The sequence below is a fragment of the Macaca nemestrina genome, chromosome 12 (assembly GCF_043159975.1).
Source record: "Macaca nemestrina isolate mMacNem1 chromosome 12, mMacNem.hap1, whole genome shotgun sequence".
Classification (NCBI taxonomy): domain Eukaryota; kingdom Metazoa; phylum Chordata; class Mammalia; order Primates; family Cercopithecidae; genus Macaca; species Macaca nemestrina.
In genome coordinates this window covers 117,899,783-118,021,809 of record NC_092136.1, presented here as the reverse complement: position 1 = coordinate 118,021,809, position 122,027 = coordinate 117,899,783, and the positions used below count along the sequence as shown (strand labels likewise).

The following is a 122,027-nucleotide window of genomic DNA, read 5'->3' as shown; positions in this document are numbered from 1 at the left end:
CTGGGCATTGCTGGTGGCTCCTTGTGGGGCCTCACCACAGGCCTCCTAATTTGAAATTTCTCAGTGAAACTTAGGCATTTGTCTCTCTTGATACTCATGGGTTGCCATGGTGGACAGCCACTGATTTAATTCTTGGTCTGAAATGTGCGGTTCCTATACTTTTGGTTGCTATTGTAAGATTCGATAAGGTTAGTCTTAAAAATCCTTTGAGGGAGGCATCCAAGTTGGTAATTAGGAAGTCAAACTGTCTGTTTGCTGATGACATAATCATAAACCTTGAAAACCCTAAACACTCATCCAAAAAGCTCCTAGAACTGGTAAATGAATTCAGCAAAGTTTCAGGATACAAAATTAATGTATACAAATCAGTAGCTTTGCTATATACCGATAGCAACCAAGCTGAGAATCAAATCAAGAACTCAATCTCTTTTATAATAGTTGCAAAAAAATTAAAATACTTAGGAATATACTTAACCAAGGAGGTGAAATACCTCTACAATGAAAACTACAAAACACTGCTGAAAGAAATCATAGACAGCACAAATGGAAACACATCCCATCCTCATGCACAGGTAGAATCAACATTGTGAAAATGGCCATACTGCCTGTATTTAGTTTGTTTTCCTGTTCCTGATAAAGACATATCTGAGACTGGGAAGAAAAAGAGGTTTAATTGGACTTACAGTTCCACATGGCTGGGGAGGTCTCAGAATCATGGCAGGAGGTGAAAGGCACTTCTTCCATGGTGGTGGCAAGAGAAAATGAGGAAGATGCAAAAGTAGAAACCCCTGATAAAACCATCAAATCTCATGAGACTTATTCACTACCATGAGAACAGTATGGGGGAAACCACCTCAGTGATTCAAATTATCTTCCACTGGGTCCCTCCCACAATATGTGGGGATTTTGGGAGTACAATTTAAGATGACATTTGGGTGGCGACACAGAACCAAACCATATAATTCCACCTCTGGCCCCTTGAAATCTCATATCCTTACATTTCAAAACAAATCATGCCTTCCCAATAGTCCCCCAAAGTCTTAACTCATTTCAGCATTAACCCAAAAGTCCACAGTCCAAAGTCTCATCTGAGACAAGGCAAGTCCCTTCCACTTACGAGCCTATAAAATCAAAAGCAAGCTGGTTACTTCCTACATGCAATGGGGGTACAGGTATTGGGTAAATACAGCCATTCCAAATGGGAGAAATTGGCCAAAGCCAAAACAAAGTGGTTACAGGGCCCATGCAAATCTGAATTCCAGTGAGGCAGTCAAAATTTAGAGCTCCAAAAATGATGTCTTTTGACTCCAGGTCTCACATCCAGGTCACACTGATGCAAGAAGTGGGTTCCCATGGTCTTGGGCAGCTCTGCCCCGTGGCTTTGCAGGGTACAGCCTCCTTCCTGGCTGTTTTCATGGGCTGGCATTGAGTGTCTGCAGCTTTTCTAGGCAAACGGTGCAAGCTGTTGGTGGATCTACCATTCTGGGGTCTGGAGGATGGTAGCCCTCTTCTCACAGCTCCACTAGGCAGTGCCCCAGTAGGGACTGTGTGGGGGTTCTGACCCCACGTTTCCCTTCTGCACTGCCCTAGCAAAGGTTCTCCATGAAGGCCCCGCCCCTGTAGCACACTTTTGCCTGGGCATCCAGGCATTTCCACACATCTTCTAAAATCCAGGCAGAGGTTTCCAAACCCCAGTTCTTGACTTCTGTGCACTTGCAGGCTCAACACCACGTGGAAGTTGTCAAAGCTTGGGGCTTGCAACCTCTGAAGTCATGGCCTGAGCTCTATGTTGGCCCCTTTCTGCCATGGCTGGAGTGGCTGGAATGCAGGGCTCCAAGTCCCTAGGCTGCACACAGCATGGGGACACTGGCCCTGGCCCACGAAACCATTTTCTCCTAGGTCTTCTGGCCTGTGATGGGAGGGGCTGCCATGAAGACCCCTGACATGCCCTGGAGACATTTTCCCCATTGTCTTAGGGATTAACATTCAGCTCCTTGTGACTTATGCAAATTTCTGCAGCCAGCTTGAATTTCTTCTCAGAAAATGGGTTTTTCTTTTCTATCACATTATCAGGCTGCAAATTTTCTGAACTTTTATGCTCTGCCTCCCCTGTAAAACTAATGCCTTTAGCAGCACCCAAGTCACGTCTTGAATGCTTTGCTGCTTAGAAATTTCTTCTGCCAGATGCCCTAAATCACCTCTCTTAAGCTCAAAGTTCTACAGATCTCTAGGGCAGGGGCAAAATGCCACCAGTCTGTTTGCTAAAACATAACAAGAGTCACCTTTGCCCCGGTTCCCAACAAGTTCCTCATCTCCATCTGAGACGACCTCAGCCTGGACCTTACTGTCTATATTGTTATCAGGTTTTTGGTCAAAGCCATTCAACAAGTCTCTAGGAAGTTCCAAACTTTCCCACATTTTCCTGTCTTCTTCTGAGCCCTCCAAAGTGTTCCCACCTCTGCCTGTTACCAAGTTCCAAAGTCGCTTTTTGGGTATCTTTTCAGCAATGCCCCACTCTACTGGTACCAGTTTACTGTATTAGTTTGTTTTCACACTGCTGATAAAAGCATACCTGAGACTGGGAAGAAAAATCGAAGCTACAGTTCCGCATGGCTGGGGAGGCCTCAGAATCATGATGGGAGGCAAAAGGCACTTCTTACATGGGGACAGCAAGAGGAAATGAGGAAGATGCAAGAGCAGAAACCCCTGATAAAACCGTCAGATCTCATGAGATTTATTCACTACCATGAGAATAGTATGGGGGAAACTGCCCCCACAATCCAAATTATCTTTCACTGGGTCCCTCACGCAACATGTGGGAATTATGGGAGTACAATTCAAGATGAGATTTGGGTGGGGACACAGAGTCAAACAATACCACCGCCAAAAGCAATCTACAAATTCAATGCAACTCCCATCAAGATACCACCACCGTTCTTCACAGAAATAGAAAAAACAATCCCAAAATTCATATGAAATCAAAAAAGAGCTTGTATAGCCAAACCAAGAGTAAGCAAAAAGAGCAAATCTGGAGGCATTACATTCCCCGACTTCAAACTATACTATAAAGTCAGCCACCAAAACAACATGGTACTAGTATACAAATAGGCATGTAGACCAATGGAACAGAATAGAAAACCCAGAAATAAAGCCAAATACTTACAAGTCAACTGATGTTTGATAAAGCAAACAAAAATATAAAGTGGGGAAAGGACACCCTATTCAACAAATGGTGCTGGGATAAATGGCAAGCCACATGTAGAAGAATGAAGCTGTATCCTCATCTCTCCTCTATACAAAAATCAACTTCGGATAGATCAAAGACTTAAATCTAAGACCTGACACCATAAAAATTCTAGAAGATAATATTGGAAAAACCCTTCTAGGCATTGGGTTAGGCAAAGACTTCATGATCAAGAACCCAAAAGCAAATGCAACAAAAACAAAGATAAATAGATGAGATTTAATTAAACTAAAAAGCTTTTGCACAGCAAAAGATATAATCAGCAGAGTAAACAGACAACCCACAGAGTGGGAGAAAATCTCTGCAATCTATATATCCGACAAAGGACTATTATAATGTCCAGAATCTACAAGGAACTCAAATAAATCAGCAAGAATAAAACAATCCCATAAGTAGGTGGGCTAAGGACATGAATAGACAATTCTCAAAAGAAGATATACAAATGGCCAAGAAACATATGAAAAAATGCTCGGCATCACTAATTATCAGGAAATGCAAATCAAAACCACAATGCAATACCACCTCACTCCTGCAAGAACAGCCATAATAAAAAAAATTAAAAAAAATAGTTGTTGGCATGACGTGGTGAAAAGGGAACATTTTTACACAGTTGGTGGGAATGCAAACTAGTACAATCACGATGGAAAACAGTGTGGAGATTCCTTAAAGAACTAAAAATAGATTTACCATTTGATCAAGCAATCCTACTACTGGGTATTTACCCAGAGGAAAAGAAGTCATTATACGAAAAAGATAGGCTGGGCATGGTGGCTCATGCCTGTAATCTCAGCATTTTGGGAGGCCGAGGCAGGTGGATCATGAGGTCAGGAGTTCAAGACCAGCCTGGCCAACATGGTGAAACCCTGTCTCTACTAAAAATACAAAAATTAGCTGGTGGCCCATGCCTGTAATCCTAGCTACTCGAGAGGCTGAGGCAGGAGAATTGCTTGAACCTGGCAGATGGAGGCTGTGATCTGAGATCGCACCACTGCACTCCAGCCTGGGTACCAGATCAAGACTCTGTCTTGAAAAAAGAAAAAGAAAAAAAAGATACCTGCACATGCATGTTTATAGCAGCACAATTCGCAATTGCAAAGACATGGAATCAGCCCAGTTGGCCATCAATCAATGAGCGGATAAAGTAAATAAATACAGTATATATGTATATATATATATATGTACGCCATGGAATACTACTCAGCTATGAAAAGGAATGAAATAATGCCATTTGCAGCAACCTGGGTGGAACTGGAGAACATTATTCTAAGTCAAGTAACTCAGGAATGGAAAACCAAACATCGCGTGTTCTCACTTATAAGTGGGAGCTAAGCTATGAGGATGCAAAGGCATACGAATGATACAATAAACTCTGGGGACTCAGAAAGGGTGGGGAGGTGAGGGATAAAAGACCACACATTGGGTACAGTGTACACTGCTCAGGTGATGGGTGCATTAATATCTCAGAAATCACCACTGAAGAACTTACTCACGTAACCAAACACCACCTGTTCCCCAAAAACCTACTGAAAAAAAAATCCTTTGGGGTTGGGTGCAGTGTCTCATGCTTGTAATCCCAGCACTTTGGGAGGCTGAGGGGGAGGATCACTTAAGGCCAGGAGTTCAAGACCAGTCTGGGCAACATAGTGAGACCCCATCTGAATAAAATAAATAAAATTGATTAGCTAGGTGTGGAGGTGCGTTCCTTTGGTCCCAGCTACTCAGAAGGCTGAGGTAGGAAGATTGCTCGAGTCCAGGAGTTAGAAGCTACACTGAGATATGATTGCACCACTGCACTCCACTCTGGCCTGGGCAACAGGCTGAGATCCTGTCTCAAAATAAGAAAGAGGAAAGGAAGGGAAAGGGAAGAGGAAGGAAAAGAAGAAACAAAAGAAAAATCCTTTGGTTCTGAACAACTTCCAGCCTCTGGGGATCAGCCTGGGTTCAGCTCCGGTCTCCTTTCCTTGACTGCCACAGACCCTTTCTCATTCTCTGCAACCCTTTCTTCCCATTTAGCCATGCAGGGCCAGATAAAGAGGAGGTCTTTTCTGTTTGTCTGATTTCTGATCCACTCTTAAATGGGGTTACATTTTTTTTTCTTTTTTTGAGACGGAATCTCGCTCTGTTGCACAGGCTGGAATGCAATGGCACTATTACGGCTCACTGCAACCTCCGCCTCCTGGGTTCAGGCCATTCTCTTGTCTCAGCCTCCCAAGTATTACAGGTGATTACAGGGATTACAGGTGCACGCTGCCATGCCTGGCTAATTTTTTTTTGTATTTTTAGTAGAGATGGGGTTTCACCATGCTCCCCAGGCTGGTCTTGAACTCCCAAGCTCAGGGAATCCACCCGCCTCGGCCTCCCGAAGTGCTAGGATTACAAGTGTGAGCCACTGCGCCTGGTGAGGCTACATTTTTGAATGATTTCCCCAACTATCCAAACATTAGAATCCTCTCATAACACACCCATTATGTTCTAGTTTAGACATGGATAAGCATCATTAAATGCTTCCTTCCTATCTGCCAGCTCTCAATGAGGGGTATGTCAGGGTTTTCCATATGGGTATTGAAGGCAGTATCCTGTCCCAGACATACCAGGGACGCAGATTGGTGAGACGAGTAGAGGGGGAAGAGGGCTCTCTTATATCCGGAGTGTTCATGGAGAGGAAGTGGTTTCATTTCTGAGCTATTAAGTAACATTCTCTCCTGGAATAAGGGACCCTTTTCCACTTCCTCAAATATTGTGTGCATTGGAAGACGGCCTTCAGGATATAGAGTTAGGTGGGTGGATGGTGATTCTACATCTGTTGATGAGGGTCTAAGAAAATAATTCGGCCGGGCGTGGTGGCTCAAGCCTGTAATCCCAGCACTTTGGGAGGCCGAGACGGGCGGATCACGAGGTCAGGAGATCGAGACCATCCTGGCTAACACAGTGAAACCCCGTCTCACTCTGAATGTGATTCATTCAGAGTTTGGCTTTCATTCTGGGTTCGGCAGTTGTGGCTGAGGGGGAGGAAGAGGAAGCCCACATCTCTGCTCCAAGGCTTCTTCCTCACAAACCTTCTTATCCACAGGCATGGAGCCAAGGTCGAGGGTGGAAGTCCACAGCTGTCAAACACTAATTTCACCTAAAGCCAAAGCAGCCCTACAGGGGACTGGGAAAGAGACCCGCTTCTCTCCCAGCCCTTCTGCTAGAGGTGGTTTGTCCATTACTCCCAGGAACATGAAGGGAAATTGTGTAGGGAATGGGCTTCAATATCAAATAGTTCTGGTTCAAATCCTGGCTGCCTGTTACCCTTCAGTATTGCAAAGTGTATTTAAATCCTTTGAGGCTGTTTTCCCTGTATGTAAAATGGAGACTCACCGAGGTTTGTTTGTTTTTGCAAGGACTGCATGAGGTAGTATAGGGGATAGTGCCTGGCCTGAGCCCTCCATCTCCTTCAAATGTGTTTTTCCAGGTAGACATATCTTCTTAACGTTACTCAGAAAGGAAGAACCCACTCAGAGCTGGGTTCTTTTATCTTCTGTTTAATGCTAGTCAGTCTTTGCTATTCAATCTTAATAACACAATTAACAGTACGGATGACAATATCTTCTGGTGATTCAGTCCCCATCTCTTAATTTTGATTTCTTTGTTTTTTTTTTTTTTTGAGACAGAGTCTCGCTCTGTCGCCCAGGCTGGAGTGCAGTGGCCGCATCTCAGCTCACTGCAAGCTCCGCCTCCCGGGTCTACGCCATTCTCCTGCCTCAGCCTCCCGAGTAGCTGGGACTACAGGCGCCCACCACCTCACCCGGCTAGTTTTTTGTATTTTTTTAGTAGAGACGGGGTTTCACCATATTAGCCAGGCTGGTCTCGATCTCCTGACCTTGTGATCCGCCCGTCTCGGCCTCCCAAAGTGCTGGGATTACAGGCTTGAGCCACCGCGCCCGGCCTTAATTTTGATTTCTATGGGCAAAAGACCCTTTACCAAAATCCCTAAATCCCTCTTCCTATTCAAAGAAAGACTGAGTTAGGAAGCTGAGCTTAGGCCAAGGCTTTGTATAGCTCTGAGGAGACAGATTTTGAAGGACCGTAAAGCTACTGAAGATCCTTGTAGTAGAGCCTTTGGAAAGCAGTTTTGTTACCTGACTTTGCAGTATTTTAGATCCCTGGAACACCAGATGCTCTCATATTTGAAGGTTTGAGAAGTACACAGGCCTTTGCCAACAGAAAGCAGCCCCAAGGGTGGAGGGAGTGGAGCTACTCATGAATAATGGAGAACTTAGCAACTTCAGAATTTGGCTATTGCAACTGAAAACAGTTCTGCCTGTCCACTGGGGATTGGTAGAAGATGAGCTAAGTCTCCTTTAAAAGGCTGCAGCCTTTTGTTGGCCAGGCGTGGTGGCTCACGCCTGTAATTCCAGCACTTTGGGAGGCCGAGGTGGGTGGATCACCTGAGGTTGGGAGTTCGAGACCAACCTGACCAACATGGAGAAACCCCATCTCTACTAAAAATACAAAGTTAGCTGGGCGTGGTGGCGCGCGCCTGTAATCCCAGCCACCTGGGAGACTGAGGCAGAAGAATTGCTTTAACTCGGGAGGCAGAGGTTGCAGTGAGCTGAGATTGCCCCATTGTACTTCAGCCTGAGCAACAATAGCGAAACTCAGTCTCAAAAAAAAAAAAAAAAAAAAAAAAAAAGGGCTGCAGCCTTCTGCCAGACCTTTAGTTATCTGTTCCTGGTTTGTCCTCCACCAGTGTCCTTTTCTCCCTTTTGACTAGTCGGTATTCTCACCTGTCTGTTGGTAATTGGCCATTTTCCTTCATAAAACACTAGCTCGGTGTGTGTTTGGAGGCAGCCACTGAATTAGCTCAGTTATTTAGAGCTGCAGAACCTTAGGTTGCAGTTATCCTCTTAATTCAGCATAAACAAAGTTCCCAGGACCACTGACCTTCTGTTCTGGCCAGCTGGTTCGCAGATGTGGTCCAGGGAGGTCAGGCAATCCATGACCACTTCTGTAAAACCCAACTAGCAAAACATCTCTTCTTCAAAAAATAAGGGAACTTAAAGTTTTCTCAGAAAGCTGAGACCTTTCTTATTTCATAGATGGTGCGAGCCATAGTGATTTACCCGTCCAAGAACTTTCAAAGCTGGATGAACTCTGCCTTGTATGTTCATGACATTCTGTGTGTTGGTGCCATCTTGTCTGCCCATCTATACTTCATTAAAAAAAAAGTTTTAGGCCAGGCGCAGTGGCTCATGCCTGTAATCCCAGCAATTTGGGAAGCCCAGGCTGGTGGATCACCTGAGGTCAGGAGTTCGAGACCAGCCTGGCCAACATGGTGAAACCCCCCGTCTCTACTAAAAATACAAAAAATTAGTTGGGCATGATGGTGAGCGACTGTAATCCCAGCTACTCTGGAGGCCGAGGCAGGAGAGTTGCTTGAACCTGGGAGGCAGAGGTTGCAGAAAGCCGAGGTCATGCCACTGCACTCCAGCCTGGGCAACAAGAGTGAAACTCCATCTCAAAAAAAAAAAAAAAAAAAAAAGTTTTAATGATATATGTATTTTTTATTTCAATAGATTTTGTGGAAGAAGTGGTTTTCGGTTACATGGATAAGTTCTTTAGTGGTGATTTCTGAGATTTTAGTGCACCCATCACCTGAGCAGTGTACACTGTATCCAGTATGTAGTCTTTTATCCTCCACCTCCTCACAGCCTCCCTCCGGAGTGCCCAAAGTCCATTACATCACTCCTACACCTTTGAGTCCTCATAGATTAGCTCCCACTTATAAGTGAGAGCATACCATATTTGGTTTTCCATTCCTGAGTTACTTCCCTTAGAATAATGGCCTCCAGCTCCATCCAAGTTGCTGCAAAAGACATTATTTCATCCCTTTCTATGGCTGAGTAGTATTCCATGGTGTATATACACACCACATTTTCTTTATCCACTCATTGGTGGATGGGCACTTCTGTTGGTTCCATATCTTTGCAGTTGTGAATTGTGCTGCTATAAACATACATGTGCATGTGTCTTTTCTATATAATGATTTCCTTTCCTTTGGGTAGATACCCAGCAGTGGGACTGCTGGATTGAATGGTAGTTCTACTTTCAGTTCTTGTGTTTTTTTTTTTTTTTTTTTCGGATGGAGTTCCACTCTTGTCACCCAGACTGAAGTGCAGTGGCATGATCTTGACTCACTGCAACCTCTGCCTCCCGGGTTCAAGCGATTCTACTGCGTCAGACTCTCGAGTAGCTGGGATTACAGGTGCCTGTCACCACGCTCGGCTAATTTTTTGTATTTTTAGTAGAAATGGGGTTTTGCCATGTTCGGCAGGCTGGACTTAAACTCCTGACCCCCGGTGATCTGCATGGCTCGGCCTCCCAAAGTGCTGGGAGTGAGCCACCGCACCCGGCCTACTTTTAGTTCTTTAAGGAATATCCACACTGTTTTCTATAGTGGTTGTACTAATTTATATTCCCACCAGCAGTGTAAAAGTATTCCCTTTTCACTGCATTCACGCCAATATCTACTGTTTTTTAAGTTTTTAATTATGGCCATTCTTGCAAGAGTAAGGTGATATCTCATTGTGGTTTTAATTTGCATTTCCCTGATGATTAGTGAGGTTGCATGCCTCATTTTTTTCCATAACAGGAACTCTGTGCTTCATGCATTGTTGTCTTTCCTGCTGTTGGTGTACTCTCGCCTGGGATGCCCCTTTCCTTTCCTTCTTGCCTCCCTACATCAACATTCCTTCAAGGCCCTGCTTTAGATCATCCACCTGGGTGATCTCCTACTTTTCACCTCTTCCTAGATGTCTCTGCACTTGATCTGCTTTTGTCTTTCCTTGTCTTCTAATTGTTTCATGGGTGTGATACTTCATTTTCTCTTAGAGATCTCAAACTCTTAGAAATTCTGCTTTAGGCCAGGCACAGTGGCTCATGCCTATAATCCCAACACTGTGGGAGGCTGATGCAGGGGGATCACTTGAGGCCAGGAGATTGAGAACAGCCTGGCCAACATGGTGAAATCCTGTCTCCACTAAAAATACAAAAATTAGCCAGGCGTGGTGGCACAGACCTGTAGCCTCAGCTACCCTGGAGGCTGAGGCATAAGAATCACTTGAGCCTGGGAGGTGAAGGTTGCAGTAAACCGTGATCTCGCTACTGCACTCCAGCCTGCGCGACAGAGTGAGACCCTGTTTGAGGGGGGAGAAAAAAATTCTGCTTTAGGTCTTTTCTGTGATCCTTGTAGCATTTGACCCCAAGGGGGACAAACCCTTATCGAATGAAATTCCTAGGGAGTGGAGGGGAACAGCGTGCGCAGGGAGCAGCTGGATCTGGCTCCCATTCCCAGTTCTACCATACCTTGACTGGGGAGGTCAGGCTGATGGAATTTCTGCCCCTTCCCCAGATGTGAAGTAGATATTCACTCATTTTCATCTGCTCAAGGACCAGTAGAGAGGCCCAGTGCATGCTCAGAAGAATAAGATGCAATCTCAGTACTTAAAAGAACTACAGTCTAGTTGGGGAGGTCAGATGGGTAAGTAACTAATAAAAGTACTCTTTGACTCCCGTTAGTTCAATGTAAGGTGTCCCTGGGTCCCCATGTCTCCGGTAGATGGGACTACACTCACCATGCTGTATTGCGAGTGTATGCATTTATCTCCCTATCTAGAATGTGAGCTCTCTAAGGGCGAGCTGTATCTCATTCATGTCTTGGTCTCTAGTTCCTAGCTGAGTGTCTAGCATATAGGGGCTGTTCCATAGATATTTGAGTTTGTTCATGGAGAGATCTGATTGACAAATGAGTGAATGTACCCAGGGTCACAGGAGCAGAGAGAAGAGGTATTTAGAAGAGCAGGAGTAGGTGACTTTGGAGCACATTTTTGAAGACAGACCATGAGCTTGATGAGCAGGCAGGAGACAAAGGGCATTCCTACAAGAGAAAACGGTGAAGGCAAATACAGAGATGTGAGGCTGCATGCGGGGTTAGAGAAACCTTGCCTGGTAAGGAAGGGCTTCAGAGGCATGTGGGGCAGAGAAGAGAGGTGAGTGAAATGGATCCCTACCTCGTAGCTCATGAACAGACTGCGGAGTGCTCTGCAGATCACCGAGGCCAGCATTTCATCCGAGGCTTGTTCCTGCTTCCTACTCCCCTCTCCCTGAACCCCCAAACCTGGCTTCTCATGGCATGCAAACCTTCTGATATTGGCTGAAGGCAGTGCTTCTCAAGCTTTAATATGCTCAAGAATCACCTGGAGATCTTGTTAAAAGTGCAGATTCAGGGCAGTTGTAGTGGCTCACACCTGTAATCCTAGCACTTTGGGAGGCCGAGGCAGGCAGATCACACGGTCAGGAGATGGAGACCATCCTGGCTAACACGGTGAAACCCCGTCTCTACTAAAAATGCAAAAAAGTTAGCCCGGCATGGTGGCGGGCGCCTGTAGTTGAGATTGCGCCACTACACTCCAGCCTGGGCGACAGACGCAGACTCCGTCTCAAAAAAAAAAAAATAAATAAATAAATAAAAATGCAGATTTGGATTTCTTGGGAGTAGGGTAGGGCCTGTAGTGCTGCCTTTCTCACAAACTCCCAGGTGACACCCATGATGCTGGCCTGGGGACCACACTTTGAAAAGTAAGGCTCTACAGTAAATAACTAAGGAGGCTCTCCATAGTCTCAACGAGGCATTCCAAAGGTAAAAGGAAACTACCTTCCTTTGAATTATTTGTAACACTGCTTCTGCCAGCAGGGTAGGTAATTGAGTGCTGTCTAATAAAACCTTCACTGATAAATAACCCTGGGCACAAATGCCAAAACCACAGGGCTTCACTCCTAAAAAAGTGCATCTTTGACACTGGTGTCTTCATTTGGCACAACGCTGCTTAGAGCTGCTGCTTCCCAGACTTTCACTGGCTCCTCAGACAGGCTTACTCTTTCGGAGCAAATGGGCGTCTGGAGGCCCAAGTGGGTTGTGGGGAAGTCCCGGGGTAGCTCTCCTCCTCTCTCCCCTTGGCTCTGCCTGCTACTGCCCCTTGCCCTTGATCTGGCTCCTCCTGACCCTTGGTCCTGGGGAGCTGAGTTGGATGAAGACTGTTCTAAGTCTGGACATCTAGTTTCTCTTTGCTGAATTCTGGATAGAAACAGATCTTCTGGATCCACTTCTTGCCTCAGATGCCTCCAAAATAGAAGCTTCTGGACCTAATGTGAGACCAAGTGAGACAGGCAAGCAGCTTCCTTCAGTTTCTGGGCCTCACGGGCACCCTCTGCTGCATTAAGAAAAAAAGAGGAGGCCGGCTACGTCAAACCAAAAATTTCTGGCAACGGGGCAGGGCTGACATGTGTCTGCGGCAGCATGGATGGCTGTGCTGCAGAGTAGGACTTGGCAGTGCACGCCTAAGCGGGAGCTGAGGCCCAGCTTGTGCCAGTCCACCCCTCGGGGCACAGCTGTGAGCTGCTGACAGCGGGGTGGACCTCAAGGCCGGAGGGCACTGGGGATGGGGCCAGGTGTGGCCACTGAAGGACACTTTTCTTCCCATGCTGCCCCACCTCTCCTTCCCTGCAATTCTGCCCTGTGGGCCCTGTGTTCTGTGAATGGGCCAGCCAGAGCCAGACCCTAGGGATGGGACAGAGGCACTTGGGGACAAAGTCTGTGTGTGATCTTGGCAGGGACAACCATGAAGGGCTTTTAGACTACCCACCCTTCTGCCTTCTGGCAACTCTGCCCCAAAACCCTGGCCCCCTTGCTCCTCCCCAGCCCAGAACAGCTTGAGAGGCCGTGGCAGGATTTCATTTCCTCCACAATGTCGACTTTCCCCCTTTCCCTCTCCAGATTCATTAATTCATTCAGGTGTGCCCCTGTGCAGTCACTCACCGCCTGCTGATGGAGTTTCTGCCCTGAGCCAGGCACTGTGCCGGATCCTCAGTGTTCCTCCATAGCCTGCCTCTTAGCCCTTGCTTTTATGTCACCTGCAGAGGCTAACTGCTTCATATGTCTTGCTGGTCTACTCTTCCCGGTGCCTTTCTAGACAACCTGGGGGTAGCTCCATGTCTCCTTCCCTTGGTGCCTTATAAGCAATATGGAATGCTGGAGACACCCAGGGTTTCATGAAGACCTCGGTTTGAATCCTGACTCTGACCTTAAACTCTCATATGTAAACTTGAGTGGGTTGAGCCCCATGAACCTCTGTTTCCTCATTTGCCATTAAAAAAAGAATAGGCTGGCACGGTGGCTCATGCCTGTAATCCTAGCACTTTGGGAGGCTGAGGCGGGTGGATCACCTGAGGTCAGGAGTTCGAGACCAGCCTGGCCAATGTGGTGAAACCCTGTTTCTACTAAAAATACAAAAATTAGCCAGGCATGATGATGGGTGCCTGTAATCCCAGCTACTTAGGAGGCTGAGAAGGGAAAATCGCTTGAACCTGGGAGACGCTGGTTGTAGTGAGCCGAGATCACACCACTGCACTCCAGCCTAAGCAGCTGAGTGAGACTCAGTCTCAAAACAAATAAATAAATAAATAAAATAAAGGCCAGGTGCAGCGGCTCACACCTGTAATCTCAGCACTTTGGGAGGCCGAGGCGGGAAGATCACTTGAAGCCAGGAGTTCGAGACCAGCTTGGCCAACGTGGCGAAACTCTGTCTGGACTAAAAATACAAAAATTAGCTGGGTGTGGTGGCAGGAGCCTGTAATCCCAGCTACTTAGGAGGCTGAGGCAGGAGAATCACTTGGACTTGGGAGGTGGCGGTTGCAGTGAGCCAAGATCGTGCCACTGCACTGCAGCCTGGGCCAGAGTAAGATTCTGTCTGAACGACAACAAAAAATAATAAAAAGAAAAAGAAAAAAGAAATCGTGGTGGCGGGAGCCTGTAAACCCAGCTACTCGGGAGATTGAGGCAGGAGAATAACTTGAACCTGGGAAGCGGAGGTTGCAGTAAGCCAAGATCATGCCACTGCATGTGGGCCATAGAGTGAGACTCCATCTCAAAATAATAATAATAATAATGATAATAATAATAAATAACTTTTAAAAAAAGAAAAAGAAAAAAGAAATCACCTATCCCAGGGTTAAGGTTAAACTGACAGGGCCGGGCATGGTGGCTCACACCTGTAATCCCAGCACTTTGGGAGGCCAAGGTGAGTGGATCACGAGGTCAGGAGTTCAAGACTAGCCTGGCCAAGATGATGAAACTCCGTCTCTACTAAAAATACAAAAATTAGCCAGGCATGGTGGCAGGCACCTGTAATCCCAGCTATTCAGGAGGCTGAGGCAGGAGAATCGCTTGAACCCAGGAGGCAGAAGTTGCAGTGAGCCAAGATCGCACCACTGCACTGCAGCCTGGGTGACAGAGTGGGACTCCATCTCAAAAGAAAAGAAAAGAAAAGAAAAGATTAAACTGATACAGGCTGGGCATGGTGGCTCACACCTGTGCTCCCAGCACTTTGGTAGGCTGATGCAGGTGGAACACTTGAGGTCAGGAGTTCGAGACCAGCCTGGCCAACATGGTGAAACCCTGTCTCTACTAAAAATACAAAAAAATTAGCCGGGGGTGGTGGCACGTACATGTAGTCCCAGCTACTCTGGAGGCTGAGACACAGGAATTGCTTGAACCCAGAAGGCAGAGGTTGCAGTGAACTGAGATTACACCACTGCACTCCAGCCCGTGTGACAGAGCGAGACCCTGTCTAAAAAAATAATAATAATAAAATAAAAAAATAAAAAATTGAGATATCACGTGTAAAGTGCTTGGCACAGAGTTTATGCTCAAAAATATTAGTTGTTCCCTGTTTGGTACACAAAGGGCCCATCACAAATGCAGGTGACTGCTGCATGCAAATCTCTGCCCTACTTAACCATCTCCCCAGGAGTATGGGGGTCACCTCTGCTTAGGGTCACCTTGGACTCCACCCCCAAGTTCTCCTGCTTATGACATTAGCTTATTTTTTCTTCCTTCTTCAAAAGAAAAGTTTTAAACATACACAAAAGAAGAGAGAACTATATTTACACCCATCACCAGCTAGTTTCAACTATCAAGCAAAACATCTAGTCTCGTGTCACCTATTCTCCCATCTCTTTTTTACTTTGAATTTTATTTTTATTTTTTAGATGGAGTCTCCCTCTGTGGCCCAGGCTGGGGTGCAGCGGAGTGATCTCCATTCACTGCAACCTCTGCCTCCCAGGTTCAAGCAGTTCTCCTGCCTCAGTCCCCCCGAGTAGCTGGGATTACAGGCACCTGCCACCACACCTGGCTAATTTTTGTATTTTTAGTAGAGACAGGGTTTCACCATGTTGGCCAGGCTGGTCTCGAACTCCGAACCTCAAGTGATCCGCCTGCCTCTGTCTCCCAAAGTGCTGGGATTACAGGCATGAGCCACCGCACCCGGCTTCTTCGAATATCTTAAAGCAAATCCAGTCATCATATTATTTTACCCATAAACACACCAATGTGTGTGTTATTTTGGTTTTTTGTTTTATTGTTGTTGTTGTTTTTGAAGCAGAGCGTCGCTCTGTCGCCCAGGTTGAAGTGCAGTGGCATGATCTTGGCTCACTGCAACCTCTTCCCCCCTCGGGTCAAGCAATTCTCCTAACTCAGCCTCCCATGTAGCTGAGATTACAGGCACACACCACCATGCCCGGCTACTTTTTGTATTTTTAATAGAGACGGGGTTTCATCATGCTGGCCAGGCTGGTCTCGAACTCCTGACTTTGTGATCTGCCCGCCTCGGCCTCCCAAAGTTCTGGGATTACAGGTGTGAGCCACCCTGCCCGGCCATCCATGTGTGTCTTTAACAGATAGAGATGCTAAAGGACAAAACCACATTTATCACACCCAACAAAACTAGAAATGATTCATTAATACAATCTAATATGTAGTCCATATTTAACTTTTCCCAATTGTCTCAAAAACTTTTCTTTCCTGTTGATTTGTTTGGATCAGATTTCTCCAAAGGCCTGTGTTACATTCGATTATAAGATCTCTTGGGTATTTTTCTATCAGCCTGCTTCAACATGTTCTGTTTTCAGTGGAAATGCTAGAATGAGGAAATCATTACCACTTGAAAATCTCTCCAATCACTTTCCTGAATGAACCCTTTTCAATAACACAAGAACAAGTATCTCCTTTTTTTAAGTTTTTTTTTTTTTTTTTTTCCTTTGGAGGCTGGGCCCAGGCTGGAGTGTGGTGCAGTAGCTGGGACTACAGGTGTGAGATTTACTTCTGGCTAAATTTTGTATTTTTAGTAGAGATGGGTTTTGCCATGTTGCCCAGGCTGGTCTTGAACTCCTGGACTCAAGTGATCCATCTGGCCTCCCAAAGTACTGGGATTACAGGTGTGAGCCACTGGGCCAGCCTGTATGGAGTTTCCTTTAAATGGGACCATTCCCTGTTTTTAAATGACAATAAGTGTTTCCCCTTTCCAGAATCTTTAAAATAAATGGATTCCTCTAATAGTTTTCAAAATCCAACAATCATCCGAGTGAAGTCAAAAGGCAGGATTTGTATTATTTCTTGTTTTAGAGGGTAAAAATTTCTGGGGATTTCGTTCTTTTCAAAATGACTTTTTTATGCCCTCCCACCTGCTTTTTGAAATCCACCAACCACAATATTTACCCCATCCCCCTTTTCTCTCCCCCCATCTCTCTCTCTCTCTCCTTTACACACTCCCTCTCTCTCTCTTTTTAGCAGCAACATACAAGCCGGCCATATTAGAGAGATGGAAATAAAGCTTCCTTAATGTTGCATATGTCTTTGAAGTACATCCGTGCATTTTTTTTTAGCATCCAACCATTCCTCCCCTGTAGTCCTCGCCCCCTCAAATCACCCTCTCCCGTAGCCCACCCGACTAACATCTCAGTCTCTGAAAATGCACAGAGATGCCTGGCTACCTCGCCCTGCCTTCAGTCTCACGGGGCTCAGTCTCTTTTTCTCTTTGGGTAAGTTAGACTCACATCTGCATGCTCCCGAGGGTTCAGAAGTGTAGCCGCAACGTGAAGAGGATGGGGGCAGGGGATAGGAAAGAAGACATTGCTAGTGCTTCCCTCTGTGTCCTTGGGAGGGGAGGTGCTGGGGACTGGAAGGGACGTTGCTGGGGAGTGCAGAACCCTGGGACTACTTAGTCACAGAAATGTTGGGTCAGGGGATCTGAGTGTTGCTGGGGGCTGACAGTGGTCAAGGGAGGTGAATCTTCTTTGGATTTCCCCTAAGTGGACCAGTGTGGGGGTGGGGCAGAGAGTGGATTGACCTGCAGTATCTTCAGGGATTTTTTTTTTTTTTTGTAGCTGCCGCAAATGTGGGGTCCTGGGACTTAATGTTCCCTTAAGGGGCTTCTTTTCGGAACCTTGATCCTGGTGGATTTAGGGTGTTAGGAGAGTGTGCGGGGGAGCTGGTGGCAGAAAGTTGAGTCTGGGTCTGGCTTCCTGGCACTCGGTCTCACTGATCTGTTGGAACGTGTGTGGGAGTAGGTGGGAAGCGGGCTTGGGGAATGATGTCTGGGTTGGGAGGAGACCTGCTGAGGCACGCACTGATGGAGAAGGCACCTTTGGCTTGGGCCCGATGGAATGGAGGAGGGGCCAGGTGTAGAGATTCAGGAAAAAATGGAACCCATGGGCTGAGCGAGGTTGCGGCCCTTTAAATCCAGCCTCAGAACTGCCCAGTCCAGTCTTGCAGACTGTCCTGTCAAGTAGCCCCAAATGTTAATTTTGTATTTGACCACTCAGAGACTTCCTGGTGGGGAAGTGGGCTAGAAAGTTATTTGCAAGCCTGCTTTGTAGAGTTTCGTTCTTGCTCCTAAACTTACTTATTGCTGGAGCAGCAACTGAGAGTCAAGTCCAAGGACTTGATGGCAATATTGGCCACCACAAAGCCTCTCTCTCTTTCTGTGGCGTGATGTGCTGGGTTTGGGGTAGGAGCGCTAAACACAGACAGTGCAGAGGCCCTGCCAGCCTGCTTTGCTGAGTTACTTGGCATATTAACATCAGGGCAGGAATGCTATGGAATCTCCGGCAGGACCTGGGTTTCAAGCCACCTTTGTCATTTACGTAATGACCACAGGCAAGTTACTCAACCCCTCTGAGCTTCAGTTCCCTTCTGGGTAAACTAAAGAATGCCTACTGCCTGGCGTGTTTGTGATCCAGGCACGGCAGGAACTTAAGAATGGCTAACGTAAGAATGCTTTTCGTGAGCCCAGGCACTGTGTGTCTTGTTCAGCCCTCACAGCAATCTGAGGTAGATTCTATTATACCTCAGGTTACAGGGAGGAAACAGATGACTACGGTAACGGGTAACGGGTAACGGGAGCTGAGATTTGAACTCCCTGGGTCTGACTTCACCACATTCTCTTAAACATTGGATTCCACTGCCCCCAATGTTCAAGAAATGGCACTGCTGTATTAACAGTACCTAATTGATCAGTCTCAGGACAGGCTGAAAGAGGGGGAGTTGGGTGAGTGGACTGTTGCAAGGAGCCCCAGATGGAGGACAGGACCCTTCCCTCAGGAGTTAGGAAGTGCTCCCTGCAGGAGAGAAGCCGCCTGGTGAGAGCCATGGCTAAGTAAAGTTAGAAAGGGGGCTCAGTGACCAGGACCCAGAGCCCTGGGCTATGGCAGGGAAAAGGGAGTCTGGGATGAAGAGGTCTGAGTGTTGGGGGTGAGGAGATGGTGGTGGGAGGCAGCTAAAGCTTCTGCAAAGCTGAGTGGGAGAGGACACAGGAATGGGAATCCTGAACTTGAACTTGAATTTGATTGGTGCTGTAATGAGGCATGTCCCTGGCACTCCAATGCTGAGGGCTGAGTTGACAATGGAACTTTGGTGGTGTTGCAGTAGCATCGATCCCCGGGATGGAGGATGCCACAAGTGATGAGGGAGGGGACTCTGTCGGGGCTGGGCTTGTGGGGATGACTATGGAGGTGACCATAAGAGAAGAGGGCCATAAGAGAAAGGGCAGGTGGGCAACCAACTGTACCCACAACAGAAGCACATGAGGCTAGTTTTAGCTAGAAACAATGCAAATGACTGGACTTCCCTCAAGTTTTTCTTGAGACCGTTAACTCCACAGTCACTGGCCTGCTTACCAATGTATGGATTATGTTAGGGGAGGCATAGAAAGTGGAGTCTGGGCTGAGCACGGTGACTCACGCCTGTATCCCAGTGCTTTAGGAGGTTAAGGTGGGAGGATTGCTTAAGGCCAGGAGTTGGAGACTAGCCTGGGCAACATAGCAAGACCCTGTCTCTACAGAAAAAAAAAAAAAAAAGAAAGAAAGAAAGAAAAAAGAAAAAAAGAAAAATGAGCCAGGCATGGTGGCGTGTGCCTGTAGTCCTAACTGTTCCAGGATGCTGAGGTAGGAGTATCAAGAGTTGCAGGCTGCAGTGAGCCGTGATCACGCCACTGCACTCCAGCATGCGCAACAGAGCCGAACCCTGTCTCTTAAAGAAAGAAAGAAAGAAAGAGAAAGAAAGTGAAGTCTGGTCCTCACTCTGGCCCACTGCACGTACCTGCTGCTTGTGGTGGCAGGGACCCAGACATGGAGAGAAAGCGGTCTCTTCTTCCTTTAGTCGACTTTATTGAGCCCCAGTCTGTGCCACCCACTGTCCTGGGTGCCAGGGATACCAAGATGAATAAGAATCAGTTCCCCGGAGCCTCTTGAGGGAAACAGGCCCATAAACAAATAATAACAAGACAACATTGTATGTATGGTAACAATAATAGCAATAGTGATCATCAGAGTCGCAGCTAACTTTTGTCCAGGCCATGTGCTAGGCACTGTGCTGAACTTCATACAGACAGTAAGTCACTTAATCCTTACAACAGCCCTACGAAGTTGGGCTTATTGTCCCCTATATTACAGATGAGGAAACTGAGGCACTGGGAGGTTAACTATCCTGCCATTCTGCCCCCAAGTCATGTGGAAGAGATAGGAACAGGGCTTGGGTGAGGACAAGGACACTGGGGAAACTGTCACTGAGGCTAATGTGCTGTGAGCTGGGACCTGAAGAATAAGTAGGAGGGCCCCAGGGACAGGAGGGCAAATGAGCTTCCCAACCTGAAGCAAAAATATGTGCAAAGGCATGGAGAAGGGAAGCAAGGTGGTGTTTTCAGAAAAAATCAGAACTGGGGTCACTGGAGTGAAGGAGACCTGGGGGGATGGGGGCTGGCAGGAGATGAGGCTAGGGTATAAGTTGGCCTCAGATGGCAAAGGGCTTGGAAGCCGTGCCCAGGAGCCTGGACTCGATGCTGAAAGCAGTGGGTAGCCGTTGGAGGTTTGGAGGTGAGGAGTGATGAGGGTGGGTTGCTCCTGGCTGCACGAAGATGGGCTAGAGTGGCTGGGGTTGGGGAGGCCCTGGAGCAGGAAGGGTCTGGATGGTACGGCAGTGCAGGTGCGGAGATACGGGCTGGAAGCCACACTCACCTGGGAGGCAGGAGCTGCCCTGGGAGACAGTTCATCTGTTTAGATACTAAAAAAAAAAAAAAAAAAAAAAGAAGGAAATAATTACCTCATAGTTTGCTGTAGGGTGGAAAGAGGAGTGAAGAGATTAACTTCCAGTCTCTGCAAGAGATAGCATTTGGCAGATGAGCAAATTTTCACAGTCACTGCAAGATGGGCTAGTTAGAACAGTGGATGACACGGTGCCTGAGGGCCCAGATGTGCCTTGGAGACAGCAGGGGGCCCACCACTGTTGAGGTTTTGGATCTAAGATCAGAAGTCACAGCCCGTTGATGATCATTTCCCTTCTGTGAGTTGAAAATCGGAGACACAGGCCCCAGACCTGGTCTCAAATGGGACAACCAGGAAGACTGCGTGCCTCCCTTGTATGGAGGTTCCTTTAAATGCAACCATTCCCTGCTGGCCGGCCTGCCTGGAGTTGGACCTGCCATATAGTCGGCAAGAGATCTGGTACCCCAGATGCCTTGGGATGGGGCTCACTTCCCCACTCAGCTTCAGTGCCTCAACGCTGCCTGGAGCCAGGCAGACTAGCTTCAGATTCTAGCTTCGCCTCTCACTAGCCGTGAACTTGGGTTCGTCTCTTAACTTCTTTGTGCTGCATCTTCCTCATCCGGAATGTGGGAGTGATAACAGGGTTTTGTTAGTATTAAATGAGGTGATATGTGTAGAATGCTTAGACAGTGCCCGGCTCGTTGTAAGCATTTTGTAAGGGTTTGTGGCTGTGAAGTCCTTTCTGTGGCCTTGGCCATGCATTCGGGTGCTCTCCCGAAGCAGGAGAGTTAATCAAGAGACCAGAGTTTTGCTCACAGCTGTGATCTTATTGAGCCATGGCCCCCTCCTTTTTAATGAGGGCCCGGACTGGCGGAAGGTCTGAGGCCCAGCACCCTAAAGCTGCTGGGATTCTGGTAAGGTCACAGGCTCACGTGGGGATCTTGGATGAGGGGCTAGGAACCGTGACTCTGGCCTCAGCTTGTCCCTATTCTCTGCGTGTGGCTCTCATGGCCTCTCTTTCCTCATCGATAAAACAGTAGGGCTAGATCTACGGTTTCTGATCTCAGCTCCAACTCTGGCTCCGGATCCCAAGCTCCCTCGCCGGATGGAACTTGACGTTTCACCTCTGTGACCAGTAGAGGGCACGCGTGTTCCGCCCGGTACCTTCTGCAGTGCCGCGCTGCAGGGTGGGGAGGGGGAGCCCGCATTGCACCTCTCTGGCTGCCCCAGTCCTGCGGGCCAGAAAAGGCGCCCCCGCACTCCTCTCTACCCTGCCCTCCTCCACGGCAGGGTGCTAGCTCCTTCGAGATGGTGGAGTTCAAGTTCTAATCTGGAGCACTGCCTTGGGCTTGGTGGAGGGGGCGGGCAGAGGCCCGCGCAGGGTCAGCCGGGCTTCACAGAACGCAGACTTTTTGGCCTGAAGAGCCCCTGGGAAGATAATCGACCTCCCAAGGGAAGAGCTAGAGGGGCAGCACATTCCTGGGATGGGAGGTAAGCTCAGGACAAGCACCGTCAATGCCTTCCCTCAGAGCTCTGTGCCTCTGCAGATAGAGATGCTGTTGGCATTTTCTGCTCTCCTCCTCCCTGGCTGGTGCGGTGCCAGATGCTTTCAGAATGGTGATGAAAGTGCAGGAGATGGAATTGGGCTTTGTTCTTCCTGGCAGGGGCCCACTCATCCTCCCCAGGCCGTACTCCCCTAATGAGCACTTAAACTCACACCTGGAATCCTCAGCCCTGGGCTCCTCCTCTAGAAAACGCAGATGGTGACGCCTGCCTCCCAGCTTGGAGAACAGATGAGGTCCCCATGCCTACCCCTCCATCCAGGGCTGCTTCCAGTTCAGAGAATCTCTGGTTCTTAAGTCCTACCACTTGCCCTGATCCCTCGGGCCAGGGGCAGGGCCGGCAGAAGGGTGCTCCAGGCAGATGTTGATGTCCCTGCAGGCTGCAGGGCAGCTGCTTCTGCAGCTTTGTGCAGGAAAAAAAAAAAAAAGTTTGAAAAATAGGAGCCCTGCAGGCCTGGGCTGTTTGCCAATTCCTAAGGACTGGCTGGAGGGGACAGTCTCCAAGGTGCCCTCAGGCCAGGCCAGATGCTCCCCTAGAAGCCCTTCCTGTTTGCAAGGCAGAACTTGGGGAGAATTGAGGATAATAGCAGCTACCATTTGCTGAATACTTACTGCTTATTTTCATTATGGAAACAACCCTGGGGGATACGTGTCACCAGCTGCATTTTACAAAGGAGCAGCCCCCACTCTCCCAGCTTCTGATGCTGGAGCTGGGATTGAACCCAAGTCTAGTCGCATCCCCTTGTCTATGCTATTCCCACATCAGCCACTTGGGCTCGCCTGGACAGCCTCCCAGCACTCCCCAACCCTGCAGGGACCTCCTATCACACTCCAAAGAGGAAACTCCGCATGCTGGCCCACAAAGCCTTTGTGAGCTGGTCCCTGCCTTACTCTCGGACCTCAGGTCTCACCATGCGCCCCCTTGGTCACTCTGCTCCCTCTGCCTCAGGCACACGAAGCTCCTTCCAGTCACTGGGACTTGGCCCCTGGGAGTACCCCTGCCTGGGAACTCGACTCCCTCAAAACTTCAACGGGCTCACTCCCTCACTTCAGGCGGGCACTGCCTGCGTGTCCCCCTCACAGCAGGCTTCCCTGCCCACCCAACATCAGACAATGCCCCTCTACCTTGCCGTGTGTCTCTAACCTACAACTCCATGATTTTTTTCCTTGTCTACCCTTCTTCCCAGAATATAAGCTTCATGATGCAGTGACTCTGCCTGTCCTGTTCACAGCAGTAACCCTCAGGGCCTAGACTAAGTGCCTGGCACACAGTAGGTGATTTATAAATATTTGGTAAATGAGTGAATGAATGACGCTGAACACTGCTGTTTATCCTCCATAAAGAAAGGGAACCTTCTGAGATAAGGTTCTTGAGGATACGGGCAGAGCATCTTGGAATGAAGGCTAGGGCTCAGGTGAGTCCAGTGAGGTGCCTGGGGCGTGACATTTAAGGAGGTAGTTCCATGACCAGAGAGTGGATGCCCCTTAAGTGTCTTGCCCCAGGCCCCTCGCTCACCTCCCTATAGGCTCTGTCCTGCTTAGAATGTCAGAGTGGGACAGGCCTTTCTCAGCCCCAGCACCAAGGTCTCCTGGCCTACATCTAGTGTTCCTAATAGGACTCCTCCACAGAACCAGCAGCTCCCACCCTGCCCTCCTGTAGCAGCTCCTTGCCGTGGTGTCTCCAGGTCTGACATCTCCAAGGGGGACTCCTGTCCCTGTAGACCCATCAGCTGGTCCTTGGAATGGTGCCTCACCTTCTGGGGCACCTCTTCCCTCCCACAGCTTGTCTGCCCTCTTTCTTGTCTGTCACAAGCCTGAGGAAGGTAGGGGGCTGGGCTGTGCTGGGACACAGCTTTGCTCTGTCCCTGGGATATGGAGAGTGAGGCCTTCCAAATCTCCAGCTGTTCTCAGGCTGCTGCCCTGAGAACAGAACTGCAGGGGAGCCCTCAGTTTCAGCTGGAAGGGCTTTGGCCCAGCAAAGATGGTTCGAAGTGGTGAGAATAAGGGGGAAACTGAGGCAAGCATAGTGAAGCCCCTGTCTGTGGTCTTCTGCTAGCATATGACAGAAGTGGGGCAAGTGTGGTGGGGGCGGGGGTTGCCTAACAGTGGTTCTAGAAAAGGCTTGGGGCCATTTGGCTGCCCCTGGCTTGACAGGTGACGTGATGATTTGGTCTCTCTCCTCCCCTACCTGCTCTGCCACCCCACTTTGCCTCAAAGACCATATCTGGTGCCCCATATGTGCCTGCCCACTCCACGAGTATGGACTGGGGAGGCTGAGTGGGCCCCTGCCAGGAAGAACGAAGCCCAATTCCATGCGGCTTGCACCTGTACTCCCAGCTACTTGGGAGGCTGAGGTGAGAGGATCACCTGAGCCCAGCAGGTTGAGGCTGCGTGAATCATGATTGCGCCACTGCACTCCAGCTTGGGCAACAGAGACCCTGTTGCAAGTAACAATAACTCCCACCTCCTGACTAACTGGCGCTGTCGAGGACCCAGTCCCCTGCCCAGTCCCCTGCCGGTTGCTCTGCTCTGCCTCATCCCCCAACACCCTCAGGCACAGAGGGCTTGCCCCTCCCCAGCCCTTTCAGCCAGACTCCTCATCAGCTTGTGGCTTCGTCTGCAGTGCCACCAGGACGGAGCATGGAGGTCACAGTACCTGCCACCCTCAATGTCCTCAATGGCTCTGATGCCCGCCTGCCCTGCACCTTCAACTCCTGCTACACAGTGAACCACAAACAGTTCTCCCTGAACTGGACTTACCAGGGGTGCAACAACTGCTCCGAGGAGATGGTGAGTCCTGGGCTGAAGGCGGGAGTGGGGGAGGAGGCAGGAGCCCCGCAGCATGAAGGCCCCGTCCCATCATCGGCCCCCGCGCTGGACTAGGCCCCAGAGGACCCTGGGTGGGCTGCGTGCCCTGGAGGCTTTGACACAAGGTGTGCTGCACACCCTGGTGCCTCCTAGAGGTAACTGCCTCTCTTCCCCAGGAAAAGGGTAGATAGGAAGAGGGGGCATCCTCGCTGTCCTTGTAGTCGCTTGCTCATTCAGCCGCCCAGCTGCCCATCCTGTCCCTCGCTCCATCCCCAGTTCCTCCAGTTCCGCATGAAGATCATTAACCTGAAGCTGGAGCGGTTTCAAGACCGCGTGGAGTTCTCGGGGAACCCCAGCAAGTACGATGTGTCCGTGATGCTGAGAAACGTGCAGCCTGAGGACGAGGGGATTTACAACTGCTACATCATGAACCCCCCAGACCGCCACCGGGGCCATGGCAAGATCCATCTGCAAGTCATCATGGAAGGTGAAGGCTGGGGTGCCAGCTTCGGGGCCCTGACCTTTCCCACCCACCTACTCTGTGCAGCACTCGCTCAGGGCACTTTGGGGAGGCCATGCCTTCCTGAGGGTGGGAGCAACCATTTGTGCTACGTAGAAGGAATCCATTTTCTTCCCTCTAGTCCTCAAGAACCTGGGAACATGTCCCAGAGAGTCCTGGTAATGATATAGACTATAATCCCGGTCTTAATGATGGGGCTGGGCGTGATGGCTCACACTTGTAATCACAGCACTTTGGGAGGCTGAGGCAGGCAGATAGCTTGAGCTCAGGAGCTCGAGACCAGCCTGGGCAACATGGCAAAACTCCATCTCTACAGAAAATGCAAAAATTAGCTGGGCATGGTGGCTGGCACCTATACTCCCAGCTACTTGGGGGGCTGAGGTGAGAGGATCACCTGAGCCCAGCAGGTCGAGGCTGCAGCGAATCATGATTGCGCCACTGCACTCCAGCCTGGGCAACAGAGCAAGACCCTGTTTCAGATGACAACAACAACAATAATAATGACGGTGATGATGGCAGCTTTCATTTATTGGGCACCTCTATGTCTCAGTCGTAGGGCTAAGCTCTGTTTATGCATTATTTCATCCTCATGAAAACCTTCGAGGAAGGTATTATTATTAACCCCATTTTACAGGTTAGAAAACTGAGGTTAGAGAAGATAAGTTACTTAAGGTCATGCAATTCATAAGTTGTACAATCAGGACTCAAATTTGGGTCTGGTTTGATCTTAAAGTTCGTGCTCTTAAATACTTCATCACACTACCTCCTCTGGGGCCTTTGGGTGTCCTGGGATTTGAGGGTGGGGGCACTTCAGGGTCAGTCACCTGGATTGCTTTTTGGCTTTGCTAAAGTCCTGTCCGCGGAGGAGAGTAAAGTCAGGGTGGTTCCACGCATGCCATGGGTAGTGGGGTGGTGGGGAGGCCCCTTTCCCAGCCCTGGTGCTCAGTGGCTCTCCTTCCTTTCCAGAGCCCCCTGAGCGGGACTCCACGGTGGCCGTGATTGTGGGTGCCTCTGTCGGGGGCTTCCTGGCTGTGATCATCTTGGTGCTGATGGTGGTCAAATGTGTGAGGAGAAAAAAAGAGCAGAAGCTGAGCACAGATGACCTGAAGACCGAGGAGGAGGGCAAGACGGACGGCGAGGGCAACCCGGATGATGGCGCCAAGTAGTGGGTGGCCGGCCCTGCAGCCTCCTGTGTCCCGTCTCCTCCCCTCTCTGCCCTGTACAGTGACCCTGCCTGCCCGCTCTTGGTGTGCTTCCCGTGACCTAGGACCCCAGGGCCCACCTGGGGCCTCCTGAACCCTCCACTTCGTATCTCCCGCCCTGCACCAAGAGTGACCCACTGTCTTCCATCTGAGAAACCTGCCATGCTCTGGGACATGTGGGCCCTGGGGAGAGGAGAGAAAGGACTCCCACCTGCCAGTCCCTGGGGGAGGCAGGAGGTACGTGTGAGGGTCCCCAGAGAGAAGGGAGTGGGTGGGCAGGGGTGGCGGAGGAGGCCGCCGTCCACCTGCCCAGTGCTTGGCCTGGCAGTGGCTTCAGAGAGGACCTGGCTGGGAGGGAGGGCTTCCCTGTGCTGACAGAGCTCCCTCAGGAGGGCTTGGCCTGGCATGGCTGTGCTCCTCCCCTGCTCCCAGCCCAGAGCAGCCGTCAGGCTGGAGGTGACGATGAGTTCCTGAAGCTTGGAGGGGCATGTTAAAGGGATGACTGTGCATTCCAGGGCACTGAAGGAAAGCCAGGGCTGCAGGCAAAGCTGGACATGTGCCCTGGCCCGGGAGGCCGTATCTGGCCCTCGTTTCCATTGCTAGTGGCCTCCTTGGGGCTCCCGTTGGTTCCTAATCCCTTGGGACTGTGGATGAAGCCAGACAGAAGGGCAGCTCCAGGTAGGGGGTCAGGTTCCACAGAGGGCACCCACCAACAGAGGCCAGTTTCAAAGTCAGCTGAGGGGCTGAGGGGTGGGCCCCATGGTGAACTCAGGTTGCTGCAGGCTCTGACTTCTCCCTGGGGTAACCACCCTCGCTTGGGCAGGGGCAGCCAAGGCTGGGAAATGAGGAGGCCATGCGCGGGGTGGGCCAGCTTTCTTTGGGGCGTCAGTGAGAACTCTCCCAGTTGCCCTCGGTGGGATTTCCACCTGGCTTTTAGCTGCAGAGAGGGAAGGGAAAGTCTGAGGCCAGCATGAGGGCAGGCCTGGGAACCTGAGTCCCCAGTGGCAGCCCTGTCCCATCTGTGGCCACGCTACTCGCTCCTCTCCCAACAACTCCCTTCATAGGGACAAAAATGGCAATTGTAGGCCAGGCACGGTGGCTCACGCCTGTAATCCCAGCACTTTGGGAGGCCGAGGCGAGTGGATCACCTGAGGTCAGGAGTTCAAGACCAGCCTGGCCAACATGGCAAAACCCCATCTCTACTAAAAACACAAAAATTAGCTGGGCATGGTGGCGTGTGCCTGTAATCCCAGCTACTTGGGAGGCTGAGGCAGGAGAATCGCTTGAGCCTGGGAAGCGGAGGTTGCAGTGAACTGAGATTACACCACTGCACTCCAGCTTGGGCGACATAGAGAGACTCCGTCCCAAAAAAAAAAAAAAGAGGGAGCCAACCATCACTGCCATTACACTCACATTCAATGGAAATTGGTTAGGCCTGAGAGAAGGAGCAAGAGACAGAAACACTGACTCTGAGAACACGACCTTGGAAGATCCTGAGATCAACTAGCCAAGTCACTCACTTACAAATGGGGAAACTGAGGTTCCAACTGACAGAAACTGAGGGTCCTGCCCTCTTCTCTGGCTCCTCAGTCTCCAGTTTGAATCAACAGAGCCATTGTTTTCCAGGTGGGAGGGGCCTCTGGGGCCTGGTCCATGATGGGGCGAGGTGGAGGGGTGGGCTCCTCTAGCCCTGCCCCTCTCCCAGGAGCCCAGCCCCTCTGGCCAGGACTGAGGAGGAGTGGAGGGAAGCAGGGAGGGAGGGCTCGAGCATGAAGGGTGCAGCTGCTGGCAAATGCCCCATTCCCTGCCCCAGCACTTCCCAGCCTTTCCAGGAGCTCAGCCCCACCCCTGCTCAGGGAGTCAGGTGCCCAGGGTAGGGAATAAGTCTAGGAAAGGGGGTGGAGACAGGACCGTGACAGTCTCAGGGACCAGTCCCTGCCTCTGCCCATCAGATGGCCAATTTGGGGAGAGAGCAATATCATCTGGGAGATTCAGCTTAATTCGCTTCAATTCAGCAACCATTTATTGAGCATCTATTACATGCCAGGCACTGTGCCGGGCACTGGGGATATACACAAAGCCATAAGCATTGGGGGCTACCAGGTTGGCACTGTAGGGACCAAGATTAACTTTTTGGTGCATCTAATTCCACCTCTGCAAGACACTGCTTCCAAGGCTACAATTGGGGAAGATGAAGAGATTCTAGAATCTGGGCCCTGGGAAGGGAGATACAGCAGGAAAGAGGGGCGATACAACAGGGTCAAGGGTGCAGAGGCCAGGCAGAGTGGGCACAGAGTGGGGGATGGGCAACCAGCCTGGTAACACCTGGGTGAGGTGAGTGAGTCAAGCCCATCTGGAAATGCTAAACTCATCAGCTCAGTACCTAACTGCCAATCAACACACTGCCAATGTGGGTGGGCTAAGCCACCAGGATGCCTGCAGCAGATGGACACTGCCCATACTCGAGCCAGCCAGCTGGGGGCAGAGAGGTGGGTGGTGGGCACCTCATGCCAGCTGTGACCAAGAGAGGTTGTATACATTTCTGCAGCTTGCAGATTTCATTTTTTGGGTCACTTTTAAAGTGTCCTTCTCTCCCAGGATGAGTGAGGATCTGTGCTGATGTTGGGAACTTATCTTTTTCCAGGATCCATAACATTTAGGGGAATTATTTGCGGGCTTTCCTAGTGTATTCTAAGAAGTTCTAACTCTCCCTCAAGAAGCCTAAGATTTCTGGAGTCTTTTTTCCCTCTGCCCTGACCAGTTGGGGCCCAGGAAAAGCAATGTCTCTTCATGGGCCTCAGGGCCCTGGCAGATGGGGCTGGGTCAGGAGCTATCTCTGTCCCAGGTGCTCAGCCCACATATGCATTTTCTTCTGGAGCCTCTTAGAATCTCCTCCAGAGGACTCATAGAGCTGCCTCCCCCCAGGACGGTGAGGTTGGGAGCAAAATGGGGCTTCTGTAAGTAGAGGTGGAAAACCAGTGAGATGTTTCCACAGCGGCCATTTCTCTACCGTTTCCTAACTTATGCTGACAAGTTTTTCCTCTTCCTACCGTGGGGTTCAAGCCCCACTTCTGGCTGCATGTTCCCACCACCATGCTCTGCTGGTTTCAGTCTGCTGACTTTCTCAACTGCTCCAGCCTCTCCTGCTCTCTCAGAACCTCCCCCTGCTCCCCCTCCCCCCAATCTGTCTTTTCCTCCTAATTAAGGGCCACTGCAAAGAGACACGGGCTGGCTAACCCATGGGATTTAGCTTATAAGAACAAAGCACAATTTTTCAGGACTGAAATGCCTTGAGGTGCCTTGGAACTGGCTTTGGAAATAGCTATCTGCCCCCTAGCTATGGACTCTTCACAGTTATTTCCAGTTTATAAAAAGGAAAAGCTGATCGGATCCATATTTCTCTCTGCGTGTCTCCTTGGGAAGGTTGGGCTGGTAAATATTTGCAAGGTCAGGTTAAGCAGACAGACAATTGAAAACACTGGGCAGGTCCAAAAGGATAGTCCCAGGTCATAGGAATGGCTTGGTGCAGTTAACGGGTGATGAAGCAAGAAATCTTCCTTCCTACTTATGTCTTAAGGATGGACAGCCTGTGTCTCTTGCTGTGCCTCTTGCTGGCGTCTTCCTTTATTGAAGCTTGCTGATGCACTATACATAGTCTCTCTATATAGGTATAGATATATTATATATACAAATATCAAACATCTCACCACACCCACCCCAAAAGTTACACTGTGTGTGTGTGGGGAGGTGTAATCACTTCTCAGTGTTTTGAGTTGATTCACCAAAGGCAAATTTTGGAATGTTCTTGCGCTTTGTGCACTTGGAGGGGAAAACCCAGCTACATATGCACTTTCTCGGTTGTGTGTGCTATAGAGAGGTTGGAAGGGGTGGTTGGAAGGGGAGAGAAACTGAGATGGCCCTCTATGACCCGACTGCTGGGATGTATCTGCTTTTGGGAGCAGACTGAGTTTCTTTTGCAATTTGTCTTATTGTTTGGGTCTACTGGCGACAATAAACTGTCTCCCCTGAAAATCCCTCGAGTGTGGCTTTATTCAGGGGTTCAGGGCAGGGTAGGCCGAAGCTTTGCCAGGATCTTAACTGGAACCCTAGGTGCTCCTTGCCTGGTAATCCCATTGGTGCTGCCAGATCTCCAGCATCTGAGGGCCTCAACGCCCCTGCCTCACAAGGGGAATGTTGTCTAACCCACACTTGTCCCCCCACAGATGTTTCATCCCTTTGCCTTCCCCAGTCCCCTGGGGACTCTGCCCACCCCGAGACAGGGTGACTGAACACCTACTTCTTGGAGGGCTCTCGATTATTTTGGGGATGAAGACAAACCTGGAAGCTCCCACGGCTGACTGTCATGCGGATGTTGCCTGTTCTTTGCACGGGCAGACAGGCCATCCTTCCTGCTCTGTTCCCCAAAGGTGCTGGATTAGACATTTCTTTTGCTTCCTCTGGACTCAGGAAGAATAGATGACAGCTGGTCAGAGACTGCCCTCATGCAATTCATGGAGAAGGGTGGCTGTGGGAAGGTTCAGGTGGCTCATGTCCCATCTACATACTGCTGGATCCTATTTACATGTGCCAAAGCAGCCCTAAGAAGTTTAGGACCAAAGGCGACCTCCTGGCTAGGGGCTCCACTGTCCAAAACAGGCCTTTTTTTCCCTCCCTTGCTCTCCATTCTTCTGTCTCTTTGCATCTCTCCTTCCCTCCCTTGCACCTCTCTCTCTCTCTCTCCTAGGAGGCTTACCAGGCTTACCTTCCTCTTCCTACCCTGAGGTTCGAGCCCCACTTCTGGCTGCATGTTCCCACCACCACACTCTGCTAGTTTCTCAACCGCTCTAGCCTCTCCTGCTCTCTCAGAACCTCCCCCCGCCTCCCCGCCCCCATCTGTCTCTTCCTCCTAATTAAGGGCCACTGCAAAGAGAGACAGGCTGGCTAACCCTTTTCAGCAAGAAAAACCTCAACTCGCTGAATGGCAAAGACATATTTAGGTAGTTGGTTCCTACTTTTCTCTTGGTTTCTGTCTCCTTCCTGTCTGCTCCCTGGTGATCCAGAGACCCTCACCAGTGGTTAGTAGTTAGGAATACGACAAGAGGACCTTGATATTGGTAGTTCTAATGGTTTAAAGGATGACAGCTGCCATTTGGGAGAGAAGTCAGACTGGAGGGGGCAGCGTTAAGCAAAGGTGGCTGGTATTCAACAGCACCAAAGTTCCCTTGGTTTAAAAGAATGTCTATCCCTGGAGCCTGAGTCCTTCCACGAATGGGGTGTTGGCGGGGAGGGTGCTTCTCTACTTAACAGATAGGAACATCTGGGCAAGGGACATGGACTGAGCTGCAGAAGGCACCAGGGATTCTGGTTGGTTCCTTCCAGGATGGACACAGGCCCCTGATATTCAGCCAGGCCAGCAGCATCTTCCTCACTGGGCTTTTCTCCCAAACACTTGGTTTTGGGGACCAGGTGGCAAAGGGACTAGGAACAGTTTGCCCCAACAGATTGAGAGTTCTTCCTATGGGCAAAGAAAAGGGAGCAAGGCCCTGGGGAAGAGGGCCTTGGAAGTCACAAACTGAGTCTGGTTTCTGGGAAGGCTGGATTTGGTTCAGGCAGCTCCCCTAAATTTGGGTTCTTTGGCCCGGCCTGCCTGGGGCAGGGTGGATTAATTTCGATTGCAGAATGAGCTGCCTTGGTCGGGGAAGGGATAGCTCCTACCCTGGTGCTCAAAATGATTGGTGTCCTGTGCCCCTCAATTGGGATGGAGATACCCATCCAAGAGCCTCCCAGTTCCCACTGGACACCCCATGCGTGGGATATCCCAGGGGGATAGCCATCGGCCTGCCCATGGACGGTTGCTAGGGAGTAGGTCAAAAGGAGTAGGGGTGACAGAGTAGACCTTTGCAACAGCAGAGATGGGAGGGCCCCCAGGAATACCTGTCAAGGCTCCTCATTATTCTAAAGGGGAAACTGAGGACCAGAACAGAGAAGTGACATGCTTAAGGCGACATGATGAGTCAAGCACAGACAGAGTCTGGCACTGGGTTCCGAGTCCGCTGTGCTTCCTGCAGTCCACAGGTGCTGCACCTAGTGCTTGACACAACAGCACACACCAGCCCAGGCCCCTCCCCTGCTCTCCCCAGCTTGGCCTGAGTTGGTGCAGAAGAGGCACTCATGCTTCCTTAAGGGCCCAGTTTTCAAAGCTGAGGTTCAGAGAGGAACATGATTTGCCCAGTCATACAGTTGGCTAATGAGTGAGCCTTGGATAGAACCCAAGTCTCTCTTCCCCCAGTAAATGCCTTCCCTAGGCTGACCTGATGTCCCTGGGCAAATAGGCTCATGTCCTTTGGCACTAGTTCCCGGAGTTCCGTTCCCATCCCCCATCAGCATGACGTGCCTCATGTCAGTTTGCATAGGGGCCCTTCTTAGGTTACCTATCTCCCTTCCATCTTGCAAGGGTGGAAGGTAGTATCAAAACATCTTCAGGTGACAGGAGCCTGGGATAGTGTCTGGTGGGGTGCAGGCTGGGCAACTGGACACAGGACAGGAGGACAGGCCCCCACTAGGTCTCCTGGCCTTCTTCATTGGCTTTTTGGGGGCTCAGAAGGTCTGCGCAGGAAGGGCTCTGCAGGAACCCTTCTCAGAGAGCCCTAGTAGCACTGCTGCCCCCCACTCTTCCTACAGAATCTCATGCCGAAACCCACCATATTTCAGTCATTCCTGGCTGCCTGCTACCAGGCTGATGTCCAGAGTGCCAGCTACTTCTTAGGACAGGCTCCAGCAACCCAGTGGATAAGGGCTCCGGAGGGCCTGGGGAAGGAAGCCCCGCTGAGAACCACATCCTGGCATCCTGACATGGCACACGGATGTGGTGGGGGGCGGTTAGTGGAGCCTAGCCTAGGAGAAAAGGGAGCAAGGCCCTGGGGAAGAGGTGATGGGAATAGACGAGTTGGGATGGGGGAGTTGGTGGCCTGATTTGGCAACTTTTTCTTTTCTCTGGCAATAATGACCTCGAGGTCTAGGAGGTGCTGGGGAAGGAGGGACAAGTGGGTGCCAGGCACTCAGCCTGGCTACTTGGGATTCCATGGGAGGGGTTTTCCCCTATGGCCCTGGCAAAGTCACCTCTATCCCAACCACAGTTGCCTCTGCTTCTCAAGTGGGATTCTCAGTAAACAGGTGGCAAAGGGACTAGGAACAGTTTGCCCCAACAGATTGACAGTTCTTCCTGTGGGCAAAGAGGGAGAAGAGGAGCGCGTGTTCAGCCAGGAAGGGAAGTGTGCATCAGAGCTATTGACCGATAGAGTGGCCCAGGCTGTAGCCTCAGGGACAGGGATTAGACTTGTCCCATTCTGTCCCAAGGCAAGACATTAGGACTGGCAGGGAGAGACAGATACTGATCCAATGTAAATCAGAGCTGTGCAGGGGGTTGAGTTTTTGAGGTAATGAGATCCCCATCCTGGAAGGTATGTAAGCATAACTTGGGGGTGTGGTTGGGAAGATTCATATATCAGGTCATACTTTTAGATAGCCTTTAAGTTTACTGATAATGGCCCTCTGCATTCCTCATTTTAGGACTCAAATGATAGAAGTGGGATAGAAGTCTTGCTTGCCTGAAGATACGTATAACACATACACCGGCAAACATGCACACGTGTCTGGCCCTCTGCCTTCTTACTCAGTTGTGGTTTTCCCCAGGCCCCCTCTATACCCCTGTACCACTTTTCCTGGTTCTTCTGTATCTGATTTATCCGTGGTGGGGATGTGGGGGGTGTGGGCAAACCTCTATGTACAGTGAGAAATACGCTGGGAGAGGGTGGGAAATTTGAAGCCAGGTGACCTTGGGGAGCTTCTTTCCAAAGATGAGGCCAAGTCTAACTTGCCTTCCTAGGCCCACTAGCCAGGTCAGAAATTCCCGTCTTTCCAGTCAAGACTGTAGATGGACGATACAAGTTCTCCCTGCCTCCCTCTCCCTGAGTGCCCCCAGCTTGGCCAAATCTGTCAACATCTCCCTCAACTCCCCCATAGCACGCTTATACCCGGAGGCTGTCCACGGGAGCTGAGCCTGCTGGAAGGGCTAAGGGGTGGATTTCATGGCCATCTTGAACTTTAAGGGCATTGAGGGAGGAAGGTATGGGACTCTTGGCTAGATCAATAAGAAGAGCCACTATTTACCGAGTACCTACTCTGTGCCTGGTGCTGACCTAGGTATTCGATGTACATCAGCTTACTTCATCCTCAGGGCAACATCCCACCCAAATGCATTCTTTTCTCATTTTTACAAATGAGGAAACAAAGTTCTGTGGTGTTATAAGTATGTGTACAAACAAGGTGGCATAGCTAGGAAACAGCAGAGCCAAATTCACGCTCAGGGCCTGGTGAGGCCAAAGCTATCACATGACATCAGGAGAAAGGATGGTGAACTGGGCTCTTACAGACCAAGCACTTGGGGGTGGGGGAAGGGTGGCTTGGAGCCAACCCTAAAATGACCATGGACAACAACATAAGGGCAACACTGTGAACAGAGGCCATGCTTTCCCGGTGGGCCTCTCCTGCCCACCCCTACATGGCCCGGCCCTTGGCCCCACAGCTCTGTGCAAACAGCCACAGCATCTGCTGGCCACCTTCTCCTCTCCTGGCTTCTGGCTCCACTCCCTTCCTGCCAAAAGCCTGTGTATCCTCTGCTTCACCTACTGGGCAATTGTCTCCCTGTCCCCACCCGTCCCCTTCAGCCTGAGCCACATTCCAAATTCTTTAAGTTGCCCTCGACTCAGGAATTCTCTCCTCTGCTCCCAGACCTCCTCTCTTCCTCTCATCTGCCCCCCACCATCTCTGCCACATTTCCTCTCCTGGTCCACATCCTCCCTCTCCCTCACTTTGCAAGACCCACTGCTCCCACACTAAATGCTCCTAATGCATGAAGCCAGAGCATCTGGGGAGTCCTGCCAGGTACTCCTTGCTATGCTGTGCTTCTGGCTTGCTCAGTCTGTCTCAGGTGCTCATTTCAGACCCAGCCAGGAGGGTATCTGGCTATTCAGCTGACAAGGCAGTCCTTCGAGAGACAGGCTGCAATGGATGATAAACCTTCCCAAAGCCTCCAGTTCCCAGCCCTCCCGAGTCACCGTCCTCCCTTGATGGACAGGCAGGGGGCCATGGTGACCCATGAAGTAGAGAGAGAAATATAGCTCTGGGGTGCTGGGTAGGGTGGTTGACACCCTGCCCGGGGGCTTCAAACCCCACCCCAGTGTGGCCTATAGTAAAGAGATGTCCAGGACTCACCCCGTCTCGGAGCTACTGCAAGGGCAGCACATGCCTGCTCCCGGAAGTGGGCGCACACCCTCTTCAGCTCGGGACTGGCCGGTGAGCATCCCTCTGGTCAGGATATTCCAGCTCCCTCCTCCCTCTGCCCTCCTCCTTCCAATGAGCTCATCTGTCTGGGGCTCCCTACCCACCTTAGCCTGAAAGGATGTTTGGACAGAACCTGGCAGAAAACAGAAACAGAGGAAGGGAGGGATTGAGGAGGTGGCTTCCTACCTGCCTCTGCCCAGAGCCCCTAGAAAGCAGAGGAGTGAGAAGAAGCGATCCACTCTCCTCGGGAGAAGGGTTCAGAAAGAGTTTGTCTTTACTCCAACTCGCTGGTGTGAGGTGGACTCTGTGTGGTGTTCCTTGCTGGACTGCTAAGCCTCGTGCCTGTGGGTTGGTTTGGTGCATGCTGTCCTGTTAACCCCCTCGGCACCTGCCAAACTTCAGTGGACGCTGAGACTCTGGCTGGGGCCAAGCTGGTGCTCTGAGCTGGAGGAAGGGAGTGGTGAGTAGGGAGAGGTAGAGGGCAGACCTTGGTGCAGCAGAAGGAAGCCTCCAAAAGTTTGTCCAGGTAGCGTCACCTAACCCCAACCCAAGTGGCAGAAGGATTTGCGCACATTTAACTTTAAGTTAGTGCAAGTAGAGAGAATCTCCTGCCTGCAGTTTCCCCATCCTGAGATGGGGGCTCTGGTTACAACCAGGGAGTAGCTCGGGGAAGGAGAGGGGCAGATGCATCTTGGTGTTGATCTGGAGAGGAGCTGTGAGGGGGGTGTGTGGTGGGGGAGGCGGGCTCCCTGCAGAGCCCGTTGTCCTCCAGCTCCAAGAGCCGAGTCAGCGCTGCGCTGAGCTCCCTCTGTTACCTGCAGTGCCCTGGCAGGAGCGCGAGGGTTTATGGGGGAAGAGGAGGGAGAGGGAGGCGGGCGGGCAAGGGCAATAGGGGAGCCAGAGTAGGAGGAGGCTCCCTGCCAAGCTCTTGTTACTTAGGAGGAGCTCCTCTCAAAATAGCGCTGGAGACCTCCTTGGAGCTCTCTGTTGCCCTTCCTCCTCTGCACAGGGTCTCGATGGCTGTCTGAGAACTGACAGGGGAGGAAGCACTTTCCATGTACCCACCCTGATCATCTGTACAAGGTGATCCCGCTCCAGGGGTGAATGCCTTCCAGTGTAAGGGCAGCTCTGGAGGCTGGCAGCTGGAGCTCGGCCCATTCCTGCCCACCCGACTTCCCCTAGGGCATGCTGATTCCTCTCTAGGCTGGCCCTCCTGGAAAACAGGCACCCACCCTCCTTCCTAGCTCAGATTCAGCTCCCTAGGAGGGCAGGGGAGAGGAGACCAGCTGAGTCAGTTGCTTGGTCTCTGAGGATTTTTGTTGGGCTTACTGCTTCAAAGAACCCTACGTGAATCCCCAAGGAAACAATCTCCTTCCCCTTAAATCTAGGCCTTGTCTCCTGCAGCCTGAGAGCGGGCAGTTCTCTGACAACTCTGTGGCACAGGGCCCAATCCGCCTCTGCATCTTTGAAAACTGGCTCTTCAATGTATTTCTGAGCTAGGCCACCCAAGAGCTGTGTGTGCATTACCCCATCACCAGGAATCGGGCTTGTCTGACTGTGGCTGGGGACTGTGTCCCCAGATACCACCCCTGCCCTCCCCCAAGGGACTTCCAGCAGAAGGGACAGGAGCCAAGGTGTGGTATCTGTTTCTTCCTGTCCCTATCCAGTGACTGGGGACTCTTGAGCTGGGTGAGGAGGTACTAAATCAGGGAGGGCCCTGGAAAAGATAGTTTTAAAAGGCAAGAGAGAAGGAGCTCTGACCTTTTGACACCCTCTCCCCTGGCATCCTCAGTAGGAGCCTCTGGGTTAGATCGATGGATTGGGTTTTTGAGAATTTTTGAGGAAAGTGCTCTATAAATGTAAAAATCCTCTAGCCCTTAAGCTAATGCATTTCCCAAGCACTCTTTCTGCCCAGCTGCGGAGCCCTCCTGGAGTTCTTTAGAGGAAAGCTGGGGGTGTGGATTGGGGAAATCAAGTAATGGGGGAGGTGCTAACCCTGACTTTAGCAGTAACTTTCTAGGTGACCTCGGGTTACACCTTCTACCTCTCTGAGCCTCTTTCTTCCTCCCTAAGGCATGGGGATTGCCTATGGACCCTTCAAACTCTACGACTTGGTGAGGTAGCAGTGAGGTAGCAGGGAAGGTGGGGAGAGGGCACTGAGGACACTGGCCACCTTTTCCTGTCACCAGGATCTAAAGATAACCCTGCAGTTCTGTCCCTCTCCTCCCCCTGCTCTGGGCAGGGGTCACTTTCCTTCCCTTTGGCTCACCGCCTCTCTCACCTCAGTCTAGGGCTCTGAGAAACATGACCCCTGCTGTAAAAATAAAGTGGTCAGTTTGTGTGCCTGGCCCTGCTGATCTAGTGCAAGGACCTCCTGGGGGAAGGACAGGGTAAGCCTTCGAACCTGGAGACACAGCGGGAGGCTCAGCCTCAGGGCCCACAGACCTCTTTAAGTTCAAATGGACTGAGTGTTTATCCTGTGCCTAGCAGTCTGCTAAGCACTTTTACATGCAATAATACCTCATTCCCTCTTTACGGCTAGGTCCACTTCTGATGTTGCAAGGCCTGGAGCAAAGATACAAATGGAAATCATACATATGTCTAAATATTAATCAGGAAAGCAAAGTGTTAAGATTGATGTTTTATCATCTGCCTTTAATTACTTTTCCTTCATGATAACCTGGAAAACCATGTCCAAAATGAAACTTTCAGGCCATTCTCTGGTACACGCTCTTCTCTGGTCCTGTAGGCAGAGGGGCTCCTGTGCATGCCTGGGGTGTATGTCAAGTTCCATGCGTTCCCCACCACCTGCAAACAGCTGTCCCTTGCCCACTGCTCTAGCCCTTGAATGTACACCCGATATGGTCAGCTCTTGAAAGGACAGATCTGGGGAATAGGGGGAATTCCAGGGTTCCTGATACCCAGAGTACAGTCTGGAAGGGGAGGAGGTGCATGTCCCTGTCTGCCCTGCCCCCTTGGTCCCATGGACTCATTCTCCAGTGAGAAGGGGCATGGCCGGAGGAGGGCCAGAATGAGGGCCTTTGAAACCAGGAATCCAGGGCTGAGGCTCCTGTTGCCCAAGTCTAGGGGTAACATTGCTCTTAGTATGCCTAGGAGGCAAATATTATTGCATTCACCATTTTATAGATGAGGAGCAGAGGCTCCCCCGGAACACTGTGTAACTTGCTCAAAGCCATACAGTCATAAATGGTGGCGCTGCCGGAGCCTCTGTGCCACTATAGGGAAGGCAGCGACCCTCTCTCCTGAGAAAGCAAACAGACATTCAGCATTTTGCCTGCAACCTCAAGGGGTCCGCTATTACTCCGAAGCCCACCCAGAGACCCCTGTTAAGAAGGTGGCGTGTTGGTGCGCCTGCAGCAGAAGTCAGACCATGAAGTGGGAGCAGGTTTCCCAGTTCGGACCAGTCCTAGACAGTAAAGATGGCCTGTGATGCAGGGAGGGTCTTGGATGGTTGGAAAGGTGCTCAGGAGGAGATCTACTCATTTACAGAACCACCAGCCCAAGTAGCACCGCTCAGGTGAAACTCTTTCACTTGGGACTGTCTGGGAAAAGGCTTACTCGTTCACAGCCTCGCCTCAGCCCTCTGACCTGGTTGTCACCTCGGACTCCTGCACCCCTACCCCAAAAGGGAGGCCGAGGGAGTCTGCGGTTCCGAAGAAAACCGGAGAGTTGGAGGAGGGCGAAAAGGCAGAGTCTGAGGGGGAGGGCCTAGGTAGGAAAAATGAGGAGCAGGGTGCAGGGGGAGGGAAATGGGGCGCAGGACACAGACCAGGAGCGGGCCGTCCTGCTCCCTAACCTGGAGCATGGCGATTTCCAAGGGGTCCATGGAGAAACGTGGGGCGGGGTGGCGGGTGGGGGAAGGGAGGGCGGGGGCAGTTTGCAATTGGAAAGCTCTGTTCCGGGCTTCCTAAAACAACCGCCGGAGTTGCTGAGCGATGGGGCTGAAGGTGGCGGGAGCGGGTCCCGAAGCTGCAAGCGCGCCAAATCGCACGGCCACCGAGGAGGCGCAGGCTGCAGTAGGCAAGCCCGCACACGCCCACCCGTTGTTGCGGTGTCCGCTGCGGACTTTAGAGCGGTCTCTTGGCGGTCCTGGGAAAGGAAGCCACTAACCTTCCCGTGTTCCCCCAAGCAGAACAAAACAGCCTTCCAACAACCGAAAAGCTCCACCTCTACTCCCCTCTGAACTATGTTCCTAATTGGCAGCTCAGCGCATGGGATGATGCGGGTGGCTGCAGGCCGGCCCTGCAGTGCCAGCCGCAGCAGCCCAGCCCCACCGGAGAGGGAGTTGGGGGTATGGCCTGGTCCCGGGGCTCCGGGACCGCGAGGCGGGGCGCGCCCGGCAGGGTGCGCAGCGGGCGGGGGCTCCCTGGGTTCCGCGGCGGCCACCGCCCCTCCTGCGGCTGGAGCGCTTCCAGAGCAAAGGCGCAGCCTCGCTCGCCGCTGCGCTCGCTCTGTCTTCCTCCCGCTCCTGCTCCGGCTCCTCCTCCTCCTTCCCTCCCGCCGCGGCTCCAGCAGCCGGCTCCCAGCAGCGGGCGAGCGCGCCTCCCCCTCCGCTCCTTTCCTCCCCCTCCTCTCGCTCTCTGCCCGCTAACTTTCCCGAGCCCCGACCCGCGGCGCAGAGCTCCGGGGTAGCTTCGTGGCGGAACACCGACCTCGGGCGGAGAGCGCGGCTGTGCCCAGTATCCCATCCCCGCGCCCCCCGCCCCCCCCGCGCCCTCCGGAGAGAACAGGACTATGCCCGGGGCTGGGGACCGAGGCAAAGCCCCGGCGAGATGGCTGGGCACTGGGCTTTTGGGTAAGGCAGCCCCAGCTTGGTCTCTTCTCTTGCCTCCCCCCACCCCCAGAGAAGGGGACACTCGAGAAGGAAGATGCCTTGGATAGGGTGGGCTTTGGAGTGCGGCACGGAATGCGGACCGTGGCCGCCGGCTTCCTGCCTGGTTCATAGGCTGTGCTCCCTGGGGACCGTGCGCGTCCCTCTCTGCCCCAGCAGCCCGCCAGTCTCAGGATGAGTTTTTTTGCTGTCTCTGGCACCTTTGGCTCCAGGTTTTTGGAGCTGGATCTTGGGGCTGCAGCGCGGGTCTCCCGAGTTCAGAGGTTCAGGATGCTGGAGGAGGGGGTCCGTGCCTTGGGTGCAGGGGGTACCAGGTGGGTTGCTCGTGTGACTGTTGGGATGATGGTTTGCATCCCTGCCCAGAGCCGTTTGCTTGTTTCCCAGGCACCAGGCATGCACCAATTGGGGGTGGGGGAGTCCCCTTCTTCCTGGGCCCTTTTCCTGCTTTGCTCCTCTGCCCTCTACCTCCCTCAGGAGCCACTGCCTTCTCCACAGCAGCACCCCAAAGCTGGAAGGGGCTGGAGGGGCTTGCGGGATCATTCAAGACCCTTTAGGAAGGGCCTTGTCTGTCTTCCTACAAAGAGATTCCGTAGGGAAGACCTGTTTGACCTGCTCCCGGCTCTTCATTTTTGGAGTGAATATGGAGACAGAGGAGACTTGTCCAGAGGACACGGAGGAAGAAGCATTATTAATATCTATTAATATGCACATGAGAGTTTTGAGTGTCAAACTCCAAGAGATTAGGGAATGATATTTATTAGTCCAGAATGTAATCTCCTCATAAATCATAGCCAGACTTTAATGTAAGCCGACTCCATCTCTGGCAACGGCATCTCTTCCTGTTTATATTGGTCAGATTTGGCTTTCGGCAGCTCCCTGCATTGGGAAAGACACACGATGTAGGTATTTGTGCTGAAAACAGGGAGATAGAAGCCTATAAGGGAAGTGGCTACTATTTCTGCGAATGTAAACTGTGTGCAGATCTATCAGGTTGGTGGCTGGTGGTGAAGAGGGGAGAGAGTATTTCTTGTACTTGGGATGTTTATTTACCTCCGTACGGCGAAGTGGAAGACACCCGTGTTTTCTCCTGTACCTTTGGCACAGATGTCATGCTGGTTTCACAGTGACCTTAATGAAGTGGGCGTCAGTGAGGCCTGAGGCTCCTTTTCACAGGGTGGGCACAACGTCATTCCATGCTTCTTCCCCCCATCGAATCTCAGATCAGCCCAGGTCCCCATGGTGGCAATGGCAGGGGTAAAGGGTCACTGAGGAATTCAAACTCAGACAGTCATTAAAGGACCCCACTTCACACCTCTGGCTTCTGTTCCTGGGTGGGGGATGCCAGTCCCTGGTTTGTTAGAATACTCATAGAACCAGGCCTCTGTGGACAACCGAGAGGGCTCTGAAAATGATGTATGTGTGTGTGTGCGCACGCGCATGTGTGTAAGGGGGATTGTGGGCATAGTGTCGGTACATTTCTCCAGGTGGAAGCCCCACCTTCTCCAAGGACTGTTCAGGTGTATAGACCAGGTAGGGGCTAAGGCCTGTTGATGGAGGTTTAGATGAATTTCTGAGCTACGCTTTGGGAGCCCAGGAGACAGCAGAGTGACTTGTAGGTGGGAGACCTGCCGGCACCAGGACTGGCCTCATCTGCTCTGTCCCCTGCCCCTCTGGTCTGCAGAGGGACTCCAACCAAGGTCCCTTTGGCCCTTGACCAGGCAACACTGACTGAGCCCTCACAGGGGCATTGGTCTGAGCTTGGGACATAGATGACATCCTTGCTGTCAGTCCAGTAGGGGAGACACAGAGATGACTGGACAGCCAACTGGAAGTGTTCCCTGGGAGCATCAGAGCTGGCAGGGACTTTGGGAAGCAGAGCACAGAATTCTCCTAGGGATGAGGAAGTCATGGTCCAGAGAGGGATGGTGACTTGTCTAGGGGCGCATGGCCAATTGATGGCCAAGTGGGACAGAATCTGAGTTTCTTGGGCTCTGTCACACCACGCTGCTTCCCAGTTAACTCAAGTCTGGTGAGGGGGAAGGTAAATAGGGATTGTGCTTAGGGCTGAAGAATAAGTGAGGCTCTGGGGCATGGGCGTGGAAGGATAAAGACTTGGGGGGCCTAGAGCTGCTATTTTCATAGCTTTGGAGACTGGGTACAGAGCAGTGAACTTCCAGGAGTCTTCTTCCCCTCTTCCCATATCAAACCCAGTCTCACAGACTGAGACCAAAGTGATTTCTGATAACCTAACAAAATGCCCTTTTCTTAAACTGAGAAGCAGTTTCCAAGGCTGTATTATTGCAATTGAGGTTTATGTGCTTTCCTATCTCTTCCTAAGCATGTAACTGGTAATCTCTCTGTCCTGCCCACTCCTTCCTTGTTCCCCCATTTACTTAATTGCTGTGATCTGTGTTTAATTATCACTTGTGAGGGTGCTCTGTTGCACAACCCTATTTCCCCTGGTGTGTACTTATTAACGGCTTGTTTAATGAGAATGCAATTAAGGAGAGGGTGCACAGTCCCACTCAGAGGGAGAAAAAGGAAAGAAGAAGCAAGGAGACTGTGGAGAAGAAGAGAGGAAAGGGGAGAAGTGGAGGGAGTTTGAATCTGGAATCCTGGGTTTGAACCTGGAAAACACGCTTAATTCTCCTTCTGAACCTGCTGGAGGTGCAAGCCTGTGGGGGCACCTGGGAGAGAAGGCTGGAGTCCCAAAGCTCTTTTGACTGGCTCCCTTCTGGTGGGATCAGCATGAGAGGGAGACTGGGCACAGCAGACCATCTTGCCCTGCTGCCAGTCCTCAAGGAGGTATAGGAATCTTTGCATAAGCCAGGGGTGGGCCATGCCAGCACAACCTGCTCTCTGGCCTGTAAGAGGAGGGACAGGCATGCTGCTGGGACTTGTTTGCAAAGCTGGTTTCATTGAGCATCCCCTGCTGTCTCAGGGGCATGCTTTCATCCCAGCAAAGCTCCTGGGGGTGGGCAGGAAGCAGGCAGGTTGCCTAGGGAGAGGGAACTGAAATCTTTCCTTTGTCTCTGGGCCCAGGGGCCTTGCCTGGCCCAGCCCTGCCTCCCAAAGCCCCCAGGGCCTGCACCCCAGGAGGGGTCCTGTCCTGCTGGCCTCGGCCCACTTTCTGCACCCAGCTCTAACTTTGAGCCTTTCTAACTCTCCCTGGGCCAGAGTGTATCAGCCTCCCTATCAAAGTCAGCCGTGTGTCCACTCGCCGTGCCAGCAAGCCCTCAGAGCTACACTTAGAGTGGCTACCAGCCTGCCCCTCTTTCCTGGGGTGGTTGTGAGTGATCCCTGGATGTGGGAAAAGGTGGTGGAATGTTTCCTGCCTCCACATTTGCCTTGGGATAAATGGTAGCTGCCATAAGATTCCTGCTGGTGTGAATATTTAATAATGTGATTTGCATGTGCTGAATACTTTTCCACTTTAACAAAAGTGTTCCTGAGTCAGTCCTCAGACAAAACCCCAGATAGGATGGCAGGGGGCCGAGGACTTCAGAGAAGGCAAAGAAAATAGCTGCTCTGAGAGTGGCTAAGTGGATAGGGCCTTTTAGGGAGGAAAAGCAAGGTTTTGGGGTTCAGGATGGAATTCCACGGGATCATGACTGGGAAGAGTTGTTCCTCAAGTCCACAATGCCAGAAAGAGGCTCCCCACTCTCAAACACACACATGTGCACTTTAACATTCTAGAATTAAGTTCAGAAAAGAGCAAAGCAAGGCTTTCTTTACTCCAGGGAAACGGCCACATGGAAATAAGCCAAGAAGTGGTACAGGGTGAAAATACAGATCAATGTGGGAATGGCCTGGAGACATTCTTGGCTGACACTGGTTATTCAGGGAAGCTAGGGGTGCCCTGGCTACCTGTGATGAGGGATACCCTTGTCCCCTGCTCCCCTTTCAAATACCATCCTCCTCTATCTGCAGGGTGCCCACTCATGGAAGCCCCTCTTGTGTTTTATAATCTCCTGTTTTGGCTTCACACCAACCTTGAGAAGTAGGAAAGAGGCAACCCTGCCCTGGCTTGGGGATACGCACACCGGATGTGGCACCTCTGACTTTCTCAAGGTCAGCTGGCAGAGTGGGGCCTGTCTTGCGCATGCTCACCAGTCCTCTCCAGGGTTGGTCATCCTGAAGCAGCCCTCGGGGGGCCTTTGTGGACCAACACCTGCCCCTGGTTCCTCCCTCTCCCCCAGAGCAACCTCGTAGGAGACACTGAGTTCAGTGGGAGGCAGGCCCCTCAGGTTTCTCGTGCATGACCCTCCCAGACATAACTGGCCGGACTGCATGACTCCCAGCTGGGAGGGCTGTGCGCTGAAGAAGCCAGGCTTGCTCCCCCTCTCTGATGCTTTCACTTGGACAGGGCTCTGGACTCTGTGAAACCATTTCTGTCGGTTTTCATTTTCCCCTTCCAGCTACTGAGGAAGTAGCAATGCTTCACTTGCAGAGTCCTGAGTGTATTGGAGTTAAGTCATCCACATAGACGCACACAAATCAGGCAGAAATGTGTACTGTGTCATGAACCAGACCTTAAAGAAATAGTGTACTCCTCTCTTCTAGACCCGTCTTTTGCTCATTTTTGCTTCTATTTAAAGCAACCAACAAGATTTCCCTTTTCGCATGCATCTGTTGTGCTCTTGAATATCTCTTTCTGGCTGGGGTTGAGGTGGGGAGATTTGGGCACTGATTTGAGTTGCCCCATCTCCTCCGGGACCCTGATTCCTGGACTGGTATGCTGATGAGGAGCAGCCACACTCCTTGGTGCCCTGAGGGAGGCCATTAGCTATGAGGAAGCTGCGTTGTCTGACAGCTTCCCTGTCCACTACTCTGCATTCACTTCCTGTTTGTGGGGGCTACGGAGGGTGAGAAGCAGAGTCGGTGTCTCCCACCAGAAGGTTCTAGTGCTGGCTGCAGACTGGAGAGTGGGATCTTGTGTCTGGCTTCTGTCCTTAGACCTCTGGGGGAGATGGGGCGGAGGAGGGCAGAGATAAACAGAAAGGCAGGAGTTCTATGGAATGCTAAGCCCTGATCAGTGTTTTCTTGGAGAGCACGGTTGGTCACAGAGTGGTGAAAGGGGGGCTAATATCTGAATGCTGCTTATGCCACTCACTGGGTGTGTGGCCATGAGCAAGGTAATCTCTTTAAGCCTGTTTCCTCATTTGTTTATTGAGAAGGAAAATGTAACTTATAGGATTATGATGAAGGTTAATAATAGTAACCTAAAGGATTATGATGAGACAGTGTATATAAAATACCTCTCCTATCCTATAGTAACTGCTCAGTCTCAAATTCACCATTTACTGTGTGGCCCTGGGCAAGTCAACTTAACCTGTCTGAGCCTCAATTTCATCATATATAAAATGGGAACATTATACATGCCTTTGAGCATTCTAATAAAAGTTGGAGTTAGTATCCACAAATCCTCTGGCACCGTGGTTCTCGGAGTGTGGTCCCTGCTCACAGCATCTCCTAGGAACTTTTTAGAAATGTAAAAGCTCAGGTTCCACTCCAGACCTTCTGGATCAGAACTCCAGGGGCTGGGTGGAGCCAGCTGTAGCTGTTCTGTAGGGGATTCTGATGACTCTCAAGTTTGAAAACCATGGCTCTAGAACAAATTCTGGCTGGCCATGAATCCTAGAAGCTGACCAAAAATGAAGGCTAATTGAAATAACTTCCCAGCACTAATCAGAGCCCTGGTGGGCAGATCCGGATCTCGCAGGCAAGTTACCTAACCTCTCCAGGCTCAGTTGTCTCACCTACAATGTGGACCTATAATAGTAGGTGACTCATAGGACAGGTGAGGATGAAATGTGCCTGGCACATAGTAGATGCTCAGTTAATATCAGTTATTACTACTGTCACCGGCAGTGGCTGGATCCCGGTGGGATTACTGGACCACGGGGAGTGATTTTAGGGCTTGGGGCTATGAGCACTCCACTTTGTCATCAGAAGTTAAGGGCACAGGAAGAAGCTGAGCCGGCAGGGCTACCAGCTCTCCTTGGAAATCCTTTTCTGTCATTTGAAAAGCATTGCTAAGACGCATTATCATCTGGTGGGGGCAAAACAAGAGGTTTATGATGCAGAACAGGGAATTAAGTTAGACAACACAGGGCCTTCCTGAGAGTGCGGGTGGAAGGTGCCAGTTTCCCCTAGGGACGAGGAGAGGCAGGCATCCACTTCCGGACACCCGCCCCCACCGACCTTGAGGCGAGTGGGGTTTCCTTGAGGCATCTGCAGGACATGGGGTGGGGAGGGGGCGGGGAACCAGGCCCCCTTACAAGGACACGGAGCGGGAGTTTGGAGGCCGTGAGCGGAGCGGCCTTGTCCCAGCGGAGAGGGGTCGCATCGGAGTGCTGGGGAGGAGGTTTGAAGCGTGAGAAAGAAGCCTAGGGGCGCTCGGGGACGCACGGGGACGAGGGGGCGGAGTGTGGCAGGGAGGCCGGGCTGCTGGGCTCAGGAGGGGACCGCGTGTCCAGCGCCCTCCCCGTCCCGCCTCCGCGCGCGTGCACTTGGGCTGGCCGGGAATCCCTCCCCAGGGTGGCTTCTGCCTGTGACTTTCCCACCCTGGCTGCGCCCGCGCGCCCCCGCGGCTGCCCAGCTCCAAGACCCGCGTTCGTCCCCACCCGCGCCGTGTTCCTCCCCGCCCGGCAGTCTTCCTGCGGTTCCCAGGCTCCCGTTTGGCGGCCAGACGGCGTCGGACTCGGCTGACCCAGCGAGGTCCAGCCCGAACGTGTCCTTCTGCCTCTCAGCCCCTGGGGGCCAGGGAGGAGCCTCCAGTACGGGGGAACGAGAGGCTGCTGGACGGCAGCCCGGGACTGCGGCGGCCGCGTTTCTCTTCCTCACCTTACGGGACCCGGCTCTTCCCCCACCCTCGACCGCCCCGCCCGCCCCGCCCGCCAGTCCTGAAAACCTGGCGGGAGGTGCGCACTGTCCTAGGGGAACTCCCCTGCAAACAGAAGGGAGCCCACCCTGCGCGTCCTGGGGTGGGTGCGACAGGAGCGCTTCCAGGCACTGCGTCCCCAGATGAGGGGCGGAGCGGGCGCGGTTCGCGGCAGCGGCCAGGCCTTCGTTTCCTTGGGTTGGGGTGACCCCTGGTGGTCATCCAGAGCGCCACAAGGGCTACTCCCTGATCCAGAATTCAGTCGTTTCCAGGGGAGAAATGGAGAATGATGGAGGGCAGCCCAGACGGTGTTAATTGGAGTAGAGAGCCATCCTCCCGAAGTTGGGACGGAGGGTGACAGAGACCTCCCTGCTGGCCAAGTCATTCCGCCCTGTCCGAGCATCCCCTTCCAGAGCTCCAGGCTGAGGTTTTGGTGGGGTTTTATTAAGGAGGCGGTGCTCCTTACACAGGCCTCTTCCTGCTCCCCGTAACCCTGTCGCTGGAGGTGTCTGTGGGAAAGGCCACCAACATCTACGCTGTCAACGGCACGGAGATCCTGCTGCCCTGCACCTTCTCCAGCTGCTTTGGCTTCGAGGACCTCCACTTCCGGTGGACCTACAACAGCAGTGACGCATTCAAGATTGTAAGTATTTGGAGGAAGGACAGTACAGCCCAGCCTCCCTTACCCATGCCTCCCCTCCCAGGCTCTGGTCACTTCCGGACTGAGAACCACTGCGATGGTCCCCAGAACCTTTTGCCACCCTTTCTCCCAGTATTCTTTTCAGAGCCTGCCAGGAAGAATGTAACTGGGAGAGATGCATAGATCGTGTTGCCAGCATTCGGGGACTGTTGGAATTCTTGGCTAGAGTCTTCCGTCTGGTCTTAAGAAATACCCGGAGCTTGGACTGCTTGTCTAAAAATCAATAGTTTAGTCTAACAAACAGGAGAGACAAAGGCCTTGGAAAGCTTGGAGAGAGGGAATGAGAAGAGTCTAAATGAGGCTGGACTGGCAGGGAAAGGAGAGAGGAAGGGAGAGAGGAGGGAGAGCTGCAGGATCATTGGTGGGGCTGCGATGGGAGTGGGAGTGAACCAATCAACAGGTATTTATTGAGTACTCACTCTACAATCTAGTGGGGGATCCAACCTGAGACTTTCACAGGGAAGCCACAAGAGACCAACTCTGGTTATAATTAAATGCTGACCTCAGAGGGTGCTGACGGGCAGAGCTGTGGGATTGATCCAGGTCTTGATAGAGGGCCAGAATTCAGATGCGCATGGTGTCAGCAGAGGCTGGGTGGGAGGTGACAGAGGGAAATGAGTTCAGTGTTTGCAGGAGTCATTACATAAAAGGCTTTTATGAAGAGAGCGGTAAGAGCTGTGCTGCATTCCAGGGAGACCTTAATAAAAGGAAATGGGTTTAGCCTGAAACAAGCAAAATTCAGGTTAAACAGGCAGAGCTATTGACGCTGGAAGAGGAAACTGTGGGGGGAAGGAGCAGGGTGTGACTGCAGGCTCTTTCTGGTCCTGGACAGGGAAGGTACTCAAGGAGTGGGCTGGTGTGATGTCATGACCCTTGAGGACCCTGATTCTTTCTTGGCCACCTTCTCTCTCCAACGCCTTTCCTCCACCAGCTCATAGAGGGGACTGTGAAGAATGAGAAGTCTGACCCCAAGGTGACGTTGAAAGACGATGACCGCATCACTCTGGTAGGCTCTACTAAGGAGAAGATGAACAACATTTCCATTGTGCTGAGGGACCTGGAGTTCAGCGACACGGGCAAATACACCTGCCATGTGAAGAACCCCAAGGAGAATAATCTCCAGCACCACGCCACCATCTTCCTCCAAGTCGTTGATAGATGTATGCAGTAGGGGCTGGTACAGGGCAGTGGAGTGGGAAGGACTTGGGGGGCACCCAACTCAGCATTACAGTGAAATGGCAAAATGGACTGTGTTGGTGTTTTCTTTTGCTTTACACTTTCCAGAGTTGCTGGAGTTACATCTAAAAGCTAGAAGAGCTCAGCTTGAACACTTAATTCTGCTACCAAATAACTTATGAAATACTCTTAGCCTCTCTAAGCCTCGTTTTCCTCATCTGTAAAATGGGAATATGACTGCATTTTCCTGGAGTTGTGGTTAGAGAAGCTACATGTGACTGTTTTGTGGCTAGTAAGGTTTTCTCCATATATACTGATTATTAATACCATTGGGTATTCCATTAGCAAAAATTGATTGAATGTCATGCATTGGACTAAAAAGTGCTGTGAGTGATACATCACATTCTTCCTTGAGGAATTCACAGTACAACGATAGAGTCGGGATTTTTGAAGAAAGTGAGAGAAGAGCCATGAGGGCGTCTTTGGGAAGACAGGGAGGGAGCAGTGAGTGCAAAGGCCTTGAGGCAGATGTGTGAAGAATCACAGCAGGCTAGTGCTGGAGCAGGGCAAGGAGTGAGAGATCAGTCAGGTGAAGCCAGATTGTGTAACCACCTTACTGGAAGGGTGAGTGAGGTGGGAGCCACTGGGAGCAGAGGAGTTAAGGCCTGAACAGGTTCACTCAGGCCCCTATGCCAAGAATAGATGATAGAGGGAGGAGATCAGTTAGGAAGCTATTGCAGACATCCACGGAAGAGGTGGCTTGGGCCAGGGCCAGGGGGATTGTGAGCCATCAGATTCTGGAATTTTATAAAGTTAGAGCCGTCAGGATTCTCAGGTAGATTGGATAAAGGGTTTGAATAAAAGGCATTGAAGAAGACTCCAAGGATTGTGGTTATAGCGATTGGGAGGATTAAGTTGTTCTCAGTAAACAGAAAAATAATCAAACATATTGACTGGGAGCATCATCTATGCATGAATATTCAGAAGCAAACTCTGTTGATTGGCCTTGTTATGTATTCAGCATTTCAAGGTGACTCCAAGATCGAACTGTTTTACACAGAAAGAACCACCCTGGAGGAAGCCTAGATTACACTCATTTATTAAATCATTTGGTTATCCAGTCACTCATTTATTTGGAGGAATTCAGCATGTTCCTCTCTATTTACAAGATCCGGTTCGGTCCGGTTCGGTCCAGTCTGATCCGGTGTGGTCCGGTCTGATCCGGTTCGGACTGGTCTGATCTGGTCTCGTCTGGTCTGGTCCGGTCTGATCCGGCTCATTCCGGTTCGGTCCGGTCTGATCCGGTTCGGCCCGGTCTGGTCTGGTCTGGTCCGGTTTGGTCCGGTTTGGTCCGGTCCGATCCGGTCTGATCCGGTCTGATCCGGTCCGGTCCGGTCCAGTTTGGTCCGGTCTGATTGGGTTTCGTCCGGTCTGATCCGGTTTGGTTCGGTCTGATCCGGTTCGGTCTGATCTGATCTGGTCTTATCCGGATCCATCCGGTTTGATCCGGTCTGATCTGGTCTGATCCGGTCTGGTCCAGTTTGATCCAGTCTGGTCCGATTTCATCTTTTCTGTCCGGTTTGGTCTAGTCTTATCTGGTCTCGTCTGGTCTGGTGTGGCCTAGTCTGATATGGTCTAGTCTAGTCTGATATGGTCTAGTCTGGTCCGATTTTGTCTTTTCTGGTGCGGTTTGGTCTAGTCTTATCTGGCGTCGTCTGGTCTGGTCCGGTCTCGACTGATATTGTCTAGTCTACTCTGGTCCGGTTTGGTCAAGTCTGATGTGGTCCGGTTTAGTCTGGTCTGGTCCGGTTTGATCCGGTCTGATCTGGTTCGATCCGGTTTCATCCGGTTTGATCCGGTTTCATCCGGTTCAAACCGGTCTGATCCGGTTTGATCCGGTTCGATCCGGTTTCAGCCGGTTTCATCCGGTTCCATCCGGTCAGATCCGGTCTGACCCGGTTTGATCCGGTTCCATCCGCTCCGATCCGGTTCGATCCGGTTCTATCCGGTCTGATCCGGTTCCATCCAGTCTCCGATCCGGTTCGATCCGGTTCTATCCGGTCTGATCCGGTTCCATCCAGTCTCCGATCCGGTTCGATCCGGTTCTATCCGGTCTGATCCGGTTCCATCCAGTCTTATCCCGTTCGATCCGGTTCCATCCGGTTTGATCCGGTTCCATCAGGTTCCATCCGGGTTGATCCGGTCTGATCTGGTCTGATCCGGTTTGATCCGGTCTGAGCCGGTTCTATCCGGATCCATCCGGTTTGATCCGGTTTGAACCGGTTCCATCCGGTTTGAACCAGTTCCATCCGGTTTGATCTGGTTTGATCCGGTTTGAACCAGTTCCATCCGGTTTGATCCGGTTTGAACCGGTTTGATCCGGTTTGATCCGGGTTGAACCGGTTTGATCCGGTTTGACCGGTTCCATCCGGTTTGATTCAGTTTGAACCAGTTCCATCCGGTATGATCCGGTTTGAACCGGTTCCATCCGGTTTGATCCGGTTCCATCAGGTTTGAACTGGTTCCATCCGGTTTGATCCGGTTTGAACCGGTTTGATCCGGTTCTATCCGGTATCATCCGGTTTGAACCGGTTCCATCCGGTTTGATCCGGTTTCAACCGGTTAGATATAGTTTGAACCGGTCCCATCCGGTTTGATCCGGTTTGAACCGGTTTGATCCGGTCCCATCCCGTCTGAGCCGGTTCCAGCAGGTTCGATCCGGTTTGAACCGGTTCGATCCGGTTCTATCCGGTTTGAACCGGCTTGATCCGGTCCCATCCGGTCTGAGCCGGTTCCATCCCGTTTGATCCGGTTTGAACCGGTTTGATCCGGTCCCATCCGGTCTGAGCCGGTTCCATCCGGTTTGATCCGGTTTGAACCAGTTTGAACCGGTTTGATCTGGTTCCATCCGGTTTGAACCAGTTTCATCGGGTTTGAACCAGTTTCATCCGGTTTCAACCGGTTCCTTCCGGTTTCATCCGGTTGGAACCCGTTTGATCCGGTTGGATCCGGTTTGAACCGGTTCCATCAGTTTGATCCGGTTTGATCCGGTTTGAACCGGTTCTATCCGGTTTGATCCGGTTTGAACCGGTTTGATCCGGTCCCATCCGGTTTGATCCGGTTTGAACCGGTTGGATCCCGTTTTATCCGGTTCGATCCGGTTTGAACCAGTTCCATCCGGTTTGATCCGGTTTGAAAGGGTTTGATATGGTTTCATCCGGTTCCATCCGGTTTGATCTGGTTTGAACCGGTTCGATCTAGTTCCATCCGGTTTGAGCCGGTTCGATCCGGTTTCATCCGGTTCGATCCGGTTTGAACCGGTTTGATCCGGTTCCATCCGGTGATCCGGTTTGAACCAGTGTGATCCGGTTTTATCCAGTTCGATCCGGTGTGAGCCGGTACCATCCGGTTTGATCCGGTTTGAACCGGTTTGATCCGGTTTGAACCGGTTCCATCCGGTTTGATCCGGTTTGAAAGGGTTTTATATGGTTTCATCCGGTTCCATCCGGTTCCATCCTGTTTGAACCTGTTCAATCCGGTTTGATCCGGTTATAACCGGTTTGATATGGTTGGAACCGGTCCCATCCGGTCTGTGCCGGTTCCATCCGGTTTGATCCGGTTTGAACCGGTTTGATCCGGTCCTATCCGGTCTGAGCTGGTTCCATGCGGTTTGATCCGGTTTGAACCGTTTCGATCCGGTTCTATCCGGTTTCATCCGGTTTGAACCGGTTTGATCCGGTCCCATCCGGTGTGAGCCGGGTCCATCTGGTTTGATCCGGTTTGATCCGGTTCGATCCGGTTTGAACCAGTTCAATCCGGTTTGTTCCGGTTACAACCGGTTTGATATGGTTTGAACCGGTCCCATCCGGTCTGAGCCGGTTCCATCCGGTTTGATCCGGTTTGAACCGGTTTGATGTGGTCCCATCTGGTCTGAGCCGGTTCCATCCCGTTTGATCCGGTTTGAACCGGTTTGATGCGGTCCCATCTGGTCTGAGCCAGTTCCATCCCGTTTGATCCGGTTTGAACGGGTTTGATCCGGTCCCATCTGGTCTGAGCCGGTTCCATCCGGTTTGAACAGGTTTGAACCGGTTTGATCCGCTTCTATCCGGTTTCATCCGGTTTAAACCGGTTTGATCCGGTTACATCCGGTTTGAAACGGTTCCATCCGGCTTGCTCCGGTCCCATCCGGTCTGAGCCGGTTCCATCCGGTTTGAACCAGTTCCATCCGGCTTGAACCGGTTCCATCCGGTTTGATCCGGTTTGAACCAGTTTCATCCGGTTTGAACCGGTTCCATCCGGTTCCATCCGGTTTGAACCGGTTTAATCTGGTTCCATCCGGATTGAACAGGTTCCATCCGGTTTGATCCGGTTTCAACCGGTTAGATAGAGTTTGAACTGGTCCCATGTGGTTTGAGCCAGTTTCGTCCGGTTTGAACCGGTTTGATCCGGTTTCATCCGGTTCCATCCGGTTTGATCCGGTTTTCACCGGTTTGATCCGGTTCGATCCGGTGTGAGCCGGTTCCATCCGGTTTGATCCGGTTCCATCCAGTTTGATCCGGTTTGAACCAGTTTCATCCGGTTTGAACCAGTTCCATCCGGTTTGATCCGGTTTGAACCGGTTTGATCCGGTTCGATCCGGTTTGAACCAGTCTCATCCGGTTTGAACCGGTTTGATCCGGTTTGATCCGGTTCCATCCTGTTTGAACCGGTTTGATCCGGTTCCATCCGGATTGAACCCGTTCCATCCGGTTTGATCCGGTTTCAACCGGTTAGATATAGTTTGAACCGGTCCCATCCGGTTTGAGCCGGCTCCATCCCGCTTGAACTGGTTCCATGCGGTTTGATCCGGTTTGAACCAGTTTCATCCAGTTTGAACTGGTTCCATCCGGTTTGATCCGGTTTGAACCTGTTTGATCCGGTTTCATACAGTTTGTACTGGTTCCATCCAGTTTGAACCGGTTTGATCCGGTTTCATCCGGTTTGATCCGGTTTGATCCGGTTCCATCCGGTTTGAAACGGTTTGATCCGGTTCCATCCGGATTGAACAGGTTCCATCCGGTTTGATCCGGTTTCAACCGGTTAGATAGAGTTTGAACCGGTCCCATCCCGTTTGAGCCAGTTCCGTCCGGTTCGAACCGGTTTGATCCGGTTTCATCCGGTTCCATCCGGTTTGATCCGGTTGGAAACGGTTTGATCTGGTTCGATCCGGTGTGAGCTGGTTCCATCCGGATTCATCCGGTTTGAACCAGTTCAATCCGGTTTGATCCGGTTACAACCGGTTTGATATGGTTTGATCCGGTCCCATCCGGTCTGAGACGGTTCCATCCGGTTTGATCCGGTTTGAAACGGTTTGAACCGGTTTGATTTGGTTCCATCCGGATTGAACCAGTTTCATCCGGTTTGAACCGGTTCCATCCGGTGTGATCCGGTTTGAACTGGTTTGACCCGGATCGATCCGGTTTGAGCCGGTTCCATCCGGTTTGAACCGGTTCCATCGGGTCTGATCCGGTCCCATCCCGTTTGATCCGGTTTGAACCGGTTTGATCCGGTCCCATCCGGTCTGAGCCGGTTCCATCCGGATTGAACCGGTTCCATCCGGTTTGATCCGGTTTGAACTAGTTTCCTCCGGTTTAAACCGGTTCCTTCTGGTTTGAACCGGTTTGATCGTGTTCCATCCGGTTTGATCCGGTTTCAACCGGTTAGATATAGTTTGAACCGGTCCCATCCGGTTTGAGCCGGTTCCATCCGGCTTGATTCGGTTTGATCCGGTTTAAACCGGTTTGCTCCGGTCCCATCCGGTCTGAGCTGGTTCCATCCGGTTTGATCCGGTTTGAACCAGTTTCATCCGGTTTGAACCCGTTCCATCCGGTTTGATCCGGTTTGATCCGGTTTCAACCGGTTAGATAGAGTTTGAACTGGTCCCATGTGGTTTGAGCCAGTTCCGTCCGGTTTCATCCGGTTTGAACCGGTTCAATCCGGTTTGATCCGCTTTGATCCGGTGTGATCCGATTCCATCCGGTTTGAACTGGTTTAATCCGGTTCCATCCGGATTGAACAGGTTCCATCTGGTTTGATCCGGTTTCAACTGGTTACATCGACTTTGAACTGGTCCCATCCGGTTTGAGCCGGTTCCGTCCGGTTTGAACCGGTTTGATCCGGTTACATCCGGTTCCATCCGGTTTCATCCGGTTCCATCCGGTTTGATCCGGTTTGAACCAGTTTGATCCGGTTCGATCTGGTGTGAGCCGGTTCCATCTGGTATGATCCGGTTTGAACCAGTTCAATCCGGTTTGATCCGGTTACAACCGATTTGATATGGTTTGATCTGGTCCCATCCGGTCTGAGCCGATTCCATCCGGTTTGATCCGGTTTGAACCGGTTTGAACCGGTTTGATCTGGTTCCAACCGGTTTCAACCGGTTTCATCCGGTTTGAACCGGTTTGATCCGGATCGATCTGGTTTGAAGAAGTTTCATCCGGTTTGATCCGGTTTGAACCGGTTTGATCTGGTTCCAACCGGTTTGAACCAGTTTCATCCGGTTTGTACCGGTTTGATCCGGATCGATCCGGTTTGAAACACTTTCATCCGGTTTGATCCGGTTTGAACCGGTGTGATCTGGTTCCAACCGGTTTGAACAAGTTTCAACCGGTTTGAGCCGGTTCCATCCGGTTTGATCCGGTTTGAACCGGTTTGATCCGGATCGATCCGGTTTCAACATGTTTCACCCGGTTTGAACCGGTTCCATCCGGTTTGATCCGGTTTGAACCGGTTTGATCCGGTTCGATCCTGTCTGAGCCGGTTCCGTCCGGTTTGATCCGGTTCGAACCGGTTTGATCTGGTTCCAACCGGTTTGAACCGGTTTCACCCGGTTTGAACCGGTTCCATCCGGTTTGATCCGGTTTGAACCAGTTTCATCCGCTTTGAACCAGTTCAATCCGGTTTGATCCGGTATCAACCGGTTTGATCCGGATCGATCCGGTTTGAACCGGTTTCATCCGGTTTGAACCGGTTCCATCCGGTTTGATCCGGTTCGATCCGGTTTGATCCGGTTCGATCCGGTCTGAGCCGGTTCCATCCGGTTTGATCCGGTTCGAACCGGTTTGATCTGGTTCCAACCGGTTTGAACCGGTTTCACCCGGTTTGAACCGGTTCCATCCGGTTTGAACCAGTTTCATCCGGTTCGATCCGGTCTGAGCCGGTTCCATCCGGTTTGATCTGGTTCCAACCGGTTTGATCCAGTTTCATCCGGTTTGATCCGGTTCCATCCGGTTTGATCCGGCTTGAACCAGTTTCATCCGGTTTGAACCAGTTCCATCCGGTTTGATCCGGTTTGATCCGGTTTGATCCGGTTTGAACCGGTTTGCTCTGGTCCCATCTGGTCTGAGCCGGTTCCATCCGGTTTGATCCGGTTAGATCCGGTTTGAACCGGACTGATCCTGTTCCATCCGGTTTGAACCAGTTCCATCTGACTTGATCCGGTTCTATCCGGTTTGATCCGGTTTGAACCAGTTCCATCCGGCTTGAACCGGTTCCATCCGGCTTGAACCGGTTCCATCCGGCTTGAACCGGTTCCATCCGGTTTCATCCGGTTTGAACCAGTTTCATCCGGTTTGATCCGGTTCCTTCCGGTTTGATCCGGTTTGATCCGGTTTGAACCGGTTTGATCCGGTTTGAACCGGTTCCATCCTGTTTGAACTGGTATGATCCGGTTCCATCCGGTTTGAACCCGTTCCATCCGGTTTGATCCGGCTTCAACCGGTTAGATATAGTTTGAACCGGTCCCATCCGGTTTGAGCCGGTTCCATCCAGCTTGAACCGGTTCCATCCGGTTTGATCCGGTTTGAGCCGGTTCCATCCAGCTTGAACCGGTTCCATCCGGTTTGATCCGGTTTGAACCAGTTTCATCCGGTTTGAGCCGGTTCCATCCGGTTTGGTCCCGTTTGAACCGGTTCGATCCGGTTTGAACCAGTTTCAGCCGGTTTGGTCCGCTTCCATCTGGTTCGAACCATTTTCATCCGGTTTGAACCAGTTCCATCCGGTTTGAACCGGTTTGATTCGGTTCGATCCGGTCTGAGCCGGTTCCATCCGGTTTGATCCGGTTCGAACCGGTTTGATCTGGTTCCAACCGGATGAAACCGGTTTCACCCGGTTTGAACCGGTTCCATCCGGTTTGATCCGGTTTGAACCAGTTTCATCCGGTTTGAGCCGGTTCCATCCGGTTTGATCCCGTTTGAACCGGTTTGATCCGGTTCCAACCGGTTTGAACCAGTTTCACCCGGTTTGAACCGGTTCCATCCGGTTTGATCCGGTTTGAACCGGTTTGATCCGGATCGATCCGGTTTGAGCCGGTTCCATCCGGCTTGAACCGGTTCCATCCGGTTTGATCCGGTTTGAACCAGTTTCATCCGGTTTGAACCGGTTTGATCCGGATCGATCCGGTTTGAACCAGTTTCATCCGGTTTGAACCAGTTCCATCCGGTTTGATCCCGTTTGAACCGGTTTGATCCGGTTCCAACCGGTTTGAACTAGTTTCACCCGGTTTGAACCAGTTCCATCCGGTTTGATCCGGTTGGAACCGGTTTGATCTGGTTCCAACCGGTTTGAACCGGTTTCACCCGGTTTGAACCGTTTCCATCCGGTTTGATCCGGTTTGAACCAGTTTCATCCGGTTTGAATCAGTTCCATCCGGTTTGATCCGGTTTCAACCAGTTTGATCCGGATCGATCCGGTTTGAACCGGTTCCATCCGGTTTGATCCGGTTTGAACCGGTTTGATCCGGTTCGATCCGGTTTCATCCGGTTCGAACCGGTTTCATCCGGTTCCAACCGGTTGGAACCGGTTTGATCTGGTTCCAACCGGTTTGAACCGGTTTCACCCGGTTTGAACCGTTTCCATCCGGTTTGATCCGGTTTGAACCAGTTTCATCCGGTTTGAACCAGTTCCATCCGGTTTGATCCGGTTCGAACCGGTTTGATCCGGTTCGATCCGGTTTGATCTGGTTCGAACCGGTTTCATGGATCCGGTTTCAACCTGTTCGATCCGGGTCGATCCGGTTTGAACCGGTTTCACCCGGTTTGAACCTGTTCCATCCGGTTTGATCCGGTTTGAACCGGTTTGATCCGGTTCGATCCGGTCTGAGCCCGTTCCATCCGGTTTGATCCGGTTTGAACCAGTTTCATCCGGTTTGAACCAGTTCCATCTGGTTTGATCCGGTTTGAACCGGTTTGATCCGGTTCGATCCGGTTTGATCCGGTTCGAACCGGTTTCATCCGGTTTGAACCAGTTTCATCCGGTTTGATCCGGTTCCATCCGGTTTGAACCGGTTTGATCCGGTTTGATCCGGTTCGAACCGGTTTCATCCGGTTCCAACCGGTTTGAACCGGTTTCATCCGGTTTGAACCGGTTTCATCCGGTTCCAACCGGTTTGAACCGGTTTCATCCGGTTTGAACCGGTTTGATCCGGTTTCATCCGGTTTGAACCAGTTTCATCCGGTTTGATCCAGTTCCATCCGGTTTGATCCTGTTTGAACCGGTTTGATCTGGTTCCAACCGGTTTCATCCGGTTCCATCCGGTTTGATCCGGTTCCATCCGGTTTGATCCGGTTTGAACCGGTTTGATTCGGATCGATCCGGTTTGTACCGGTTCCATCCGGTTTGAACCGGTTCGATCCGGTTCCATCCGGATTGAACCCGTTCCATCCGGTTTGATCCGGTTCCATCCTGTTTGATCCGGTTTGAACCGGTTTGATCCGGTTCGATCCGGTCTGAGCCGGTTCCATCCGGTTTGATCCGGTTCGAACCGGTTTGATCTGGTTCCAACCGGTTTGAACCGGTTTCACCCGGTTTGAACCGGTTCCATCCGGTTTGATCCGGTATGAACCAGTTTCATCCGGTTTGAAACGGTTCCATCCGGTTTGAACTGGTTCCAACAGGTTTGAACCGGTTTCACCCGGTTTGAACCGGTTCCATCCGGTTTGATCCGGTTTGAACCAGTTTCATCCGGTTTCAACCGGTTCCATCCGGTTGGATCCGGTTTCAACCGGTTCGATCCGGGTCGATCCGGTTTGAACCGGTTTCACCCGGTTTGAACCTGTTCCATCCGGTTTGATCCGGTTTGAACCGGTTTGATCCGGTTCGATCCGGTCTGAGCCTGTTCCATCCGGTTTGATCCGGTTTGAACCGGTTTCACCCGGTTTGAACCGGTTCCATCCGGTTTGATCCGGTTTGAACCAGTTTCATCCGGTTTGAACCAATTCCCTCCGGTTTGATCCGGTTTGAACCGGTTTGATCCGGTTCGATCCGGTTTGATCCGGTTCGAACCGGTTTCATTCGGTTCCAACTGGTTTGAACCGGTTTCATCCGGTTTGAACCGGTTTCATCCGGTTTCATCCGGTTCGATCCGGTTCCATCCGGTTCGATCCGGTTCGATCCGGTTCGATCCGGTTCGAACCGGTTTGATCCGGTTCCAAACGGTTTGAACCGGTTTCATCCGGTTTGAACCGGTTTGATCCGGTTTCATCCGGTTTGAACCAGTTTCATCCGGTTTGATCCGGTTCCATCCGGTTTGATCCTGTTTGAACCGGTTTGATCTGGTTCCAACCGGTTTCATCCGGTTCCATCCGGTTTGATCCCGTTCCATCCGGTTTGATCCGGTTTGAACCGGTTTGATTCGGATCGATCCGGTTTGAACCGGTTCCATCCGGTTTGAACCGGTTCGATCCGGTTCCATCCGGATTGAACCCGTTCCATCCGGTTTGATTCGGTTTCAACCGGTTAGATATAGTTTGATCCGGTCCCATCCGGTTTGAGCCGGTTCCATCCAGCTTGAACCGGTTCCATCCGGTGATCCGGTTTGAACCAGTTTCATCCGGTTTGAACCGGTTTGATCCGGTTCGAACCGGTTTGATCTGGTTCCAACCGGTTTGAACCGGTTTCACCCGGTTTGAACCGGTTCCATCCGGTTTGATCCGGTATGAACCAGTTTCATCCGGTTTGAACCGGTTCCATCGGTTTGATCCGGTTTGAACCGGTTTGATCTGGTTCCAACAGGTTTGAACCCGTTTCACCCGGTTTGAACCGGTTCCATCCGGTTTGATCCGGTTTGAAACGGTTCCATCCGGTTGGATCCGGTTTCAACCGGTTCGATCCGGGTCGATCCGGTTTGAACCGGTTTCACCCGGTTTGAACCTGTTCCATCCGGTTTGATCCGGTTTGAACCGGTTTGATCCGGTTCGATCCGGTTTGATCCGGTTCCAACCGGTTTGAACCGGTTTCACCCGGTTTGAACCGGTTCCATCGGGTTTGATCCGGTTCGAACCGGTTTCATCCGGTTCCAACCGGTTTGAACCGGTTTCATCCGGTTTGAACCGGTTTGATCCGGTTTCATCCGGTTTGAACCAGTTTCATCCGGTTTGATCCGGTTCCATCCGGTTTGATCCAGTTTGAACCGGTTTGATCCGGTTTGATCCGTTTTGAACCGGTTTGATCCAGGATAGATCCGGATCAAACCGGATCAGACCGGATCACACAGGGTCAGACCGGATCAAACCTGACCAGACCAGACCAGACTAAACCGGACCATATCAGACTGGACTAGACCATATCAGACTAGAACGGACCAGACCAGACGAGAGCAGATAAGACTAGACAAAACCGGACCAGAAAAGACGAAATCGAACACACCGGATCAAACTGCACTAGACCGGATCTGACCGGATCAGACCGGACCACCGGATCGGACCTGATCAGACCGGATCAGACCGGATCAGAATGGATCATCCTGAATCAGACTGGATCAGACCGGATCAGAATGGATCAACCCGGATCAGACCGCATCGAACCGGATAGAACCGGATCAGACCAGATCAAACCGAATCGAACCAGATCAAACCGGATCAGATCGGATAGAACCGGATCAGACCGGATCACACCGGATCAGACCGGATCGAACCAGATAGAACCGGATCGGACCGGATGGAACCAGATCGAACCGGATCAGACCGGATTCAACCGGATCGAACCGGATGGAACTGGATCAGACCGGATCAGACCGGTTCGAACCGGATTGAACCAGACCAAACTGGATCGAACCGGATGGAACCTGATCGAACCGGATCCGGATCAGACCAGATGGAACCGGATCAAACTGGATGGAACTGGAACAAACCGGTTAAGATCGGATGGAACCGGATCAAACCGGATCAAACCAGATGGGACCGGATCAAACCGGATATAACCAGTTCAAACCGGATAAAACCGGATGGAACCGGATCAAAACGGATGGGCCCGGATCAGACCGGATCTAACCGGATGAAGCCGGATGAAACCGGATCAGACCGGATCAGACCTGATCAGACCGGTTCAAACCAGATGGAGCCGGAACAAACCAGAAAAGACTGGATGGAACCGGATCAAACCGGATCAGACCGGATTCGATCCGGTCTGATCCGGTCTGGTCCAGTCTGATCCGGTTCTATCCAGTTCAATCTGGTCTGATCCGGTTTGATCCGGTTTGATCCGGTTCTGTCTGGTTTGGTCCGGTCTGATCCGGTTGGTCTGATCCGGTTTGGTCCAGTCTGATCCGGTGTGGTCCGGTTTGGTCCAGTCTCATCCGGTTTGATCCGGTCTGGTCCGGTTTGGTCCGGTTTGGTCCGGTTTGGTCTGGTTTGGTCTAGTCTGATCTGGTCTCGTCTGGTCTGGTTTGCTCTCGTTTGGTCTTGTCTGGTCTGGTCTTGTGTCCTTTGGTCTAGTCTTATCTGGTCTCGTTTGGTCTGGTTTGGTCTGGTCTGGTCTCGTTTGGTGGAGAGGAGGAAGACTGGGTGGAGCAGGTTCGGGAATCAGTCAGGAGTTCAGTTTTCAGATGAAGAAAACGAGGCTAGGGGGGTTCAATTACCTGCCCAACATTGCCAGCTAGTTAGTGACAGTTAAATCCCGTACTTGAAATTCAGACTATCTGACTCCAAACGCTTCTCACCATCTAAGAGGTATCATAGGGAGGTTCTTAATTTTTTGTGGGTGAGTAAAGGAGGTCTAGAAAGAGGCAATGGAATTTTCTTCTGGTAATTTCGGGATCAAGTCACCACTCAAACTTGAGTGTTATGGGCTCCAATTCTGATTTGTTCCCGAACTTGTGTGAGCACATCTGCGGGAGGGCATGTGAGGGGTGGGGGAGAGGGCCCCTTATGTGTGCCCAAGCCTGATGGATGCCATGCTCTGCCTCTCCAGCTTCCTGCTGCAGGCCTGGGGAGGGCTGGGGGTCTGGGAGTGGATGTGCCCCAGATGCCAGGGGGTGGAGTCTACATGGCCCTTGTACTGCCACGGTGCTCGACTCCAGGTAACCCTTGCTCCCTTTGTGCCTTCCCTTTCCTCCCTACTCGGGCCACACAGTGGAAGAAGTGGACAACACAGTGACACTCATAATTCTGGCTGTCGTGGGCGGGGTCATCGGGCTCCTCATTCTCATCCTGCTGATCAAGAAACTCATCGTCTTCATCCTGAAGAAGACTCGGGAGAAGAAGTGAGTTGACCTGGAGCACACTCCTGTCCTCCCAGCAGCCCACCACCCTCTCATCTACCCCCATCAGCTTTCAGCCTTCCACCTGCCTCCTCATTCCCCCCATTCCCATTCCTACCGCTCTCTGTTCTATCCCTGCCACCCCCACCCCATCTCTCAGTCCCCCTCCTCGCTTTCTTTCTTCCCCATCCTCCCAATGTGTATTTATTGAATACGTTCAATTCATTGAATACACAAACGCCAGCCACCTACTCTTCCTCATCCCACTGTCTTCCTTCCCGTCCCATTAGCCTCTCTTTCCATTTGTACCACCCAACTGAGAGCCTTACCAAAGGACTCAGGGAGCCTTTGAAAAAATCAGAGAAAATATAAGATTTCATGCACAGAGACTCTAAAATGGGAAGACCCTTCTAGGGAGATGGGAGTGAAATTCTTCTGTTAGGAAATTCTGAAACTTCAGTAGGGGGTGATTTTTTAAAAGTTTGAAATGGCAGCTATGGCCTCCCAGGGAGCCCTAGGAAAAGTTCAGGTATAAAAATAGACATCTATAAGGGGAAGGGGAGGGAGAATAGGGAGGTACGGAGGGTACAACCCTCAAGCCTAGAGTTTTTGGAACAGTATCAGACAGGCTCCAGAGCAGCATGTGGTGAACGTTGCAAAACTAGAGCAGGGAAAAGGCATTTGAAAGTTGTGTCCTGAGCAAGATAGATGTGACGAGATGGCTTCCCATTGGAACAGAGAGGGTGATGGTAACCACGAGATCCAGAGAAGGGAGAAATGCTCTGCTCTGCTCCTGTTTGCTGAAGCATTCTGCTCTGCTGAGAAGAGGGAATTCCTCTGGAAAGGGCAGAACTTACTCTGGAAAGAGGGAGTGGAAGTTGGAGGTAGGGAGGGGATGTACAGGTAGCAACACTGGGGCTGTGGACCAGGGGAGGACCCCAGAACTGGTTTGTTGATGAAGAGCTCCAGGGTTGTCTGCCTGCCTTGTGGCCAGAGGCTGTGAGGGTTTTGGTGATCTTGTGAGGGGCCAGAAGTGTGGAGCTTGACTACGTTCTGTTTTTAATAACCAGTCTTACTATCGATGGATGGAGAACATATTTGTCAATATATGGTTTACAAGCACCTAGAAAAGACAACAGTGTTCCTTCAGAGTCACAGTGAGTTGTGTTTTTTTTTTTTTTTTTTTTGAGACGGAGTCTTGCTCTGTCCTCCAGGCTGGAGTGCAGTGGCTGGATCTCAGCTCACTGCAAGCTCTGCCTCCTGGGTTCACGCCATTCTCCTGCCTCAGCCTCCCGAGTAGCTGGGGCTATAGGAGCCCGCCACCTCGCCTGGCTAGTTTTTTGTATTTTTTAGTAGAGACAGGGTTTCATCGTGTTAGCCAGGATAGTCTCAATCTCCTGACCCAGTGATCTGCCCGTCTCGGCCTCCCAAAGTGCTGGGATTACAGGGTTAAGCCACTGCACCCAGCCCACAGTGAGTTTACTAAAAACAAAACATGCTAAGCTGGATGTGCGTGCCTGAAGTCCTGGGCACTGCGGTGGAGGAGGGACACACTGAAGTCGGAGCATGTCCAGCTCAGGGCAGTCAGGGTGGAACGGCTCCCAGGAGGTGTCTTCCCATCTGACCATCTCTCCTTCCTGCTGTCTTCTGCTCCATCCCACCAAACTCTGCCCAGACCTGGCTTGAAGCCAAACCCACTGCCTGCTCTGCCCCTTCCATGGACTCTGTTCTTCTCTTAATACCGCTGGTCACAGAGAGCTCAGGGAGGAAGGCGTAGGGGGCCTGGGGAGAGGGACTCCATCCTCACCATACTTCTTGCTGGCCTGGACCCCTCCCCCTGCTGTGGCACAGCCTGGGAATGGACCCCTGGGAACAGCACCTGGTGCCTTTTGCTTTCTGCCATGTTGAGACAACTAGGTGACAGCTAAGCTTTATTGAGAACTTTCTTTTTTTCTCTTTTTGAGACAGTCTCACTCTGTTGCCCAGGCTGAAGTGCAGTGGCACGATCTCAGCTCACTGCAACCTCCGCCTCCCAGGTTTAAGTGATTCTCCTGCCTCAGCCTCCCTAGTAGCTGGGACTATAGGCACGTATTATCATGCCTGGCTAATTTTTGTATTTTTAGTAGAGACGGGGTTTTGCCATGTTGGCCAGGCTGGTCTCGAACTCCTGACCTCAAGTAATCCGCCTGCCTTGGCCTCCCAAAGTGTTGGGATTACAGGCATAAGCCACTGCTCCTGGCCAGTTGAGAACTTTCTACATGCCAGACACTGTTCTAAGTACTCATTTCTGCTTCCAGCAACCCCATGCAGAAGGTGTCATCCCTACATCTATTTCACAAATGAGGGAACTGAGGTACAGAGAGGTTAGGTGACATGGCCTCTGGCTACCTTAGCTCTGCAGAAGGCCAGGGAGAGGCATAGGGCTGGGTGCAGGGCCCACGGCTCCCACCACAGTTCTCCCCCTACTCTTGCTCCTCTCCTCACCACTGTCCCCTCTCTCTCCCTCTCTAGGAAGGAGTGTCTCGTGAGCTCCTCAGGGAACGACAACACGGAGAACGGCTTGCCTGGCTCCAAGGCGGAGGAGAAACCACCTTCGAAAGTGTGAGCCGTGCTTCGGGCTAAGCAGCTACAGGGAGCCCCCTTTCTGATGACGAAACTAATGCTTGAGCCCCGTCCGTAGAACCCATGTGCCTGAGACATCTGCTGCTTGGCTCAAACTGTAGTCTTTCCGGGCACAAGAAACCGGAGTCCTGCCCAGCCTGCCCATCCCCTTCCCAGTCAGGGCTCCCCAGGGACAAGGGATGGCCAGGGGAGGGGGTCTGCGGAAGATTCAGGAGAAAGAAACGAGAGGCTAGGGTGGTGTTGAGGGGCTGGTCCCCTGACACCTGGGCAGATGGGGTCTCCTTCGGTCTCCCCACCCTGCACAAGCAGGGCGTTGGTTTTCCTCCAGGCTTCTCTTCACACGGGACTGGGAGGATCCGTGAGGGCTGTCCTAAGAGCTGGGCCCTGGAGATGGGGTGTAGGAAGAGGTGGCTTCCTTTGGAGGTGGGAGTGAGCTGGAGGACTCTGGAAAAGACCTGGGGTAGGAGTTGATGGGGGCAGGCCCACAGTGAGAAGCTGCCTCGGCTTCATAGGATGCCACATCCCCTACAGTCCCCCAAGTAGGGAACTTCCTTTCCCCTGCCCTGGGACCCTGTCTGCCTATTCCCTCCCCTGCTCAGAGTTTTTAAGCCCTCCCAATCAGGGCTGGCCACCTTGTCTTGAGAGATTCTGGCCACCTAGCCTGCTCCTCTGCTCTCTGGGCTACAGAGGGGCTCAGGAAGGGGCCCCTCGAGCCTTCCTGGAGCACCGGAGTGCTCCCTATGCCTTTCCTAGCAATTTTACTTGGGGAATTGGGCCGCAGAGGTAGCGAACCAGTGTCCTGGGCCTCTGGGATGCCCGCCCCATCCCTGCCAATGCTGGCAATCCCTCCCCTGGCATGGCAGGACCATCACCACTCTGGGCACTCCCGAGTTCAGCTCTCCCCTGTTGCTCCTCCTCCTACTTGAGAGGCTGCACCCTCCAACCTCCCACTGGCTCGCTCCTCCCTTGCCATCCATCACGCCCTGCCCCCAGGGTTGTTCATTTCCCAGCCCTAGGTCAAGGGCCTGCCTTCGCCTCAGGGACTTTCTTCCTTTGGGTGAGGGGGTCCTTGGATTTCCCAGATGCTTCCTGCTCAGCTGGGCCACCCCCTCCCACCTTGGGGTTGGGGAGGAGCAGGGAGTGGATGCCTGTAGTTTTCCTTTGTTTCTCCCAGAGCTGGTTTGCACACCCCTTGTGTGTGGGGCTAGACTGTGCCTTAGTCCTGAGTCCTAGCCCTTACCCCCGTCCTCTCCAGCTGGTATGTCCTGACATAACAGCAGAGTCTGGTGTGGCGCTGGTGAGGGTTCGCCAGCCCTCCACTCCCCAAGGTCATAGAGGGGGCCATGAGGCTGGAATTGGCCAGTGACTGAATCTTGGAGACACCGGCCATTTCTAGCCTGCCCTAGTGGGAGGCGGTGATGTTGGGAGTGGGATCTCCTGATAGAGCCCAGTGTGTGAGTCCCTGTGGGGCAGAACTGGTGAGGCCAGGGATGGTAGGGAAAAGTGATAACAGGCCTCTCTGCCCAACTGCTTCCAGTCCCTCTCTCCCTTACTGATTTTTTGATGCCCTGTCTTCTGGGCCCCTAGGAGGGATGAGAGAGTAGTAGCCCTCTTTTTCAGAGAGTTTGGGATCTGCCTCAGAGCTCTCCCTGTCAAAAAGTAGTTGCAAACCTTGAGAGGGTGGAGGAGGGGGAGATTGAGGACCAGTAGCACCTTCAGGGTACCCGTGGCTGTGGCCAGTGTCCCTTAGCCAACCTGCTGGGCTCATCAGTTCCCTGTCTGATCTGCCTGTGCGCCTCCCATTCTTCTCTACCCAGAACCTGTCACGGGCTGGGGTTCAGATTTTCCTGGCTTTGGGAGCAGACAGACCAGAGCCACCAGCCATTCAGAGAACTTCTTATAGCTACCTTCATGCAAAACTGCTTTCTTCTTCCTTCTCAATGGTGACATTTGAAGAGGCGGAGCACCTTGGAGCTCCTCTTCTCGTCTTAAGAGAAAGCCAAGGCACGTAGAGTAGGGAGAGGAAGGGCACCATCCTCTCTTTCCTCTGCTTGGTCTACTGCTGATTTCTAGATGGATCATGCAGCTTCTCTGGGCTCAGCTTTTTCCATCTACCAAATAAATGGGTGTAATAATACTTACCTACCTCACAGGACTGTTGTGAGGCTTGGCGAGTTTTGTCTAAAAACTTCTTTTTGGCTTGGAAAGGGATCTGGGAAGCCAGGTATTAATTGCAGGGATAGTTCCAAGTCTGTCCTGTCTTCATCTCTGTGTCCCATCTCTACAACCCACACACACACACACACACACACACACACACACACACACACACACACACACTCTTTCTCTCTCTGTCTCTCTTTCCATCCCACCCCCTTGGAATTATTTAGTCTTTGCAATATTAGAAACCTTGACTCTGATGCTTAAAGCTTCTTGTCCATGGCTCTTGTTGGATGGTTTTCAATAGAGGTGATTGAGATTGTAGGGGAGCATTTTTGGTTGTCCCCATGCCTGGGGGCACTACTAAGAATGCTAAACTTAGTCCCCGCAACAAAGAATCATCCTGTCCAATATCAACATTATACCCATGGAGAAACACTGGCATGGATTTGTACTAGGATGTATGTGGGCAAAGCTGTCTTCCCCAAGTGGACCCTCAGTGCATGCAAATCTCTGATGGTGGCTTCCAGGGCTTGTGGGCTAGAGAGAGCCACTTACAAACACGATCTTGAGAGACCTGGGCGCATGCAGCTGCGCTGAGAGTGATGCCAGTGAGACCAAAGACAAAGTTCCGAGCTCCTCATCAACTACAAAATATGACATCAGCATTCCAGGTTCTGGGCTTCTCCTCATGTAGGAATTGAACAGAAAGCAGCCCGAATAAACCCCTGATGCTAGAGGGGCCTGGGGAGAGCAGCCGATGGGGCTCAGCCTATATACGGCAGGCCGATCAGAGCTCCTGTGGAGCGAGAGCGTGAGAGCATGCTTGTGAGATGGCAGGAGGTGGGGTGTGCTTGTGTGGAGTGTGCGTGTGCAGGCAGTATGGGTGCATGGTGACGTGACTGTGGAGTGGGTGGGCTGTGCATGGAAGGGGTGATGCATGATGGGGAGATGCTGGACATTTCAGGAGCCATCTTTCTTGGCCTGAGCTGTGCCTGTTGAGGCATCTGGAGACTGAGAAAGAATCAAAGATAGAGAAGACCAGCCGTGTTCCTACATTCCATCACTCCATGACTTCATCTCACTGTTACAGACAGCTGCCATCAGAGGGCTGGCGGGAGGGAGTTCCAGGAGCAGGGACTTCTCGGGAAAATCCTATAGCTTGCTTTACTTTACTTTGTCCCAGGTTGGAGTCCCTACCCTCCCACCTCCCACCTGATATGCAGTGCTTTTGACTATCTTATGCATGGTTTATTCCTCTGGCTTGGATGACAACAATACCCATAGTGAATTTTCCTATATAACTATAGATCAAATGATGCAGCGATGGGTCTTGGGAGGCCTCAGGTATGTGAGTGCCTCTGGGAGGCGCGGATGTACACACACCCAGAACTCACTTGTGTTCAAGCACAGAACGGATGTAATCAGACTGGCCTCTACAACAAGTTTTGCATTGTAGAATTGTATTTAGCTTTGCCTTGGATGAAATAAAAATTATGTTTAATAGTTTGGGATTTGGGCGCTTCGATTTTTGACTGATTGGGGGTTGGGGTCCAGTTTTATTTCTTGCCAGCTGTGCTCAGGACAAGTTCCTTTACCTTCTCTGAGCCTCAGTCTGTTTGTGTCTGAAATGTTATCTGCCTGGGTGAAATAACACATACAAACTGCTTAAGAACCTCTGGCACATTCACAGGCGTTTGGGTTGTTTTCATTCCCATACCTTCTCTGGAGAAGTTGGCAAGGTGGACCTTTAATACTGGAATCGTTGCCAGGGCCCTCCTGGTATGGATGACCTTGGTCATGACCCTGGCACCACAAATGTCACAACAGCTCCTCCTCCAGGCTCTCTCTCCTTCCCTCCCCCGGGTTAGTATTTAGGTCCAGGTAAAATCTGCTTCACACGAACGCCTACCTTCCAAAGAGAGTTTCCCGGTGCTGGGCATAAGGCCAGTGCCTGGGAAGGAACTGGGGATACATACCAATGTGTAGGTGTTTGTTTATATTCTTGGACTTTCTCATACCACAATTTCTTACCATACTGTATTCCCTTCAATGGATTCACCTCACACTGCATTTCAAAAGGTTCCAGACACTAAGTACTCAGAAGAGCTTGTTGAAAGACCCTGTCTTCTCTGTCAAGGACTCCAGGTATGCAGAATCAGTTTTGGCAGATGTCCCTGCCAGCTCTGCCTCCTCCAGCCCTCAGCTATAGAGACTGCACTGTGCTCCTGCCCTGAATGGATTCACCACCTGGGTTCCCCACACAGCCACTTTCCTGTCTTCAGGTACTTCCTGTAGCCTGGGACCTCCTGCTACCTTTGCATCTGCAGTACACCGGTTGGATATTGAGGTTTCGTGCGGCAAGCCTGGGTTTAGAACACTTGGGATGCCATGCATTGAACTTGCAGTTACCCCTGTAAGGATCGGTCCCCAGGTCTGATTAGGTCTCTGTCATTGCTCTGTTTCATCCCTACTTCCTTTCCCCACCCAACAGCCATTATAACTGACAGATGGCCCAATGTCTCAAAACCACATTAGGAACTGGGACTGTCCTGGGCAAACCTGGATATAGGGTCACTCCCTGTTAAGCTCCATGCCAGCCCCACGCTAACTCAATGGGGACTAACATACACACAAATTAAGGGTCCTTAATCTGAGCTGGTGGCAGGCACGCAGATCAGATTGACTTTAGGAGGTCTGTACACCTAAAAATAAAGGTGAAAGTGAACATACGTGCTTAGGGGATCTTTCAGAAGGCCTTGGTACAAAAGCTGGGAATTATCTTCTACTCCCCCACATTGGTGTTAGGAAAGAAGCTGGTTACACTTTCCTCTCCTGCCTCCTCAAGTATGTCATCTTCTCCGTTGCTTTCATAAGAGAGAGGGGAGCTTTGCTGACCCCAAGGGCTAGGTCTTTGCATTAAAGGAACAGAAAAGATTTCTTTTGATAGACCCTTTGGTCTTTTGGCCTTTGGGCCTAATTTCTTTGTCTTTGGCCAACTCTCCTCCCCCCCTTGCATTCTGCAAGCCCCAGATTGGGTCGATTGACTCCCGGTGGAGAACAACCCTTTAGCTCCCTATGTTCAGCTTTCCAGGAGGCTGGGGGGTATCCGTGCAAATTCACACACTTAACAGAGGAGGCAACAGCACAGGTGCATCTGCTGCAAAATGGTAGACAGTTACCAAAAAGAAGTCTGGACCTTAGGAGTAAGCAATCTCTCAGATTGTGGGGAAGGTGGCTCTTCTAGATTATGGGAAGGGGGAACCCTGGTCTCTGACATTCAGAGGCTAATTGGAGGAAGAGGAGGCCAAGAAGGGGACTGATGAGGAAGCACCCAAGGGCAAAGCAGAGTGATGTCTTTGAGGCCAATGTAGAAACAGTGTTAAGAACAGGGTGACCATCGCTAAGTTAAGGACTAATCCTTGCCCCTTGGTCACTGGTGACCTCAGTGAACCCAGAAAAGTGAAATGGGTCAGCCAGATGCGGGGAGATGGCAGAAGCTTGATTCCAGTATGTGGAAGAGTCAGTAGGAGGTGGAAAATGGCCCTGGTGCATAGGTTACAATTTCAAGTAACCTAGCTGTGATAGGCATTGGCCCTGGTAGGAAGGAGGGTAGATGATTTTCTTTTAAAGATGGAAGAAATTAAAAAAAGTTAAATGCGCATGAGGAAGAGACAGTGGAGCCAGACAGCCTGCAGTAGTTGAGAGAGAGGAAAGAAAGTGTCATTTGGGTGGACGCAAGGGGATAGGATCCAGTGGCCAGGCAGAATGATTGGCCTTAAGACAGTTCAGGTCACACCTCTGGCACCAAGACAGAGGAAAGGGTGTCAAGGCGAAATGAATGCAGGTAAATCTGCAGAGGGGGCAGGGCAAGAGGTGGAGAGACTTTGCTTTACAGTCCTTGGTTCCTATGGTGTTATCAAGTCATTTGGAGAGCAAACTTAAGGTTGAAGCCAAAGAAAGCTGAAGACCCTCCCAATTCAGGAGCCCCAGGGCTCCCACTTCCTCAGGCAGATGGCCAGCCCTTCCGCTGCCATTCTAACTGGACCTGTGCACACTGTAGCAGCAGAGGGCACACAGCAGGAGGGGGGATGTTCTCTCATAGCTCATTGCTTAAACAAAGCCACCTGCAGTGCTAACAGGAAAGATGTAGGGTTCCCTTCCATGGCCTGCAAGCAGATATAGAAAAGAACAATCCTGGACTTAGAATCCAGGAACCTGGGTTCAGGTTCTCACTCTGTTACCTACCAGTGAAACGGCATTGGGCAAGCCACTTCATCTCTCCAACACTCAGTTCCCTAACCTGCAAAATGGGAATGATGAAACCTACTGCATAGTACTCTTGTGAGATTAAATGAATCAACAGGTGTGATATACATACATATATATATATATATATATATATAGAGAGAGAGAGAGAGAGAGAGAGAGAGAGAGAGAGAGAGAGAGACAGAGTCTCGCTCAGGCTGCAGTACAATGGCACAATCTCAGCTCACTGCAACCTCCACCTCCTAGGTTCAAACAGTTCTCCTGCCTCAGCCTCCCAAGTAGCTGGGATTACAGGCGTGTGCCACCAGGCCCAGCTAATTTTTTTATATTTTTAGTAGAGATGGGGTTTTGCCACGTTGGCCAGGTTGGTCTTGAACTCCTCACCTCAGGTGATCCGCCCGCCTCAGCCTCCCAAACTGCTGGGATTACAGACGTGAGCCACCACGCCTGGTCTGAAATACTTTAAAAACTACAAAGTGCAGGCCATGTAAATGTTAAGCAGTTTGTAAGCTGAGCCAGCATTACGGGAAGAAAACCCAGGTATGGCCAGCACTGAGCTCACACCCTCCTGTTCCTGGTCAGGAGGGGCTGTCAGCTGAGTGGGTCGGGGCTGGGAGGGGAGTGGCCAGTATTAAGAAATGACTTCCTGGCAGACTTGGTTATGTCAACTGCCCAAAACCAAACACATGATCTCACCTCAATCTGACTCCAAATCTGCTCCTCCCCACGTTTCCCCATTCATCCAGTCATCAGGCCAAAACTTTTAGAGTCTACCATGACTCCTTATTTTGTCTTCGACCTGAAACCTTTTTATCAGCAAATCCCATTGGCTCTATGTTCAAAATATATCATCACCTCAACTACCTCTCGCTGCCACCATCCCTACAGTCCTGACCCAGGCTGCCCTGGCTCTCCCTTGGATTATTGCAGTAGCTTTCTCACTGATCTTCCTGCTTTAGGTCCTCTTTAGTCTAATTTCCAGGGTGGTTCTTTTAAAACAGGATTAGATGATGTCATCTCTAGTTCTGGCCAAGATGGAGGCATAGTGACCATTTACCCTTACACCTTAAACAACTGAAAAATTGGCAAACACATATGATACAATGGTTTTCAGACCCTGGACAATAGGCAGTGGAGAATTGTCATTCCTGAGAGGGAGAAACACATGAGATGAACTTTACTATTGCTCCGGCTTACTGCCTGGAGATAGTTTCCAGGCTGCAGTGCCTGGAAGGCTGGGGAGGGGGCCCCAGGCTAAGCCTAGCATCGTTTCTGAGTTGTGGAGAGGTGCCAAGAATCTGGAGGAGGTTAGGACAGTAAGAGTTTGCAGGACCAGAGAACCTTGGAGGGTCCCCCCAAGTTTTCAGCTGAGCACTGATAGTGCAGATGTGTGAGGAAACTATCTAAGGTGAGGGAAGGAGCCTCTAAAAAGGATGAGGAAGGAAAATCCCTGGAGCTCACATAGGGCAGCCTTTAATCCAGGGCTGACCTCACCCCACTACTGAGGTAATGCCCTTTGAACACTCTTCCTCATCTCTCATGAATTAGGAAGTTTTGCCATTTTACTTGAATGCAATGTGAACTACTCTTGGCCCTGTGTGAGCTCCGGGGATTGCTTCCTCTAACCGTTTCTGGTGGTTCTTTCTCAGCCTCAGGCGTGCCTGGATCCGCAGCTGAAGACTCGCGGGGACCCTTTGCAGGTCTCTGGAGTGCTGTCTCTGTGAAGCTATCTCTTCTCTGAGACACTGCCCAGTCAGCCCTATCCACTGGACTCCTAACTCCATCTCCTTGATTCTGGGAGGTTGCCAGACTCTGCCCGAGTCCCCTTTCCTGGTGCTGTAGCAATTGGAGGGCTCCCTCATTTGGTGCTCCTCTCTCAGAAATCACTGACCTGTGCTGCTGATGCCCTGTGTCTGAAAGCCATTTTGTGCATTTTTTCCCCCAGCGTTTTAGTTGTTTCAGATGGGAAAGTAAATGCATTTTGTGTTACTGCATTCTTGTCAGAGGAAATTCATGAAAATTTATGTTCACTCAAAAACCTGTACAGAGTTGCTTTAGAGGTTTTGCCATTGCCAAAATGAAGAAATAACCTAAATCTCCTTTGACTGGTGAGTCGATAAAACAAACTGTGTCTAGCCATACAATACAGTGGAATATTCCACAAAATCCCATGCACGATGGGCTTCTCAATGCAGTATGCTAAGTGAAAGCATTGGATGAATCTGTAATGCAGTGTGCTGGGTGAAATAATTCAGACTCAGAAAGGTACCTGCTTTATCATCTGTGACCCATGCATGTACCACTCTCGTGGGGGTGGTTGCTGATAATGAGGGAGGCTCCTGCATGTGTGGAGGCAGGGAATATATATGAAATCTCTTTACCTTCTGCTCAGTTTTGCTGTGAACCTAAAACTGCTCTAAAAAAAAAAAAAAAAATTAAGGGTTGGGTCGGTTGCGGTGGGTCATGCCTGTAATTTCAGCTTTGGGAGCCTGAGGTGTGAGGATCCCTTATTGAATAAGTAGATTTCTATGGCAAAGCAGAATAGTGCTAATTTTTCCTCTTTCAATATCATTTCAGAATAAGAGCCTGGTGTGATTGCCAACTCCAGTGGTGACAAAAGGATGGTGATTTTTTCTTTTCTATTTTCTTCTCTTTGTTTACAAGTTTTCACTTATTATAGCTTACTAGTGAAGTGAAACTTTCGTGATTATGTAGTGACTCTCTTTATCCTAAAGTCAGTTTTGTCTTTTTGTCCTAAATCCTTATTTAGAAAAATATTATACAGCTACCCCCGCTTAAATTTGATTAAATGCTTGCTCTCTGTATCTTTCTCCACCTTTTCAGTTTTAATGGTTCTGTAACCTGGTGTTTTGTGTATGTTTGTTACAAATAACATATAGCTTGCTCTTACGTTTTTATCCAATTTGCCTATTTCCGTATACTATTTGGTGAATTTAACATTTATTGTGATATTATATTAGTACTTTTTTCACCATCCCACTTTGTATATTCTATTTGTTCCATTTTTCTGTGCTTTACCCTCCTTAGTGCTCTTCCTTCCCCACCTTTCTCTTTTGTGCTTGCTTGGTGTTTTTTGTTTTTTATTAATCAATTGCTACTTTCAATTGTTTTGGAAGTGACACACTTTTATTTCCATTCTTTTGTTGATTACCCTTTTAACCATCTAGAACATAGTACAAACATTTTATGTAACATAGCATTAATATTTAATCTTCCTCTTGAACAATTTAAGAACTTTATTTATTTTTATTTTTATTTTTTTTGAGACAGAGTCTTGCTCTGTCACCGAGGAGTAAAGTGGCCGGATCTCAGCTCACTGCAAGCTCCACTTCCCGGGTTTGGGCGCCTGTAGTCCCAGCTACTCGGGAGGCTGAGGCAGGAGAATGGCGTGAACCTGGGAGGCGGAGCTTGCAGTGAGCCGAGATCGCGCCACTGCACTCCAACCTGGGCGACAGAGCGAGACTCCATCTCAAAAAAAAAAAAAAAAAAAAAAAAGAAGAAAATGCCTTTATTCTTGAAAGATAGTTTTGTAGGGTTCACAATCCTTGATTGATTGTTATCTTTTGGCATGCTGGAGATATACTTCCACTGACTTCTAGCTCCTTTATTGCTGTGGGAAAGCCTGTTGTCAGTCTAATTGTGGTAGATTTGTGGTACTGTGGGTGGTCTGGGTTTTCTTTCTCCTGCTGTAATGAGTTTCTTATTGTCTTTGGTGTTCTGCAGTTTCATTATAATGTACATAGGTGTGGATTTATTCTACTTTTTCCACCTTGGTTGTATATATGTACACTATGGTGGTGTATGTTCTGTGGATTCACACCTTTCATCAGTTCTGGAACATTCTCAGCTCTTACCTCTTTGGATATTGTCTCTCTCTCATTGTCTTGATTTTTTCTTTCTGGGACTCTGGATAGGTTAGAGTTTACCATTCTAGGCTTCATTGCTCCTGGCCTTGTTTTCATAGTTTTAATCTCCTTATCTCTGTCTGCTGTTAAGCCTAGTCACTTCTTCAACTTATCTTCCAGTTCATTTGTTCTCTCTTAATTGGTGTTTTAAATGTTATTTACCCCATCCACTTAGTTTTTTATTTTTATAATTATAATTTTTATTTCTAAAAGCTCTATTTGGTTCTTTTTCAAATCTGCCTGTTATTTTTGCTTGATTATTAAGATATCCATTTTTAACAGAAAATAACAAGTGTTGGGGGGGGTATGGAGAAATAGTAACTCCTGTAAACTGTTGATGGGAATGTAAAATGGTGCAGTCTCTGTGGAAAGCAATATATCGGTTCCTCAAAAAATTCAAAATAGAATTACCATATGATCCGGCAATTCCACTTCTGGGAATATACCCAAGAGAATTGAAAGCAGGGCCTCAAAGAGATATTTGCACACCCATGTTCATAGCAGCATTATTCACAACAGCCAAAAGATAGAGGTAACCTGAATGTTCATCAGTGGATGAATGGATAAACAAAATATGGTATAAACAATATAATATTATTCAGTCTAAAAAGGGAGGAAATTCTGACACATGCTACAACATGGGTGAAACTTGAAGACACAATGTGAACTGAAATAAAACAAGTCCAAAAAGACAAATACTGCATGACTTCACTTAAATGAGGTACCCAGAGTAATCCAGTTCACAGAGACTGAAAGCACAATGGCAGTTGCCGGAGATTGGGAGGAGGGGAAATGGAGAGTTGTTTGATGAGTACTGAGTTTCTATTCTGGAGATGGATGGTGGTGATGACTGCACAACAATGTGAATGTACATAACACCACTGAACTATACACTTAAAAATGGTTAAGATGGCAACTTGTGTTATGTGCATTTGACCACAGTTAAACATAATTTTAAAATGTGGAACTAGTATTCATTTTTTATTTAAATATTTTATAAATTATCATATTGGTATAGTGTGGTAGTTTACAGCAAGACTCTGTATTCCAAGTGCTCACATTCAACTTACAGTCTATAACCTCAAGCAAGGAGCTTAACCCCATTGTGCCTTAGTTTTTTTAATCCATCAAGTGAGGATAAGAATAATACCTATCTCATAGATTTCTGCGAGTATTAAATGAATCAGTACATGATGGAGCACTTACAGTAGTGTCTGGCACATACAAATACTCTGTAAATATTGCTTATTATTATAAGTCTCTAATATTCTGACATCTGAAGCCTTTGGGGTTCTAAATTAGCTTGTTTTTTTATGCTGCCCACTTAAGATGTTTTTTATTTTTCAACATCTCTGATCTTTGATTGTGAGTTCATATTTGGAGGATCTTTGGGAATCCTGAGGCTCTAAATTTGAGATATTTTCCTCCAGACCATCTGCAATTTGAGACCACCTTTACTGCCATAAGTTATCTCTGCTTCATGTAGGAGCCCTGGTTCAGCTCCCTTGTCTGCAGCGTGTCCAGGTTTAGCTCCCCTGCCAGCCTCCTCCATATAGGTCTCGACCCAAGATTTTAGTTTATTGCTCCCAGATCATCACCTTAGTTTCCGCTCACAGTTCTGATAGTTTTGTTTTATTTTGTTTTGTTTTCTGGGTTTCTATTTTCTTTGTTTTTGGCATTTGAGAAATTCTGTTGTTTCCTAAGAACCTAGTACAATATGAACAAGTATATTTCATCTAGGATCTGACTTAACTATAGCAAGAGAGTCCTCAGAAAACCCAGGCTTTCACACAGCTGCCAAAAAAGTCCATGGGGCTTAATTCTTTGACCATTTTGAGTGCAGGGACTTATTCATGCTTACATCCTCACAACCCAGCTTGGGAGCTGCCTCATACCCGGCAGCTGATCCTTTTTGTTTTTTCAATGTAAGAAGCCACACTGAGGGCTCTCCGGGTGGAAAAAGTTAGGACACTGGACCAGCATTTCTTTCCAGCCACTTGGGCATCCCTGATCGAATGTCACCCTTGACTGCCTAACTCATCTCCTTCCCAAGGCACAGGTTATCCCTGGCTCCTGGCTGATGATCACAGGCAGGGAGGGAGGGAAAGAAGCAAAGGGAGAAGGCCCTGTGTGGGAAGGAAACTTGCTCACCCTGGCTTCTCTAATCTGCAGCTCACTCTTGCTGCCACTCAGCAGATCTGGTCTCCCTAACTCTTTTTTCCCCTGCCTCTACTTTGAGACTCAATTGCTTCCCCAGAACTTTTTTTCTCCCCAAGTCAAAGAATGAAGGTTCAATGGTCCCAGCTCAGTTCTTATCAAGCATTCCAGCTAGCCTATGCCAGAGATGTCACACGGCTCTTTAATAATAGTGGCCATAGCTGTAATAACAATAACAACAGTCGGTAACAGTAATCACACCAACAGTAGGGCAGTGCATTTTATATTACAACTGGTTTCTTGCTCCAGTAGGCTTTGGGGATGGGTGAAGACGGACAGGGCTGGCACAGACCCTTTCCTCCTCCTCTCCAGCCCACAGTGATCTGGGCTTTCACAAGACAGCCTGCTTCCATTCAGTAGTGTGGGAAAGTTCCTTCTCGGCTTAGCAATACCCCTGAGACCTTGGCCTGCAGGCTGGCGTGTTCAGTGGGCCGCATCTCTCCGTGGGATGCTGGGAGCACCAAGTGTGGCTGAGCTCGGGCTGCTGACTTCCTCTGGGCGCCTCTGGGCTGTGAGGGTCTCTTACAGGAATTGAGGCCCTTTGCTGCTCCAAGAAATGCTGAGGTTGTGGGCAGAGGGGTGTACCCAAGGGGGCTCTTGCTCTGTGTCTGACTTTGGGGATCCCCAGGTGGGCAGGGCAGGAAGGAAGCGGCTCCCAGCACTGCAAAGGGGCAGCAGCATTACAGCTCAGCCTAGAATAAGAGAGACCGATGAAGAGAAACTCAGATTATTTGAAACTGGACAAAGTGGTGACATGTGCAAAATGAGTCTTCCTTTTCCGAGGCACTTTGCTTCTCTCCCTACCCTGCAGAGGGCCAGGAGGTCTCATGAGCCTTTCCACTCTCTTCCTTATCAGAATCTTCTCTCTAGAAAGGATCTGATAGTCTCATTCTGTCAGAAAAGAGAAAGAAAGGCTTGGTGTGTTCTATTCCCTAAGGTATTTGCATTTAACAGAAATCTCTGACCTAAGGAATTTCAGCCTTAATAGTGCAATCTCAGGCTGTCCCTTGCTTGGAGGGAAAGTTATTTGGGATGTAAAGAGTTGTCAGAGCCATTTAAATCAAGCCTAAGGATGGATTGGCACCTCCCGGGTAGAGGACAGGAGGGAAGGCACAGTGGGTACGGCAAAGGTGCCTTACCTTGCGGACATTGTAGATCCAGTTAAGATAGGCTGAGACCTTGGTGTACACTCCTGGGGTGCTCGGGCCCCCGCAGCCATAGCCCCAGCTAACGATGCCCACCACCTGCCACTGGTCAGATTGGTACATCAGGGGCCCACCACTGTCACCCTGTGAGGGACCAGAACAGAGACTGCTGGGGAGGGCAGGTGAGGTTGGGGGGGGCTTCTCCTTCCCGGCTTCCTGAACGGGCCCATCTGTTCCCCTGAACTCCCTGCTGCCCTCCGATGTTCCACCCTCACCCTCTTTGCTCATTAGCACCCTGGAATGCTCTTCTCTTCTGGGGCAGAAGGGCTTGTCTGTGGGCAAGTAAGTTGCAAGCGTGCTGTTAGCCTTCTCTCAGAGATTCACAGCTCACATTAGCAAATTAAAGGCTCTGAGAGATGCCATAAAAAAAGTCTGGTTATTGGCCAGGCGCGGTGGCTCTCGCCTGTAATCCCAGCATGTTGGGAGACTGAGGCGGGTGAATCACTCGAGGTCAGGAGTTCGAGACCAGCCTGGCCAACATGGTGAAACCCTGTCTTTACTAAAAATACAAAAATCAGCTGGGCATAGTGGCAGGCGCCTGTAATCCCAGCTGCTCAGGAGGCTGAGGTGGAGAATCACTCGGACCAAGGGGCGGAGGCTGCAGTGAGCTGAGATCAAACCGCTGCACTCTAGCCTGGGCAACAGAATGAGACTCAGTCTCAGAAAAAAAAAAGCCTGGTTATCATTGTTTAACCTAGTAGTTCCAAAATTTATTTAATTACTTATAGAGTGCCTATTTTGTGCCAGGTAGTGTTCTAAGCAATTGGGATCCAACTGATAAAAAAAACCAAAAGATCCCTGCCCTCAGAAAGCTTAGGATCAAATAGGGTGAGAGACAGTGAACAAGCAAATAACAAAACAAGAAAATGCCAGATAGTGAAAAGTGCACTTATCTGGGAGTCCTTATCAGCTCCTTTAGCCCCTGAGGCTTCCTCCCTCTGAACCCAAAACTAGCCTAAATGCCTGTTTAATGCTACCCCCTTTCTCCCAACCAGTGTGAGATCCCTGAGGGGTCTCCAAAGACTACCATGTTCATGGTACACAAGCGATGACTAAGAGATGCCTCTTAAGTGAAGGAATTTAATGACTGGAAATGGAGGTGAGAGTAGGGTAGGGGTTTTAATGAAAATGGTTCAGGCCAAGCACGATGGCTCATGGGAAAATCCCTTGAACCCAGGAGTTTGAGACCAGATTGGTGCAACACAGTGACCCTGTCTCTATTAAAAAACATAAAAGAAAAAATAGAAAAAAAGAAAATGGTTCAGACGATCCTCTGGAAGTATGGGGGAGGAAGAAGGTCTACAGGGATTGCTAAACAGTCCTGATGGCCAATGAGGCCAGGGTGAGGGGCACGCACGGGGGCTCTTCCAGCATCCTGCAGGTGGTAGTTCTTTCCTAGTGTAGTTCAGCAGCTTGGGGACAATCACAGAGAAAACAGACCTGGGATTCCTGACCTCAAGGGGCTAATCATTCCGTAGCTAGTGAGAAGAGTGGGTGGGGAGGATGAGTAATGTAATCTTTGTTGTTGTTGTTTTTAGATGGAGTCTTGCTGGGTCACCCAGGCTGGAGTGCAGTGGCGCAATCTTGGCTCACTGTAACCTCTGCCTCCTGGGTTCAAGCAATTCTCCTGCCTCAACCTCTCAAGTAGCTGGGGTTACAGGTGCACCACCATACTCGTCTAATTTTTGTATTCTTTTTAGCAGGGATGGGGTTTTACCATGTTGGCCAGGCTGGTCTTGAATTCCTGACCTCAAATCACCTGCCCTGCCCGCCTCACCCTCCCAAAGTGCTGGGATTACAAACGTGAGCCACCACACCCAGCCGGTAACATCATCTTTGAATGTGAAAGAGATTCTCTGATTGTCTGCATCAATCCATCCACCCACTCATCTATTCGTACATCTTTATCTGACTGTATCCTTTCCTTCCCTCCCTTTCTTCCTCCCATAATCACACACTAAGTGCCCGTGATATGCAAGGCTTCCTGTGGGGCATGCAGCCTTTGGGTTTTCTCATCTCTCTAGAACCTAAACCCTATTCCTAGAACTCCCCATGATTCTTGGAGGCCCCACCTGGCAGGTGTCCACACCCCCTTCTGGGATGCCTGCACACACCATCTTCTCGGTGACTTCCCCCTGGTACGCATCGTCTGCATTGCACCGTATGCTGTCAATGACCTGGACTGACGCCTGCAGCAGTATGTCAGACATCTTCCCTGGGAGGGTAAAAACACTCACATTCCCATGCTTGCCTTCTATCCCCCAGCCCTGGATTGCCAAACCACTTTGCTTTCTGCCTGGCGCCTTGGTGCTTGGTCCTCTGGGATGGGTTTCTCTGAAGGATGGTCTTCCTTCCCATCACTTCTGGAAGCTGCTCCCTCATACATGGGCATCTCCTGCCCTGGGGTGCTACACCCAGGACTTACCTCCATTTTGCTTTGTAAAGCCCCATCCAATGATCCAGAGTGGGGTGGCTGGAGTGAGCTCCTCATCAAAGAAGGGCAGGCAGATGGGCCTGACCGTGCCTGCCAGGAGCACAAAGGAAGAAGGAGATCTTTTATTCATCATAATTGTTAATTTTCTGTAAATTATGATGCTTTATGATTATGGGGATCTTGCTGGTCTGGGAGAGACTGGGTTAGCTAATTCCTGCAGATAGTAAGCAACTTGGCTCTGGGCATGCCTTTAATAGGCAAACCAGCCAACCCAAAGCCTGTATCCCCAACCATTTCCTTTATCTGACTCTCAGACACCAAGCCAGTATTTTCCCTGCCCTAAATCACCCCAGGGACAGATACTAGACAACCAGAGGCTGACCTCTATAGCCTAGAGAATTGTCCACACTCTCCAATCCCAAGCATGCTCAATCTTGCCTTCCCTACCTTGGCCAGACCTGCCCATGGAAGCCACGGGTGGTTCTGGGCCATGCCTTCCCCTCACTCCTGTCTCCTGGTGGACCCAGATGCTCCCCAGGTGTCCCTGTGTTGTGGGGGTTTCTCTCAGAAGCTATAAATAATAACCTCTTCTTTCAAAGTTAGTTGTGTCTGTATCTGTCACCTTACCATACCTGATTAAAACAATTCCCAGGCACAAATCTTGAAACATACCCCAGGGTTCAGGAGAGCCTGGCAGTTAAGCTCTCTGAAAGGGGTCACACCAGGGTCTCTAGAACACTTGTTCCATGGGATGCTAGTAGAAGTGGCATGAAAAAAGGATTCTGTGGTCAAATAAATTTAGAAAATTTATGCAATAAAACAGATTATTTTAAAAATTTCTGATACCTTTAATAAACTAATGTGCTCCAAGAAGGGAGCTGTAGTATTAAAATGCTTCCCAAACTTATTTGACAATGGAATCCTCTCCTCTCCAAGGGGCCAGTGTCTTACGGACCCCACAGTTGGGAATGCTGATCTAAATACATTTCAATATAAGCACAAGGCATCCAACAGAGCTGTTCAAAGACTCTGCAGGCTGCTTCGCAGGTAATGGGTTCCCTGCCCCTGGAGGAGAGCAAACAGGAGCACAATGACTCCTTGGCAGGGATACTGAGCAGGCTCTCAGGTATTGGTCAGTGGTGGGGAATGAGCTCGATAATCTTTTTAAAAGGTCTCCTAAAACTCTAAGATCGGATGAAACTCCAGTTCTCCATTGAGGGGCTCCACATAGGGAAGACAGGCCTTGGAAGAATCTCCAGCATGGAATGGAGTGGAGGTGTTAGCTGACAGCTTGAGGAGGCCTCATGGCATCAGTGATGTTAGGCTGACATATTAGTTACAGACAAATGGGCAAGCTGAGGTCTTGAGAGGAGAAATTATGTGCCAAGGTCACTCAGTGAGCTAACAGCAGAGTGGATGTGAAAACTGATGGAAGGGGCTTGGGTGGCCTCAGGCCCTGCTTCTCACCTGAGAAAGTGAGTGGGAGCTGCAGCTTCATGAGGGCGATGTCATTGTCTTTGGGGTACATGGGGTTGAATTCAATGATGATGATCTTGGCCACAGCCAGGGATGGGAAACTGCCCAGTTTGTCTGAGCCAGCCCGCACCTTCCAGTTGAACACATCGGTATGTTTCCTGGGGACCGAGACAGCTGGGTTCAGGCCTGATCCAAGCCTGAGGAGGCTTTGCCAAAGGCTGGGTCCCCAGGGCCCTGGGGATTGGGGTACTGGGTATCACTGCATTGGGAGGGAAAGATGGTGGTGGCGCAGGGATAGTAGAGAAGGGGCAGTCTTTTGGCACTTACAAGAAGTCGAATTCAAAAAGGGGATTTGACACTTTTTCCTTAGTGAAACCTGCCCAAGGAAATCTCAAGGAGGGCTGGGAAATGGGCTCCTCTAATGCCTGAGTTCTGGGGTCCTGGCGCTCTCTCCTCCAACCCTTTTCATTGTGTTACTCATGCTGTCAGTTACATTACGTGCTTTCTTTTTCCCAATGCCAGGCACAGCTTAGTGTGCAGAGATGTTTTTCTAAGAAAGAATTTATAGCTCTTGCCAGAATCTCAAAAAAATAAAAAACAACAACAACAACAAAATGGTTAAGAAACGCTGGCTTAGATCATGAGTGCCTTGAAGACAGCAGTGGGGTCTAATGCACTCGGGCACATCATCTGGTGCTTGGTACCTGGTAGGTGCTCATTAGATATTGAATGAATGAATGAATAAAAGTGAAGGGGGGGCGGGACATGGTGGCTCACACCTGTAATCCCAGCATTTTGGGAGGCCGAGGTGGGCGGATCACTTGAGATCAGGAGTTCGAGATCAGCCTGGCCAACATCGTGAAACCCTGTCTCTACTAAAAACACAAAAATTAGCCTGGCATGGTGGCACATGCCTACAGTTCCAGCTACTTGGGAGGCTGAGGCAAGAGAATTGATTGAACCTGGGAGACGGAGGTTGCAGTGAGCCAAGATAGCACCATTGCACTCCAGCCTAGGCGACAGAGCAAGACTCTGTCTCAAAATAAATAAATAAATAAATAAATAAATAAATAAAAAGTGAAGGGGGCCTGGGAGTGGCCCTTCCCCGAGGTAAGGCCAGGCCTCTCTGTGGACTGAAAAGGAACCTATGCTTTTTAATTTTTTTAAAGTTTCCAGACATAATGAGGAAGTGGCTATGACTCTAGACCCTGGAACAACTTCCTGGAAACAAGCAAAAAGAGTGAGTTCTTGGAACTTCAGGCAGGTGGGAAGAGCTTTTGTGGCTTGAACGATATGGGGGTGGGGTGAGGACTCTGGGTATCTGATGGTGTCCCACCAGGAAGAGGCCATGCTTGGTGACCCGTACCCTCTGCTCAGACACCCAAATGCCTAACAAAGGGCATCATGGCCATTGTTTCATTGGGGCCACCACACCCTGGCAAACGTCTCTAGTGGGAGAGTGAAGAGAAGGAGGGTGTCAGGAGACAGGACTCCAAGCTCTCTGGCCCCTGACTGGCTTTGGTCCCCAGAGACCTCCTTACAGCTGGGGCCTTACCTGAAGCAATGGGCTGCTGTGAGGACCCATTGGGGGTCCAGGATGCTCCCTCCACAGACGTGCTGTTTGTCGTACTGGATGCTGACCTGCCAAGGCCAAGAATCCACAGAGGCCTCCTCCCCGCCCACCACACGGGGGGTTTTCAGGCTCTCCCCACAGGCTGGACACAGGCAGAGGCAGGAAGTCAGGCTTTTGGGGATGAGGCTGCCTCCCCTCAGTACCCAACATGTGCTCTAAGCAGGGACCTTCTGGCTGGGGCCGGAGTGGGGAGAGGACCAGGCCAATTGGAGTTATTCATGGGAGGTATTGAGTGTCCCAGACCATAGGCTTTCCCCAAACCTCCCTCTCCTTTTTCTTTTTCTTTCTTTCTTTTTTTGGTTTAAGATGTGTTCAGGAGGTTAGACTACGAACACGGGTGTGTCCATTGTGCTGGGAATTTGTGACCTTCCCAAGTGATGCAGAATTACGAAAGCCCTGCCCAGGTGGCGTGTCCCCAGCCACTCCCACTGAGTAACAGTAAACAGACACCCACAAGCTGTTTTGTGACTCGGAAGTGGACTGTCCCAAACTCCCCCTTCTCCAAGTCTGTTCCCCGTGCCAGGGGAGTCTCTCAATCTAACATCCTGTCTTCCTATTAACTGACCTGGCTTTCACATCCCCTGACCCCTGGAACTCCAGTAAAGCCCTCAGGTCCCACCTCTCCACCCATGCTCTGCCTCTCCAATTCTTCTGGCAGCCACCACCATGGTGGCCATTCTAAAGGGAAAGGCTGCTTCCCTTCCCTGTGTGTCAGGCGCCGTGCTGGCCTGGAGATTTTCAAACACCATCTGATTTCAAACACTGCTTTCTCCATGCCACCTTGCCCGCTCCCCCAAAGCCCTTCAGGATCTCCCTTGAGGGCAAAGTAGAGTTTCCACTCCTCCTGGCAGCCTCCTGCTGTTTCATATAAAGTCTCTGTCTAGCCAAATTGATCTGCTTGTAGTTCTCTAAAAAGTCATTCTGTTTTTGATCCAAAAAGATGCCCTTCCCATTGAAATGCTGTCTCCTCTCCTAGTTCTCGAAATCAGGGATCCCCAAACCCTAACCCCCGGACCTCAAACCAGTACTGGTCCGTGGCCTGTTAGGAACCTGGCTGCACATTAGGAAGTGAGCGGCAGGGGCAAGTGAGCATGACCACCTGAGCTTCACCTCCTGTCAGATCAGAGGTGGCATTAGATTCTGTAGGAGCACAAACCTTATTGTGAACAGCACATGTGAGGGGTCTATGCTGTGCGTTCCTCATGAGAATCTAGGCTAGGTGTGGCGGCTCACGTCTGGAATCCTAGCACTTTGGGAGGCTCAGGCGGGCAGATCAGCTGAGGTCAGGAGTTCGAGACCAGCCTGGCCAACATGGTGAAATGCCGTCTCTACTAAAAATACAAAAATTAGCCAGGTGTGGTGGCACATGCCTATAGTCCCAGCTGGGCTGGTGGCGGGCACCTGTAGTCCCAGCTATTTAGGAGGCTGAGGCAGGAGAATTGCTTGAATCCAGGAGGCGGAGGTCGCAGTGAGCCGAGATCGCAACACTGGACTCCAGGCTGAGTGACAAGAGCGAGACTCAGTCTCAAAAAAAAAAAAAAAAAAAAAGAGAGAGAGAATCTAATGCTTTCTATCCCCCTCTTGGTTTGTGGAAAAATTGTCTTCCATGCAACAAGCCCCTGGTGCCAAAAAGGTTGGGGACCACTGAATTCTAGATCATTCATTAATCTAACCAATTTGTGTCAAGTGCCCTGTCTTGGGGCAGTGCTGGGTACTGGGAGAGAGTGGCGGGCAAGACAGACAACATGGGCTTTTCCTCCTTGAACCTACAGATGCATTTTTCAGTGTTTAGCCTGGGCCCCCAGTCCCTGGGAATTTCCCTTTCTCTGGCATTCCCACAGGCTGTTCTGGGTGTTGGCCACCCTTTCAGTGTTGTTGAGTTTAGGTCTTGTTTTCTTGGTAAAACAGAGGCCCCACAAGGGAGGACCTGTCACTTATGCTCCTTCATGCCTTCAGGGCTACTCAGTGCAGAACCTTAGATGGTCTGGCCATTTGTTCATTCATTCATTGACCAACCACTACGTGTCAGATCCCACACACTAGGTATTGTGGGGTCGGAGTGGGGAGCACGTGATAATGAATGAAACTCTCAACATCCTGCAGGGAAGCATACACACTCCTAAATTGCAGAGGCAGCATTGTGACCTTCTTCCCTTAGGTGTTCTAATTTCTGGCTATCCTTCCAGGCCAGTCTCAGTTCTCTGTGAAGCTGGTAGGATGAGATGAGCCACAGTGCTTGTTTTCTTCTCTGATCTCCTCTGTTAGAGCTAGAAGGGTCCCTAGAGATCCTTGATGGGCAGCTGGACTAAATAACCTCTTGGGAAAATGAACTTCAGGAAGGTCAGGTGAATGACTTGAGGCCACACTGGAAGTGAACGGGACTGGTGCCCAGGTCTTCTGAACCCTGTCCAGCTCTCTCTGTAGCATGTCCACTGTGACTGCTACTCGGTCTGGCATTTTCCACATGCTGTCTTGCATCTCTCTCTTACTTAGTCATAAGCTACTGAGGATAGTGGCCAATTATTTCACTCATCTGGTACTTTCTACTTCTAGCCAACAACTGACAGAGTGAGACATATTCTAACTGTTCAATGAATATTTGCTCAAATAATGAATGTGGGTAATCTGATCTTGGATACCTGAGCTGATTGTGACGAAGAAGGCTATGTAGGTCCTGACCGGGGTGGTAGGCAGTGGAGGCCCCGTCCTGCCCTTTTCAGTCTTCCTAATGCTCTCTCCCAGGTCTCCACTTGGGTTGTGGAGCCATGCACAGATGGTAGAAGGGGGAAACTGAGGCTTGGAAAGACCCAGAAAAAGAAAGTGACCTGCCCAAGGCCACCAACAACTCGAGGGGGCATTGACCTGCAAGCCCAAGGGCTATAGACCAAGGCAGAATGAAACTTGGAGTCCCAGAAATTTAGGAGTGAAGATGAAGGTCTTCCTCCTTGCTCATTGCTGGCCCAGGCCCCAAACCCTCAGAGATCGGGGGTACTCACCAAGACAGTGCAGGGAGACCAGGGAGCCTGAGAGACAGGGCCTGGAAAACAGACACAGCACCCTGTGATTTAAGCTTCTTGCTCAGCTGGGAGGTAGGGACTTAAGCCTCCCAATGCTATTAATTCAAGTCCCCTCCCAATACCTGGGGAATGTGGAAGCTGCACAGTGGGGAACATGTGGAGAGCGCATTGACATCCATTGCATTTCCTGCATTGACACTTCCATTTGATTGGATTCAACACCCCCACTGCTGAGTACCTATGGTGCACTGGGCCCTGCCTGCTTCAAAGCCTAGCCTGGGCTCCTGGGACCCAAGAGGGAAGAGGGCAGATCCCAGAACAGAGTCTGTGGCACTGCGGGCTTTCCAAATGGAAGAATGGAATTTTGAAGGAATTTTAGGCAAAGGATCATTCTGGACCAATCCTGTCCATTTCAAGATTTACTTTCAGTGAATGAAGGGGACCAGCCCCTTCACCACCTGTGGGCATTTCTCGTCAGGTGGAACGAGAGACTTGAGAAAAGAAAGAGACACAGAGACAAAGTATAGAGAAAGAAAAGTGGGCCCAGGGGACCAGCGCTCAGCATACAGAGGACCTGCACCACCTGCACCGCACCACCTGCACCGGGTCTCTTGAGTTCCTCAGTTTTTATTGATCATTATCTTTACCATCTCGGAGAGGGGGATGTGGCAGGACAATAGGGTAATAGTGGGGAGAGGGTCAGCAGGAAAACATGTGAACAAATGTCTCTGTGTCATAAACAAGGTTAAGAAAAGGTACTGTGCTTTGATGTGCACACACATAAACATCTTGCTGCATTAAAGAGCAGTGCTGCCACCAGCAAGTCTCACCTCCAGCCTAAGGTGGTTTTCTCCTATCTCAGTAAATAGAACATACAATTGGGTTTTACACCGAGACATTCCATTGCCCAGGGACAGCAGGAGACAGATGCCTTCCTCTTATCTCAACTGCAAAGAGGCCTTCCTCTTTTACTAATCCTCCTCAGCACAGACCCTTTACTGGTGTCTGGGCTGGGGGATGGTCATGTCTTTCCCTTCCCACAAGGCCATATCTCAGACTATCACAGGGGGAGAAACCTTGGACAATACCTGACTTTCCTAGGCAGAGGTCCCTGCGGACTTCTGCAGTGTATTGTGTCCCTGGGGTACTTGAGATTAGAGAGTGGTGATGACTTTTAACAAGCATACTGCTTTCAAGCACTTGTTTAACAAAGCACATCCTGCATAGCCCTAAATCCATTAAGCCTTGAGTAAACACAGCACATGTCTCTGCAAGCACAGGGTTGGGGGTAGGGTTATAGATTAACAGCATCTCAAGGCAGAAGAATTTTTCTTAGTACAGAACAAAATGGAGTCTCTTATGTCTACCTCTTTCTACATAGACACAGTAACAGTCTGATCTCTCTTTCTTTTCCCCACAGGTGAATAAGCGGCCCTCAGCAACATCCCTGAATGCTAAGAAGCCAGCCTCCTCTCTGAACCGCTTTGCCACAACGTGACAGATTTCAACTGGATGCTCTGCTCTAAAGCAGGGTGATGAGGCTCAGGAATGGGCCACCCACAAGGGCTGTGGAGCCTCTTCCCTGGAGCATCAAGAAGGTGGGGAGCTCTGGCTGGGTAAGTGGTGGGGAAGGACAAAGTGACTTTGGAATCTTGATTATTGGGCAATTTATTAGAAAATTTACGGCAGTAGCAAAAACTATTTACTATCCAGATTGATGGAAAGGTCACATTATCCACCCCTCTGACTTTGAATAGGACAACACACTTTGTCCAGCTGTCCATTGTGTTAAAAACAAGTCAACACAGAAAACCTCTCCAAAATGTGAGTCTATAGCTCTTGGCATTGAATGATCTGTCTGGCTAGGAGTTCTTCCTGATGTCTGGCTTACATTCCCCTGGCTGCTTAGGGTTCCAGGTGAGCTGGTTGCAACCTGAAGAGCAGCATCCATGTGGGGGCCTTCTGTAGGCCACAAGGTGTTCCCTCACTTACCCACTTGAGTTCCTCACATGAAGCTCCTGGCTGTTTTCTGTGATTTCAACAACATCCAGATCCTGGTCTGGGCCAATCTCCACAGCTCTGAAAGTGGGTTTGCTGCTCACATCGAGAGAAAGAGAGAGAGAGAGAGAGAGAGAGAGTTGTGAGCTGGGGCAGGGGGTTAGAACAAGATGGTAGAGTTGGCTCCCACTCTCAGGAGACAGGGTGGCGGAGAATGCCTGGTGGGGAGTGGCCAGGGAGTGGAGGTGGTCTTAGTCAGTGAAGATGGGGCTTGCTTTGCTGTACTATAAAGAATATATCCTTGGCATCCCAGGACTCAACCCTTGGTGCTGTGCTGATGTAACTTGCTTTCTTGGGCAGGGACTCCAAATCCAGAACCCAGAGCCCTGGAGAAATGTTAAGGGTCTCCTTTCCAAACTCCCGGCTCTGCCCTTATTTCAAATATCCCAGCAATGTCTTCTGGTTCACAGCAGGGAAACAAAGAGGCATAGGGGCCCAGGTTAGCTCCCTTCTCACCTGGGAGGGAGTTGGAATGTGGATATTTGGTTCTCCAAACAAGGCATCTGGCTTGACTTTAATAGTGGGGGTATACTTTTGGCCCCCTTAGGGCTATTTAATAGAACAGGACTGGATTGTCTTCATGAGAATCCAAACAAACGGTTATCTCAACTGGACCACCCTCCCTCTTTCTCTCTGCTAATCCACGCTTGCCTGCTTTCAAACCTTGGGTTGAAGTTTTTCCTCCAACAGGAAGTCTTCCCTGATTAATTCCATCTCTCTGATTGTTCCTTTACTGAATCTGCCTCTTCTAAATCTTTTCCTTCCATCCCCAACCATGCTAGTAATGCTAGCAGAAGCTCTCCATGGAGGGGTGGGTCAATCCATGATACTGGTGGTTTGGCACATTCTCAGGCAGGAATGCTGGCACTTCCTGGAAGGACCCAGGGAGGACTCGGACCTGGGAGGACTAGAGTCCATTTTAAGAGTCCTCATAATCTAGGTTCTGTCCCTGGTTCTGGCACTAGTTTGATGTGTGGTCTTGGGCAGGTCACATTCTTTTTCTGGGTCTCTCTAAGCCTCAGTTTCCCCCTCTATAAAAAAATGCATGGGGCTGGGCACAGTGGCTCATGCCTGTAATCCCAGCACTTTGGGAGGCCAAGGTGGATGGATCACCTGAGATCAGGAGTTCAAGACCAGCCTGGCGAACATGGTGAAGCCCAGTCTCTACAAAAATACAAAAATCAGCCGGGCATGATGGCGAGTGCCTGTAATCCCAGCTATTGAGGAGGCTAAGGTGAGAGAATCGCTTGAACTTGAGAGGTGGAGGTTATAGTGAGCTGAGATAGCGCCATTGCACTCCAGCCTGGGTGACAGAGTGAGACTCTGTAAAAAAAAAAAAAAAAAAAGATGCATGGACTAGATGATCCCTAGGGTCTTCCACATCTTGAAATGCCTATGGTTCTAGGACAAGAAGGGCCTCCAATCTAGGAGGAGGAAAGAAAGTAGAGAAATCTGAGACCTAGAAGGAGGAAATATGGTGGAAATGGACATTCCCAGGAAAGTTAACTTCTGTTCACCGATTCCATCCCAATGAATGATTCTGATGAACTTTGCTTTTGTAAAGCACAAGAGTCAGGTGGTTTGGTGCCTTAGTGAGCTCCAAAAGGACAGAAATTCCAGGAACCTATCACCTTAAGATCCTCTGGAGACACCTGCGTTTCATAATCAAGCCTCAGCCTACTGTGCTAGGTATGGCTGACGGCTGACGCAGCAATTGACTAGACTACAGTGGGGAGCGGGGGCTGGCTGCAGCGAGGCTGGGCTCAGTGGCTGTGGGAAGAGGGGAGAATAGCAGGTGCCGGGCATGACTTCCTCACTCTCCTTGAAATGAAGGTGGCGGGGTGTGCTTTCTGGAGGGTACTGGAAGTTACCCCCTGTGGAGAGTAGAGAGCAGCAGAAGCCTGATGAGCAGAGAAGAGAGAGGCAAATAATTCTGATTGATTTGTAATGGCTGCCTGGAGCATTTACTGAAAAAGCACTTTGAGGCTGCATGAGGGATCCATAGGAGAGAGTTCTGTGATCCATTGGTGATGTCTGCCTGGTAGAGATGTTTTTGTTTTTGGCCTAGTCTCTGGGTCCAGTCTCTTAGAATCCTGAAGAAGTTTGAGGCCTGCCAGAGATAGGTTATCTTACTCTGCAACTGAATGCAAGGGTTCCTATCCATCCTCTCCAGCTAAACTCTCTGAGTGATCAACCATCTCATCAGTCCCTTCCTTTATAGATGATGTCCTACATGAGAATAAAGAATCACCCAGTGTAGAAACAGAAACACTATGAGAACTCCTAATGTGCAAGAATTAGGGATCTTGGGCTCAAATTCTAGCCCTCTACCTCCCAACTACTACTCTAGCAAGTTACTTACTTTCTTTGAGCCTATTTATGAAATAGATATAATAACTATCTTTTTGGGTTTCTGCCAAAATCAAAAGAATATAAATATATAAAATGCAAATTACTCTTATTATAATCTTACACCTTTTCATCCACTCCAAATTTGGAACTGCTTTTGAAATTTGCAGAGAGAGCTGGGATTGCTGAAGCTGGGGCCCCACTGAAACTAGGCTCACTTAAGCTAAATCTTAACCAACGAAACTTTGAATAAGTTAACTTGGCTTTTGTATTACTGGGCAGGAACAGTTTCTGGCAAAGTCAGGACAAAGGAGTGAAGGTTGAGGAGTAAAGGAAAGGAGAGGACTGCACAGAAGCTAGAAGTTGTGTGTGTGTGTGTGTGTGTGTGTGTGTGTGTGTGTATGTGTGTGTGTGTGTCGGAGGGCAGCACACATTCTCTCATTGGCGTTCCAAAACCATCCTATGATGCATGGACTAGATGATCCCTAGGGTCTTCCACATCTTGAAATGCACATGGTTCTAGGACAAGAAGGGCCTCCAATCTAGAAGGAGGGGGTACTATGAGGTTGGTATTACTTCCCCCAATTCACTCCTGAGAAACCTGAGGCTTAGGAAATTTAACTTCATGTTGCTTATAAGTGAAATGCTGGGATTCAAAAGCCATTCTGCCTGGCTCCAATGCCTGTATTTTTTAGGAAAGAGAGAAGAAAGGAGGAAGGAAAGGAGGAAGAGGAGGAAAGAGGAAGAAGGGAAAAAGGAGAGAGGCTCAGGTTGGTTACCTGCTGTAGCCCATCTGCCTGCAGGCTGTCTCGGCCAGAGCTGCTGTGAAGTTGTCGAAACAGGCAGAGAACCAGTTCCCTGTGGCCGGGTCCAGCACCTGCAGGGTGGATCGGTCCTTGGAGAGGCGGACTAGGAGGAAAAGAACCTGGGTTAGATGGAAGGAGGGGCCCATCTGGCCCATCCCCCTCAGAACTCATCATGAGATCAGTCCAACCTCCCCCAGCCTAGAACTGGGGGTACCACAGAGCCCCAACACTTTCAATGTCAAGGGAATTTCCTCCATTTGGCTTTGTCTATTTGGGCCCCATTTTGACAGTAGCTAGTGTGAGCAGACGTCCCGGAGTCAGTCTCTGTTTTGACCTGTTGCCCTGGCCCAATGGTTAATAGAGCCCCCTTTTGCTCTTACAGGTATCAGTTTTGATGATCAATTATGTGGTCACTCTACCCAGAGACCATATACAACTTGTTTAAATTGTATGGACCACATACCCATGGTCCATGCAACTTGCTCAGCCTGGGGAAATGTCTCAGAGAGGGACCTAGGTCCTTCTCCAAGAAAGGTCAGAGGGGGAGGTTGAATGAGAAGTCCTATTGGCAGTAGGATGACAGTTGCATTTGACTTCTGATAAGGGCATTTGACAGGCATTTGATTTCTGATAAAGAAAGAGCAAATACACAGGAAGTCACTCAGCCCTGCCCTCAGAAGCCCCATCACTCATCTCCTACCTATCTTTATTTCTTCAGAGCCCAAGCACCAGGGGGATGAAGGTAGAAGAGTCCAGCCCAAGAGAGAACGTGGGTTTTATGCTCAAAACACCTATCCATTGAAACGACCTGGCTCAGTCCTGTCACATAGTGCATCTCAGCAAACACTAAAGAATAGAAGGACCAATAGCTGGCAAAGTGGCTGAGAAGTCTCTTTTCTAGTCTCCTTGAAATAACAGATCTCATAGAAAGGAGGAATGCTCCAAGGTCACCCAGTCTAGCCCTCTGCCTGAAATCCACCCAGGCGCAGCACGCATGGGGCAGGTTCAGTTACAATTTCCTGTCCTTTCTGGCTCACATTTGTTCATCAAATAGTTACTGTTTGCTGTGTGTTAAGTACTGGGATTTAAAGATAGACAAGACACAGTCCTGCTCTCAAGAAACTTATACAGCAGGGTACAGTGGCTCACGCCTGTAATCCCAGCACTTTGGGAGGCCGAGGTGGGCGGATCACCTGAGGTCAGGAGTTCGAGGCCAGCCTGACCAACATGGCAAAACCCCGTCTCTACTAAAAACATAAAAATTAGCCAGGCGTGGTGGCTGGCACCTGTAATCCCAGCTACTCATGAGGCTGAGGCAGGAGAATCACTTGAACTTGGAAGGCAGAGGTTGCAGTGAGCCGAGACCAAGCCATTGCACTCCATCCTGGGCCACAAAGCACTCTGCCTCAAAACAAAAACAAAAACACACAAACAAAAAAAGAACCTTATACAACAAGGATGAACAGTGACAAGTAGGTGGCAGATACTATGCAGTGGGCCACGGGGGCCTGAGCAGACCTCCTGCTGGGCCCACTCCTCTTGTCCCTCAGACCCTGCACTCACCTGCCACTGCAGGCCCTTCGGGGAAGCTCTTGACACAGTGCTCCTCATCCTCTCCCAAGGGACAGTCCAGCTCCCCGTCACACAGCTGCTTCCTTGGGATGAAGTGGAGGTGCTGCCCGCAGAGGAAGTAGTATTTATCCAGAATCACCTTGACTGGAAGGCAAGTGCAGGGAGGGGCAGAGAGGGCTGAGGGTCAGGCTTGAGTAGGGAGAGGCTGGGTTTTCCTGGCGATGATGCTGGGCTCTCAGACGCATGTGTGAGTTCCAGGCTCAGTTCTGCTATTTGGTAGCACATAGACTTGGCCTGAACCTCAGCTTCCTTGTCTGTAAAATGGAGATAGTAACACCGGCCCCATACCCACATGATGTCTGAGGATCAAGAGAGGTCACGTGTGTGGGAGAAATTGAGAAACAGGCTGGTACCTGCCTCTTACCCCCAGTGCTGGCTCAGTACGTTCTGGTAACAGAGGAGGAACCCAGAGTCTGAAGACCCAGTTCTGAGTCCTAGCTCTGCCACCTACCGTGGAACTTAACTTTTTTGTTTTTTGAGATGGAGTCTCGCTCTGTCATTCAGGCTGGAGTGCAGTGGCGGGGTTTTGGCTCACTGCAGCCTCCGCCTCCCAAGTTTAAGTGATTCTCCTGCCTCAGCCTCCCGAGTAGCTGGGATTACAGGCACGTGCCACCGTACTCAGCTGATTTTTTGTATTTTTAGTAGAGATGGGGTTTCACCATGTTGGCCGGGCTGTTCTCGAACACCCAACCTCAGGTGATCCACCTGCCTCAGCCTCCCAAAGTGCTGGGATTACAGGCGTGAGTCACTGTGCCCAGCCATACTGTCCAACTGTATACGGATCACTTTCCTTCCTTAGTTCTCAGTTTCCTCATCTGTACAATGGGATGATAGTATCTATAATATCTGCCTCACAGGACTGTTGAGAGCATGTGGTATGATGGTAGTTGTGAAAATGTCTCGTAACTATCAAGTATAGTTCTAGAGTTGGGTGCTTTTATCTGGGTGAAAGAACTGTTGAAAGATAAGAACACATGCACGCATGCAGGGGGATCAACACACTCTGGGGCCTGTCGGGCGGAAGGCAGAGGCAGGGAGAGCATCAGGAATTACAGCTAATGGTTGCCGGGCTTTATACCTCAGTGAAGGGTTGATCAGTGCAAACCACCATGGCACGCTTACCTATGTAACAAACCTGCACGTCCTGCACATGTACCCCAGAACTTAGAATAAAAGTTGAACAAAAAAAGTAATTAAAATATATTAAAAAAAATAACTAAAATTAAGAAAAAAAGAGAAAGATCTGTTAAGGGCTTGGTCCTTGGTTTTTTTGTTTCTCTTGCTGTCTTTAGATTCTGCCAGCTGCTTTCGAATTCTGTTGTTCTTTTGCCATCTTGGGATGATGGAAAGATGTTGAGTGTGTTTAATCCTTCAGGGAACTGATATTTTAACACTTTTTCTGGCCGTGCATGGTAGTTCACACCTGTAATCCCAGCACTTTGGGGTACCAAGGCAGGAGGATTGTTCGAGCCCAGGAGTTCAAGATCTGTCTGGGCAACATAGTGAGATCCTTGTTTCTCCAAAATAAAAATAAAAAAAATTAGCCAGGCATGGTGGTGTGCCCCTGTGGTCCCAGCAACTTGGGAGTCTGAGGCAGGAGGATTGCTTGAGCCCAGAAGTTTGAGGCTGCAGTGAGCCGTGATCACATGATTACACTCTAGCCTGGGGGACAGAGTAAGACCTTGTCTCAAGCAAACAAACAAACAGACAAACAAACAAACTTTTCCTTAGTGAAGACTCATAGCCAAACACCCTGGCAGGAGGGGACTCCTCCTTCGTAACTGAATTCTCTCTTGGCCTGATGGGCCCCTCTCCAGTCCAGTATCATCCTGGGCTGGTCTTAAGAGTAGTGGCATTAAATCTAATAATGGTCCCTGCTTGTCACCGTGTTAGGAGCTTTCCATACATTTCCTCATGTAATCCTGGTAACAGTCTTGGGAGGGAGGTGTTATTACTAACTCACATTACAAACAGGGACATGGAGAATTGAAGGTCAGGCTTTATTTTCCCAGGGCACACAGTGCTTCCAGTGTACAGCCAGGGCCCATCTAACTCTCTGGGGAAGCTTGAGATGTGATCGCTGGCCCTGATGCTCCTGGCTTGAGTGAAGCAAGGGAGAAGGAGGACCCAGGTATTACCTAGCTCTTTGGAGTTTGGTTTATGATCAGGAGCCAGAGTGAGGCAGAGTCACCCCAGCCTCCTGGGACAAATCCAGGACACAGCGTTGCCAGTTAAGACTCCAGAAGCCATAGGTTGAGAGAGCCCGGCCCAGGATGGAGGACTGGGTTACAACCTCTGATTACAGAATCCAGGGGCCAAGGATGTGGAAGCCATGTCGGACCTTCTGGGACAGGGAGTGTCTAGCTCTAAATTATGCTTCAGTGCCTGCCTGGCTTTCCCTGGATAACTCTGGCCCCCTTTATCTCCACTGCGGCAGAGTGCATGCTTATGGAAAGCAAGCTCACTTCAACATCAGCCTGAATAGAACAGGATGGCAAGTCTGTTGATGGCACTGCAAACCTCCATCGTGTGGGCAACCAAGACCAAGGAGAAAGGGTTTGGGGTCATTTGCATCTCACACCCATCCAGGGCTCCCAGGGCTTTGAGTGGGGTTTATGTTGTGGCTCTACTTTTCTACCGCCATGAGATGGAAATGAACCTGTTCAATCAGGGCACTGGGGTCCTGTCCCAGCCTTGACCCTGACTGCCGCTACTCCTCTCCGAGCCTCAGTGCTCGCGTGGAAGGGGGACCAGAGGCTCTCTCAGTGTCCTCCAACCAGGCAGTTGGCTGCTACTGCTTGAAATGTCACCACAGTTACAAGTGCAGATTCCTGAAAGGCCAGCTATTCCCTGGCTGCACAGGCAGTCCTGCCCCAATTAGCAAATGCATGTCCTGGGTCACATTTCGCCTGCTGCTGTGTGATGACACACTCTTTTGCAAAACTTGGTTTTTAGCTTGGTCGTTTACGTATGTTATCTCATTGGTGCTCAGGATATCGCTTTGAGGGAGGAAGGACATTTTACAGGTGAGGAGACTGAGGTTATGAGGCAGTGAAGGACTTACTCAAGGTCATGCAGCAGCAAGTGGCAGAGCCAGGATCCCTGTCTCAGGTGTCCTGATTCCTAGTCTGGTCCCCAGTGCCCTACTTCTTGCTGTGAAAAGTTGCGGTCAGTAACCTGCTGTGCTCATGTGGATAACAAAGGCAATGACTCCATCATAAGATGTGGGAGCTGAAAACGACCCATATCCCTGCTCCTTCAGTTGAATCTTCTTTATCACGGATAAGGGCCTGAGGCAGAGAGGCCTGCTCAAGACCACACTGGGCCTCAGGCACTAGCCATGGTGAAGGCCAGGCTGAAGGGGGCCAGGTGCCAGCTGCCTGGGGGGTCTTCTCTGCTGCCTCCTCTTTCTCCCCTCCTCACAAGCAGAAACTCTCCCTGTTCTTCCAGCCACTGCTCAGAGCCACTCAGCTTGCAATCTGCAGAAGATGGGAAGGAGGGGGCAGGGGGCGTGGCGGCCCTGCAAATTGCCTGCGTGGGTTAGGAACATGTGCCACTGTGCTCTCCCTCTAGAAGAAGTCACCTGGGATAGAAGCCATCTGGAACAGATGGGGGCTGAGTTCATCTCCCCTTTCACTCTTAGAATAAGGTTCTCTTCAAAGCAGGGGGTGGATACATGTGGTTTCTTTCTTTCTTTCTTTCTTTCTTTCTTTCTTTCTTTCTTTCTTTCTTTCTTTCTTTCTTTCTTTCCTTCTCTCTCTCTCTTTCTTTCTTTCTTTCTTCTTTCTCTCTTTCTCTCTCTTTCTCTTTTTTTCTCCTCAAATTCCTTTTATTATACCAACGATTTTTTTTTCTGCAAAGCTTTATGCAGATCACCTGCCCCTGACTGTGGGGGTGGGGGCTGCCACTTACTGAGGGGGTGAAGGACAAGTAGGGGCTGCCACTTATGAGGTGATGATGGGAGGGGCGGGGCTGCCTCTTACTGAGGGGGTGAGGGCAGGGGTGGGGCTGCCTCTTACTGAAGGGGTGAGGGCAGGGGTGGGGGACTGCCTCTTACTGAAGTGGTGAGGGCAGGGGTGGGGGACTGTCACTTATTCAGGGGGTGAGTGTGGGGGTGGGGGGGTGGGCCCTGTCATTTACTTAGAGGGTGAAAGTCGGGTAGGGGCTGTCACTTACTGAGGACAACCACAATGATGATACTCGCCAGGCTCAGTAGTGCTACGATGATGGGGATCCCCACTTTTCTGAAGGTCTCCATGGGGGTACGGGGTTTGCGCAGGGGGTTGACATCTGTAGGAAGGTGGGAGGCAGAGGGGAGAGCATGCCGTCAGCACTTGGTAGTCCCTGAGCCAAACTCCACAGCCTGCCGCCCTCTGGCCGGTGACAGCAATACCTTGAGGACAGTTATGGTTAATGCTGGGGGGTTATTCCTGCAGACAAGGCTTAGCTTCATCAGCACATGGTTACCCTGCCTCTTCTCACTTATCCAGGCTCACCTATTGTTCATGAGTGCCCCTCAAAGGAGCCCCCAGGCCAGGCCGCCTCCCCTGTGTCTTGCCTGAGCCTGTCCCAGGACATTTCTGGGTTTCGTCTGACCTTTGCCTGCCCGAGAGAGGCCTGAGCCCCTGGAGCATGTACCCATTCACTGTGCCATCATTTATCCTTTTCCAGACCTCCTGACTTAGCTTTTGATTAAACATTAAGCTTCCGGGAGGCAGGGCCCTCCAGCACAGTGCGTGCTTAGTAGAGGCTTAATAAACATTTGCGAATCAATGCATCTTCAATCCCACAAACAGCAAGTCCCAGCCTGGTCCTTGTCTTTAAAGAGATTACCATCTGGGGGAAGAGGCAGATGCAGATGCCAGTCCAGCCCGGTGGAAGATAATGTATGTTATAATACAGACAACTTCAAAGGTACGCTGGTGAAAGTCTCCTCAGCCCGTGGCACTTAAGTGCAGGTCGGGAGGGAGGCACTGGCTCAGCTCAGTCAGAGGCATGGAGGGGGCCTGTAAGCTGCCTGATGTGCCTGGCGTACCAGGGGAATAAAGGCAAGTTGGAAGGCAGGATGGGTGAAGGCAGCTGTGGAGACTCTTGAACACTATGCTAAGGAGTCTGGGTTTTATCCTGAAGGCAGTGAGGAGCCGTTGAAAGTTTTTGAACAGTGGAGAGACAGGATCAAATTAATTTTAGAAAGATGGATCTAGTCAGGTGTGGTGGCTCACGCCTGTAATCCCAGCACTTTGGGAGGCCAAGGTGGGTGGATCACCTGAGGTCAAGAGTTCAAGACCAGCCTGGCCAACATGGTGAAACCCTGGCTCTACTAAACATATAAAAATTAGCCAGGCGTGGTGGTGCATGCCTGTAATCCCAGATACTCGGAAGGCTGAGGCAGGAGAATCGCTTGAACCCAGGAGGTGGAGGTTGCAGTGAGCAGAGATGGTGCCGTTGTACTCCAGCCTGGGTGACAAGAGCAAGACTCCATCTCCAAAAACGAAAAGAAAGATGGATCTTTCATCAGAGAGGAGATGGATTGGAACAAGACAGTCTGGGGTTAGGGAGACCAGGTAGGAGTTGATCACTGCCTAGAACAGAGGTGATAATAACTACATTGTCAATTGCACATCATTATCCAAGAAGAAGGAACTTGAAAGGGAAAACATAGGCAAAATTAATATCAGTAAGTGTCAGAGGTACATTCTTTTAAGTCCCCCTCTCCTTGTGGGAAATAAGCTGGGGAGGTGCCATGGGGATTTCTCCCCTGGGGGAGCTGGGGCAAGAATTCTGGAAACCCTGGAAAGCAACGGACCGGCTCTCCTGCCCTCACCTCCACATGGCTGGCTCCCTCTCCTCCTCCCAGTCTTTCTTCACTGTCACCTTCACAGTGAGGCCTACCTGGATCTCCCTATTTAAAATGGAGCCTTCCAAACTTTCCTATCCTCCTTTCTTGCTTTCTTTTCTTCCAAAGCACGCATCGCCTCTAACATATGCTATATTTGACATATTTTCTGTCTCCTCCCACCCTTCCATGAAATGAAGACTCGTTGAAGACAGAACTTGTCTGTTTTGTTCACTGCTGAATCCCTGGTACCTAGAACAGTGCTTGGTCCATAGTAACTGCTCAACAAATATTTGTCACATGAACAGATGAATTTTTCTTGGCTCTGTTCTCTTAAGCACATCCCTTCTACTACCTACTTCTTTTCTTTTTTCTTTTCCTCCCCTCCCCTCCCCTCCCCTTCTCTCTCTCTCTCTCTCTCTCTCTCTCTCTCTCTCTCTCTCTCTCTCTCTCATTCACGGAATCTGCTGCCCAGGCTGGAGTGCAGGGGCAGTGGCATGACCTTGGCTCACTGCAACCTCTAATTCCTGGGCTCAAGCCATCCTTTTACCTTAGCCTCCTGAGTAGCTGGGACTACAGGCATGTGGCATCACACCCAGTTAGCATTCATATTTTTTGTAGAAATGGGGTTTTACCATGTTACCCAGATAGGTCTCAAACTCCTGGGCTCAAGCAATCCACCCACCTTGGCCTCCCCAAGTACTAGGATTACTGGCATGAGCCACCATGCCCGGCCCCTTCTACCTTTCTTACAGGTCACATTTTATTCTGCCTTGAATGATGGCTAATCACATGTCTGGCTCTATTTCTTTCCTCAGCTCTTCAAAAGCAGAGAATGGCATCCTGCCAGAGATTGGCACCCAGTGAATGCCAGTACTAATGAATCTGTTGACAAAGGAAAGCTTAGGACACTTTGTGTTTCCCCAAAAGAGAGTTTTAACTTCAGACACAGAAGCCAGGCAGTGGGGATGTGGACTGGAATGGTATTGCCCATAAACTATGACCTGGCACAAAGTAGCTTATCAGTAATATTTGCTGATACTGTTTTTAAAGTTCCAGCAGCCAGTCTTCAGAATTGTCCTCTTTCCTGTGGCCATGACTATGATGACATTTTGTTCATGAATTCATGCATGATTTATTTATTGAGCACCTACCTCTGGAAACATGAGATTGGTTTGTTTTCTCCAAGAGTGAGTGACCCATGGGGATCCCTGGGTTCCTGTGTCCAGGCCCAGATATTCTCGGGGAGCATCTGCTTCCCCCACTAGGAAGGAAAGAGCTTTCATACCTAGTTTAAGTTAACGAACACAGTGAGCTATGAACAGCCTCTTTGCCAGCTATTGTTCCTCCCTCCAGCCTGTCCTATCCACCGCAGCTAGACAGAGCTTCCTAAAAGCTTGCTTTCATCCTGTCACTTCTTACTCGAGGGCCTACAAGAGACTTCCACATCTGGATTATGTCTTTCAAAGCCAGTGTAATTTGGCCTCTCTCTCTGAGCCAAATGGACTTCCACTGCTAGTCTTCGCCAACCCCCAGTGCTGCATAGTTCTGCATAGGTACGTTCACTCCTTGAGCAAACTCAGCTTGTTTTCTGGTTTGAGAGTTCTCAGGCTTGTTCAGGTGGTGGAGCAGCTGGCACCCTGGTGTTCTTTGGGGACACCATGGCCTACTCTTATATTAAATTCCAAAGTATCAACTAGGCACCATTTTACTTGCTAAAGATTACTTCGTCTGTGGTCATTGTTAACTCATGACCCAGAACTGGGAAATAAATAACCTGTCAAGCAGGATTGGCCATTTTCTCACTGATCTGTTCATATTAACGTGTTCCTTGCTCGTCTGTTTTGCTGATCTAGCAGGCTATCAGGAGTAGATATTAATGGTTTAAGAAAATGCAATGGAAGAAAAACACCTCCTTAAATTTGGGACCATTCTATTTTTTATCTTATTTTTCTTCCCCTGGAAATCAGGCAAGCACTGCCATTTTTCATGAAAATGCTTCTGGCCAGCTTGTTCCTTGGCAGCACAGTGGGACTGTGAACTCCATGAGACCAGGGACTTCGGCTGTCTTAATTATTGTGATAGGCCAGCGTCCAGCCCAGGGCCTGGCACATGGCAGGTACTTACAGTTTTAGTGAAAGAATAAGAGTAACTGAATGAATGAATTGGAGAATCATTGCTTTGGTGATTTTAGGTTTGTTGGTCCTGCTTCCCCAGAGACCAGGCCTCCTGCTTCTAGAATGAATCCTGGAATGTTTGCTGAGTGATGGATAGATGGGTGGCTGGATGTCACCCATGGCATTTATCACTTTGGTGGTGGTGGTGAGGGCCAGGCAAGAGTGGCTTAGGATCTACTTGGCAGCTGAAACTCAGAGGCTAAGGTGGACAAACGAAAGCCGGACCTGAACTTACCAAGGCTGTTCAGAGGTTGATCACTGTCAGGATCCTGCAATTGAAGGAAAAACAGTCAGTGAGTTGAGGTGGGAGCCTCTCCGGCTGGGGCTAGCAGCCTAGGGGAGGTTCTTGGGTCTTGTCTATATTCCCTTCTCCCTGAGTCTAAGTTAGGGGTCTCTGTGTTATCCAAATACCTGGTTCAACAGGAAACATTCAGTCATACACCTATTTGATCTGTTTCAATTAGTTTACTTATTAATTTGCTTAGCCAGTAGCAACTGATTAGCAATTGTAGAAGCAACTGGCTGCTGGTTTGTTGTGTAAATTGCTGAATTCCTTAAGACGATTCTGCTCTACTGTCTGCTTTTGTCAATGATTTGTCTATGTTTACAGATACTATATTTCTGTAAAAACTTGAATCGACATTTTACAAAAGGGAACACCCAACTCGCCAACAAGTACCAAACAATGCTTAATGTCATTACTTATCCGGCAAATGCAGATTCAAACCACAATAAAATATCTCTACATAAACACCAAATAGCTAAAATGTAAAAAAATGACAATACTGTGTTGATGACGATGTGGGAAAACAGGAGCTCTCAGACCTTGTTGGTGGGAGTGTAAATTGGTACAAATACTTTGGAAAATGGTTTGGCTGAATCCACTAATGCTAAACATACAACTATTTTATGATTCTATGATCCAGCAATTCTGCTCCAGGAGATAGCCAAGAGAAACGAGTACAAACGTCTAGCAAAAACCCTGTGCATGAAGGTCTACAGTCGCTTCATTTATAATAGCTAAACATTGGAAAAACCCAAACGTCAGTCACTGGTAGAGGAGATAAACTGGTATTTTCATATAATAGAATATAATTCAGCAATAGACAAGAATAACCTAATTCAAAATGCAACGATATGGATGAATTCCATAGACATAATGATGAAGGGAAGAAAATAGTCACAAAAAGTACAATTCCACTTATCTAAAGTGTAAAAGGCAAGGTTAATCTATAGTGATAGAAGTCAGAACAGTGGTTACCACTGGGGAGGGGGGGCAGTTAGTTATTGGAAGGAGCACAGTGGAGTCTTCTGGAAAACTTCTGGATCTTATTCTTGACATTGGTTACAAGGGTGTTTATATGTGCAAAAATTCACTTTAGACTTGAATGCCTTACTACATATATGCTACCAACACTACGACATTTCTGAGCGTGGTCTTAGGCCACCATTGATGCATGTACACAAATACACGCAAAGGCATTTTTACTTACTCACACCACTCCACGTGTGCACTCGGCACGCACAGAGCCACATAGAGTCACGTGGAGGAGCCACTGACACAAAGGCTTACATACAAAATACATGCACACCCTTTCGGGCAGGCAAATGTTACAGGGAGGATGCTGTCTGGGTTTACGCCCTCTGAACCCTGTGGTCTAGGTCTCCACCCAGGGACTTGCCTGCCCTATTGTGCTGAAGTCATGACCCGCCTTGGTGGTGGTTGGAGGAGTCGCAGGACCTTGTACATTTCCGACTGGAGATTTTTTCTGTTCCTCTTGGGAGTGAGAGGGCCCCTTTCAATCCCTGAGTGGGTGACCCTGATTAGATATAGAGGGAGGGTCCCTGGATGTTGTCTGCTCCATGGCTAAGCATGGTAGACACAGCAGTTGGGAGGAGCTCTTTCTTTTCCTCCCAAACGAGACTGTAGTCTGCTGGAAGGACATGCCTGGCCTTGCCCTTGGGTGACACTAGGCCATGGGCAGCCTTGTGGTGTAGCACACAGCTTGGTTCTGCAGTCTGCAGGGGTCAAGTCAGAATACAACCCCGGCCTCCCGTTAACTGTGTGCTTTCAGGAAAGATCCTTCACCTCTCTGAACTCCAGGCTTACCCTCTGTAGAGTGGGGACGATAAAACCTGCTTCAAAAGACTACTGTGAGGATTACATGAGTTGTCTGGTGGGAAATGCTGGGCTCTCACATGGGAACTCTCTTCCCTCTGCCCTCCCATTGAAACTGCCTTTGCAAAATGATGCCTGAGACAGTGAAAGAGATCTAACTTAACCGACTCCATCTTACTTCTAACCTCCAAGCTGTCCTTGGTCATTCCTGGGCATAGGCTGAACTAACTTTGGGAGAAACTCAGCTTATAGTTTAAGCAAAGTTGGTAACAGCTCTTTCCCAAAGCAGACCTCCTTCTTGTCTGGGGGACTAGATTAACATTAGCCCCGAGATTAGAAATTATGGTTTAGGAATCATACAGCTGGAGGCCACAAGACTCTGACCCTCCCCAAACTGCTTGTAAGATCAGTGCTTGAGATATTTTGCAGACCCTGCACTTGATGGATCAGCTGGCACCACCCAGATCGATAAACTGGCTTATCTGATCTCTGGCCCCCCACCCAGGAACTGACTCAGTGCAAGAAGTCAGCTCCAGCTCCATATGATTTCGTCCCTGACCAATCAACATTCCTGGCTCGCTGGCTCCCCCCTACCCACCAAGTTATTCTTAAAAACTGCTCCCTGAATGCTCGGGGAGACTGATTTGAGTAATAATAAAACTCCAGTCTCCCGCACAGCTGGCTCTGTGTGAATTACTCTTTCTCTATTGCAATTCCCCCGTCTTGAAGAATCGGTTTTGTCTAGGCAGCAGGCAAGGTGAACCCCCTAGGCAGTTACATCATCCTCCGTATTTCTGTAGCATTTGGTACAGGAGTTTATCACAGGACTTCTCTCATAGGATGGTCAGCATTTCCTTTTGTTTTTTCTTCTTTTTGGTTGCTTTTTAAAATTTAAAATTTTATTTTTAATTGGCCGCTCTTTCTCATTGCCTTTGTACCTTTGGTGTTTAGCACCAGGCTGGTACTGAACTTTGAGCTGTGCATTATAGTTCATTCCCAGCCGTCTTTCCTCCACCATCACCAGGGCTGGATCGAGCAGACTGTTTCCAGGCTGAAGATGACACCCAATTGGGCAACTCTGCATTGTGGCTAGAGTCAAGGTAGGATAATATCAACAGTAATTCACACCCAACTGGCATGTGATGGTTTACAAAGTCCTTGCATCTAACTCTTGTCTAGTCAAGTCGATATCAATTGTCTGCTAACCAGGATGGGCAGCGTTAAAGAATTAATTATTAACTAAACAAATGCTTATAAAGCATCTACATTGTACCAGGCACTACTCCAGGAGGATTCAGAGGCAGATTAAGAAACCACCCCAGCAAGACGGGGAATATAGTGCCCAAAAAAGACAGCAGAGAATCTGTCCCTGAGAAGCTTGTTTCTTGGTGGAGAGGAGGGCTAGGGGGAGGCGGAGGACAGGCCATAAACAGATAAACCAGAAAAGGTCAGAGAGGGGTAGGTGCTATGCAGAGAGTAATCCAGGCTGAGAGGAGACAGCGCCTGGATGGAGACTGAGAATGGGAGCTCTAGGGAGGGGCTCAGGATGGTTGTGGAGGATCTTGCTGGTCTCCCTAGAGGAGGTGACAAGAAGGAGCCAAGTGGCAAGGAACAAGCTTGGGGGGTTGGAGGAACTGAATAGAGATGGGCATGGCTGGAGCAAGGCAAGGGCCTAAGGAGAGAGGAGGTTGGTGGTAAAAAAACGCCATATGTGTTTGGAAGATACAGGCAATAGGCCTCGCCGACGGACTGGGTGTGCTTGGGTTTTGTTTTGTGGGTAAGAGGGTGCTTGCTGAGCTGTGGGAGGCTAGAGGAGCGGCTGGTGGAGCAGGGAAGTGGGCCCTTTCTTGTCGATTCATTCCCTTCCACTGAGTCTACTTGTGCATGCATGCCTGCATTCATTGAGGTAGGTAGGGCAAATTTCTTTTGTTTATTGTTAATTTGACAAATATTGACTATACACCTTTGATGGACCTGGAATTGTGCTAAAAGCTGACACACAAAGGAAGCTTATATTCTGCACTTTCTGGGGCCTTGGATTCCTCATCACTGGACTGAACAGTGGCTAATTGTGTATGTGTGTGTGTGTGTGTGTGTGTGTGAGAGAGAGAGAGAGAGAGAGAGAGAGAGAGAGAGAGAGAGAGAAAGGAAGAGAGAGTCTCATTCTTTCGCCCAGGCTGGAGTGCAATGTTGTGATCTCAGCTCACTGCAACAGCCACCTCCTGGGCTCAAGTGCTCCTCCCACCTCAGCCTCCCGAGTAGCTGGGACTATGGGCATGCACCACCACGCCCAGCTATTTTTAATTTTTTCATAGGATGAGGTCTCGCTGTATTGCTCAGGCTGGTCTCGAACTCCTGGACTCAAATGATCTGCCCACCTCAGCCTCCCAAAGTTTTGGGATTACAGGTGTGAGCCACCATGACTGGCCCTTAATTGTTTTCAATTGCTATTCACTGAGTAGTAGCTGTGGGAAAAAATTCTATACCTGTTTGAAACCAAAAGAGAGAAAGAAAAAATGAACTAAAGCAAAACTGTAAGCTGGAATGATCGGAACTGTGACTATCTTGTTAACTGTGGCATCCCTGATGCCTCCTACAATGCACAGTAGATAACGAGTGTTGAAAAAATATTTGTTGAATGAAAGAATTAGTGAAAATATCTCAGTTTGAGGACTCAATCTCAGGTCAGTCTTTACGAAGCTGACTGTGGTATATTCACACAATGACATATTAGGCTGCAGTCAAAACAAATGAACTATAGTGACACAAAATAATATGGATGGGGCCAGGTGTGGTGGCTCACACCTGTAATCCCAGAACTTTGGGAGGCCGAGGCGGGTGGATCATGAGGTCAGGAATTCGAGACCAGCCTGGTGAAACCCTGTCTCTACTAAAAATACAAAAATTAGCCAGGCATGGTGGCAGGTGCCTGTAATCCCAGCTACTCAGAAGGCTGAGGCAGGAGAATCCCTTGAACCTGGGAGGCGGAGGTTGCAGTGAGCGAGATAGTGCCACTGCACTCCAGCCTGGGGGACAGAGTGAGACTCCATCTCAAAATAATAATAATAATAATAATAATAATTATAAGGATGATATTAGAATGTAATATTAAGTGAAAAAGTTAGTCCCAAAAGATTACATATAGCACAGAATCTTTTCCATAGAGAAGCAAGGAAATGATGAATATGGGGTTTGGGAAGAACTTACCTGGGCAGGGAGCTTGTAGCACAGTCCGTGGCCTATCAAATAGGTACAGCCAACATTTGTTGAATTAATAAACGAAAGACTCTTGCCCTACCCACCTCAGGAGGGGGATGGATATGTGTGTGCAGGAGTGGGGACCTCATGGTTAGATGTAGGTTACTATTAAGTCCTAGCTTTTGTTGGGAATGGTGGATTTATGGAGGCTTATTACATTGTTAAAACCAACTAACTAGCAAGTTACAAATGGGCCCTGCATGGACCAATAGTGAAAAAATTCATGAAGCAAAGATTCTAGTTCCCCCAATGCTACGCACCCAAGCCTCAAGGAAAACATACAAAAGCCATCACCTGGCTATACGGAGTGGCTTCAGGTCAAACTCGTGTCCTCACCATACTCTGCCCTTACTGTTGTGCTGCCTGAGTTTCCCCATGAGCTCTTGGCAAACATCTCTGACACAGAGTGGTCAGAGATGATGGACAGACACACTTCTGGAAGAGGAGCTGCAGAAAGTCACACATACTGGGGCTGATGGGCAGAGAGGTAGGTGCATTTTAGGCCTGTGAGTGTCAACTGGGGTCCATCATTGTCGATGACATCCCTGAGCAGGATAGAAATAGGGACTTATGACCAGCTGCATCTCCTCTGAGCCCAGAAGCAACAATCCTGAGCTAAGGAAAGGAGAGAATGGGGCTGAGAGATGTGGGTACCAGGTAAAATTCAGAGATCCAGCCAGACCCCCTCACCATGGTGGGTCCCCGCCATGATCAGAAGATGCAAAGCTGAAACAAGGCAACTTCCTTATTTTCAGATGAGAAAACAGAGGTCAGATAGAATTGTCTTAACCTGGAGTTAATAGAGGGAAGGAGGAAGTTGAGACGTCACCAAACAACACATGTGCTTCCTTCTGCTTTGCTGGAGATGTATTTATTTACCCGCAGCTTGAACTCAGCTTCTGGCTACAACTGTTGCAGTCCCGGCGCAGCCCGGACCAAGCAAAGGCACTGGCCTTTCCCTTTCTGTTTGGGCCACTGGCTGGGCCAGGCCTGTCTGCTCTGTTGATTCAGACTGCCGCAGAGCCCTGACTCACGGGTCCAGCCCAGCCAGTGTCTGACCTGGGGCTCATCCGGGAATGAAGCTCCTGCTGTCTGTGGTACAGTGGAAGGGCAAGAATGCCCAGGCCATCAGGGCCCAGGTAGGGGGTGAGGTGGGGAGGTGGAAGTGGGTGGGTGTTCGATCTCTGGAAAACCTGCCATTGCCTGATCAACTCAGAGAATCTTCTTTTCCTGCTTCTCAGTTTGTCACCGGCAGCAGGAAGACATTAATCCAAGCCCGAAATATGGAGGCAGAACCATTAGTTATTGCAATGGAGTATTATTATATAATTTACCATGTCTTTCTTTCATAAATGCTGCCCTCTATAATCCGTGGAACAACCCCAAGAAATTGTCCCCATTTTACGGAAGAGGCAGCTGTTCCGGCTTCAGAGCAAGTAAGGAACAGATCTAGTCCTTCGGGCCCGGTTTCTGGACTTGGTGGACTGTTGGTTTCATTTCCTTGTGGTTTTAGGAACTCATCTGGGTAACAGTCATTAGCTGGTGCTGGGTCCTTTTGAATCACTCCTCCCTTGCAATACAGTCTTGTTGGATATAATCAGCACGCAATCATCATGCAGAGATTGCCCCCAGCATCTCCCCAGCTCTTCCTTGGTCTGAAGGTAGAGTGACTTTGCTCAGTTCTGGGCTCTGCCATGTCATCCATGAATGGGGTCAAGATACTTCCCTCAAAGAGCGTGTCGGGAAAGGGGCCTATTGCAGGGCTTGGTTCCTGGGAGGGGCTTTATTGATATTAGCCTTTGTTCTTCCCTTTCTTCCATTAAGTTCCCACCTTTCTCACCTGCCTCTTCTTCCTTTATTCCTACTCCTCACCCCTACTACTGTTTTAGATCATGGGGAACCTCCTGGTTGGGCTTAGCTCAGCTCCAAAAAGCAAATGGACATCTTAAGGTCCGCTTCCTTTCCAGCTCAGAGATGATGAACCCAGATACAAGGCAGCTCTTGTTTTTAAATGGAGTGAAGATTAAGTGGCTGCAGAGAAGCCACAAAGTGTGCTGCAGAGAAGCCACCAGCCTGGGGAGTATGAGTTCTCATCTTGCCTTGTCTTCTGACTTGCTGTGTGACTTTGGGCACACTCCTCAATGTCTCTGAACCTCAAGGTCCCTTTGGGTAATTGGGAACTGTCTTTCAGAGATGGAATGAAAGGGTTAATAACCTCACAATGAAACAGGCAAGTCCACCAGGCTAATAAGGAGGGGAAGAAGAGGCGGCAGCTCAAGGAGGCCAAAGGAACAGAAAGCTCGGCCAGCTCCTGTCTGCTTCCCTTGCCAAGCAGCCTGTCCCTGGAGCTTTATTTCTGTCTTCCTCTCTGCAATGCTGACTTGGCATTGCCTTGCTCTGGAAAGAAGTCAGTAAGGGCAGAGCTGGGATGACTGGAGTGTGGACAAAGAGAGAAAAGTAGGGGCACATAAAAGGGGCCTCCTGGCCCTGTTCCTGTCTACAGCAGCTTCAGTCTTCCCTGGAGTCCAAGGCCCTGGCTTCCCATGGTCTCATAGGAAAACCTAGAGCCAGAGATGCTGCTGTTGCTAGGTGATGGGATAAACAGGTCCTTTGAGGCTTGGGCAGGTGGCAGTAGGTTGCTGAGGTCAGTGACAAGCAGTGGGGAAAACCCAAGGGAGGGGGTGGGGAAAGTTCTTTGAGTAAGCCAAGAGACCCAGAGGTGCTCACCATTGTGGGGCCTGGCCACAACGCTCCTCTGAGGGCGCCTTACTCTGCTCTCTGATCCCGGAACCTGCATCCCTCCCCCAAACCAACGGCAAACAGCTGTGTCCTCGCCACTTACAGCTGGAATAGGCAGTTTGATGCCTTTGCTGCGCTGGAAACAGGGCTCTCTCTCTTGGATGTCTCAGCCATGACAGGTAAGGGGAGAAGAGGGTCACTGAGGGCTGGAAGATCATGGGGCAGGAGAGGAGGGAGTGAGTTTCTTGAGATGAGCCTGGTGGTGATGCAGCAGCCCAGAGTGCATAGGAAGTCCTCAGAGATGATTGATCATGCCTGCTTCCAAGTATCCTGGGATCTCACCTGTTACTCTGTCTCCAGGTGGGTCAACTACCAGCCCAGGCCATATGCAGCTGGGCATCTAAGCTCACGTGCAGAGATTCAGGGAGCATCCTCACAAACACTGCCTGGCGTTGAGGCATTCTTAGAGCAGCACTTTTTCCTTTGGGTCTACCCTCAGCCTCGGCTGCTACATTAGAAACCATTTTGCCTTGTTCTAAGCCACATAGGTGCTGACCTGTTGGCAACTGGAGCCGAGCGCCTTAGCCCCTATCTTAGCACATAATGGCTCCAGGGCAGGGCCTGGGGCCGAAGGGAGGGGTCAGGCAGCCTGCCATTGTCCCCTGCCAGCCTGCTGTTCAGCTCCCATCGTTTAAGAATCAGCTTTTGTGTTTGGGCGTAGCTCTTAGGTTTAGTTAGGGCCGGGAGGCAAGGAAGATGTAACTATCCCTATTTCACAAATGGAGAAACTGAGGCACAGCAGTTATGCTCTTTCCCCAGAGATAATGTGAAGGGCAGGAGTGAGGTATTTATACATGCCCATTGGGCTGAATTAAACTGAAGACGGACCTGGCTCCCACTGGAGAACCCTTGCTTCCAGGCGATGCTGCTGTTTACTGCTGTACTTAGGAATCCCTCTGCGGTCTTCTCTTTGTCCTAGGGGAAGCAGCTCATTCTCTCCCACCTTTTGGAACTCGCAGCAATTCTACTTTGCTCAGCTTTCCCTCTGTTCTAGGGTGGTGGGTCCATCTGAGCCCACCTTCCCTTCCTGGAAGGGTCTGATAGGAAGGAAGGTGCTACCATCTTTGCACACCTGAGGACAATGCCTGGACAATGGCTGGTGTGGACTTGAGAGGACCTTTCAGTTCAGCCTTTCAGCCTAACAGGGACCCTCACGGGTTTGCCGCTGGGAAGGGCTGATGGATATTGAAGCTTAGAGGGGTTCTCTCAACTCTGCAATTTACCTGAACTGAGGAGCTGCCGTCCACGGAGCAGTCTGATGTTAATTTAAAAAAGTTCAAAGACAGAGTGTATACCATCTTTCAAGAATCATACTCACTTTTGCTTGACCTGAATTGTCCTTGAAACTTTAAGGGGAAGGGAAATGGCTGGGAGGGAAAAGGAACTGACTGGAACTGACTCCAGTCAGGAGTTCGAGACCAGCCTGGCCAACACAGTGAAACCCCGTCTCTACTAAAAATACAAAAAATTAGCTGGGCGTGGTGGTGGGCACCTGTAATCCCAGCTACTCGGGAGGATGAGGCAGGAGACTCACTTGAACCCGGGAGGTGGAGGTTGCAGTGAGCCGAGATCGTGTCACTGCACTTCAGCCTGGGCAACAGTGTGAGACTCTGTCTCAAAAAAAAAAAAAAAAAAAAAAGAAGAAGAAGAAGAAGATCTGACTCCTCCATCTGTAGAAAAACTTTGAGCAAGTCACTCAACAGCTCCTGGACCCAGTTTCCTTCTCTGGAATGTGGGTACAATAAAAGCAACTTCCCAAGATGGTAGGGAGTAGGGTTCTGTAAGGTGTACCACCTGCTCAGCACCATGCACTTTTCAGCACCTTTGCAAGGCCCTGGGAGCCCCATCTGGTCCTTGCATGATTTTACAGACTTGCTCATAGTCCCCTGAATTGGTCTTTGCAGTTTGAGGGGTCTCAGCTACCTTGATCAGAAGGGGGTTGTCCCTTGATCCTGCTCCTCCTGAACTCTGAGGCAGGCACGCTGGCCTGAATCCAGCTCTACCTCTTCCCAGCCAGGTAGTCTTGGGCAAATTAATAAATTTTTCTGAGTCTCAGTTTTCTCATCTGTAAAATGGGGAGAATATGACTTACTTCACAGGGTTGTTGATGAGAATTAATGATGACACATGTGATGTGCCTGGCTTGGTGCTTGAAATATAGAGGAGTTTAGTAAGTGAAAATTAGTGCCCTCTGCCCCAGTCACCCTACAGGCATGGAGAGCAGAACTCCACACATGCTCAAGGAGGGTCTGCACTGTGGTTCCATACAGGGGCAGGGTTGAGGATTCTCATTTGTTCTGGAGGCCCCAGTGATAACCAGCCTTGGTGGGCTGGTGTGGCTGCTGCAGCCAATCTCCTGGCACAGGTTTCAGTGACCCTAGATCTGTTTCCTGTGAACTCTGAGCTCAGGATCCCATAAATAGTGCTTTAATAGTGCTTCAGTGTCTTCTCTGCATCTCCGACTTTGTAGTTGCATAACCTGAAGTTCCTTTACTGCTTTCCTGCCCACTCATATAACTCGTCGAGTGCTTCATGAAGTTTCTCCTTGCTGAGATTTCATTTGCTAGGAGAGGCTGTGTTTTACAGTGCACAGAGCACAGGCCGTGGAATCCTGCAGCCTGGGTCTGAATCCTATTTGCTCATCGGCCTGAGGCTTTAGGCAGTTTTTGAACCACCAAGAGCCTCAATTTCATGTGTGTGTGAAAAAGAGGGAGAGAGAGAAAGAGAGATGCAGTAAATCTCCCTCCTAAGGAGCCCCAGATATGCATAGCATATAGTACATTGCCTGGTGCATGGTAAGAGTACAATAATTGTTTTTTTGTTTGTTTGTTTTGTTTTGTTTTTGAGACGGAGTCTCGCTCTGTTGCCCAGGCTGGAGTGCAGTGGCGCGGTCTCGGCTCACTGCAACCTCCACCTCCCAGGTTCAAGCGATTCTTCTGCCTCAGCCTCCCGAGTAGCTGGGATTACAGGCACCTGCCACCACGCCTAGCTAATTTTTTGTATTTTTAGTAGAGATGGGGTTTCACCATGTTGGCCAGGCTGGTCTTGAACTCCTGATCTCAGGTGATCCGCCCACTTTGGCTTCCCAAAGTGGGATTACAGGTGTGAGCCACTGTGCCCAGCCAAGAGTACAATAATTGTTAACTGTAATAATAATAATAATACCAATAATAATAGTTTAGTCATTGAGTAAGGCACCTTTCTGGGCCCTGGAGATCTAGCAGTGAATCAGAGGTAAAGCTCTTTTGCCCATGGAGTATATTCTATTATTTTTATTAATTATTACTAACAATATTAAAATAGAACCTGGGAAGTTCATGACATAGTAGATACTCATAGTCAAAAATTATTTACTGTTAATGGGAAGGAGATTCATAGAGAGCCTGTCATGTATGTAATGGGAACTGAACAAAGAGCTACTTTTATGATTTCATGGGCCCCGGGGCTTGGCTTCAGCAGGGTATTCTGTGGACTAAGTGCATCTGGGGAGAGTGACCAGGGCAGTCAGGGGACAGGAGGGGATGTCATGTGACCTATGTGAACTCTCTTGGAAGAGAGGGTGGGGGACGCAGTTCAGAGAAGCAGGGACCAGTGGAAGCATGAAAGCTTCAAGTGTGTGTGGCCATCTGAGAAAGGCAAAAGACCATTCCAGGAGGAACGGGGGAAGTTACAGAAAGTCTTTTCTCCTGGCAAAGGAAAGATTGTTTTCAGCAACTGTAGCTTCTAGAAACAGATGTGTGAGCAAAAGCTGGACTGTGAAGGATTCTGTGGCAGACAAGGGCCAGGGTCACGTAAGGGCTCCGAGCACCCCTGGGGGATTCGACCAAGCCCCCCAGCGGTGCGGCAGAGGAGCAGTGACCAGGGCAGAAGTGGTGGGGGTGGGGGACAGTCCTTCCAAAACCTGCAGCTCTGTTTTTCCCGTATGGGGGTTCTGCATTTGATTTCAGTGGAGCAACCGGCTCTGAGGCCAAAGTATGCTTGGGAAACCCACTCGCCGAGAAGACCTCTAAGGTTTTTCCTTAGGGTCTGTGATTCTGAAGAGCTCACTCTCAGTCTGAAATTTCTCTTGTTTCCTTTCACAGATAGGATTAGCCCTAGGCCTGATCCACTTGTAATATTCTCTCTTTACATCAATTTTCTATCCTTAATGGTCTCCTGGTAATTTGGGTTTTTTCCCTGGGCAGCATTGGGTATGAAACTTGAGTTTAGTCTTCTCGAAAGTCTAAGTTAATTATAGCTACTGGTTTTCCCTTTGCCCTTGGCTGAACGACCCTTTTCAAGTCATGAACCTCTTTGGGCCTCAATATCTTTCTTTTCTTTTCCCTTCCTTCCTTCCTTCAATTTCTTTCTTTCTTTCTTTCTTTCTTTCTTTCTTTCTTTCTTTCTTTCTTTCTTTCTTTCTTTCTTTCTTTCTTTCTCTCTCTCTCTCTCTCTCTCTCTCTCTCTCTCTTTCTTTCTTTCTTTCTTTCTTTCGTTCTTTTTTTTTTTGACTGAGTCTTACTCTATTGCCCAGGGTGGAGTGGTATGATCTGGGCTTACTGCAACCTCTGCCTCCTGAGTTCAAGTGATTCTCGTGCCTCAGCCTCCTGAGTAGCTGGGATTACAGGCGTGAGCCACTGTGTTCGGCTAATTTTTGTATCTTTAGTAGAGACGGGGTTTCACCATGTTGGCCAGGCTGGTCTTGAACTTCTGACCTCAGGTGATCCACCCACCTTGGCCTCCCAAAGTGCTGGGATTACAGGCTTGAGCCACCACACCCAGCTGAGCCTCAATTTCTTCGTCTACAGAATGAGGATTACAATGTCTCAGAGAGTTGTATCAGACTGAAGGGAGATTTTGGATGTGAAAATGCTTCTTGAAGCACAATATGGTGCCTTTTTTGCATTTGGATAGAGACATGATGCTGCCACTGTAGCTATTACTCTCTTTAAGACCACCAGTGACACCTACGTGTCCCGGTAGGTTCTCCCGGCAGCCTGGCAGGACCCTCCTCTCTGGGGACTGGAGATGTGATGGTAGGTGATGTCAGGGTGGAGATGGGATGAAGGTGAGGGGCTGACCTCGGCTCTATAGTTACCCCCTTCTTGTGGACATCACTGAGTGAGTGAATGTCAGGTTCTGCCTGGGGTGTGGGCAAGCGGTGTCCCCTGCTCCTGTTCCATCTATGGAGTGCACAAAATTGAAGGCCTAGATTTTACATGTTCTCTGAATCTTCCATGGTATCTTTCCAGTACCTAGCACAAAGTAGATGCTCAAGGAACACATGCTGAATGAACGAATGAATGAATGAATGAATGAATACAGATTTTAGAGGAAGAGACTGAGACAGCAGGATATGCTGAAAGCATTGGTTGGCTCAACTGCACCAGTGGGTGAAGGCCAGCCAGACTGATATGCAGGACATTTTGTGACAGGGGACGCCACTGCCACCCCTGGACAGGTGCCCACTCCTGGACAGGGGCCATCGTGTCTCTCACCCTTTTCCTCAGTGTTCCTTTCATCTGCTACCCTTCGAGAGTTTCTGGTTGCATGTGCATTACACGAGGAAGCTGGAGGGGCTCTGGGGGGCCACGGGCAGGGGAGGACTGTTGCGGTTTTCCGTCTCGTTTACACATGTCTCTGCTGCCGACATGCTGGTTAGTCAGAGCGGCAGGCTGGGAGGTGGCGTTAGACGTGTCACGGGGGATTGCCACTTTGGCTCTGCCCCACTTTTCCCCTTCCCTATCACCAGGGTTTCCAGGCAGGCTCAGACCTGTGCCTCCCTCACGCCCAACCGCCGCTGGGATAAAAATCCTTTAGTAACCCCTCAGATAGAATCTGGCATGTTTTCCAGTTCAACTTGGGGTGAGCCTTGTTTTCAGTGTCAGATAAATCAGACACTGGTTATAGGGGATTCCGTCTTTGATCATTTATCTGTCATCCATCAATCCACTCATTCATTCATTCACATTTACTAAGTGCCTAGTCCATGCCATGGATGACACGCCCTGTGCTAGGTTTACGGCTAAAAACAGAAAAGACACAGACCCTGTCCTCAAGAAGCTCCCATTCTGGTGGCAACAGGTTTATAAGAAAATGTGGCAGATGGATGCACTTTAGGTTTGGAGGAGTTCACTATCCTGGGGAATCCTTGCTTGGGAACTTGAAGCGTTTTATTGAGGCTGTTGTTTTCACCTGAGCTGGAAGGAAGGCTGAGGGCAGAAGAGGCACCTGGGAAGGCTGAGGCCATGCAGATTTTCAGGCCTGAGAGCGTTTGTCTCCTGCTGCCCTGGGGCTGTTCTGGGGCTTTGGGAAGCTTGTTAGCAGTTCCCCAGCCTTGTTTTTGGTCTGTTTTTCTCATCTGTCCCCCTGCCCACGGCCCCCCTGAACTGGTCTCTCCTCATTTCTTTCATTCAGTTTCTCAGATCTCTTGGGCTTTGGCATGGGTCTGGGCTAGGGAGGTGTCTGCTGGGTCCTCAGCCGCACTGAGCGAAGACTGAGAGGAGGAGAGACTGAGAGGAGGAGAGACTGAGAGGAGGAGAGGCCTGGGGGCACACAGGAGCCCTGACATCTAAACCCCTTCTCCAGGGAAGCACCCAGGCACAGAGCTTGACCCCAGGGTCAGGCGAGAAGCGCCTTGGGAGATGGACAGGGCCTGGGGATGCAGCTTCCACCTCGGCAGGTGCAGCTCCCACCGCCTGGAGTGCCAGCACCTTTGCTCCAGCCGCAGCACAAGACCCTCTTGTCCCTACACTCCCACTCTTTCTTGCTGTTCACACATGCAGTTCCCTGTGTCTGGAGCTCCTTCCTGCTTTCCCTGCCTGGAGAGAGCCTGCTCATCCTTCAAAGTCCATTGCAAATCGTTTCTCTTCCAGCACAATTTCCCCACTGCCCTAGAGAGAATCTGTTGCCTTTTCAGCTCCAGGGGTACCTTGTAACCACTGCTGGTGTTATACTTGCCACACTCTGTGTTGAGCACCTGCAGGGTGAAACCTAGGTATTGTGTCCCCCAACCCCCAGCCCCATTTAGAGACTGGCCAATGACAGGGGCTGATTAAATGGTGGCTGGCTGGAGCTTCTTTGGGGGGAGTTACAGTGACACCAGGCCCCGTCACCCAGGTGGCGAGGGATCCAGGAGAGCAGGCAGAGCAAGTAGCCCCTCCTTGCCTGTCTTGCCTTTTAGGACCTTCCCACTGCCCAGCTCAGTTTACCACCTCAGAGCCTAGGATGGCACCGCCGGGGATGAGTGGGCTTCTGGATTCTGTGCCCTAGTCAGGGGTGGACTCCACAGTGCTCCCAGCACCCCACTGCCCGCAGGCTGGCTCCTGACTGCCACATTTCTGAGCCCAGCCAAGCCCAGCCAAGCCCCTTGAGTCTGTACTAGGCTGGCACAGAAAACAGGAGGTGGGAGGGAGGATCAGCTTCCTCCAGAGCAGCCGGAAGCATCAGGGGTTTGACCTCAGGTGTTAACGCCCATGTCTGGTGGCTCAGGGTGCGTCTGGTGGCTCAGGGTGCATTTGGGTCTCCGGAACAGTCATGAGTCAAGGCCAGGAGAGCCAGTCCCAGGGTCCCTGACTTCCCTCCAGGCCTCAGCTACGGAGTAGTTAGGATGGGACACACTTCCTTCAGGGACAGGGCTTGGGTTCTGACCTCTGCCTGGGCCTGAGTCCCTGCTCCAGCTCTCCCTAGGAATACCCAGCTTAATGGGTTCTGGGGAGAGCAGTCGTTAAGACGCAGCAGCTCAAAGGACCCTGACTGTCACAGAGAGGGGCCTGTGGGGATGGAAGGAGGTAGGGAATGGAAGGGAAGGGAGGGCTGAGCCTGGGAGAGGAGATCCCATCCTCCCCTCAGGGCTGGGAGCTATGGCTGTCTAGGGTTATTAAGCACAGGCTTAATGACAGGGTTATTAAGCACAGGCGGTATAATGGCTAGCTCTGGGGCTAGAAACTTCCTTGACCATACCGTGGAGATTGGCCATGCTGCTGCCTTGCCTTTGGGGCCCCAGACCTGACTTGACCCCTCCATCAGTGTGCCCACCTGCCCTCCCCTGCTCCTGCAGCAATGCCCAGCTCCTTCCCTGGTGGCAAAGGGTCTGTGTTGGGTGTGCTACCCAGCTATCATTTCCTAGTGCAGACTCCTCTTTAGTCCTAAGTCCTTACATTTGTGCGGGGCTTCATGGTTTCCAGAACCCGCTCACATGTATTAGCCATGTAATCTCTGCGAGTCCTGTGCGTGTGCGTGGAGGTGTTGTGGGTGATATCATTTCCATGGACAGGGGAGAAGGTGAGTCTCAAGAAGATGAATGCCTCAAGACAGCACAGCTAATCAGGGAGCTGGCCTCAGCCTTCTGATTCTGTAGTTCGTGACCTGCCCTAGAAATGATTCCCTTCTCTGTTGCTCCCCCAAGAGACACCCCGGGTCTCCTCGGTGCCTGCCACCCAGAAGCAGCTCACAGCTAGGTAGGCTCCACAGCTGCTGTCCTCTCCTGGGAGCCCCAGGGGATGCAGCGTCTCTGCACACAGGTCAAACTTTGGGGCACCTCCTTGGATGGGAAAGCAGGAAGCTTGTGCTTTGATCCTGGCTCAGAGGGAAGCCCCTTCCCCTTTCTGATCAGCAGCCACAACCGCACTAGGAATTGTTCTTGCCAGAATTTTCAGAAGAGTGTGGTGGGAAGTGCTCAGGTTGGGAATAGGAGACAATCACTCGAGGGGCCCCTGCAGGTCACATCCTTCTCCCTTGGACAGTGGCTTCTCCTTTCCTCTCTTCCCTTCCCTTTCACGTTGGTGTCCGGGCAATTGCTGCCTCTTGGCCAAGGATTGGAGAAGGAAGACCCCTGGACCCAGCGATTATCTCTTCCCCTCCCTGGCCCTCAGCTGTCCTCCTTGAAAGGTGGGGTTGATTCTCTTTGCCCCAAGACAGCGAAGACGCTCCAGGTATTTTTTTTTTTTTTTTTTTGAGACGGAGTCTCGCTCTGTCGCCCAGGCTGGAGTGCAGTGGCCGGATCTCAGCTCACTGCAAGCTCCGCCTCCCGGGTTCACGCCATTCTCCTGCCTCAGCCTCCCGAGTAGCTGGGACTACAGGTGCCCGCCACCTCGCCCGGCTAGTTTTTTGTATTTTTTTAGTAGAGACGGGGTTTCACCATGTTAGCCAGGATGGTCTCGATCTCCTGACCTCGTGATCCACCCGTCTCGGCCTCCCAAAGTGCTGGGATTACAGGCTTGAGCCACCGCACCCGGCCGACGCTCCAGGTATTAAGAGGAGAAGGAGGAGAGAGGGTGAGGGCATGAAAAGAGACCAAGTAAAAGATCTCCACAAACACCCTAGATTGTTTGAAGGCATTTCTGCACTGTTTTCTTTTCTTTTCTTTTTCTTTGTTTTTTTTTTTTTTTTTTTTTTTTTTTTGAGACAGAGTTTCACTCTTGTTTCCCAGGTTGGAGTGCAATGCGTGATCTTGGCTCACTGCAACCTCCTCCTCCCAAGTTCAAGCAATTCTCCTGCCTCAGCCTCCCAAGTAGCTGGGATTACAGGCACCTGCCACCACGCCAGGCTAATTTTTTATATTTTTACTAGAGACGGGGTTTCACCATGTTGGCCAGACTGGTCTCGAACTCCTGACCTCAGGTGATCCACCCACCTCGGCCTCCCAAAGTGCTGGGATTACAGGTGTGAGCCACCGTGCCTGGTCTGCACTTTTCTTTAAAAAGAAAAGGAATCAGTTTCCCCAGGGAGTGGCAGAGGGCCACTGTGGCATCAAAACAGCCCCCTGCCTTGGAAAAATAGCGCCAACCTCTAACCAACAGACCTGGAGACACTGGGCAAAAGAACATTCAGGATTCAGGAAAGATCAGTCAGGAAGGACAGCCCTGGCTCTGTGCCTGAGGACCATGGCAATGGTGGGAGAGAGGAAGGCGGGTGTGTATGAGATGTGTATGGGACTGGGGTTTGGGGGGATTTGGGTGTGGCCTCTTTTCTTAACCTAGAAGGTGTCACAGAATTCTCAGCTGATGAGCGCTTAGGCTCGTTGAAGGGCCTTTTTTGGGGAGCCCCACCCTCCCCGTGTCTTGGGAACAGAGGGCCCCCACACTCACCATGCTGGCTCTGTGATCCTCCCAGTCTCCCTGTAGCCTGGAGCTGAGATTGTCACCCCAAGGCAGCAGGAGGGCCTCCCCACACAGGTCCTGGGTGGCCAGCGGGTCAGAAGTCCCTGGTCAGCACTGGCTGGAGGAGGCCCGAGTGCAGGGCGGGCCTTGGTCCCTCACGCCCAGCATCCTTGTCCACTTAGCAAGCTGCTGCCTCTCACCGCTGTATTCCAGGAGTGATTGGGGGACTGTGGGCAGCTTGATTAAAACAGCACTACAGGTGAAGTTGCCAAACTGGAATGATTATGTGTCTTGTAACCTGACACCTGTCTTAGGGGCTGGAACAACACCTGAAGTCATTCATGGGCCCTTCAGCCTCAGAACAGGTGACACACCTATGTCACAAAAGCCTTCCTGCCTGAATGATTTCCACCCAACCGTGTGTTGGCTGAAGGTGATGCCAGGAGTTTCCGCCCTTACTCCCCCTACCTTGTAGGTGCATGACTTCTCACTGTGTGAGTGCTTTGGTTTGGGGTTGGGGGAAGTTGGAGTGGTCTGGGAGTTGGGCGACAGAGTTTGCAGCTCAGTGCAAAGGGATCATTGACAGGTGTGGGGCAACAGGATTGGAAAGTTCACAGAGAAGAAGGGAGTTTCTTCTCTTAGGGAGATAAGATGTGCCCCCTTTCCCTGGATCCCAGAAGCGAATCCACAGAGCCAATGATTTGCCAATGTGCTAGTGCTTCCTGCCCCTGCCTCAGCGGC

At 50.3% G+C, this 122,027-nt stretch overlaps 3 protein-coding genes across 4 annotated transcripts; 2 read left to right on the top strand and 1 right to left on the bottom strand.

Moving 5' to 3' along the window:
* The first annotated feature begins 16,879 nt into the window (after window positions 1–16,879).
* On the top strand, window positions 16,880–30,780 carry LOC105476419 (sodium voltage-gated channel beta subunit 2). 2 transcript variants are annotated; one of them, XM_011732372.2, is made up of 4 exons: window positions 16,880–17,158; window positions 24,842–25,008; window positions 25,303–25,513; window positions 26,513–30,780. In XM_011732372.2, the coding sequence occupies exons 1-4, from the start codon at window positions 17,089–17,091 to the stop codon at window positions 26,710–26,712; spliced, it is 648 nt and encodes a 215-aa protein (XP_011730674.1). In that variant the 5' UTR covers window positions 16,880–17,088; the 3' UTR covers window positions 26,713–30,780. The 2 variants fall into 2 exon arrangements, with proteins under 2 accessions (XP_011730674.1, XP_011730676.1); XM_011732374.3 differs by lacking the exon at window positions 16,880–17,158 and adding an exon at window positions 21,958–22,147 and having other exon boundaries at window positions 26,513–28,199.
* Window positions 30,781–40,603: 9,823 nt separating this feature from the next.
* LOC105476420 (sodium voltage-gated channel beta subunit 4) lies at window positions 40,604–69,510 on the top strand. Its single transcript, XM_011732375.2, has 5 exons — window positions 40,604–40,906; window positions 48,296–48,468; window positions 49,457–49,685; window positions 63,088–63,217; window positions 65,726–69,510. The coding sequence occupies exons 1-5, from the start codon at window positions 40,846–40,848 to the stop codon at window positions 65,817–65,819; spliced, it is 687 nt and encodes a 228-aa protein (XP_011730677.1). The 5' UTR covers window positions 40,604–40,845; the 3' UTR covers window positions 65,820–69,510.
* Window positions 69,511–77,833: 8,323 nt separating this feature from the next.
* LOC105476425 (transmembrane serine protease 4) lies at window positions 77,834–121,483 on the bottom strand. Its single transcript, XM_011732379.3, has 13 exons — window positions 121,275–121,483; window positions 103,267–103,300; window positions 99,195–99,308; window positions 94,950–95,102; window positions 93,360–93,489; window positions 90,166–90,267; window positions 88,153–88,193; window positions 85,079–85,238; window positions 83,515–83,681; window positions 82,039–82,137; window positions 81,686–81,828; window positions 79,548–79,697; window positions 77,834–79,100 (listed from the first exon to the last, which is right to left on the bottom strand). The coding sequence occupies exons 1-13, from the start codon at window positions 121,275–121,277 to the stop codon at window positions 79,089–79,091; spliced, it is 1,308 nt and encodes a 435-aa protein (XP_011730681.2). The 5' UTR covers window positions 121,278–121,483; the 3' UTR covers window positions 77,834–79,088.
* Between the last annotated feature and the right edge of the window lie 544 nt (window positions 121,484–122,027).

What these genes read in the sequence shown, in the direction of transcription:
- LOC105476419 (XM_011732372.2), top strand. Translation starts at nt 17,089, where the DNA reads ATGCACAGAGATGCCTGGCTACCTCGCCCTGCCTTCAGTCTCACGGGG. An exon ending in CAGTCTCTTTTTCTCTTTGG is followed by an intron (nt 17,159 to 24,841) that starts GTAAGTTAGACT and finishes CTTCGTCTGCAG; the next exon opens with TGCCACCAGGACGGAGCATG. An exon ending in ACAACTGCTCCGAGGAGATG is followed by an intron (nt 25,009 to 25,302) that starts GTGAGTCCTGGG and finishes CTCCATCCCCAG; the next exon opens with TTCCTCCAGTTCCGCATGAA.
- LOC105476420 (XM_011732375.2), top strand. Translation starts at nt 40,846, where the DNA reads ATGCCCGGGGCTGGGGACCGAGGCAAAGCCCCGGCGAGATGGCTGGGC. An exon ending in GCTGGGCACTGGGCTTTTGG is followed by an intron (nt 40,907 to 48,295) that starts GTAAGGCAGCCC and finishes CTCCTTACACAG; the next exon opens with GCCTCTTCCTGCTCCCCGTA. An exon ending in GCAGTGACGCATTCAAGATT is followed by an intron (nt 48,469 to 49,456) that starts GTAAGTATTTGG and finishes TTCCTCCACCAG; the next exon opens with CTCATAGAGGGGACTGTGAA.
- LOC105476425 (XM_011732379.3), bottom strand. An exon ending in TCAACCTCTGAACAGCCTTG is followed by an intron (nt 99,309 to 103,266) that starts GTAAGTTCAGGT and finishes ACCTTCCTACAG; the next exon opens with ATGTCAACCCCCTGCGCAAA. An exon ending in CGAAGGGCCTGCAGTGGCAG is followed by an intron (nt 93,490 to 94,949) that starts GTGAGTGCAGGG and finishes TTTTCCTCCTAG; the next exon opens with TCCGCCTCTCCAAGGACCGA.